This window comes from Trichoplusia ni, chromosome 8, assembly GCF_003590095.1.
Source record: "Trichoplusia ni isolate ovarian cell line Hi5 chromosome 8, tn1, whole genome shotgun sequence".
In the NCBI taxonomy this organism is placed as follows: domain Eukaryota; kingdom Metazoa; phylum Arthropoda; class Insecta; order Lepidoptera; family Noctuidae; genus Trichoplusia; species Trichoplusia ni.
In genome coordinates, this window is record NC_039485.1 from 15,143,011 (window position 1) to 15,287,189 (window position 144,179).

General features: G+C 36.8%; 5 protein-coding genes and 2 long non-coding RNA genes across 17 annotated transcripts; 3 read left to right on the top strand and 4 right to left on the bottom strand.

Annotated features, from left to right (window-relative positions):
- The first annotated feature begins 2,839 nt into the window (after positions 1-2,839).
- On the top strand, positions 2,840-66,889 carry LOC113496408 (major facilitator superfamily domain-containing protein 12-like). 6 transcript variants are annotated; one of them, XM_026875603.1, is made up of 11 exons: positions 2,840-3,561; positions 17,188-17,240; positions 59,638-59,804; positions 60,950-61,033; positions 61,554-61,776; positions 63,298-63,409; positions 64,586-64,809; positions 65,102-65,288; positions 65,417-65,528; positions 65,980-66,130; positions 66,585-66,889. In XM_026875603.1, the coding sequence occupies exons 2-11, from the start codon at positions 17,215-17,217 to the stop codon at positions 66,724-66,726; spliced, it is 1,428 nt and encodes a 475-aa protein (XP_026731404.1). In that variant the 5' UTR covers positions 2,840-3,561; positions 17,188-17,214; the 3' UTR covers positions 66,727-66,889. The 6 variants fall into 6 exon arrangements, with proteins under 6 accessions (XP_026731404.1, XP_026731407.1, XP_026731406.1 ...); XM_026875606.1 differs by lacking the exon at positions 2,840-3,561 and adding an exon at positions 15,083-15,247; XM_026875605.1 differs by lacking the exon at positions 2,840-3,561 and adding an exon at positions 16,702-16,780.
- On the bottom strand, positions 12,273-17,019 carry LOC113496411. 3 transcript variants are annotated; one of them, XR_003400813.1, is made up of 3 exons: positions 16,940-17,019; positions 12,928-13,193; positions 12,273-12,633 (listed from the first exon to the last, which is right to left on the bottom strand). It is a non-coding gene; the product is annotated as an uncharacterized LOC113496411 (long non-coding RNA). The 3 variants fall into 3 exon arrangements; XR_003400812.1 differs by lacking the exon at positions 16,940-17,019 and adding an exon at positions 16,504-16,591; XR_003400811.1 differs by lacking the exon at positions 16,940-17,019 and having other exon boundaries at positions 12,928-13,411.
- LOC113496412 lies at positions 61,703-65,973 on the bottom strand. Its single transcript, XR_003400814.1, has 3 exons — positions 65,878-65,973; positions 65,149-65,255; positions 61,703-61,785 (listed from the first exon to the last, which is right to left on the bottom strand). It is a non-coding gene; the product is annotated as an uncharacterized LOC113496412 (long non-coding RNA).
- Positions 66,890-66,968: 79 nt separating the features above from the next.
- On the bottom strand, positions 66,969-70,027 carry LOC113496407. Its single transcript, XM_026875600.1, has 2 exons — positions 68,999-70,027; positions 66,969-68,751 (listed from the first exon to the last, which is right to left on the bottom strand). Exon 2 carries the CDS (start codon positions 68,741-68,743, stop codon positions 66,974-66,976), a length of 1,770 nt encoding a protein of 589 aa, XP_026731401.1. The 5' UTR covers positions 68,744-68,751; positions 68,999-70,027; the 3' UTR covers positions 66,969-66,973.
- A 1,208-nt stretch (positions 70,028-71,235) lies between these two features.
- Positions 71,236-82,795, top strand: LOC113496403 (chromodomain-helicase-DNA-binding protein 1). 4 transcript variants are annotated; one of them, XM_026875592.1, is made up of 24 exons: positions 71,236-71,647; positions 72,545-72,633; positions 72,714-73,067; positions 73,143-73,319; positions 74,294-74,478; positions 74,636-74,965; positions 75,108-75,358; positions 75,993-76,106; positions 76,191-76,355; positions 76,438-76,718; positions 76,806-77,163; positions 77,242-77,616; positions 77,703-77,954; positions 78,231-78,398; positions 78,494-78,614; positions 78,955-79,130; positions 79,264-79,435; positions 79,518-79,680; positions 79,773-80,145; positions 80,229-80,444; positions 80,579-80,887; positions 80,997-81,214; positions 81,387-81,743; positions 81,835-82,795. In XM_026875592.1, exons 1-24 carry the CDS (start codon positions 71,639-71,641, stop codon positions 82,046-82,048), a joined length of 5,427 nt encoding a protein of 1,808 aa, XP_026731393.1. In that variant the 5' UTR covers positions 71,236-71,638; the 3' UTR covers positions 82,049-82,795. The 4 variants fall into 4 exon arrangements, with proteins under 4 accessions (XP_026731393.1, XP_026731396.1, XP_026731394.1 ...); XM_026875595.1 differs by having other exon boundaries at positions 81,456-81,743; XM_026875593.1 differs by having other exon boundaries at positions 74,297-74,478.
- Positions 82,796-84,242: 1,447 nt separating this feature from the next.
- LOC113496814 (agrin-like) lies at positions 84,243-95,142 on the top strand. The gene is made up of 17 exons (XM_026876166.1): positions 84,243-84,674; positions 84,851-84,998; positions 85,400-85,636; positions 85,946-86,161; positions 86,587-86,799; positions 87,146-87,358; positions 87,588-87,688; positions 87,788-87,902; positions 88,322-88,558; positions 89,067-89,229; positions 89,577-89,748; positions 90,192-90,333; positions 91,421-91,681; positions 91,771-91,917; positions 91,991-92,254; positions 92,582-93,149; positions 93,226-95,142. Exons 2-17 carry the CDS (start codon positions 84,926-84,928, stop codon positions 93,383-93,385), a joined length of 3,282 nt encoding a protein of 1,093 aa, XP_026731967.1. The 5' UTR covers positions 84,243-84,674; positions 84,851-84,925; the 3' UTR covers positions 93,386-95,142.
- Positions 95,143-134,218: 39,076 nt separating this feature from the next.
- LOC113496931 (4-coumarate--CoA ligase 1-like) lies at positions 134,219-138,730 on the bottom strand. The gene is made up of 10 exons (XM_026876330.1): positions 138,553-138,730; positions 138,264-138,471; positions 137,726-137,944; positions 137,338-137,443; positions 136,758-136,914; positions 136,541-136,686; positions 136,343-136,472; positions 136,041-136,262; positions 135,682-135,852; positions 134,219-134,427 (listed from the first exon to the last, which is right to left on the bottom strand). The coding sequence occupies exons 1-10, from the start codon at positions 138,673-138,675 to the stop codon at positions 134,302-134,304; spliced, it is 1,608 nt and encodes a 535-aa protein (XP_026732131.1). The 5' UTR covers positions 138,676-138,730; the 3' UTR covers positions 134,219-134,301.
- Between the last annotated feature and the right edge of the window lie 5,449 nt (positions 138,731-144,179).

Below are 144,179 nucleotides of genomic sequence, written 5' to 3' on the forward strand. Positions count from 1 at the left end.
TCAAAATAATGGCCACGAGAGATTAACTTTTTGCACACTCGTGGCCAACTGGCCGTTTGCAAATTAATGAGACAGTACTGTTAAAACATTGCTGTTGCGTGTCTCTTGTACTTTTTCAATGAGCTCTGTTGGGTTTCGCCAGGTCTCTGTGCCATTGTTAGCGAAAACAACTAGTAGTAATCAACGGTAAAAACACACAATCTCTTTGTTTATATTGCACGAACATTACTCCGACAGACATTGATGCATTACTTGTATAATTACGATATTGAATGCGGGGTGAATATCGTAGGTAAAGAATGGAGTGACAATTTGCTTGATAGCAAGCTCTCTCGTTTATCGTGAGAAAGTATATCTCTGAGTTTCGTTTCTTTGACAATAGCTGTCTTATACAGATCGTTTGTGAACTGATTATTCAAAGTGCTTTTTTATTCATGTCTTTACCAAAATGAATAAGTGATTTGATTTTTAGATTTAGAATAGATTGCATAGTTTAACTCTTTATTGATGTTCTAGAAAACAAGATATTAGAAAGTAGTAAAGACATCACATGAAAACAACTGAAAATACCGTGATTAGAATAATAGAGTTGTTTTGACAAAGTTTTTGAAATGTCAATACAAGTCTGCACCACATGTCAAAGTGAAGGAGGTCGTATGAATATTCATGTGACATTAAAAACGCGGGCAATGATTGACAGAGATACGTCATCGATGAATATGGTGCGTTACTACCAACAATACAACACCGTATACATCGGTATACTTCTCTGGGGATCTGACTCAAGGCTACACACGTGCGGAGCTTACGTATGTTTGATTTACCTACTAAAAACAAAACAAGTACCTAGTTATAATTGTTGACTATTCTGTTCCAATTAAAATCTCAAGAAAATGTTCTCATTACCGGGCAGTTAATTGAATTAGCCAGAACCCGGCGCGGGTACGTAAGACAAATTTAAAGTGTTTTATTAAAAGTTTCGCGCCTTGTCTATGACGTTACTGTAGATAACTTTGAGAACGTTTTTTTGTTGGAAAACTTTATTTAAACGTCAAGTTAGTGTCTAAGTCACGTCTCTTTATAGGAACTTAATAATTAATTCAATCTTTTCCCTTAAAAAGTGTCTATTAGAACACAAAAGGTTAACTTTCTACGCCAAAGTTACTGTTAGGTGTAATGGGAGAATATTGCATTCAACTGAGATAAGAATGTTGGTCTAGTGGTTAGAGACTGCTGAACCGGAGATCGTCAGTTTGATTCCCACCCGGGACAAATGGTATTTATGTGATGAGTTGTTGATCATTTGTTCTGTATGGGTGTCATTTTTCTATACCGTAGTTAGAAGTGAATAAGTATGTATGTTTATCAGTCTAGTAGTCCTAGTTCAAGCTTTGCTTCGTTTGAGACTAGATGGCATTGTGTAATAAATGTGGATTGTTATACTAATGTCAATTGAAGTCCGAGATGACAAGAAGTAATAAAGAAGTCATCGTGTAAAAAATGCCTCTATCTGTTAGGTTGAGGACAATTCGATGAACTGAAGTGTGACGTGAAAAACAGTTTAAGGTTCGTAAAAAAGTCGTACAACAGCAATGAATGGGCTACAGTTGCTATGAATAAAAAAAATAAGCAATGACAGCAGTAATATATGGTAGCATTTTATATCTAATGGCAAAAAATGACAACCTAATGCTAGCCTTAACAAAATTGCTCTGAAATTGTTTATTTTCATGCTTCAAATATTTATATTTGTAATTATTTACAGATTACACAGTTGCTGTTGAACTATGTTGAACTCTTCATTGAGTTCAGCTATTACCAGCCATTAGATACGATCTCCCACCTTTCACTTTTGCAAAGAAAAGTATAAAAAGATATTTCAAAATCAATTTAAACGACAAATCAAAATTATACCTAGTTCAATGAAACTAATTCAAGTGACAATAAAATAAAATACAAAAACGAGTTCAGAAAATCCATGACTGAACGAAATGAATTGAATGAGATGAATTGAATGAGTGGAAGTGATCGTTGTACGAACAATCAGTATAATTGTTCGTGTTGTCTTCGATTGGATGTCGGTCAAGTAAAGTCAGTTACATGACCCATTTATTGCAATTGCGACGAATTGATCTCCATCAGTTACAATAGGCACATGCCTATCGATTGCCAAATTGTCTTATACGCACGAAAATTTGGGGCTCAGTTTCACACTTCGCTGCACTGAAGTAAGTACGGCATTACTACGGCATACGGTTTACCTAAAACACTCCGTTTGAAAATATGGATGGGCCTATGTAAGCGAGAATGTAACAGTACCTAGTTAATTAACTCAAACAATCTAGTGGCCACAACGAACACTGGTTCTGTTGTTTTTAAGCAAGTCAAGGGGAAAATATTGAATGAAAACCGAGCTGGGATCCAATTGCGTTATTCGGCAAGTGACAGTTGTACGGCCTCCCAGAAACATTAGTAATGGCATTGAGTCTTGTTAAATTCAATGATTGTTGGCCTACTTGCGCTTCGGCGACTCCTCCTTGCCACCTGACAATACCTAATAATACCTACATTATAAACGCTATATATGTTTTTTGTATATTCGTAGGCTTCTTTAATGTGACTGTAAAACGCTCTATCAATTTTAAACGCTTAAATAATACGCTTATATAATGTATTGGAAGTATAAAATTCGTTTTACTTAATTCATTCAAAAACTTTTCAAAAACATTTTTATGCATTAATATTTATTCAATGCCTATCAAATTGGGCAAGTTGTGTAAGTCCTCTTTAAACAAAAGCAGAAAATTAAATATACCGTGAATAAAATTCGAATTTCGCTCGAAGAAACGATTTAAAAATTTGGCATTCATACTCAGTGTTGCCAAGTATAAGTGAATAAAATTATGCAGATATAAATAGATGTAACAATATAGTCGGCAGCGTGGTTGCCATACTAAAAGGTTACGGGCCAAGTTCAACAACTTTTATTATCTGAGTATTCAATAATAACAGCCTACGATTTCGATTAACACCCATTACAACTAGAATAAGTAACCTTGATATTGGTTCGTTCACACATTAAGACAATGGCTTTATTAAAGACTCAACAAACGAACAACTAAGAGCACACAAACAATTTTCTAAAGAATATTATACAGCAGCTTTATTCAATATTCCAGCGGAGTTCACGAATGAATATTTAATATTCAGCCTTTATAACTAACATTGAACATTAATTCCACCAAGTAGGCCAGATAAAATTAAATTTTGATCTCGACATTATCTTATTAATTATTATAATTGTCAAGACATTTGATGCTGATTGACTTTAGCAAAGGTTACTTTTACGAGGTATCCAGCCAATTAATTTTATTTGAATAGCTTTGTGTGCGTTTCGTTTTAATTGTTCAGTAGTGTAAACAGCTAGCAACACTTGCCTTAACATCAGTTTAGCGTAGTAAGTGTACTATGCAAATCGTGAAACACATCATTCATTTCGTCCGCCGGTAATCTAGGAGACCTTTAATAATTTACCCCGTCTTGACTCTGCTGCTTATACATGTGAGTATATAATCATATATGTGTGTTGTGCTGAGTGCAGTAAGTACAGTGAGTGCTGACGTCATCCACTTTCCCGCGGGGTCAGATGGCTGCGGGATAAGTGAGCGCGGTAAGTCGCAACTCGCGATGAACCCTGATGGTTACCACTGAGTTACGGTAACGACTGCGCGGCCCCGGTAACGTCTGCCCATCCAATGTTACCCCAACTTATCTGAGATACCAACCGTACATTTAGTTCTTAGATGAAGATTGCCGCGATATTAAACTTAAGAATTCAGTTGCTTTCAAAGGCAAAATATAAATTATTCATTGTGTTTCGGCTTTCGAAGCAGTGACAACATAATTTTCGGTTATTTTGGGATTGTTTTTTGGGTGATGTTTGAACGTCCAGCGCGGTTGTGGGTACGTGTTTTTATATTACGCTAATCTTTTTACCAGATTTGAAAACGTTCCAACAATTTGTTACGGGTAATTTATAGGTGCTACGACCCCGACATTGTGTTACAGAATACATACGGTTGGACCTTTTTATGTAATTTTTAATTAAAAAGGACAAGGATTGCGCTCTTTGATGTTAATATGAAATTCCGGAAAATAAATGCGTGCTTGCTTTTAATCATCAATTAACGAGAGCTTTTTCTTGATTTACTTATTCGTGTAATATCTCATTATTGTTAGTGTTTTAAGTGGCGCATATAATTAATGCTTTGTGTAAACAAAAGGTGAATAATTACAAGTCCTTTACAAACCTTTGCGCTATTATAATATTAAGTTAATTGGGCCTTACCTTCACGTTCAATGTTACCGCGGGTCTCGCTACGCTCACCGGAGTCGCCGCGGTGTTGCGGCACTCAGCCTTATTCCTACCACTGAATTATACTGACAGTCACCCACTTTCAATCACACGAACCGGTCCGAACAAAGAGTTCAGTTTCTTAATACATTCTGCTACAGCTAACAAAACACGTGGTTAATAGACATTGCATACTAGCAAAGCTTGAATAAATATGTTTAATCTGTATATAAAGTTTACAGTTGAATTCTAAATAAGTCAGGTGAGACAGTTTTTAGTTACCTGCGTAGTGATGCTTGAGTTGTAACAAGTTATGTCATGATGGCTATGTTATCTTGAGATGACGTTACACTGCTTATAAGTACACAACAACATATCAAATTCTTCACAACAGTATGGAAAATGTCAATGAAATCACGTCATAGAATAGAAACGTCACACGAAATGTAGCGTAGGCGTAGTACCAACAAGCGGCGCGGGCGCTTCGGCAACACTCGGCAAACTTCGGCTCCAAGTGTGCGTAAATAAGAAAACAAGGTCTTCTCTCTCGCTTATACTCAGGAGGACAGGGGAGACTTTAGATTAGATCACTGAACTAAAAAGAAACAGAAACTTTGTCGTTCGTCCGGTCGGCGTCGGCGTCCAGAACCGGTTCTGTGTTGTAGCGTTTTAATCCTTACAAATAAATCTCATGCATAGATAATCGTACAACACACGCGTATCCAGCTTTACGTAAGGGCCCGCAGTATTATTACGATGGAAGGAAACTGTTACTGAACGGAAATGGACACCAGTAACATAACCTAAGAGAATTTAACGCTCCGGACTTAATTAAACTGGGTAGAAACGTATACATTGATTTCCGCTCTACATCTTTATGATAATAATGAAATAAATCTTATATATGCAGAAGCAATATTATAATCATGAGTGTCATTTTCTCATATATTGTAGAGCAACAATTCTTCTTTAGAATATGAGAAACACACATGTTTATAATTGAGTACTGAAACCATTACAATTCTAACACCGGTACAACCCCGCATTGTCCGCTATAATGGTCAATTGAGGTTCTATACAAAATTTGGTATTCAGGTGATTCAAGTATTACTGATACAAGTGGAGACCGGAAAAAAAATACCTTGGAAAAAGGCCAGACATAAGATATAGACTAGATAATTGTATTTTAAAATAACGTATGTTTATAGCATACTTTACGAATTGAGGCACAATTGTGTGTTTTTAACATACAAACAAAAAAAGCAAGAGTTAGTTTCACCCATAAAATGTAAGAGCCTGTCAGAACCACAGAGCGTGGCTGTAAAATTAAAATTTGAATGTGCACGGGAGGCAGCGATACTCCGGTTCCAGTGACACAAGAGCCGTTAACGAGACCAGCGGCTGTTTGTTTTCCCACGGTTTAGTCTTCACAACTACCAAAACCATTGGCCATTCGAACAAACGAATTTTATAAAACTAGAAAGGCATAACGGCATTCTATGCCCATCGACCGCCTTGACCATGGAATTGATTAATTACAATACTTAATGAAAATTAGAAATTAATTTGCTAAAGTAATGGATTACAGCTTTCATTCAATTATAGATAGGTCTGACGTTGAATTTCTTTTATAATTAGATGATTTTTCCTTATTAGTTATTTGTACTTGTATGTGTATTCAATTAATATTGTGTATTAGTATCCTTACCTTAACAAAAGCTTCAGCAACTCACAATTCTATCGCAAGTAATATTAAAGTCCCGTTTCGAACTTCTTTGCGAATCCAGAAACTTGTTTTATAAGTTTGTATTCACTTTGTGTCTTTCATATCGAGTCAAATGTAAAATCGAACTCAATAGTTCTAAAGTAATCAAAAACCTGATTGTTGATCGAAATCAACACAGCTGTGAAGAACACTGAAGTTTCAAAAGTACCTACATATAACACACATAGAACGTAACAACGGTAACAAGTTAATTCACAAGAAAAACGATCGTTTATACGTATGAAAGTAAATAATTCTTGGAAACTTCGTCCTATGATCGAAGCTCATTCGACAAGCTGTATTTCTTGTAAGTGCTACAATTCGCTCAACATATGGTTAAGAAAGTCATTAACAATCCCCATACACTGTCACACACTGCGAACTAAACGATCGTCGGCAATATTCACGATCACGATGGGTTTCAGCTGAGCACGTGGCGTTCGTCGCGTTGGGCGGCTAGCGCGACACTGGGCGGTCGCCACGCACGCCCGCCCGCCCTTGCGAAAAGTTCACGGCAACAAAGTGACTTTCTTTTTGTTTAGTGACATTATTACATTTCACTCGTGTTGAATGTTTGTTCAATATATACAACCTTATTTCTAGTGGGACCTGAATACCCGTATGTAATTACTGCGTTATTTCGAGTGCTCGGAAATTAGATTATTACGAAATAGCCCAGTTTATTGAACTTGTCTAGGCTTATTATGTTATGGACAATAATAATAAATGTATGAAATATTATTTTACAATTCTATTCAAAATTTCGTATTTACTGATTTGGTACCTTACCGGTTTGATAAGTTAAAATAATAGTGATTTTAGCATAAATACATATTTGGCTTTGTTGAAGTGTATTCGGTCGGAATGGTTATAAAATAAATTTGCATACGTATAGGCTTCTATTTAATGTTAGTAATGTTTACTCTGTAGGTATTAAGAAATGATTTAACTCTTCGTATATTTACGCATAATAGAATTTTGTCGGTATGTATAAGGTATATTTACCGCGTCATACTATTTTTCTCAACGAAACTACAGACTTGAAGAAGTCACTCGCTACTAGTGTATTAAGAGAGCTAAATATCAAATCCAAGAATAGTAATATTTTTAATAACCAACTTAAATGAAAGGTACAGAGCGAAAATCGATAGAAAATTTTGACGGGATCAAATGTCAGCTATTTCAAGTTAAACGAAAAAGAACCAACAAAATCAGTCCCAATCGGAACCAGTCCGAAGTTTTGAGGTAACCAATAAAAAAAAGACTAATTGAGACCTTTCATTAAGACTAATTCACACATTAAACCTCCTTTCTGCAGTTGGTTGATGCAGCAGGAACAGTACAATAAGGTGAGAACGTATTAAATTTCGTGTAACTAAACTAGACATTAATAGCTTTGCTGGTAGAACTGGCCGAATAGATCTAGAAAGATATTCCCGGCATTTGGCGATCGACGACAGGCGCTCTAGGCAGGAATTCTGTTGTGCTTAACAAATGTTTGCTCCTACCGTTGTGGTATGTAGATCGTGCTGTTAAGAACTTAATCCAACGGGCACTACGTACGCTACGTACAGCAAGTACGTAAGTTGTAAGCTCCTTTGCACATAACACATCTATTAAAGGATTGCAGCTATAGCTCTTGGATTTAATCCAGACCTCCTTCTGTTTGTTCTAGGGTAAAAGTGTGAGGATTTTTATGTGATATCGTATGGGATTAAAGCAACATGTTTCTGTTGTAACGTTTATTCTGCTCTTAGCAAATTGTCTTACTTGCTATGCTGTGCGTTTATGTTGTGGAACACTGAACATTGCTTTTTGAGTAATTTTTGCCGTATTTTATAAAATAAAGTACATTGAAATGAAGCTTTGAAAATGCATGTCATTTAATATTTTTCTCATAAAATATAAACTAAGAATATGCACACATCACACACCAACACATCTGTTTGTACTATAGAGCAATATACCCAAAACCACCTAAAATTAGGTCCGACGAATGAAATCCATTTACTAATGTAATAAATAGCTACTATTTCAATAAAAAGCCACACAAATACAAGTTAAAATAAAGTAATATCCGAGGTTGACGCTCCGACACTGACGCTGACACGCACCACGTACACCCCACACACGCCTCACGTAACACTTTTCTATTTTCGTTTATTTGCACTTACAATTCTAGCTTTATATTTTATGAATTTATGTCCGAATACAACCCTTATAGATAAGTAGACGTAAAAAAAGATATGGCTACTGAACACGCAGATGGTTTTCGCAGAACAGGGTACAAGTAGACAACTATTTTTGATTTCACAATGCATAGCATTCGTTCTGGTTTTGACAATGTAGTGCTCTTTCTACCATTTTAAAATCGCCTGCAACGTGTCGTGTACGAAGCAACTTGTCCATATTTAATATAACGTTCCAAGTTTATATTTTAGTTTTAACACCATTGCGACTATTTGACTTGAATGTCTGATTAGTCCGTTGGCATACACTTTTTTCTTGTAAACAAAAATGAAGATAGCTGATTGACGTCACTCGTCACATGAGTATTCTTTTACCGACAAGTGACGCATTAGCTCCCACTTCCTCACTTTTCACCATCTTTAATGCGCTAATTATAATACTATAAACATGCGTTTCTGTTTTTTACTTAAAATTTATACCGGCCTGATGGTGTAATTACATTGTTTTAGCCAAGTACCGGATTGTCTGTAATTTCTTGAGTTCAGATGAAGGTGGAGAATTAAAGCAATCTCATGTTGTGCGATATCTAAGACATTTGATACGAGGAACAAGCGAGCACGTTCGGTCCCACGTATATCATGGTACAGATAACCCGCAAGTTGACATCTTTCTGATTTACAACGGTAAAGTCGCTTTTCTCAGACGTTAAAATAACGACTACTCAATGATACTGTCTTTTATAGTACGTTTTACGTATCTGAACCAAAGATCGCCTTCAAAAGAAGTTTTACGTGGGCCGGCTCGCTTCACATAAAGAAATATTGACGATTTCGTAATTGATAAACATGCTTTGCTATATTAAGCATCATATCTCGGAAAACATCTCTGGCTATTTGAAGCTGAGAAAAAATAAACGGTAAAGATGCTAGGTAGAGTAGCGAGACAGGAGTAACAAATAGCCTAAATAAAAATAAATTTTCTGTAGGGAATGCTTACCCATCATAGTTATATCAACCGATATTAAACCTCAAGTTTATTATAATAAAACGTTATCTGTTCCGTGAGATTCAACCTGGAGACAAACGGGAAGATAGCGGAGTCTCAGTGATAGGACTGCGTTTTTAATATGCACACTGAACTCAAATATTAAACAAACGTAATTGTAGTAAAACACGTTCATTAAATGTTTCTGACTGAGTTTCCTCAAATGAGTTGATATGTAACACACATCTCCTAGACTCTTATATATTTTTTAAATTTTCTTAAGCACAACATACAAAGTCATTAGCGATGTTACAGATATTATTTAAAAAGAAAAGACAACAACAAGTTCAAGTCTACCGTGTAACGATGGTTCTGTACGTTATTAAAACTACGCGGTTGACTCTGGGAACTTAATAAAAGTATTTCTGCTGAAAACAATTGTAAGTTTTTTCTTCTGTTGTAATACAATAACAATACAACAAACTAGTTTCTTGTCTTCTTTTTAATGAACGTTTCATTTCTTTTAACATCTGTATGTATAAAAAGAGCAACTATATGAGTGACTATTTGACGTAGGATTTTCCAAAAATTCAATTCTTGAAGTTATAAAATACCGTATAAAGGTCATGAAATATGTCGAAATCTTCCCATGGGGGACTAAAAACGAGGTCCAAAGTAAGTGAGAAAGTTTCCTGACTTTGAAAGTTATTTCAATAAAACGTTATATTTGGGTTATAAGTCATTATCATATCTTCATAACGGAACATAACCACGGAAACAAAGTCGCGGACAACAGCTACATGAAAAAAGATTTTTGACGTCTGTCTGTGCGTATCCTTAAATAGTAGTCGTAATTTCACACTGTGCGTTACACGCACGACGCTTTTCGTCGGCAAAAGCTCCCTTGATACCCTCGCGAACTCGTTCAATTAAGACGTAACAAATGATCTAGGAAACAAGTAGGCGCTGTTAAACGTTGCTATTACTATTGCTTTATAAATAGAACCTAAATTATTGTGTGAACCGCATACTAGTTCATTACGTCCTCATTCTGAAAACGGTTTAAGTTTCTATGCATTATACGAATGAAAAAGCGTCCGTATCGAATTGATAAGTCGTTACAGCATTCCTATCGTGACTATAATTTGTATGAGCCGTATCAGAAGCCGAAAAGAAATTACTCTATATAGACCATTAAAGTGGGCAGACACCCGCCACGACCGCCACACCGCGCCCAGCGTGTGTAATAAAACTATTGGGAATTTTAATAATAAAAGATTGGGTTACCTCCGAGCGGATGAGAAATACTTTCGACCAAGATTTCACTTCATATATTGTAACTGCCGCTACTATTTTAGTAGCATTAGTCATAAAAACGTGAGTGCAATAGAATTCTCATCTGTATTGTTCGTAAAAATAAGAAGAAAATTTTAATACATGTAATTTGTATCCTCCATTGCTTTATAATATTTGTACGGATACCAGATACCAGCCTTTAGATTTTATGCCAGCGTTTATAAAATGAGCTCCCGGCTGAGTGAGTATGAGCAATTAAGAGACGCTTATAGAAAGCAGGATGTGCGGTTGTTGTGTGCATACGCTCGGAATCTGCGAGATAAGTAATAAGAACCGGCAACAATCTACACAGAGATGGCACCGGATGCCAATGTGCCGGAGGGAAAAACTCATAATTGTTTCTGTGTATCGCTCGAGCCTCCGCCCGGCTTCGGCTTGCGCGCCCTCTATACGCCATTAGAGGAAATAGCATGCAGCGTACCTCCAAATAAAAACTCTTTGCTGTGGATGAATGACATCCTGATTGACGTATCAATTAAAATGACACAGCAAACGTGCCGGTATTATGTTACATGCCGGTTGTATTGGAAATAATACTGCTTTTTGTAGCTCTATAATAAGTGTTTATTTATAAACTCCTTTAAATTCGAACTCATTCGAGTTGTTTGGAGTTGTATTTCTATTTTTGTATAATAACTTTACACGGCTATAATTACGTAATACTTACTAATTAGATTTGTATCAGCCGTCCTTTACGGTGTGTATAGTTAATTATTCAGAATTTAACTCGAACCTAATTAATTACTTACCTAGTTTTAGTTCACGTAGGTACATAGAGAGGCTGTCTTCCTAACTTAATAAATAAGGGATACTCGAGCATAAAATTAATTACTTTGTGGATGAGATACACGTATTGAATTTTAACTAATTTAATTAATTAATATGAAAGATATCGGGTTACAATGGTTCTAAGGTAGCAGTGGCTCTCCGGATTAAATTATTCGAGTCACGTGAGGCCTCGGGGATCCGCACTCCGCCGCGCCTATCCTGCATCCTCTCCTGCCGTCAATACGCTCTCCCATATCTCTAATGAATGCCAAATCACTACATCTTGTTCAATAACCATTGTCTATTAGAAGACGCTTGTTATTCACGGGACGTTCTGCTAGACCTGTCCGACGATCGATATCTATTTTGGACGGCGGTGACAATTGAATGCCAGTTTTGCAACCACAAAGGGCAAAGGGGCATGCAAATTGTAGCTGCATTATCTGGCGTCGGATGTGGAACCAGGATTTACATAGGAATGGTGGCACCGTTAGCGGCAGTTAGGCGCTTCCGAGGTGGCGGCCGAGCGAGGCGAGCGAGCTGCGCGGGTCGCGCGCGTCGCACGGGCCGCGCGGACCGCACGCGTCGCGCCTGCCGCTCCCCCGACACACCGGGATGATTACAGGCGTAAATCTAGGACGTTCATTCATAACTCGAACGAAACGTTCCCGAAGTAAATCTGCATAAACGTTCCATTACCGTAGTGAAAATCTAATATTAAATAAGATCCAGTTTCTAAAGTTAAAGAAAATTACCGTTCTGCTTTCATTCCCACTGTTTACATAAGACATCCAGGAATAATAACTTGAAAACTCGGCGAGCAGTTAACACATCTAGGAAATAATTATTGCGAGAGAGGTTTATATGGCATTTATTAAGTAATGTGTAATAACTCTCAACTAATTTATTAGTCGTCAAGGAATTACTAATTCACTATCTGAATTTTAATGTTGATCATGATTGAATAGTTTATTAAGTTGCTTTTACATCTGTTAGCGGTAAAACTCAAAAGCTAATTAACGTTTAGCTAAAACATAATGTTTCATCATTTGAACCGTTCGTTAGCAATTAATTTGCCGGCGGCCGGTTAGTCTTGACAAGACGCGTGGGTTTCGTAACTCGTGACGCTACAGTGGCCTGCACCCGCGCCGATTTCTGCATTAACCTTGGACTGCAAACTGCGGCTGCCACAATTCGTACGCGATAAGATGCTGATCTAAAACATACATAAAGATTAATTTATAAGTAAATTGTTGTCTGACATAATTTTAATTGATCTGCTTTATTAATTTGTTACAATTATTAATTATTATTTTATCAGATAAATAGTTGTTGTTCACTGGTGGGGTATTAACCCATATTCATAAATATTTTTGTATCATTCCAAAAAGTTGCATTTTACCTTCCGGTTTTAATTATTTTTAAAAGAAGTTAGTGTACAAAGAAAAATTTTCCTAATAGTTATTTATAAATACTCATCATTCACACTAAAATAATCTGCGGTATGTACCTGGTTGTATTTGTTTTACTGATCAATCTTCAAACCTTCCCTGAATGAGAATCTTCATATAAGTATTTAATACCATCTCGTGTACGTCCAAAACTTAAAAATTAAATTATTTCTTTTCATCCCGAAAATGTCTCTATTCTCCCCGTTTTACCGTTACCGTCTTGGAAGTGGTTTCAGTAGTTTTCGCTAATCGCTCACCTCTTGAACCGCCAAAATTGGCTGACCCGTTCACTTATCTCACCAGATCGGTCCACAGCATTACTGCTCTGTTTATAAATGGACAATAAAATCTACAGTCACTATTGTGTACAACATTCATAATGACGCCAGATACCTAACTGATAACATTGACAAGAAAATAATTCGGCGCTCTATCATTATCGGGGAATTTTAGTTACTTCAAGGCAAATCTATTCTAGATAACAAACACTATTGGTTTTCATTTATCGTTAGTACAATATAGACAATTAAAAAATCTTTTGTATACCTACTTACGAGTGATCTTCGAATAAAAGATAACAAAAAAATGTACAGAAATAATACCAAAATATATATAATCAATCAATCAATTGGACCACAGCTGGATATAAACCTTCTTGTACCAAAACCCTATATAAGAACAGCTAAATAAAACACAATCTTATCTCCATTATAAGATAAACTATACCCACATAGACTATTGTCAAGTTTACGAGCATTTGTATATTTTGGTCTCGAAAAGGGCGTAACAATAGAAATACACTTTTGTACCATAATAAAAACCCACAACACGACACGTATTCATTGTCAATGTTAAAAGCAAATTAAGGCATAAAATGATCCCGAGAAACCGATTTCTTTATTCAAAGAGGTGCAAGCGAATGGCCAATGACAAAATGGTTACTTTCTGGTTGCCTCGAGACAGGAAATCATAGTTGACAGATAATAGTCGTCAGAGAAGTGGCTTTGTTTGTATATATAGTTAGAGCCTTAACAAAGACCAAAGTCCCTTGAGACAATGTTTTATTAATACCGTGTAAAAACCGGTCAAGTTCAAGTTGACTATGTAGGTTCCGTACGAATTGGCTAACATCAAATGTATGAGCGTACGGACCGTCACGTAACTCCCATTTTTATTTTGTTGTTATAGAGACAAATGAAATTCATAATTTGTGAAATTCTCATCGGTCTGACAATCATGGGTTATGACATACAACCTGGTGACATTTACCACTTGGATACGAAACCATAAAAATGATTTAAAATATTATTGCTTTTCTGGACCACGTCCAAAGTAATTTTCAGGCTTTCAGCAGTTCCTTGAAAGTAGAAAGTTAATTCTCTGTGTAACGAATGCTTAGCATAACTAAAAGATTCGTCTCTTCGAATAACATTTTTTTTTTCAAACAAATTGACTGAGTGTCTTATCAATCTTTACTAAAAATAACTTCTAACTAACTGAAAGTCTTTTGTTTATTTTATGGTGACGTAACGAAATCAGAACTTCTGGGTGGTTGACCTAAGGTTGTGGACTTGTGGTCGTTTTCCAAAATCAACACGCTATCGTGACGATAATTCACGCCAAAATTATTCGGTCGTCGACCGGCTCACGAGCCAGGCTATTGATTGTTACCTAGAACTTTACAGTTCCGAACATTGATAAAGATAGATACTTTATAGTCCACCACAGTTGACATTTTATTGAATGAAAAATACGATGTTGCAAAAGTAATAATGTAAGAAATTGATGAACTTAACGACTTTTAAGATAAATAAGTTTATTTAATATAACACAATTCACTATTAATCAAAACCCTGCAAATTTAATACATAAAAAAATAAATATAGATAAATAATGGGTATGAAAATCCTACTCCTACTAATGAAGGCGAAAGTTTGTATTTATGGATGTTTGTTCCTCTTCCACGCAAAAACTATTGATTGGATTTAGACTTAACTTGGTACACAGATAGTTTATAGCCAGGATTAAGACAGGATAGTTTTTGTCCCGATTTATTTTTTCGTGGGATTTTTAGTGGACGGGCCCGCGGGTAACAGCTAGTATTAAATATGCCATATCCAATATCAACGAAACAAAAGTAGAAAACAAAAAAACATGGCAAAAAAAGGTACGAGTATATTTTCAAAAAAAGTAATTTAAAATTCAGTGAATAATAAGTGAAATTTTATGCATGAAATTTATTATTTATTGTTATAATCGGTTTGAGTGTATCGGTCACGCAAGACGCGCGTCGCGGCGGATGGTCGCATCGTCGCCGTAGCTATGACCAAACCAGTGTTTGTTGTAAGAATCGATTGGCTCTGTGGTTTATAGATTCCGGTAGGTATTGTGACCAATTTCGCAGCCAGAAGCGGTTTCTATTAGTTTAGAGAGATCTGATACACGGTAAATGATTTAAGCCAGCGTTGTTTCGATTTTAGTTCTTTCATATGATCTAGTCTACGCGTCGTGTTATCGCTACACATTGGTTTTTAAATCGATACCACTTTAATATCCGGTCTAGAAACTAACACTTTAAAAAGTAATGAGAAATAAAATTACCGATCTTGTTATCAAAACTTCGAGTGCAAATTCAAAACAACTAAACGGATGCAGATTTAAATTAAATTTTGATAAACGTTCGCTGTTCACTCTCGAGTGGAAAATTTTCTAGCCCAGTTTTATAAAAGAAAACTCGGGTAAAGAAAACAATATCGTAGTCGATCGGCTGCGATTCCAAAATGAACAAGTGGAGAGGCGAAAAAACAAGCTTGTTATCTTCAATTAGTTTTCGAAGAGAACGATCGCAGCCGGAATCATAAAGAGGGAGAAATATAATATAATCGGGAGCGAACTGGCCCAAAACTTGGTTATAAAACACGCCTTGCGGTCCACTGGACGAGGATGGTGTACAAAGAGAAAAAAACTTGTGTAGGTTTAGGTTTCCTACCGGACTTGTGTGACCACCCCTCGTTACAGCTCCGTGGAGACAAGCCATAAGCAAGTGTAACAGGATACTGTGGCTACAGCATTACTGATACAAGAGCAAATTACAAGAGTAAAATGTTTTATTATTCTATTAATTTGCTTTGGACTACGATATAGTGTTTCGCTTCTACGAAGCCCTTATGTGTCTTTTTATTCAAACACATTTTAAAGAAATAAACAACAGAAATTGTTTCTGTAGTAATTTATTTGATTGACAATCTTTATTTTCGATTTAAATTGGTGTTGATCTAAGTTTTTAGCCAAAAATACACGCCAAGATTAATACAAATCAATGGAAAATAAACACCCAGCAGAATAGAGGACCATCCCTTTTTTTGAAGTCAATTAGTAATGGAAGTATGTAACTATATCTCAACAAATATTCATAATTTTCAATTCTATTATTACTTTTTCTTTTTAAAAACGAGTGGACCGGTGTTAATTCAAAAAAGTCTAAAAAAAACGAGAGTTATAACTCTGAAGCATACGTATTACGTACACCTGTCATGGCCACAGGGTTGATCCCCGCACGTCAGCCCTTTTTAAACAAAGGTCAGAATATAACGCAAACTACCTGAATATTTTATCGCGTCGGGAGTGGAACATACCTCAAATTATCAGCACAACGTGGTCCTGCATTTTAAAATAAACAAAATCACACAAAACGTAAAGATACTGAGGGAATATACCACTCGTATTATTAGATCTAAATTTCAGATAAGTTGTTTTATTATTTAGCTTGACTTGGTTCGCGTGACGACTTGCTTTACCGATCTCAGCTTAGGTTATTTATAGTCTCGTAAACATAATATTCAATTATTTGCAACTCTTTCGTTACTACTATGTTTGCCACAATCGTCACACTAGCGCTGATTAAAAGACGCGGTAAGTAACACAAAAATTCGAACAACTATTTCAAATGGCGAAAAATCGTAAAACAGGCATGTTATTTATCGTAACACGTAGATAAAAAGCGAAGAAATAGAGCTGTTTAAATAATAACAGTGTTAAACGGTCAACCGTGGTAAACCGTTATCCACATACGTTTTGTGAAAATAGCTAACAGCGTTACCGTTTGCCATTTGAAAAACAATAAAATAGCTGTGTTGGGATAGTCTGAGTCAGTGGCGCGACTTCCGTTCGTGTCGCCACGTTCTGGGAAACTGGCTTCACCAACAAACTCAACTGCAACTCATTTTTGTGATTCACTGTTCGTATGACTAATATTTAACTACTCACTAGTTTCATTCCAAATTCGAACGACGTTTTACAAACTTTTTTTTTCGTTTCAGACACAAAAATAACAACAGCCGAATAACATGCGTTTGTGGACCTTACTAAGATGGTGAGTGTATTGTATTCTATATTTGGATATAAAATCGTGCTATAAGTAAGAAATGGTATGGAAAGTAAAATCAACACGCACATATAATTACACTGATTGTTCGTCTGCTGAAGTGAAAGTGACGCTTAGTCACTTTGTAACGAAGTTAAATCAACATTTGAACGAGAACTCAAATTAGATTTGTAATAACAGAGTAGTTCCAGAATTAACCCGTCCTATTTATAGTAGTTTAAATAAATATTTAAGGCACATTTATTCCTTCGTCAATCATCTTCAATTATTACACTGATTGTGTACGTTTTTGAAACCACTGTTTTAACAAAACAAAAAGATACGGAAGCCGTTGTTTAATATAAACAGGCTGAATTGAAATATGACACTCGGTGTCGAAATAATTATTGCGGCGTATCCGGGAAATGGTAATTACACAATCGGAAGATACTTCGAGAATAAAGGTGTTTATACAGGATTGTCAAATTACCGCAATTTATAAGTTTGTTGTTGAAGCAGGATGGTGAATGGTGACAGAATGTTAATGATTGGAATGTATATTAATACAACAAGAAAGAGACGTCTTTTAAGACGAGTTTATTATGATTTTCTATTATCTGTAGTACCGTAACAAGCCACAACGCCTACACACTACACACGGGCGTCGCGTTGTCGTCGCCCGCGCTCTCGTCCGCTCCCACACACTGACTTTATTAACCCCTTACTTTCTTTTCTATCATATAATAGCAGGTATCAATTACAAATGGGCCGTATAAACACTTTATGACATATCTATAAACATAAGATATAATCCAGAACAAGTTATAACGACTTGACTCATAACTTGTTTCCAAGGCGTCTTTTGTAAAATTGCTCGTACAAAGAGAACGAGCAAAGTGTTGTTAAACAGTACTATAAAATATAGCAAGCATTAATCAACTTTAGGACAGTATTGAATAGATGGGTATAAAAATATTCATAGCGAGGTACGTGAGAATGAATTTATTTAACGGCGTGGCGGGCGGCGTTTCACATGCGGCGCGATTCATCGCCGCCGGTCAGTGCAGCGCGCCATCACTGTATAACTCATTTCGCCCATAGGGTCCATCAGACACGATCGATTTACATCGCAACGACACGTAAACGGGATAGCAACGACAAACACATCAAAAGTGAGTTTGCTGACATTGTTAGATCGACACATGCTGCACGAGGACAAATAGTATCCGACTCCAATTTACAGTAACATTTATCGGGAACGTATCTCGCAAAGTAACTTTTTGACAACTTTATTCGCTTGGAAACATGGAAACCAAGTCAACAACAAGTCTTTGTAAAACAAACAGTCGTAAAGCCTTGTTTCTGAACAAATTAGGTGGAAAGGAGTGTAATTGAGTCTGAATTAGAAGTTGGAAAAATATGATCAAGATATTTCTAGTCATAAGTTATTTAAAAGAGCATTCCCCGTTCGCGGTCACTTGCAATATAAATATGTCCCCTGGAAGGCTAAAAGTTAGTATCGCGGCCATTGTCGGTCTACTGGTCCCCAGTGCATTGTTAAAGCGACAATCAGATTAAACTTAACCTTTGCAGACCACTATTCCTGCCTGAGGCAGTGTCGTGACCATCGAGTTTAGAGTATTTTGCGTCCAAATTATTTGAATTGTTGACAATGAATATTTTACATAATAGTCGTAGCTACAGCTGGGTACGAACATAACTGTCTGGAAACTTTACTATAAATAATAAGTTGGGAATTCTGTACGGACTGGTGACGTAACGTAGAGTGAAATTGAAAACATGTCAACCCTCTTTTCGTTGGACTATGATTTCTTTGAAGCGAAAATACATGTAGTTAGTTATTTCGAACACATGATGGTATTAAATAAAATGTGGTATCAAAAGTAAGTTGTATTTAAATATATGTAGAACCGTAATTAGTAATATAATATTGCAACAGCAGTTAAAGCCACGCGTTATGAATCGATGCTATGTATCGGGTTCGGAACAACACGTGCATTCTGCCAGGTGCTTGTTCGGTTGTTTACAAAATTAAATTATAAAATAACTGTTGCAAGCATAAACAGGCTTGCAGGAGTCAATGATCTCTAATCAGTAAATAACCACTTTCGTTAATTCAAAACTCAAAAGACAGTTCAAAATTGTGTGAAAATTTGTTCTTTTGAAAACAAACACTGTCTTTATAGGGTTCTATACCAAAAGTGTGAAAACTGGACCCTTTTACTATGGGTCCGCTTTCAGGCATTCAGTTCGTTTGTGTATCGGTCCGTTCGTTATCAGGCTGTATCTTATGAACCGTGTTAACTTGATATTTGAATTTTTCACAGATGATATATTTCTGTTGCCGCTGTAAATACTCAACCTTCAGTGATGGTTGTAATAGTCATAAGTAAATTTGTTTTTCTTAAGCCTTTTTGCACGGAACCAAAAGTATCACTAGTACTGCCGTGGTATAACTAAATTTCCAAAACTATTCAAGATATTGAAAATTCGCAAACACAGATCGATAGATTTTTGTTTTCTCATTGATGTAGCATCAAAAGTTGAAAATTTACCAGATGGATAACGGCATTTTAGTTATACCACGGCAGAGTAGGTCTCTCACTTGGCAGATTTTCCTTTTTTCTGTTGCCAGAATAACCTTCAGAAGTTTATATAATTTCTCATAATGACACAGTAAATATATTACAAAATACACGCAACATTGCATATCCCCTAAAACCAAGGTTAAACATATTATTTAAATTGCTTGAGTGAATTATAACTACAAAGATATTCAGAGATAATTGGATGACCTACGTTGTAATCATCGACATGCATTCTAATCTTATTCAAACATGAACCTTGACCTTGAATTATTAAGGTACTTAATTATTTGAATATGATTCAGTGTCATTGTTATGTGCATTGTTTTTTTTTGTGTGATCCTGCTTGTTTTAGGAGTTAGGATAGAGGTACTTTGTCGGGCCTGTTGGTCTAGTCGTTAGTATTACCGTGGTATTGGTATTCAGGATACAGGTAACTTAACTAATTCTATCGTAAACTGTTAACTATACGCTCAGGTTGACTTGCACTAATAAACTAAAATTCAGACTTAAACTTATTTTACTTAACGACCGTGAGAACTATTGTTTTGTGACAAAACCAACGGACCCCGATACTAAACTTTGATTTAATTTCTTGGTACAAGTGCATAATTACAGATGTTATAGACACACATAACACTTAGGATTTCTAACACCTACGTTCTCATAACACATTGTCAAGTAATTAAAAATTTGAAGAACTGAGACTGAACATTTCCCAAGTGACATTGGAGTCAGATTTCGAACTAACTGTTTTCAGCTAATATCGCGTTTTTACTTTTAGTGGCTGGCCATCTGATATCTACAACTAATTTCCACTGAGTGATACAGTATTAAAGTATCTTACCATTTATTCCACGTAACCTAGTCTCAATCTAAGCAAAGCTTTTACTATGGGTACCTACTTGACATCTGATAAACATTATATTTCTAATTACATAAAACTTACATGAACATCACACTTGGACATAAGCATCTCACTAGCCATTTTGATGGGTGAATCGAACCTACGATTTTCGGTGTCGTAATCAGGGCTAGTAATGCTAGTTTCCACCAGACCAACAGGCCAGTTTTATTAGGTACTACAGTCACCACACAGTTGAGAAGTACATGAGTGAGTGAAGCCCAAACAGCCAATTTTTAAATACCATTATTGAGTGGGAGGCCCGACCTAATCTCTTATACTTGCGGTATCGTATTAGCAGTTTTCTTAGCAACTAGTCGACAAACAACACTTCTTCGTCTGTTACCAACAACAGCAGCACTTTACTCGTCTACACGTAATATTGTTCGCAAGACGAAAATTTACGTTTCAGTATTTACCTAACTATGTTTATTGCTTAGTTTGAATCGCTTGGCACAGCACTAGCAGATGTTTAAGAGCCCGTTTAAATTAGGCCACCTACAACATTCGCTCACCCAGAACACAAGTTGATTTGGCACCGACTCGCATGTGGAACACGTCTGCAAATACGAGTTATTGTTTTATATGTGCTCTTATATAATAATATTGTACATAAATCTTAACGTGATGAGTTATTTTTGAACGTATCTTTCGAAAGGTCTTGGTAAATTTTGTGGGTTTCGTAGTCAAAGATTAAAACGGAATCTACTCTATATCGGAGTAATAAATTTAAGAGATGATAATTTCTGTTGACTCTTTTAATCCAAAATACTAAAATAACGATCGTAATATTACAACAGTTGTTATGCTCATAAAAAGGTAACCAATTTCTTTTCAAATAGTTTTTTTTGTCCTTTTTGCTTGGACTACTTTACCTTTAGTCTCACGTGTCAGACTACCACTTGCCTGATTTTTATATTTTTTGAGTCTTCTACTAAGATGTGAACTAAAATTTAAACGGTATTAAAGCATAGATATAGAATACATTTCTTTTTTTTCTTAACAGTTATAAAGTAAGTATAACACCCGTCATGTTTTTGTAAATACAATATACACTGTAGTTACAAAAATGGTATATATATAGTCTATACTTTTACCGATCTCATAAACATATCAACATTTACAATGCAAACATCATGAGTAATGCAACCGCAAAATAAATATAAAAAACAATCCCCACCAATATTGACATGCTGTCTAAAATATCAAATTTGAAACAGAAACTCATAAATATTTGCAAAATCAAAGGCAGTAAATAAAATTCTCGTGGAAACAAACAACGCAGATGGGTTCGCATATATTTCAGTTTCAACTACACGACTGAAGCACTTTTTCGGTCTGACAGACTCGTTTTTCATATTATATTGTACTATCTTTATTCATACTTTGCATATCGTGTTCTCTGTGAGATAGTCTACATTTTTCAGTTTACACTAGAAGCTTGGCTGCTCTATTAATTTTCCACGCGATCAGTATTCAATGATTGGCGACTCGTACCTACCTACTATCTCATAAGTACAACTATTTCGGGTTCGTGAAAGAGACCACAAGTATTCTAGTGCGCCGTCTTACTCCCACTAACGCATCAGTCTTGCTTTAAGAGGTAGGCTCATACCCAGTACTGGCTTAAAGGTATTCTCAGAACTAGAAATAAGGAAGAAAAAATAAAGTTAATTAACATGGAAGTCCAGACACCGCGACTCCGACAAGTTTGTCTCTTGCATAATTAATACCCCATAGAACGATAGACTACCGAATGTCGTGACTATTATTATACGTACATGTTCAACATTCGGAGACTTGCAGAATTTCAATTAAGCTCCAATTGAAAGAGAAAACTTTACTTGAAAAATCGGTGAGGGTTCCATACAAATAGGATTAAGAAAAACAAATATAGCAAATACAGCAATTGCGTTGCTTAATATCGGCAATACAAATAACCAATCTTTCAAAATGTTAACAGTTTAGCAATCGAGCTTCATGAGACAACCTGGTGACAGATGGATAACCAGCGTATCCTTAGGAATAAGGTTCCGTTTTTTTCATTTGTTTACGAAAGGAAACAAACAATATGTACTAAAGCTATTTCTCCTTTCATCGCCTACTTATGGACAGACATAAGATTCCTCTGCGTCATTCATTTGACCAACATTTCACCAATTGTTCACGACATTGTCAGCCGTACTACCCACACAAAAAATACTATTTTGGTCATATAAAGGCCCTTAGATGATTATAATCAGGTATTCAAATTAAAAATCTTCTGTTTGGAATCAGAATGAAGTGCTTTGTACCCACGCGACACGCGTCTGCCCCTAAAATAAATTCTAGTCCAGATTTTACAAAACAAATACAATTGTTGTGCCTGTTATACAATTTCAGCAACAGCTCAAATGTGTCTGGAGGTCAAATCTGTGAGACAGTAATTTTAAGTTCACATTTTTTACTAGGTCAGATAAATGTAACTACATACGCTTTAAGTATGAGCATTTTAGCAATTTGAGCAAATCAACGTAACTAGGCCACATTATTGTACGTCGACCGCGAAGCGATGTGACGAGATAGAGCATATTTCATGGACCGTTAGCAAATTATTCCATCTGTGCCCATTACCTTAATGTATAATTTGTACACAGTACTAGTTAGACAAGAAGGTTTTATTAAATAAAGTGAGCTAGATGCAAAAACATTTTAAACATTGCATGTCTAACGTAGCTCCTCCTATTTCTCCTGAAACTGTTTGTAATTTGAAATGTTATATTCCTCTTACGTGGGTATAAAGTTCCGCTCCGACTAGCCATAAAGCCTCGTTGTATCTCTTATAATAATAAAAAGGTACATTAATAAGACTTTGAATACTTGACAACGCATTAACTATTTCGTAACCATCATAAAATCTTAGCCTTATCCGCTGTTCGTTACCAGTAAGACAGATGTATTCGTTTTTATTACCTTCAGAATTCTAATTATAAATTACTATAAAATTCGATATTTATTGATAACATGATTGGAATCGTTAATGTCTTTCTTAAGTTATATTCCCTCCAGTTTAACTGTTAATATGAAATTAATAGTCTGCATCTAAAACAGATCGAGATGTAGTCAACATCCGCTCATATATAGCACCTATTTAGAATAAATTGTTTTTATTGTTTCATAGTACCTACCAACCAGTGTACCAGCAAGGTATGGGCGCATCCTTTTGTTCAAAATGGCGTAGTACTATTAATGAGGTTGTGAGTATGTAGGTAACGTACATATAAATCCACGTATGTTGGTAGCATTGTGTACTAGGGGCACATAACTCTGCAAGACTTAACAATGAGCAGTTTTCCTCGTACAACACCTACTATAAATGCATGATGTACAACAAAACCATATCGAATTCATATGCAATTCGTTGAACACAGATTGTTAGTTATTTGAATATTAATTAATAGATGCGTATTTTATGGACAGGAGGCAGTACCTAATAGTGAAGTCAATGGGTCTTTGTTTTTGCTTGACTTTTTTGGAGTAGGAAGTGCGAATGTTAGGCCAAATTAAGGCTTCGCAATGAATGTAGGTTATCGAAGTTTATAAGGTTCGGTACCCAAAGGGTAAAAACGGTACCCAATAACGAATGCTCCACTGTCTATCCGTCAGAGTCCATCGGTCACCAAGCTGTATCTCATGGACTGTGATAAACAGAGACCTGCATGATAAAATTTTAACAAAATTCTTCTGTAGCCACAATAATAGTGAATACTGAGAACAGTTGGTACATTTTCTTTGGCAAGTGATTTTTCCTTAGCACTTTACCAGTTTTTGAAGAGAGAAGAACATAACACACGGTAGAGAGCAACATGTTATGTAAAATTAATCATTATGTAACCAATCGTCTTCCTGTTCCTTTAATCAATATACTAGAGCCGTGAACATACAAAACTAATCAGTTTGTTTCAAGTTATTATGTCATCTTCAATTCCTCTCTCTGGTGGATGCAAGTGAAATAACAAATATTTCGTGCCGATATTGTGCATTTAGGATAATTTGATATTTTTAAGCGCTTATTAATGTTACAATCGTAACAACCGTTGCTTAACCTATTTTGATATAGAAGCAACAGCTATGTAAAAATAACATAGCACAAGTAAAAATTTCAACTGTCTAGCTGTCATTATTCATGAGATATAGCTTGGAGACAGACGAACGGACAGATGACAGCGGTCAGCGGTGCCTTAATAACTGTTCCGTCTTTACTATACGCGTACGGCACCTCGACAACCAATCTAAAATTTAAAATATTGTTTAGTTGCAATAGATGGCCTGAAGGTACGATTATTGCAAAAAAACCAAAGTGATGTGACCGACTACAGACTGGTTATTAAAAACTCGTTTATGCTTAGTCATAAAAGTTAAGCACTTCTGTATTTTTATACAGATATAAGTACTTATTCAGAATATTTGGGCAAGCTGAAAAAACATAATTTACCCTAGACCCATAAAATAGGCCATAAAATAAGTTTTATTCATGAAGTTTATATTAGTGCGGAAAGTGCCTACTTATTCGAAACTAGATTATAACGTCCCATAGGAGCTTTTGGGGTCTCGTTTAACCGAATAGTATCCTTAATGTTCCTTCGTATCCTGTGACGTCACTATGTTGACTTAATAGAGGAAAACAGAGGGAAAGTCACATATTAAAACTCTTCTAAAGTACCATCATTAAGCCAACATTCGTTCGCTTCGAATTGGAGATGGATTCCTCAACCCACATAAGATTTATTTAAACATCTGACATTTGTCCATTGAGGAGCTCGTGGCTAAACTATAACTGCACACGTTGATCGATCCCATATATGTCAAAAAAAGTTGTGGGTCCCGGCTGTTATTAACACTTTTTGACACTTGTTACGTGAAATAAGAAGCTAGAGAGTCTGAAATCCAGTCTAAATAAGGGGTATCGTGGTAAATGCGTTGAGCAAGGCAGTTAGGCAGACGCTCCTTGTAAATCACTGGTACTTAGCTGCATCCAGGTAGTCTGGAAACCGATCCCAACATAGTATTGAAAAAGCTAGGCTAATTATCTCGTTTGTACATGTTGGAATTTCGATGAAATACGTCAGTCAGGATTATTCTATCGCTGAATGATGACAATTAAAATCCAGGAGACCGTACTGACCATAGAGGATTTACCGTGTTAAGTCGAGGTTTATTCGGACCTAATTATAATAAAACCAGCACAGGTCGCTCCAGACCGCGCAACTTTCAAGGCTAGTCATTCTCGTTGTAAACAAGGGAGACATTTAAAACAGCCTTCAATTACACTCAGCTTACTTCCTACATTACCGCGCATGCTATAAATGAACCTTTAACCACGTAACTCCTCTCTCCGCACCGCTAGCTTTAATTGGATATCGAAGTTTTGTTTTGACGCTGACTTCTCGTTAATGTTTAATTCATTTGACATCATTAACGTGATTAATGATCCAGACAACCTGCATCGGCGCGGGCGCTGCGAAACTAGAGAAAGTTTCAGGTCACAATAGGTGAAAGGTGATTGTTATTAATAGAATATGACACGCAAACCAATATTCATCTTATACTCAATCACCCGCTTCGATTGGTGAGCCCACGTTTAAATGGAATGAAGGTTAGGATAATGTCAAGTCATGTAATGTAACAACAAGCAGAAAGCACTACTGTATTATTAAAGCACTAATTCTTTTATTTATGAGCTTTGTTACTAAATAAATGTATTGCTTTCATGTCGGAATATTCTATTCATTTTTATAAAGAGGAATAAAACACGTCAAGCTAAGCCGCGCATAATGCGGGTAGCAGTTATAAGTAAGTTTGGCAAAAACCTCGGAGATGGCAAAAAGCTCGATGAGAAAGTGACATTTTCATCTCGACGAATAAGCGTTCTTGCCCCGTCCTGAACAAAAAATAGCGTATTCTCGCGCCTAAATGACGAGACAGAACCTCCAGTGTTCCGGTCGCCCGCAGCAATAGACGCACGAACATTTCCGCTGACGAGCCCTGTTCCAAGTAACGACTGTCAGCAGTACTGAAAGCATGTCGTAAACGTTACCAAAATTTTGCCGTAACTTTTTATATTCTTGAAAACGTTCACGAACTAGGGAATAATAGTAAAATGTTCGTATAATAATATTTGGTCATAGAAAAGAAGGGTTATAATTCAAATCGTCGCAATGTTTCCGTATTCATTCAGCGGATAATTTTAGTGAGCAGTAGGAGGCACCCATCCAGAGCGAGTAAACAAAGGGCAGCGCGGTCAAGTTTGGCGATTCCGAGGCAACTAGCCGCGTCTGCCATATCTCCGTGCCGGCCTGCACCGCCGCATTGCGACTCACCATTGTTACGCTCACCCAAACACCATTATGCAAAATAAATAGCTTTTAGCGTAAGTAATGACCGGGGTAATTATAATGTTACTATGGAAATTAATGTTTAAAGCCACTATCATCGTGTAGCGTTAACGATTTAACTTATGCTCCGACGAGGAGCGCTATTAAATTGTATCATCTGTTTCACAAAGTTATAGTGCATGCATCTCTTTAATCGCGAGTGGCGGATAAGAAATTCACAACGCGCGACATTGTCGACATTGCCAGGGGACACGCTCGCGAGGAAATGTGAAAAGTTACCAACTTAGCCGTTATCTGGAAACTATGCCTCACATCTGCCTTGACGGCGTGCCAAATGGAAAAAGTGGACTTTAATAACACCGACGTTCTAAATAAGTATGTAGCTCATACTTGTTGATAGTTGATTGATTACATGGTGATAAAGTGAATTGGTACTGTAATCAAGTGTAAGGAAGTTTGCTTTCAAGGTTCTGTAGGCCAGTCAATTATATAAACTTGTTTGATTAATTTGTGATTGCACAGTTGGTATTGAATATTTGTTTTATGCTTTTTGTTTTGTTTGTTAGTATAAGTAATTTGGGGCATTAAGAACGATGAAAGGAAACAATAAAAGTCAACGACGAGATTCGAAAGTTTATCTAAAGCTTAGCTGGGGATTTCTGAGATTTATTACGAAACTCTTATCTCTTCTCGTAAACACTTTACACCTCCAAAGTTTCGAGTGAGCAGATAACTTAATAGATTATTTTTTGAGCGCGACTTGAAGTGTGAAGTGGTACGTTTGTATTTTTTACCAGAGAACCGGTCTTACCGAGACTCGTAAACTTGTCGCACCCGGTTTGTGTGTGCACCTGATTTTGAACAGTAAGCCTATTCAATCTTTCTATCTTCTAATAACATTTACATGTGAATGTTTGTTTACACTTTTCTATCTGGCTTAAAAATAACTAGTCGTTAACAGTTAAAGTTGTTTATTTAAATCTTTGACCCTGAAAAACGCCACTGATAAAAACATACATAAATTCTGCCAGTATAATACTAAAACGCAAACACGTTTCTTGGTCATTATTTCTCAAGATCTCGAGGCACGATAAAATACTTTTAATAAATGAGTTTGCATACAATATACATATTATATCTGCACTCTCAAACCGGTATAATCAGTGTATGTTGACACCTGCGTGATTTTTATGAATACTAGTAATTCTAAAATAGGATAACTAAAACGGCTTAATTCAAAATCCAGTTTCACCTGTTTGTGTCCATATGTAAATTTTTGATATAGTGGAATTAGTTGCATTATCACAATTTATGGAAGTGTAAATCATATATTCGGTAGATGGGCATTTGTTCGTGTGCTATGTTTTTATTTTTATTTCTGTTAGTTCACGGTTCTTGGTAATAGGATGACGTAGAGGCTTGCCGGTCTGCTTTCGCTGCGTTTTAAGAGGCTTTACTTTGTTATTAGCTTAACAAATGTGTAAGCTTAAAGCTTGTGTCCGAAAAAGGAGGAAAAAGTGTTTCGGAGCTTAACGCTGTTGTCGGAGCGAACCTGGAAGTCTTATTAATATTGTTCTGAAAATATGTCGGTGTAGGCTGTTCCTGTTTACTCGTTTGTTAGTTATGGTTTTTCTAGAAGTTTAACGCTTGTTATCCTTAAAATAAACATTTTAATGAGGATCGTAGTAGTTTATCACAGAGCAATGCAGTTATCTACTGAAGTGCGATAAAATGTCTGTTTTAATTAGATAAAAAAATCCTTAATACTGCACAAAAGCTACAACTTTATGAAATTGTTTAATATGTTTATCATAAGCACATGCAAATACAAACTTACAACTAATCATTTATCAATGTTTTCACTCTCACACCGGTCACAATATCTAATTCAAACTCCTTACAAACACTAGGTTACCTACATCCCTAGATACTTATACACATGTTTATTAAAGAAGAAAGTTACTTAGTTCCCAAAAGTCTATGTGTGTGTAACGAACCGTACGAAGAAGGAACTGAAACTCGGGGCAACTTTAGCGTTAGAAGTAGGTTGCAATGACGCTGCTCTTTGCAGCCTCTAATATAAATTAATGATGACGTCATATAGTATAACAATAGGCCTGTCAATTTATACAGTGGAGCTTTCCCGTCATAATCTTGTGTGTACGACTTACTAGAATTGTGACTTTGAAAGACTTGAAGAAAAAAATAGTGTTGAGAATCTAAGGTTAGGTTATCTTGTATTTCAAATGGTTGTTTTATTTTTATGTTAATTTGATCTGTATTGCCGTTTTAAAGTACCTTATACGGAGCATTAATGTTCTAAAACTACATTGTACAAAAAAGACAAACATTTGCGATAAGCACAAATGTTGAGAAAGTCATCATTTACCACCGAGTGTTTTTGTGTTAAGGAACAAGAAAAATATTACGTGATTTTCTTTTTATCAAATCTAACTTTTTTACTACAAATCGTTTTTACTCCCTTTAAACCTTTACAACACATCAAGTATTTAGTTACTTGCCTATTCAACATCTGACTGATGCAATACTTCGTTACGTAACAAAAATAAACAAAAGCACTCTCATGGTGTCATGGCATTATAATTGTAAGAGGAGATTATGTAAGAATCACTTGTATCACACCTAACATATTTTTACCCGCCATTTAACGTCTATGCAATCTTTGAGAATAAAGGTAGCTATTAACTTACACGTAACACGGATATGAAGACCGTTCGTTCCAACTCGTAATATAATGTACCATGAATAGAACGAATATTATACAACAATAACAAGATAAATATTTATGTTCCGATTGTTAGTACATAATGTGTGGTCGTTAAATACTAAGTAACGTATTAATTGATACGTGATAACAATAAAACATTGCGATATAATAAATGAGAGTACGTATATGTAGGCCTTAGTATGAACTTACCAACCAGTACCTAATAAAAAGAAAAAAAAATCATGGCCGATAAAATATGCACTAGTAGTGTAGAAAAAAAAACCTCTTTTGAATTTAGAACTGAAAATAATCGATACTGAATCTGTTTTATAATTTTTGAATTTCGAACGAAATATGATCGATAGCTACAATGAACAACGTGTTTTAAAATCTTGTTACTCGTCAGTGCACGTTGACGTTTTAAAACTGTAATTACATGTCATGTCAGCATATCAGAATTCACTACGACTTATCGCTTTTAAATACGGGTACATTAAAAATAATCAACTCGCCACACATTAAGTAATACGAATGGAAGTGAAAGTCGAACCTGTCTAAGTCCAGCATAATTATATATACTTGAATACATTAAAATTTTGTTTTTATTTTCAAACGTACTTTTTATTTATTGTTAGTTTTAATGGTGTTTGTGCAACTGATCCGTTCAAATAGAATGATCGAGTGTAACCTGTGTAACAAATTGAATTGCTTTACATTTTCGATTTACGAACTTTTTGGTCGATAGACTCGAATGATTGTAGCACTGGCACGCTATAATTAAACATTGTATTATGAAAAAAAATCTATTCCAATTTGAAATTATGAGACTAGCAAGCAATTTTTATTGAAAGTGAAATGTATTTTACCTACAATTCTGATAAATCTAATACATTATTTGTTTGTTACTAAAATTTTTGAACAAATAATATTGTATAGAAATGAGGATGATGTTTAGACATCGATGGGCAAACAACCTGTCATTACTTGTATGATATTGCAATCTTTAAACCTATTACGTATTGCTACACGTTGCTATGAGCAGCTGAGCGTCTGAAATTATATTTATCTCAAACGCGCCGTCTCTATAAATTACTAAGTTAAATATTGCATACAGCTGATATTTTATCTGAAAACTACTTTGTAATCTATTGAGAAGTGATAGCAAAACCGCACATTTTCATAAACTTTGTCATTATTTTCTTAAAAAAAGAGTAAACACCTAAAATAATCTTGTTCTAACTCTCATAGGAAGCAATAAGTGTTTCTAAGTTCTCCTGCAATACATAGCATTCACCATACTCGTATAATGACACACATAATGTAAAGCCTATTCTAAGCAAATAAATTACTTACTAGCTTTTTGATATAACAGTCAGATGACTGACAAACTAACAAACAACTCAACCGGCAGCAACATTAAACATTAAGATAGGTCACAAAATCCAGTCTAGACCGTGTGTGCTGAAATGTGCCTGGAACAATTAAAACTAGATCCGTCACTAAATATATGAAACAGACTGAAACTTTTCGTGTCAACAGACATTTTGACAAGAATGATGTATGAAGAATAATGAAGACGAATGTTCTATTAAGATAAAATTGGATATCTATTTTTTCTTACCACATATTATTCGGTACACCTCTAGTAACTCTCGGTCCCTTTTGTATTGTTTATGGAGTTTGAAAGTCTACCGTTAGTTATTTTGAATTTATTAACTAGGTGGATAGCTCGTGGAAGCGTGACGGAGCAATACACGGTGTAGAGCGGCATCTCGTTCCAATAATTGCATCAGTTTTTCTTTAAGAAGTAGTTGTAGGCTCTCTGCACTTAAAGCATAAGAGCCTATTGCGTCATCAAAAACTAGGTAAAGACTTTCTGAGTTTCTTTTTTTTCATCAGTCGCCATTAATATTTATCACATGACTTTGCTCTACATTCTGACAGTTTTTAAAGTGTTGCGTCGTCATGTTAGTTAAGTGTATGGGGGAACGCCATTGTCTTTTTGCCTTTACGTAAACCCAGTATGAGCTATTTCATGATATAATACTCTAGATCCCACTAGAGGTCTATTTATTTTCTTTGATACAAAAATCTGGATCAAATTTGTATTGTTTACAACCAAGTTCAAAAACATCAAAAGAAAGTTAATAATTTAGTTCCGAAACTCCCACGACAGTTGAACTTTGACCTTTGGCCACAATTTCACTATCATTCATAACCATTAAGGCCAAAATTGGACTGTTTACACAAATTTGACCGTCAGCGTCGTGATACAACAGTTAACTGGATTTCCATAGTCGTGGGGGTCGATTATTGAGCAACGATCGACCGTCACGAGCCGCTAAGTTTCCACTTCGTACTAATTAGGTTTCAATTTGCTCAGACTAATAAAGCGCGCTGAGTTTGCCTTCCAGAGAGTAAGTTATCCCGTTAAAGTTGCCACTTAAATCGCTCTGAAAAAATTGAACGGCGCCGTTATAATGGCATTTCGCATGAATGTACACGTGTAGGTAAATAATGCTCTTGACTCGACCCTCAAGCGAAGTGATAATTCCACAATTCAAAATACTAATATGACTGGAGATGACAGGAAAAAGTCACGTGACTTATTAAAACGAAATGTCATTTTTATACATTCAAGCGTAATTTATTGAAGTTAACGTTAGTAGAAACCAGTCATTTATCTAGAGGGGCTTTTTACTTGATCGTAATGATCTATCTGCGTTTCATATTGCTAAATCACAACCTTTTAGTTTCTGTCATGCATATTCATGTTATTAATTTGATTTGAAGGTTAAAAGTGCAGATTTACTTAAACAAGTTATTCAATCAATTAATGAAAGAAGCTCTTATATATGTTGTTGAAATTAAAATTATTTGGTAACGTTATTCGGTAGCAACAAAAAATATTCTGAACCCAGTAGGACTTGATTGGATTACCTGCGTGCATGCATGCTACCGTTCTGGTATAATAAGGGTTGATTTTTTGTTTCTACGCATCCCTTTTTAAGCTTTAAACACCCTTCATTTTTTATCACCGTTAAGAAAGAGCATCATTGTATTTGACGTCATAGTCATAAAATGAATATAATTTCATATCTACCATACTATGCAATACTTAGAAAAGTAACTTGGAAAAGTTAATTTCTAGGGAAGTTTCCCTAATTGCGAGTAAAAGCATTACAATGCACAAACGTTAAAACTTCATATCAATAATCATTTCACATACACCCAAATTCTAGTTAAGTATGGTCATGGTTTCTATAGTTACTCCGTAACAAAGACTAATCTCAAATGTGATCAGCGCGTTATTGCAGGCAATCAAAATAAACCACCAGATATGTTAGCATGCAAAACAAATCCACAATTTCAGATCAAATATTTACAATACAGACTTACCTATAAATACAGAATGTCGCAACTAAACCGAGCTCTTAATTTCAAGAAATAATGGAAACCAGGAGAGCGCGCCACATAACCTATTTTCAAGAAATTCTCGGTCATAAATAGTCAATATAAAGTCCAGTGTCGACTGCAGACAGTCCCTATCAGCAAGTTCTGGTAATTCCGTGTCACCCTCACAGGCAGCCCATATGTTTCACCGACCAGCTTCGATGGTCTTTGAACTAACCTAACGCTTCGTAAATTCCGTAGTTTACGGTCCACGCGACCTTTTCGGTCAAGACGGAACGATATCATTTTAACTATCTCTACAGCTGTACTTAAAATTCTTCAGAAAGATTGCAAAATGGACGGGCGAGATAAAATCGCTTGACTTCTGACTATTTTTGGTCTAGTTATTACGAGTTGTGTTTTTGTTTGAATTGCACGCTAAACCGTAATTGCGATTAAGCAGTTTTTGTTTGCGATATACCATTTTGTAACTTGTCTCTTGGCTTCGAGTTTGGTTCATTTTAATAAAACAGATTTAGAATAATTTTAATATGAATTTATGTAGTTATTGATAGCTTTTTTAGCTATCGGAGAACCTGTGGTAGTCATTTATCATTATTAAGGATGAATTTTCATATAATATTATGGTCTTCAATACATTTCACACTTCTCACAACGATCGTCTTAATCTGAAATTGATATCAAAAATAAATCAATGTAAATATTAGCTTAGCTATAATTTGGGACAAACTACCCACGTAACCCCAAACCATAATAATATTACAGTTCATAACACTATTATTGTAAACATAATGGCAAATCCAGTAATGTATCGAACCGTCTTTATTTCGGCCCGGGGCAGTATTAGAGATTCAACTTTATGTGAGCGAAGTAAATAGAGTTATTTTTTGCTGTGCCACCCGCGGTCTCTCACTCCATCTGATTCGGCATTTATAGCTGGGATAGTGCGAAAAGAATCGTAAAATCCTCGATAAAAGCGGTTTTATCGCGTCCACACTTCAGCGATTGCTTCCTTTTTCGTTTTGTAATTCTGTCATGATTACCTAAAATCTATATCCCCGGAGGTAAAACGATTTTTACAAAAGGTTACGTACTCAAGTTTCAATAAGTTGAAAAATAATCTGAATCAAATACAATATTTTACAGCAATAAAACCCATTAAGGATAATTTATATCGCCCATTTTAGAAGATAATTCGCCCATGAACGCTCCCGAAGGCATCCCGAGTCACGACGCGATCTCGGCCGGCTCCAGGGAGAGCAGCTAACCTCGTTACTTACCGATACGACTTCGACTAGATTTTGCAAGCGCGCAATGGCTCTGTAATTCATTATCGGCGTTGCAACCGGCGCGCGTCGCTGCGGTGCGGCGGCGGTGCGGCGTGCGGCAGCGACGCGGCTGGCGGCGGCTGGCGGCGGCGACCCACGATCATTTGTGCGCGCTCGTGATTACGGCTTCGCTCAATGGGAACCGATTTCCTCTCATACACTCTCATTGAACGCCACTTTCTGAACGCATTATCAGGCTAAACTATCACGACTATAAAACAGGGCTTCCTTAGCAATTGCAATTGGATGTACAATTTACAACATCCGTGGCCTTTTACCGGTTAAGAAGGCGCAGGGGCCATCTCAACGGAAATTAATAACTGATGTTAAGTAAAGTTTACAGCTCGTTACCAGGTGATAGTGGCTCGGTAGGTAATTGTATGTTCCCAGGTATGTAAAGCTAATGACGAAGTGTAATAGGAATTCGTGTTTGTAGGCCTGTAATAGCTTGTAATCATGTTTATGGCACACTGAGGTTGTATCCCTTATTAAGACCACCTATAAAATTGTTTTAGCATTGTTTAAGCTTTAGACAGGAAAGCGCTTAAGTAAAGTTTCATGTTATGTAAAGCTTTAATTTAAGGTGAGCATCAACTCATTTTGACCGTACATTGTACGGTTTTACATTGGTATTGACTTCCAATGCACATTAATTTCTGTGTACATTTACGCTAACAGAGCGGATGTCAGGAGATGAAAAATGTAGTTGTTGGCGTGGGGCGGCGCGCGGCGTGTTGCGGCGCGGCGCGGGCGGCGCGCGGCGGCCCGTGTCAATGCGACTGATTGCGAGCTGCACCGCGGACAGAATCAACCCGCGCACACAATGCCTCATTTGCATACACACACCTCTATATACGTGAACAGCACAATTTGATCAATGATTAAGCTTAAGCTACTGACGCATCTTGGATAAGTCACTTCAAAGTCACGACTTATTTATTCTTGAACATCTGTGTTAAAGTCATCACATTACTTGCACTAACTCGCACGAATTTTTTTTTGCTTACAATTGGTTTTGAATCACCTAGCTAAAAGTTGCAGCTCTTTGTGACGATACCCCTATATTCATTGAAGCAAACACCCCCGTACTTAGCCCCTAACGTTGATTATGCACTCTACGCGTGTGTACTGTATAACACACGCGACTCTGTGTACTTACCTTAATATAATTATATCACAAGCAAATCTTTGCACGTGATATTCATATAGGATTATTTTCTAACATTAGGAGCTACGTGCCTTGTGCTAAATTACTCGGTTTAAAGCAACAAGTTCGAATGTATTTGTATTTCATAATGGCGTGATACGTTTGTTCGCTTGAAGGCTTGCATTATATGGAACATCGAATGGTACTTTAGCTTAGGACCGTTTAAAGCAAAGTACTGGTAAATGTTAAATAGAGCGGGAATGAAGGGAATTATTTGTAGTTGGGCGATTTCGATGAGGGTCGGTTCGTATTTGCTCGCGGCATCACGCGCTGGTAACCCGCGCCTGCCTTAACGCCGCTCTACGCTTTATAAGAACGATTTGCGTTTCAACCGACTGTTGACACGCAGGGCACTCATTTACACTTTAACATAAATGAGCTTTTAATTAGAAATCTTCAAATCAAATTATTCATTAAAGTCCTACATTTAGTTCAGTTGCCAATTGCTTTGTCAGACGGTATTTGTTCTTTCAATTTGGACAAAATAGATGGTTCCGATCTGAGTTGTGTTCGTGTAGCGATAAACTATTCGGGACAGAACTTTTAAGGGCTCAATTGTATTCTAATCACGTTCGGAACAACTACTGGACACTGTTTCGATAGCAGTGGCGTGTTGTTTTAGTAGCTTAATTAGTATCTTAAGCAATTACAGCGACTTCTATGTCAGGGGCCATTAGTGTTGAATATATTTACGTTCGATATTAACGCGAGTTCTATTTAGAAGGCTTGTTAAGTAATTTGTTAGCCATTTTATTATACTAACAATCGCTTAACTTTCTACTGCACTACGTTCCGAATTGATTGTTGCCTGCCGGTGGTCTGAGAAACATTATTTAAGCATATTATAAGATGAGATTGAGATCTAAGTTGTGGGTATAAAGTTGATGGTAATCTTAGGCCGACAGTAGCAGACGTCTAAACATAGGTTGTTGATGAAAGAAAGTGGTGAATTGTGGGAATTACGTCTGTTTTAAAGCCACACAGTGATTGTAAAAACAATAGGTTGTTGTCGACATAAAACACAGACGTTCTCATCAGTGAATTCAGATATTAAAGTTTTTATACAAATGTGTTTTACGTGTCTAAGTACTTTGAAACTCCCACGACGTTATACCGTGTCATGACAAACAAATCTTCTTAACTAATTTTAATAGTTACTAAGTCAAAGACTTTGTTTTAAAATGTTTGTTCCTGCGATTTTAAACCAATGAATGTATATTTAAAATAATGAAATAACTTTATCCGATACCGGTGTTCTTAGCAGAACAACCGGCTCTATAGATTATAGAGACAATTCGCCAAAAAAAAAAACAATTTCAATATCATGAACATTTATAAGCAGACGTTGGTTGTCAGCAGAAGAATCCAATTTTACTACTGTCGTACTTAACATTCCTTCTAAACACTTAGGTAGAAATACTCATAGGTAGATAATCTGATGGGCACAAACCAAGTGTCTGAATACCACTTACCATAATACACACAGATTGCGTATTACAAATTCTTGATTGCCCAGTAAAATAAATGTATTTAATGTCAAGTACTTAAGTAAATGATTCTTTTTTTGAATATGTAAAGTGAAGGGAAATGTCAGGTTTGCGACTTTACAAGTAATAAATTAAGAAGGCTTCAAGGTAAGTCACAGCAATCAATGCTCATTTACAACTCAATGAAGTATTTCTTCTCATAAACATTGTATGAAAATTTTCTGCAGCTTTTTATTGGTATTTTAATTTTTACACATCTTGTACTATTTAATTATTATGTTCTATTAGTCTATCATAGTGGCCTTCTGGTTTTATGGTTGGATTTGTATCCAAGAGGTGCAGGATCGATGCAGGCAAAGTATTTACCTATTTGACTTTTTAAAATTTAATTATTCTTAGATATTGAGAAATTGCGAAGGGAAACTTCGTAAGGAAAATTGGATTTCAAAATATTGGAATTTGAAATCGCCAACCCGCGATCATAGAAGGCTAATCAATGCTCAAAACTTCCCTATATGGGAGAAGGCTGATATTATTATATCTTATGATAACAATTTGTACTATAAAAGACAGTAAGTATTTATTCAAATAAAACAATTAAAATACAGAAAAGTTTATGAACATACAAACCACAGACGCTATAGTATTGAAAAATTGTTATGACCGTTGAATATCGAGGAAGTCATTATATCCGCTGGGTCAAAGTGTTAATTACACCTAAAACAAATTTACTTAATTGTTTTAATGTTTTTGTTTCGTAAACTGCTAAAACAATCTCTTTTATGAAGCGAAGAGTGATGTCACGTAACTGATTACTTTTTTGTTTTTCTATGTTTAGTTTATGCGTATTTATGTATGTCAAATTAATATTGATATGTGTACAATCAGAGGCAGAAGTGTAGTGCTACTATCTTTCAGTGACATACCTTTAGGAAAAGATGTTTGGTATGTTTTCACAAGGGTCAAAAATATTTTGATACCAAATAGCAAAAATCAACTCATTGAATTTGTTTCCAGTTAACAGGCCTATGCTCGTTACACGAATAATCGTAAAAATATTCCAAGGGAAATTTCGTAATAACAATAATTTCTCAAAACATCGTCTTTCATTTCACATTCGATACTTTTCAAACGCGTAAGAAATTTACGTTGATTTGAATTCACACGGAAAATTGGATTCTAAGGTTGTCATATATTTGTCAATATACATTTTATTTTATGACACCCAAGTTACGACAACACAGATTATTGTTAACGATAGGAATCAGTGTCGCCGACCTTTTGGGGTTCTCATAAAAGATCAGACACCATAACTCCATAATGACTTTTGTCACGGGTGCCTTCTACCTAAATTTGAGGTTATTTTAACAGCGCCGATCAATTTTGGGGCTGAGGTTATACTTTGTGATTTTTCCATCACCATTTCGTTTCGAAAAATAGATTGTTCGATCTATCATTGTAATTCTACGTCTTCGTCAATAGGCCAATCTGTATTAGAATTCAGAAGACAAACTCATTTCTTTTACATACCACCTCATTGGTAACAGTTCTAGGAAACGGAACCGATAGTAAATTATGAATCTTATTACATCGTCGTGAAGCAACTACTTCTGATTAGAACTGCCACTTTGATACATTTTCAATACTCATTACGTCTTTTATTCTGTTCGCCACATACCAAAGGCTTTTTGTGAACATAATTACATAGAGTATTATGAAATGGCGGCGTCTTATATCGGATCCTATCTTTATCGTCGGATCATTGTTATGCAAGAAGTCAACCGTAAACAAGTACTCACGAGGTTAAAATAAATTAACAATATAATACATAAATCAGTATAACTAATGATGAAACATGACACCATCTATCACATCTTAAGTATTCACTCTGACGTGAAGTAAATCGAAAACTACAAAGTAAATAAAGCCAATCCTCAATTCAATTTTACTTTTCTTGTGAAAAAACATATAAAACTTACCATAAAAATGCTGATAGGCTGCAATTCAATCCCTTTACTACAACAAAAAATTGAACACATAACAATATACAGACGCCAGGCGAATAACTGGCTTAACATGGCTCTTTAGATTTTATTTTTCCTCCTCTTATTGCCGAAATACAGCTCAACGCGATATTTCGATTTTATTTTCTCAGCAGAATAATATTTTTATGAGGCTGTCTTCAATATAGAGTTAAATCGAAGGCTGTAAAGAGAATAACAAAGTGCGTCGTTGGTGTCCTCCGTAGGCACGAAGACGGCACTTCCATCAACCTTAATGTCAGGTTATGCAAAACAACGGAAATGTCAGCTCGCAGACAGGCATCGATCACGTCCCGTGTCGATTGCTCGCACTTTTAAACTTGCGCAATTATTCAAAGCTCTTTTTAAATCACCAACATTACAAACTTTGTTACGGTTCAACCTTACTGCATTGTAGAAATCACTCGTAATAATTATGAATTTTCGTTACAAAATTATATACTAGAGCGCAGCAAAATTACGGTCTGCCTTAATAAAGGATAGTAAATTTGAAATAAGTGTCATTTACAGAAGTCGTAGTAACTGCACGCCATAACAGACTCGGTGCTTTCGTTTACTTGTTTAATTGACTATAAATAATAGCCTATATGTGGCTTAATGGCTACCTTCCAGATCTGCAATCATTACCTAAAATGGTGACCGTACTTTATCTAAACGCTCATCAGTGAACACGTTAGACCGTCCGGACTAGATTGTCTTTTGATCACATCTCTGACAGTGGTTACGAGAAGGTTTAATCTTGAAACTGTTCTAACTAGTTTTGCTTTGGCGCGAAGTAAATACCAATATATCTGCAATAAACAAAACAATACAGTTCATTGCCCTCTTTGTTCAACCTTTTGTTCACCTCAACTGTCCGATCGCTACGTAGCGAGGCTAACTAAGCCTAAACAAATGATGTTGACACCAACCTTGAACCCGACCCGATTGAAAACAGCATGTACGTACTCAAATAAAAACTAATGTGCAGAAAGCTCTAGCACTAAAACAAAATTAGTTTCAGCTTAGTGTTATTACAGTACGTAATGCGCTCATTTATGCGTACTGGTACACAGCACACTTGAGCAAATAACACCCTTTTTAAAGAGAAATTGGTCTCCGGAGACCTCTCATTCACTTCAAAGAGGTCATATTGTTCGAAGTCCGACAAAGGGACACGTGCGTTTATTTTATACTTAACGATTTAGTGTGATATCTAACAGCTACGGCTAGACGATTAACAAGCCTTACGAAATAACAAAAATCAATACAAGAATAGGAATTCAAAGTATAGTTTATATGTTGTGTGATAATCGTGGATGAACGGATTATAAATGTTTGCACACGATTTTGAATGGTAACTGTTAATTGTTACGTTACGCTGTTACATTGAATTGTTGACTGCATACCGCATTCTTACATGTCGATTGTCAAGTAACTTAAAAGACTTCAGAATCTAATTTTATAAACTAGTAGATATCTCTTTTTCATTGATATATAATAATAACAGCCATGTAATTAAAATATTATATTCCGTTCTCTTGAATGGAAAAACAACAACCAATCATCAGTAACTTTTATTTACTCAGCACGGAGCAAATAGCCGTCATGATAAAAATCTAAGAAATAATTAGTATATAATTTAACCAACGAATGAGTATTTTATATCAAAATATTAAATTTGACAGACACATTCCGCAAAATACTCAATCATGTTTATTTACAAGTAAGTGCTGAATAGTAATCGTTTCAATCTTTTTATTAGCCTACCTTCACTTCATGTCAATGCGAAAAATCCCTTTGCGCAATATTGAAATGAAATGTAGGTTATTTTTAGTGCTTCCCTTCTGTATGTTGCGATTTTCAAACACGGTCCCTATGAATAAGGCTACTTATCAAACTATTAATATTCTTTACTGTTTCGCGTTGTATTAAAGCAATAAAGAAAAAAATTACAAAATGAGAAACTTAGCTTTGTGTTTTGAACTAAGATACCACAAAAATTCAGCGTTGAAATAATTCGATCTTTATAATTATTAAATAATAAATTAATTAAGCTTATGGTCTTAACAATTAGGTCACAAAAGAAACGTCAATAGATGTTAACAAAGCTAAAGCCCTAATTAAAGCTCAATTAAAAGTTAAGAGGCTTAAAGTAAATAAGAAGCCTCTTTAAAAAAATGCAGACAGTCCACTTCGTAGAATGGAACTTTTTGAGTATAAACACAATATAATTTATGACAGTCACAAATTGTACCAGCTTTTTATTAGTTGCAGAATTTTCTAAATAGGGTATTTGACTTCTAATAATATACATCTGTTCAGTCCGTCAGAGAGAATCACAAAAGATATAAAATTATTTTTTCAGGTCATTAAAAAGTGAGGAAGATAAAGAGCACTTAAGTTTGGAAGTGGGAGCTAAAATATATATATAACTTGCTAGTAAAAAGAGTACTGGTAAGTGACGTCACACGAGATTTTAAATCACTGTATCCCCTTGTTACGAGATAAAATAAAATATACGTGTCCAATATTTTTTCTAAATCGGTCTGATAAACGAAGCAGTTTTTTTGTCCTATACCCTATTGGTTCAATACTTCAATACTTGATGAGATATCCTCTGCAATGTCGCAAACACTTAAAAATGTTCGTTTGATTATCGGAGGTAACACTTCGGTGTGATAGGAAGAAAGCGGGCTCCACATGGCAACCTAACAAAATTACACACGAAACTTGACACCTCTATTACGCTTTGGCACAATTACACAGTGGCCAACGATGAATACCAATTTCAAAAACTTTTTTTTTATTTTAGTGTAAAAGTTGCCATTGTTATCTTTGCACGAATTAATGTAGAGCAGTTTTTGCTTTTTGCAGTGCCTTAATTGGGAATAAAAATAACATTTACACTTCGGGTAAAATTTAACACATTGCAACCTCTAGTTTTATTCTAGTAGTTTTTATTATTTACTGTGCGGTCAATGACTTCTTCCAGTTGTGTGCTTAGGAACACAATACTAGGTCGACATACAGCAACCTACACAATGAATTTAATGAGATTTATGAATATATCATACTAAAAAACTGAATTTAAATAAAATAACGCCCGGCTTGAATCTTTTGCTACGGCACATCAGATGCTAATGACTTGAGTAATAGATACAAAACTTGTTTGGGGCTAAAACGCGCTCTACATAATAGCCAAATAAGCTTGTGTAATGAAGTAGATTAAACCCCCATAACCCCTTTGCTAAGTAGTTGCGGCCGTGTTCAGTACAAATTAGCAAATAATTTTGCTAATGAAAGTGCGATGGCCCCGCGCCGCCAATTTATTTGTACCTGCCTAATGTGACAACCTAATGTTTAAATGCTCTGGTTATGAGTCTAGTACAGTGATTCGGGCAATTGATCCTTTTTACGTGAACATGCACGCATATGGCGCAACTGTGACAATGTCCTCGGGCCATATGAATTATAAATGCTCGGCACGATATGTGTAAAAAAGCAACGACTTTCACCGACAATTTTATTAACAGGTGCGACGCTGGCTACTTGTTTAGACATGCGAGTAATGAAATAACATGTAGCAAAGTTATTGCAGAACAACTCATAATTTCGAAAGTGACACTATTAATGATTGATTACAACACTATTATATGTAATAAGTTGAAATTCCCTAGCTTTTACCAAAACAGAAGCATGCTACTTGGGTATACATATCATGAACAAACGAGATTCACATAATGTTACGGAATCCTATAAACAGTACGTAGAACCTTGTACCACTAAATAAGGGTGACAACAAATCCAGTATGTCGTAGTAAATTGACAGGTATGAGCGGTGGTAATCAGTGCGACGTCGCCTGCCTCCCGGCGTCCCTCGGCCGGACGCCGCCACGCCGACCGTCCATACTTCATTTACATAATGAGATTACAATTCATGACAGAGTGCAGTGCCTAATTGCACTAACTTTATATTCTACGTTTCCACCTAATAACTAATTTATTTGACAATGAATGCTACACCCAAAATATTACCACCGAATTACAGCTTAAACGAAATAAAACGTATTCATGACTTGTCATACTTTTCATAAATAATAGAAATATCTTCAGAGAAATATGGTAATCTTGCGATTGTAAGGACGAACTTTCGGAATGTTTTATACAGTTTATTATTATTGTACAATGTACATTTACATTATGTATTTATATTACCTTTGATATTATTCAGTTATTGTTTTTGGAATAGTTTCCCACGTCGTTACCGCCGATAGTAAAATAAATGTTCTATCAATATATCTAATCGCGGCAATAGCCGGCCGCGGCTGCAGGAGCGGTCTTTGGATCCAGTTTTTCTAGCACTCGGGAATGCAGTCCATTGCACCTGCCGTACAACTACTACCTTGAAAATAAATCGTAATTGATAGCTTACTAATCAAAACAGCGTAGCTTTATAGCCGCTGTGAATAATGTTACTGCTTTCTAATGCACGTTGATAAATATATGGCATGTTTGGAGTATCCATTGCCGTAGTGTAATCTATTTGGCCGTATTAATATTCAGTTAATTGAACATACATTACTTTAATTATAACTTATAAACTTTCGTCGTACTCCGCCTAAATTAATCATTAAATAACTAATAAGTGCTGTAATAAAATTCAAAGACGAAACAACGCTTAAAATTGTCAAAGTTGTTCTATACTTAGCTTAACTGCTTTTCAAGGAGAAAGTTAACGTTGTTATATTTCATTAATAAAGAGGCTAATAAATATGAGTACAACTACTGCAATAAAAATCTAGACAGACGTTTTATTGGCGGGCCTTGAACGAAACTAGTTGTAAATTGGTTAAACATTAGCGTCGCGTGCGACATCAATACTCCGTGAATATAACTGTTAGCGGACTCGTGGCGAGAACGCGCTGAGCAGTAAGTACCAGTAAACCTGAGCCACAGCGACGTGAACGCGCCCTGAATATTACTCGCGTGACACCAAATCACCTTATTCTGTCCAGAATATTTCCATACGACTCGCGTGATCCACACAATTTGTACACATCCCTATATCTTTTGTAGTTAATATATCTTTACTAAAAACTTCTTTGTTAGAACAAAATCTTCATTTGAAAAGTATCATGAAAGCCCCGTTCAAAGATGTAATCAAAAAGACTCGGTTTAATGCTCCTGTTTTTGAAGAGGACGCCAAGTGGAAGAGGGTAGATAAGGAAAACAGTCTATCAAAGAAATTAAAAGTACATTAGGTAGGTCTTCTATGAGGAAGAACCATGCCTCAGCTTATAAAGACATGTACTTACATAATGAAGACGAACAATGGCTTATCTGTGCGTTATAAAATATATTTTCTTTACAAAAATGTCCTCAATCTTTTTCAATGGGTAATCTCTCCGTACAATACCCTTAAACTGCCTTAAATGCAGCTGCAACATTAAAAAAGCGTCTGTAATTAATTGCAATGCAAATAAGGAATCAGACCAAATAAACGGCTTATTGTCTGAAGGATACTTACACAGCCTACGTAGGTCTGCTTCAAGACAATACTTAACCCACACTTAACTCCGGTGTTTCAAACAAACTAACATTCGCCAAACTTTACAATGGCAAAGGTAAACAGGATGCTCCATTGTTTTAACTTCGACCAATAAATGATTGTAATCTTTGCCGGCGGAGCGAGTTCTAAAGACGAACTTTTAATTAAAGCTGAAATTCCTAAGTTATCAAAGGTAAAAATTCACGGAAAAATATTTCACCCTGTACGGGAACGAAAATTAAAAAATCGTGTGATTTTTTGACGAGTGTTAATGTTTATGCTGTACAAAATGAAAATAAGACATGGCTTCGTTGAAACCGTGGCCACAGAATGTAAAATAGTCCGCGACGCTCATAAATATTACCCGAAATGTTGCATCAAATATTTCAATTTATATTTCAGTCTCACACTTCAACGGGGATAATGAAAAATCACTATTATATTTTCGATACTACCTATAACAGTCAAGATAAAGTGAAGCTCAGCCGGCGCTTTCCTCACCTAAAATAAAAAAGTTCACCTCTCACAGGCATGTTTAAGAATTCATGGTTTGTAAAATAAGTTCCACGAAAAACACGTCATTTCCTTAAAGGTTGCTGCACTTACGGACCTGGATTGATAAATTTGCCAATTTAACACAATGGAGGAGGTATTTACACTTTCCTCTTGTGAATCAGTGATTGCGTACAAATTTTATATATCCTGCTTGTGGTAAACGTAAGCTTGACACATTCTCAGACGCTACAAGACTTCCATTAGTGGGATAATAAAGGAGTATGCTAGTAGCGGTAGTGAAAGGATTTTAATAGAAGCCTCTAGTAAAAAGTAACAGCTAAATCTCTTTTTAAGTATGAGAACATTATTCTTGCGTGCTTATAGATTTGCTTCTTGTTTATTACAACGGAAGTAGAGTTTATACCATGAGATATTACTTACATAACTAATTACTTACAACCCAGTCGGCATCGGATGTAATTTGAAATAAATCAATACGTATAATCAAGAAGTAAGGAAGGATTACAGGACTTAATAAACTTGTAGGAAAGTCACGAATTTCTCTTAGTAATTCTGGTGTCAGGAACGCCGCGGTGCCGCTTCGCAAACACAGCCCAACCAAGTTTCCGGAGGCGTGACATTCATATTACAAAAGTTATAGCTCAATGAAATATGTGGCAAGTTAGTTTTTACCACTTCCAAATCCACGAAACCGTAGTAACTTAGAGCAAAAACTAACTCCAGTAAAATTAATTTGATGATATAACGCAGCGCTATTTCCGCGCTAAGTAATCCGTGCATCGTCAGTTTCTTAAACGTTCATTTTATAATTAAAGTTATCGTTTTAGAAACTACCGCATTCAAAGTGTGTGGTAGTAAACTGATACATTGTAATTTAGAGTGACCTTAAAATGAAATGTAAAACTGGATTCAAATCACATGGTGAGTAATTAAGCGTGTAAAGTTACGAGATATTCCGCGCCCCCATTCCGCTTAATTGCTTATAGTTATTATAATATGGATATCAGTGGTCGGTCATACGAAGTTTGTACGAAACCTTGTAAAAGTCAATAGACTATTTTACATAATTATTGAATTGCTTAGGTGTCGACAGCGTGTTTCTTGATGATAACAGATGGAAGTTCGTTAGTAAAAGCTACTTGCATATTTAATTTGAAGCTATAACCGTAATCTACTGAAGTTACGGTATACCATTTATTTAAATCAAATTAAACAAAGGTTCTTTTAATAAATATTAAGCCAAGATTTTTTTTTATTCAGGTATGAAGTTACCTTCATATTGATAAGACTCCAAGTTAGGCAGAGACCAATAAGTTATAACAATGTAATATTTAATTAAAACTCGACTACCCTTGTAAAGATTGGTACACTGATTATAGGCACCGATTCTGATCCGATTGAAGTTATTATTTTCTTGTTCGATGTGGGTCTCTTGACAAAACGAATAGATCCAGCATTATTTATTTGACCTTCTTCAGGAAAGTCAGTTCTGGCTTTCAGAACTTTTAAGAACACCCATACCCTGAAAAATAACTGCCAGTTAGGGCAGACGTATTAAATATACTGACAATTGGCAACAACGTTTGAAGTCTCCCAAAGTTCGCTATACATTGATTTTTGTTTGTTATCTTAGCTGCAAATAATCACTGTGCGTTCGTGACCTCACGCGAATTGGAACGGATAGTCGCGACTGCGTGACCCACATACGAACGAACGCCATTGTAGTCAAGCTACCTATCTTATTTTTGGACACCCGTATTAGTACGCAGATAACGGAACAGTACTTACCTTGTAAAGGCGTACAGACACCAACAGAAGGCAGTTATCACAGATACCTTAAAACCTCCATAGTAATGTTATCGCAGGTCTTTCTTCTCTTGGTAAGGTGACTTCTTGGTACGACCTGATGTTAGAGTTTTTGAATTGAATGCCTCTGGTGTGATTCTAAACACACCTTTGAGAATCTCCAGATGCTCCTCTTACGATGTTTTGACTTACAGTTAGTAGCGGGATAATTGCTTAGTAGTAGACATTGATGCGTGATTTTAACCGAGATTTGAACCTACGAACTTTTACTTGGCAGTCAAACGGTCATACGACGAGGCTATCACGGCGATCTCATTCATGAGGGTATGGAAGAAAGAGGCTTCTATACGCCGCATATAGCGCTATCACGCTTCCACAAACGTAATTAAATCTGTTAATTTAATAATTCTAGGTGTCGTTGAATTCGATTGTCTTTTGTTACTGACCGTACATTCAATACAAGTGCGAAGGCACAGTGACATTGAAGGAGACCTTTATTACAATGTAATACGGTTGATTTAAATACGTCTTTGTGTTCTTAAATCTTATTTTCACTACTAAGTAAGAATAAGGGATAACTGTTTAACTCAAAATATTTTAATACAATGTATCACATCCAAGTTCGATTTTATTTTTGGTCTTAAGTTAGTATTTGACAGGAACCTGTCAATTAGGATATGAGACACGATAGAAGAGGCATTAAATATACGCATATAAATACACAAATTCGCACACACAAACATACTAAAGCATTTTTAGTTCTAGTGTGAAAATAAAAATGCTATGTCAACTGAAGTCATTTGCTAAAAAATATGTCTCTTTTAATAGGAATAAATTAATAACTAATAATTTTTTCCCTAGGTTGAACAAAACTGGTTACTGAATGAATTCAGACAATTGATTCAGACAGATCAGAGATATAGACAGGTCAAGTCTAGCGCAGGCTTTGACTGCTTGACATAGACCACAAAATGTCTCTGGTATCATCAGATTGCGGTCATAGAGCACCTGTCAGAATCCCTTTGAGATTCGATGCTGGGAACGAAAATCTAGAGTACGGTGTAGGCCTGTGTCGAAGTTTGAGGCTTGCAAATAATAGCATGCCTTTAAACTTTACCGGTATAACTATATATGGGCTATAAAAAATAACAAAACCTGGACAGGCGAGTCGGATGCGCAATATTGAAAGAAAATTTTGGTAAATTTATACGTCAATGACTGTAGCAATAATTGGCTGAACTCAGCACAGGCAAACCGTCCAGTTTATATGATTCTTAAAATAAATACTTCATAAATAAATATATATAGTTATTTTTTGTTAAAGCGACAATAGAAATTGAACATCTATCAAAATTTTAACGGTCTAGCTATCACGGTTTATAAGATACAACTTAGTGACAGATAGCCTTACCTTAACAGCGTTTCGGTTTTACGTACGGAACCCAGAAAAGTTACATTGTTATTTATTTCTTTAAATTACGTTCTCAAAATTCGTGTTATTGTCGTCTTTATAAGCTGATTTAATTTGCATACAAAGTCAATAATAATAACAATACAAGGAGATATATTTTAATATTTCGATGTTTCCTCAATGTCAAACAAATAGTTCACATTTAGTTTCTAAAACAGCAATTCTTATGTTAATAATAGTGACAATGTATTAACATAATTATGGTTATAAATATAAGATAGCAATTATCATAAAGTTCTTGAGTATATTGGTCTTCTTAATGCGTGCCACGAACCTAGCTTTAAATAAGTCAAGTGGATATTAATCCGCGATTGTATTTTGATCAAGTGGTACATCTGTTCGTCTCCCGCACTTACGGAACATTGCTGTAGGCATCCTTAACGAGTTTATACTCCCATCGCCTGTAAACCGGGCCGAGCTTGTACTAAAAATAAACATAAAAATTGTTTTAATCCCGTGCCTATAGCGTTTTTGCAGGGAATCGAGCGGCAGTTGGCAATAGACGCGCTGACGGCATTACCTCCCTTGGATTATGACCTACATTTAATACTTTCGCATCTACTTTAACGATCATAATATTCTCGTGTTTTCATGCGTATAATATTTTCAAAACATGACGTTCACCCATCAAAGTTATGGGTACGTTTATGTAGTGCGCTGTCGGTGATCAAGCGTCGCGTCGGCTCGTATATATAATGTGTGCCTATCTAGAAACTAATTTGCCTGTAAATTGTTAGGGTGCGATGTTGTTTTAGCGAAGGGTGAGGCTAGAATCATTAGCTAAGATTACCTTAAAACGTTATACAGCCTAACAGTGAAGGGTGCCGAATAATCAAATTGTTATCACGGAGCCCCAAGTCGTGCGTTAGTCGTTTGTATTAATATCGCTTCATGTATGCCAAGACACGCTCCTCTGCGCAGCCAATATTTATGTCAGGTGTATAAATCTAATATGCTCCCTTTTTGGTGCACCTGCGGCCGTAATTTGAATAAAACTTAATTGAATCATCGGGAAAGATTTAAAAAGCCTTTTTTGCTGACGATTTCGCTCTTTTTGTGCTCTCTATACGCCTATTGCTATCTGATGCACAGTAAAATTGAGCTTTCTTCATCGCCGCTAAATTGTGTATCTTAAGAAAACATCACGTTTACTACGCTGTTTTATATTTAGTACGATTAATCTCCTTATTAATAAACCTTATTATCAGTTACTCGTTCAATTCCGCAGTGCGGGTTGCGCTTAAGCTCACAAATAATTAAATTTAAAACCATATTTAAGTATCGCGTAATTACAGGAAGCACGTGTTACTGGCCACTACTATTTTGACCTTCATGTTTGTAGTAGGTTGTGAATTCGATTAAAAAAGATGACGTCACAACGGAATATGGACGTGTATTCACAATACATGTTTGAAGCGTAGGTCGCGTTGAATTGTGCGCATATGCGGGGATTGTCGCGTGTGTCAAGTTCCCCTACAGACGTACCATAAATCGTATTAGGCTCTACACATAGCTTTAGTCAGCAGTTATGTGGCAACATTGGATTATCGACAGACGAATTTCATTCGTCATTTTTCTTCTGGTATAATCCATAGTTTGCGTACAGCCAGAAACGAAAAACGAAACCCTTAAACGTTGTATTTCCTAACTAGTCATGTAATTTGATTTGACTTAATTTATTGCGAACTGCACTAAATAATTCAAACAATAGGCCCAAATACATAATAATACCAAATGGTGTAATTTAACATGTCCTCCCACGTCAGTCTGTGCAGAAACTGACTTATCAGTTACGACACTGAATCACCGCCATTGTGATCAATTTCCCATTAGGAACAAAAACTGAGAATAGCCTGTAGGCGTGAAACGATGAAATAGATGACCTACAGATTGAAATCGGTCTGTAGTCTGACTATATACCTAGATCAAAAAAATCTCTCATAGTATTATTTTTATACGAGAAAAAAACTAGACGGGTGAAACCGCAGAGCTTCACTAGTTGGTTTATAAATGATAGATTGATACTCGGGAGTGCATTACCCCAATTTCGGCTCGAGTACGTACTAATCATAATTAGTTCTTCTAATTATAAATGCTTGAGCTTCACAGTACTGAACAGCGCGCACTAAAATAGTCACTGGCTGAATTAAGTATTCAAGGATCTTAATTAAAAATATAACCGAAACGAATAATTTAAAAAGAAATTCGATATCTATTCAATAAAAGTCTCTATCAGCATTCAAAATCCAATATCGTCCGAAGCTTTTCTAATACAAATTCATACAAAGTAAAATAAGTATGTACGGGAAACATTTTAAACAAAACACATTTACTTATAAATGGATACGTTTATAACTTTCGGCAGTTGAACAACAATCTTATTGGGCGCTCTTGGAGGCTTTCTTCGGAACCAGTTTAAACTTTGTCGGCAGCTCTCGCTTTGACCTTTTCTGAACGACAGCGTGTCACAGCCTTTTTAACAAGCACCAACTTGGCAACGCTGCTTGTATATCAACGCTGCTACGATTAACGTAATTAAGAATTCAACTATTAAGTTTAGAAATTAAGTCATTTTGAAAAAACCTTTTAGTAGTTCTCTCAAATTGGATAAATAAATAGTCCACATATGTACATAGCTTTAAGCCTATCCTGTAACACCTTCAACACATTGTGGAATGCAAATGAATAATAGATATGTATATGGATAAACAGATTCAGCGATTAATAGTACACACTCACTAGTAGATAAAATTTATCTAAGTACTATAGCAAAAGAATTTCTACAAAACGCTGCAAATAATGTCCATTGCAAACTATAATTTTACAAAGCTTTTATAATGCCGCTTTCTGATTACTGAAATGACTCCTGGCTGCATACGCGTGCTAGATTCTCCACCACGACAATTGAAGCAGACGTAATAAATCGTAATTGCTATTAGTGCCGCCATATCAATTAATGTTGGATTTAATTATCGCGGCTGCGGACCGGACTGTCTAGGCAGACTAGATGCCCATAAATCACGGGTGTAGTGCGGGGCGAGCGCATAGGACATGCGAATCATACGGTTGTGCAATCGATTGAGACCGATTGTGATCAGACCGTTTTTAATCTGGTTCGAGCTGAACAAAGGCTCGACTAACATGACTCAGCTCTTTGATTTTGATTTCAGAACACTTTTGTGTATGTAGGTTATGACTGACGAACGCTTTCTATGTTTTACTTTTCATATGTTACGATTTTGGAAGGCTTGGGAAAACGGCTATGTATTTGAGGAATCATTGTGATATATAGGAGAAATAATAGATGTTGCTGGTAGCTTAATTTCTTTTTATGTAGATGATGTCCTTACTTTTTCTAGTTTGAAAGGGTTATTTGGTCACTTTAAATTTGTAGTCAGCACCGCTTTGTCTCTCTTGTGTGCGGGATTTAATTTCATCGCAACACATAAATTTAACATTATTATTTTAAGGAATTTAATATTCATTACAATCGTTACACAATTCAGTGTTTTAAAACTTCAGGAACAGTTTTAACTGCTTTTCAGCAAATTTTAAAAGCAATAATTAAAGGCCTGATCATTTAAATTGCAAGTAAAATCATCCCGGTCATTAATGTCAACAATGCTTATTCTAGCTATATAGCACAAGTATCTAGTATATAGTGTATCGTGTATTAATATTTAGTTTTTCTGAATTTTAAAACCGTTTATACCTGGGAACTTTACCAAAATCTGATTTCTTTAATACAATTACTGGTAAAACTCGGTCACAGAATTTGTGACGATGATTATTTTACCATAATCCGTAATATATATAAACTTTATTTATAGGCGTGCGGTAAAAAATTAATTACGAGGTGAACGTGCTGAAAACTGCAAATAGGTTGAAATATATCACAAGCTATAGCGATGGAGGTAGCCCACAACATTTTAATTACATCAAATTAATTAATTTTATAGGTGATAAATATGTTGTACTTAATATTTAAAATTCATCAACATTTTGTAGTGAAATTCTGAATTCAATAACTCTACATTATAATAATTTGCTAGCTTACACGTGCCTACCGGGATTCGATTTTTGGATTAATATTTAGTCAATAACACTCAAAAATAATGTGGCTTCAATTTAATAATTTCAACGAAATAACTTTACTTGAGCTTACAACCCTACAATATCAAAAACTGACAAAATGTGTATGGATTTAACCTCTTTATAATATGTATTGCCATAGGCTAAAGCAAAATCGAATTATTGTCCTGGCTACCTGCGCGACAAAAGTGTCACACAAAAGTTGTGACAAGACGGAATTGTTAAGTTTTTGTGAAGACACAAAATTCCGAGAAATGTCACATCGTTTTATAATCCAGGATTTTATAATACAACAGACAAATGATCTTCTGATCATACTCACTTCCTATTTAACTTGGGATTTTGTGTAATTATTTGTTTATACTCCATTCTGAATTAATTTTCCTACAATGTAAGTTTCTGCGAGACAAATACTTTTTAATATTCAAAATCTTTCAAACAACTAGTGATCCAACCATATTTTTTATTCTCGCATACAATGTAAATCAAAAACCTCTTTTTGGATAACGACAGGTAACGGCGCAGTATTAATTTCATACATAGAGCGCCCTCTACCGGACACTCCGAACATTATTTAGTTTAGGCGTTCGTTCATTGTCGCTACGAGAACTCACTCGCTCACTTTGGTTTGAGTAATAAAATATAGATGGCATTGTGGCTTAATATTGCGCACGGTGCCTCTTTCTTGAAGAATCCTAAGTAATGCAAGACGAAGATATTATAAAGTATCCTATTTAGATGTTTTTATTATCAAGAGGGTATTTCAAAAGGAGCTTTCAGCTGAGTTTCTTTACTTCCTTACTGATTTTTATGAAAATTGTGATAAAGTTCTAATTTGTTATTTTAATTCGTAATTTATCAGATGCAAATCGAAAGTTTTGCTGATATAAAATTTATTTTTTGTGTTCAAATAGCTACACAAAGGGTGTATGCAATGCTTACTAAAGCACCGTGAGTTTTCCGTCCGCTCCGTTTGGCACCATGCTGTTTCTAATGAACCTTAATAGATATACTTACCGCTAAAACTTTCACTAATGATGTTTCTAGACAGAAAAATCTACCTACCATCAATGATTTTATGGTCAAAAGTGTGATGCGTGACTGCTATTTCTTAAAAATTTGTTTTTCTTTAGCCAATTTTTACAGAGCGATCACTTGACAGGCTTTTAGTCGTTTATTATGGAATTAAACCCTAAACACCAGATTCGATAATATTCAAATCAATGTGCAATCAAAAACACTTATTCAAAATCCTTACTCTTTTGACAGAAGCCTCTCTCGTCATATTTATGCATGCCAGATTATTTTGTGGTCTGAAATAATTACGTAGAAAGGTCTCGAGACAAACCAGTACATACCCACTATACCTTTAGTCAGTGACCCCGTTGTTCGCGCGACAAAACCACTGGTGGTTATTATGTGGTTAAATACACGGTACTCTGACTATGAGCTATATGGCTGACGAGTTCAGTATATTATCTGTATAATGTTATCTTTAGGATACCTCAGGTACTCAGTAAATTGGCCTGAGGTCAAATCGATGATCATGTGATTTGAATGTATGTGGACAAAAGAATTAGTAGGAAATCGGTAAGATTAAAATAGGGCATAGTTTAGGAAAAAGGTAAATAGTAGTGTTCATATAAATATTTAATGGGAATTTCAGAAAGTAGTTTTCATAATGGGTATAAGAGATTAAAGTGTTAATCATTCACGAACTTTCATTTCTGCTCTTGGAAAACTAATGCTGCGAGATCTAAATATATATAGAAAAAAAAAGCAATCAAAAGTGTAGAGTAAATATTTGAGCTTTAAGGATGGCTACATGCTGTCAGAAACCTTAACACGGGAGGCGGCTGTAGAATTTGACGATGACTAGAGCCATGGAAGAGGTAAAAAGGGCGGGCATAGGTGGTGTCTATGCGTTCTTCTTTTCACGTTCAAAATGCTTCTTGAATACTTGACTTTTAATTTAGATTTGATTTGTGTGACGTGTACCCGACTAGAACCCGAAACGATTATACGGTGTGTTTAAAGAAGTAGGTCACATAAAAAACTTCTTTTCTTTTTTTTCTAAGTTAGAAACGTGTTTCCCAAAAAGTTCTACTCATTTCATTATGATTGTGTATTCAAATTTTCCAAGGTCTTTAAATTGTACGTACCTACACTTATTATCACCTTCGTGTCACTTTTTGAAGATTTTTTATTAAGAGGCCCGAGTAGAAAAGCCTAAACATACAGGATGTTACCACATTGAATTGAATGAAAATTATTTTTACTATTTCTTCTGGAAGCGCTAATTCTTTAGCACACACATTTCTTAGACTAATTTAAATTGAATTGTTAGTAGTAATTAATTTTGAATTGACTTCAACCATTCAAAAGTCTAGATACAAATCTATCCTTACCAGTTACAACTTATTTTCTATAGCTGTTTAAATATTGTACATTTTCAAGAAAATTGGATGAGAAAAAGTTAGCTATGGGGCCGCAAAAAGCAATAAATTTCATGCTCTTTCGCATCGCACACCCTGTATATTATATTTTCTATTTTGAATAGATCACGCAATGCTAGCCTACCAATTAAACAATTGAGTTAACATTTTAGTGATTTATGTGATTTTAGTGATTATTTTATTTACAAATCTATTAGCTCTACAAAGATTTTCAATGACTTGTCCATTTTAAGAGTTCATGTGATAATTGTTGATTATATGACTTTTTATTAAGTATCCAAAATCAAATAGTGACATAACTTTTATTTACAAGTTGAATCGTTATTAAGCTGTGTATACAAAACTGCCTAGGAGGAATTATTAATAATGCGGACAAGAATGAATATGGAAACTAATAAATAATTAAAATAATATTCGAAATCAGTTTAACAGTTCCGGAGATCACAGCTTTCGACAAATTTGCAGAGTTTTTTCTCACAGATTTTATATTCATTTGCAAAACATAATACGTACACAAAAGAAAAACAAATTCAATCATTTTACGCACGTCGCGTCACGTCGCAAAACTCGCAAGGAATTGTAAAAGACAATAAATTCTATATGCATTGGAGGTAGCATCATTAAACTAATATTAAGGATCAATGCCCTTTTTACTGCAGATTATAATGTGTTTTGACCGACAACATGCAATACAAAACAAATAGTATAACCATTGACTGAAGAGGAAAAGGCGTAGGTCCGAGTACCGGATGGCACAAAAGCAAAATAAATAAATTAGGTATCAGTGGCTAAAACGGTAAAGGAAAACATCGTGAAGGAGACATCAAACATAAGAATTTTCTAACGGCGTATGATACGGCACGCCAGAGGTCCACAGGCGTTATAGAACGCTGAAGAAAATGAATAAAAACCAAGTGACTTTTAATCGCAAAGTCGCTCCATCTGTATACCGCCTTACACGCTTCTCCGTTCGTTCGTCATCACAACTATTTTTGACTACACGTGTTCTTAAACTACTGCGTTGATAATAAAACATGTGTACGATTACAACATTTAATTGTTGCATTTATTTACGAACTAGCTTTTCCTTCGGCTTCGCTTGCACGATGTCGCTCAACGCTACAAACGTAATATCCTTCTTCTACATTCGAATGAAAAGTCTCAATACCAAGATTGTCTGGCAATCCAAGATGTCAGCTGACTCTATATCGGTCAAGCCGTTTAAGCGTATAAATATAACAAACATACTCTCACTCATAAACGTTCGACGTTATAATGTTAATGTCATTCATATTTTTCTCTAAGGCATTGATATCAACACCAATATATAGATACATATTATGCAATTTAACTATTTATTAGGTAAGTAGGCACCATTTAATATTTTCATTAAAAGAAAATATTTGTTCTTGTTCAATAAAATGTAAACCATTTGTAATGACGTACAACTCTGCTTTGCACGCAAGTAACTCTACATTCAATACAAATTACGAAGAAAGCTAATATTTGCAACAATTTCCATTTAATTTTAAATCAATATTAAAACATTATATTATCATAATTACAATATTTCTGCTTTTCAGTGCTTAAAATGCTTGAAGTTGTTATTGTTGTTTGTGTCATTTATTTTCACTATTGAGTCAAAGGATCTGTTTACATAAAAACAGTCGGTAGTCACAGTTAGTGGTACTACTTCACAATGCAGAAGATGCGAGTAGTGAATATTTTCAAGCATTTAATACCACATAAGTACGTATGAAAGCTTTTTCTATTGGTTATCTTAACAAACCTGCCAAAAAATAATTTTCAATTTAAAGTTATTTAATTTTTATTTATTCTAATTCTATTGACTTGTTTATCCGCGAAAGCGTGAGAGATTGACACATTTATTCATTGTTTTCTAATATGTGTAAGCATGGATTTTAGAGTCCACACTCCAAAAGTCCTCGGTGTCTTGTCTTGATCTTCGCAATAACTCTACTAGAGTATTAATAGTTTTATTATCTTTAAACAAATTGATTTACGGCGTTTTTAAACCACCACATTCAAAAAACCATTTCGTTTTTAAAATTTTATTTGTGATTTTTTTGGTGAAAGTTGATTAGTTTCGACCATAAGAAGGCAGTATATAATGTGAAGGCACCCTCCAAATACACTCCACATAAAATGTAGTTTGATTGATAGTAATTATCGATTTAGCGGCATATTTCGGCTCTACTTTAGGGACATTAGGGTCAGCACTCTCTTAGGTAGTCAGGCATGAACCGCGGATGGAAAGGAAACCCAATACCTACGGAAGCCACTGCCATGTCAAATAACCTACACACACACATACATGTACCTACATGTATACCACCCACTCATAGGTACGTAATACCAATTTAACGTCTCACTCAACCCACTAACGTTCTGTCGGAAATCCAATTTTCCTTAAATATTGTATCCTTTTCTGAATGGTCTACTTGCTTGCCGATTTACTCTAAAGGAATTTTGAGACCAATTTGAGACCAAAAAGCTCGTTGCCAGGGATTTTTACGCTTACTTGTAGAGACTCATTAACAATTAAAGAACCTCTTTTTTAATTCGCTTACAAAAAGTACCTATTGAGTGTTCAGGAATATTATATACCAACTCCTTAATAAGTATACCAGTTATCAGTATTTAAGTCAGGTGCACATACGAGTATACCACGCATTTCGTAGACCTTTTTCTTTACATGTAAAGCATAGCCGATGTGTAACAGAACAAGTAAATATATACCTCAAGCTGGGAATACTCGTGGTACAAATATAACAATAGACACCTATTATAACATTAGATTGAAGACAACAACATACGTCACAGATTTTTTTTCAAACCTCGATTTATAATTGCAATTAACAGTCAATAATATTTGCTTTACGTATTTACTCATTTTCTTTCAATATCAAAATGAATGTTTAACGTATTAATCCATTTTATTAACTGGTTAACGTATGCAATATGCATGTGCAATGCAACAGACATACAATGGTCCACTTAGCAACAAGTTAGCTTACCTAATTAGTGGCCAATGATCGAACTGTCCACAGACGGTACACATTTGGTAAACCCTTGAGAATTGAACACTGGCTATGGAAGACTAGATGTGTACGCTACTATTCTTCGGCATAGGGGCTAATTTGATGTCACACAAGTAGCGTGCTCCATTCATATCACACGCGCTCGCTCCCGCGCACAATAACGAAACAAATACTTAACAATAAATATTATATTAATCATTAAAAGTGTTTGTTAGCACAGATGTGCAAGTATTATAAATTTTAAAAACATTGTGTGTATGGTGATTCACCGAGAGTGTTAAGCGAATGTTACAATTTATAGTCGTTAACTTTGATCGTCGCTTTCGCGAACTGCAGTGCTGTGTGTGTGTCTAATATATATAAAAAAAAATGAGTGTTAAATATGGAGCGACGGATGTGGATAGAAAAATAGAGGAGACTGACAAGGAAACGCCGACGGAAGTCGAAATTCACTTAAGGTAATTCAGCCGGTACCGAGCGTTTATCTAATCCAGTGCAAATTCACTTTACTGCAACTTATCCAATTAGTGACATGGGAAACGAGATTAAGGTAAATTGGGGAAATTGGACGCTCAATGTTCTTGAACAGATATCGCATCCTATTTTTGAATTACTAACCTCCTCTTAAGAATATCCTGCGAGTTCCCATTCATAACCAATTTGCCGGAACCCACTGACAGTTTATATCAATTCAGATCAACAATAGGATGGTATCATATTCGCTTAAGTGCAACGAGAGCATAAAAAGCTGGGACTTTTATCCCTGAGGTTAAGCGATATGATTTATACTATACCTTCAAATCAAAATCAGGATTACAGACGAATTACACATTCACACCAGACACAAAAAAAATCTGCCAAAACAAAATTAAAAGTTGTGAAAAGTTTCAGATTCTAATTTCAAAACAACAAACGCTAACAGCTAACATATCAATTTTATTCTTTTAAACTTCAAGTAGGTACTCAGTTCACATATATTAAGTAATTGTTTTTAAACCTGTTTTGCCATACTTGGCAAATTAAATAAAAATAAATTCATTTTTTAAAATATCATATAAACACACGTTTTATACGAGTACTTAGTGCTCATACCTAATTTAATTTGGCGGATAACAGAGCAATGTGTTCTTATATTTGCTACCGAACCAATACTTCTTTGTGCCTTGATGCAGGGTCATTGATTGTTACGATATAAACAAATGATAAACATACAATGCAAAACTCGGTTTTAAGTTTTGCATTAATAATTAATTATGGATGTAATATTACGTACGCATGGATGTTGATTCTTTTGGCTTTAAACTATAAACTTAGATCGATAACTTGAAGTCGATGCTTAGTGTTTATCCCATAATTTTCAAATTGCATCTTATTTGTTCTCAGCGGATCATACAAGAGAAAATGGTGGCGGGTCAGTCAGAACGTGCTCTACGGGCTAGGACATGTGTACAACGACCTTTGTGCGGCCATGTGGTTCTCCTACATGATGCTGTTCTTCCAAGCTGTGCTCAACATGAGAGCCGCAGTTGCCGGTGCTATGCTACTCCTAGGTACGTAAGTCACTCATATAATCCTGTCAAACAATATAAATTAGTCATACGAATGTTTTACTAAGGTATCGTATTACTATCTATAGAATAGCATAGAACCCCACTTAACAATATACTCTATTTGAGGGGTGACGAAATCACAACTATTCGGGCATACATGAAAGATCGTTGCGTGAGTAAAAACCGAATGTTTTATAAACACATTTATTCATGTTTATAACTAGAGAACTCCATTGGATTCACACACTAGCCAGTGTGAGAATTAGTAGACTTCGATCCACCTGAAGAATAAACATGTATGAATACATAATAACTGAATATGGTAGACATTTAAATGAGATAGGTTGTTTAAAAAGGAAAACATTTAAGCTTAGGTAGTGAAGTTATAATTTATTTGCGCTTTATAATGGACAAAGGTGTAAACAAAAAAATCTTGAGGACTCAGTCGATCAAAAGTTGAAGAGGATAATAGAAGGGCTGTTGCCAAATTCCGATTTACAAAACATGAACTTAGACTCGTCATAGGTGTTATTTTATGTTAACAGGAATATCGGCCACAAAGGCTTTTATTACGGCAATATTTACTACTTCGGCTTGTACCAGTCAAAACAAATACTATTGAATTCAGTATTAGTATTTTACCTTCACCGTAAACTATCGCACAGATTATTGTCTCATTATGTAATTGTGGCCAAATAATGTTCCACTATAGAACTTCAGTGTTTGCTGAAATAGATTTAAATTCATCCTATTGTTTTGGCTATTTTTTTACGGCATTGTAATGTAATAAAAACATTAATAATGGTAGAAAAATTGATGGTGAAATACTGAAAAGAGGGAGAGTTTCATTACAATGAAATAAAAATAAATCTCCGTAACAGCTCTACTAGAGATCTAAATATTATGAACTGGTAAGATTAACTAGTAAACGAACGATCTCATCTAATACCTCGCCGGAAAATATTAAGGGGTGGTGGCAAAAAGAAGTTTTGTGGAGGTAACAAAATCCTTTAGGTACTCTGTTATATATGAAAAATAAAAGAATGGCAGTTGCAGGTATCTTGGGACTTAGATGTAGCGTATTTTTGAAAAGATTAGATTTAAGTACTCGATAATATTGTACGGTCATATTGTTGCATTTCCAGGACAAGTAATTGATGCACTCGCCACTCCTGTTGTTGGCGTACTGGCGGATAGATACGGAAGCCTGAAAGGATGGCATTTGACTGGTATGTTCACAAAAAATCTGCTATATGTAATAAAAACCGTGAGAAATAAGCTTATTTAGGTATGGGTATGTAAAAATACCTATATCTTGAATATTATCCTCAAGTTAATAAAGATTATTTTAAGCATGCAATGTAATGAATGTTGCCTAATAATATTGTATGGAATTATGTCATTAATGCAAAAAAATTCAACGCATTTTATCTTTAATGCGAGTGCTTTGAACCATTTTTATAATAAATACACTGGTCGTTTGTTACGAAATATTTTAAATTTTTTCCAACACAACTACAATTAAGTAAGTCAATCAAGAGCTGTTTACAAGAACGAAGACGTAGCTAAGGCGCTACAAAATGTTACCCCTTTCCTGATGCACTCTTCCTTATTGCCAAATAGAATTTGGAGACGAATGGACGTTTCAAACGTTACGTAGGTACTCTTACCTACCTAAGTGGGATACCGAAGAAAGATTCTGTCTTAAGCTAGAAAACAATTGTTACAATATTTTACCCCTATTTTCAGGCTGCGCCCTAGTGACGTGTACATTTCCCCTCCTCTTCGTGAGGTGTTGGGGATGTTGGGTTACGGACAACCCTGACTACCTGCTGTGGTGGATGCCGGTGTACTATGGCGTGCTCATCGTGGTCTTTCAAATTGGATGGGCTGTTGTACAGATATCTCATCTCGCTATGATTCCCGCCATTTCCGATAACCTGCATGTTCGCGCTGATTTGACTTCGATCAGGTAATGTAACTGAAACAACCATCATTTTTGTTCATATTATGATGATAAAAATTCTTAATTTCAAGCATGTTTTAGCCAAAGGGTTTAACACGTATCCCTATTACTGAAGCACGGCTGTTTTGTATGTCTTGACTAGTTTTACAGGTTTGGCAAAAATAAATACGGGCAAATAAACAACCTTCTTTTGGAAACCTGTTTGACGAACAATTTCTTTTTTCACGTACCCTATTTTGGCCCACTCATTTCAAAACTTATGAAACAGAGCTTGTTAAAAAAAAGATGGAACGAGGATATTTTTATAATGCAATTTTGTTCAACTGGTTTATATCAAACAGATGAACTTAGTGGAGTATCATAATAAGTTTTGTGAGACGGATTCACACATTAATAACTTATTTAAAAATGGTTTTCTCACGCGTATTTATTGGGATAGGTCGACTAGAATCTGACCGAAACCCTATCGCCGCGTCAGCTTATGATTAAGGACTACGGTTGGGTTCAACACTAGCCGAAATATTCCGATTAGCGTGAGCAAACCGTTATTAAAATAAATAATTATACAACAATACTATTTAATTATTATCAACAAGGCCTAAATTCTATTCCACATAATATTGCACTAGTTTTTTTCGTCATCGTGTGTGTTTGTTTTACTAAAAACATTTATGCAAGAAGACCTTTAGAATACCCTATTGTATATTAGCCGCGACAAATCGACTTTAGAAGTTCAGTACAATATTGTGTTATCTATTCACTACGTGTAGTAAACGGATTAGTCTTTCATGTTTCAATACAGTTGGACATAAGTAGACGACAATGTTGCTTTATATTTGTTAGGGTTCGATCCCCGAGGGTAAAAAATAGAAGCATAGGTATACCTAATTAAGGCTACGCTGTCTGTCAAGCTGTCCTTCGATGACACCGTAGTAGCCAGATAGTTCAATATTTTAATGGTGTATTTCTGTTGCTGCTGTTACAACAATTTTCAAAAGTTGACGTTACATAGCTGGTTCCGTCCTGATAACTATTTTTTTAATTGTTCCTCCTTATTTGTACGGAGTCGAGCTTCATCGGTTTTTATTAACTGTTTATGACTTATAGCACCACCTACTTTCCTAGATATTCTATAATTTAAAATGCGTTCTTGTATAAAAAAGCTTTTTATGATCTTTACGGCTTTGTTACGGCTACGGCTCTCTCTCGTAGCCCAACACTTGACTTGCTTGATTTTAGATTCTCCCTTCTCCGAAGAGGCCAAAATACTACGTTAACCGTCATAGGTCCTGCAACACAAGGAATCCTAGTGTATAATAAATAATGTAAAATTTCAAGCAATAAACGATTTGTTGTTTTTTTTTTGTCTCTTAGCTTTAACTGGCTTTAAGTTTTAAGTAATTTTATTTTCTGTGTAATGTAGGTAACATTTTTGTTTAAGTTCTAAAATAAAAACCATCATAAAGTCTTGTTGTATCCAAATACAATAAATTCGTCAATAATGAGTATCGCTTTACGTTGTTACAGATATATGGCTTCAGTTACATCCAGTTTAGCCGTTTACCTCATAACCTGGGTCGTATTAAGAGCTAGTAACTACAGCACGTTTATTGGACCTGTGGATGACTACAAATTCCGAGTACGTATTTTTAAAACTAAATCGGCGATACTATGACGTACCTTGACAAGCAAATTGTGATAAAGGATAGTGCAACTTTATCTGCTAATTGCATGATGTCTGTAACCCCTGCGCCTCTTTAATGCGTTAATACGCACCTATTACATAAATTTTTAAAAGGACAGAAAATAAATAAGATTTTGGTCGTTGCGAAATCAGTATCAGCAACTGATAATCAGCATTGTTTTTAATATCAGCCCAGTATACAATCGACGCTGACTTTAAATGCTGACTCAATTACATAATGAAGATAATTACTTTGTAGCACTTTTCAATAAGATCCTTAGATTTATTTGAGGTATAAAATGTTCCTAAAATAGACGGCTTACTCTAAATGTTTTAGATACGTTTTTGTTTTAATGATTAAGTAGGAACTACCCCAAAATCTTGCAAGCGTATGCAAGCATATGCAATGCGTACGCATTCTACTGTAAATAATAAGAATTAGAATTGATATCTTCAAATGATGATTGAACCATACTTAGAAGTGCGCGTGATACTAATAACTAAGTAGCCTGCAGACGCTGATGATTCTCCCAGATTTACAGACAGTTTTTCTTGTAAATGCTTTCACCGTCGCCTCGATGTAATCTCGATAATCACATCACATGGTAACATGCAGCTCGAAGCCGATTACTTATTATAATTATAAGCGCAATGGTATTATTTATTTGTAATTCAGAAGTAAAACCACTTGAAGTCTTCAAAATAAATTTCATGTACCTTAAGTATCAAAGCAGTTTCATCAGAAATGTTCTGCAAGTCAGAGTCTGGTACAAAATCACTAAGTCTTCAAACCAGAAAACTACAAAAAATAGTGATACAACTGGCATTGCGGTGCTACTTGGGGAAGGTCATTTCCTGATTGCGATTTAGGGGAATACAGGCACCTAACAGTACTAGCAGTTGTGGAAACAAAACGCCGCTCTACGCCATGTACCTACTGAGATGTCTGTCATCTCCGTACCTTCGTATCACTAGACGGACGCTCTTCCATATTGTTGAAACTCAATATTTGTAATAACAGAACTTCTTACTCAAAAGTTCTGGGAGTCCCTTATCATTGTGAAAAATATGATAAGTTAAAACAATTAACCCACTTGTTAAATAAATTAAAAAATACATTTCTTTTTTCAGGATGTCTCACTGATAATATCCGGCATCGGAATCTTGTCTTTTGTGCTGTTCCAAATATTCTTTAGAATTAACTTCAAAACCAAAGAACCAAAAACAAATGGGCATGCCGTTAATAACGGGACTACACAAGTCGGTAATGAAGAAAATGGTTCAGCAGGAACAAATGCCAAGTCAAAAATTATGTATTTCCTGCGTATGCCGCTCCTGTATCAAACCAGTTTATTGTAAGTAGTGGTTTACCTAGTATGTAGACGTTTCACTCGGGACTGGTGAGGACTTGAACCACAAAAAAGAGAAATATATAAGAAGTAATGAACACAAAAAGGGCATAGGCCTGTTATTTAAGTCAAACCCTTATGCCGTCTATAAATTGGTCCTGAAGTTTAACTCAAGGAAAAACTAATCTGAGCGTCAGGCAGGAATACGTCCGACTTTTGTTTAAGACTAAACACTGGTATATAACTTCCAGTTGTCTAATCTTATTAGAAATAAAATGAAATTTATTTTATATTTCAGATACGTATTTTCACGTTTATACTGGGCTCTAAGCCTTGTGTACGTACCATTGTTTCTCGAAGAACGACTGTCATTCAACCCCAGTGCAGGATCCGAACTGGTTGCAAGTGTACCTTTAGTTCTCTATATATCATCATTCTTCTTCTCATTACTTCTAAAAAGCAAAATCAATAAATGCGGAAATCAGGTAAACAGTTTTGACTTGTTCATTTTTAATTAGTAAAACATACATATTTACCTATTACATAATTTTGATATCTAATCTTTGAGCAAAATGTTATCAATTATTTCATCAAATTTAATCTTTATTTACAGATAGCGTATCTTATAGGAAGCATACTAAGTTTAATCAGCTGTCTATGGATCGCTATATCCATACACCCACACGCCAGTATTATACAAATATATATGGTCGCCACATTAATTGGTAAGTACCACAAATACCTACTGATAGAATATAAATACTCACTACATTTATTAGCAAGTAATTTGTCAAGGGCTTTCAAACACTAACATTTTTGACTTGTGATAGCTCGAAATGGCAATGTAAGTATATGACACCATGTGTATAAAAAAAAATATGAAAATAGATACTTCAAGGTGAAAATACATTGACTAGACGGATAGCAAGGTGGTTGAGTTCACCTCGGCCACGCCAAGCCCGCTCTGTGCTACGTGTCGCGGGTTCGATCCCCGGAAGCTTAGAAAGATCATAGATCAGAAAGTTTGTAAAGCCCCCGTGACAGCCAGTTATAAATAAATTCGAAGTATCTTACCTAATTATCATCCTTATCGTCATCCCTTCATACCCCACAGCTAGGCGAAGCTTCCATTGGTTTTGTCATTGCAATCCAATTTCATATTATATATTTCCACAGGTGCCGGTAGTTCAATAACACTCGTGTCCAGTTTATGCGTAACCGCCGATTTGATAGGACCCCATTCACATCAAAGTGCTGCCATCTATTCCATTGTGACTTTTGCAGACAAACTCGTCACAGGCATTGCAGTTGTTGCTATTGAGAATTAGTAAGTATAAAAAGCTTTGTGATAAACGGATAACAGATTTCGATGAAGTTACTTTCTTTGATAACTAAATATTTCACGACGGTTCCAGCTATAATTTGAAGATCTATAAAACAGAGGGTTCTATTAATTTCCTTTATTTTTTATTCTTCAAAACTACTGAGTTCAGAATTGTATATTAACTTTAAGCTATTGATAATAATTTAATATTAACCGTACATGATTATGTACAGCCAGCAACAGAAGTACCAGTTCTATTCAGTGGCATATGGGTATACTAGATACTAGTAGGTGCGTTTTACTCTTTCCGTGCCAACCCGATATCGCTTGGTGATATTACCGAGTACAGTTGTTTAGAATCTGGCTGTGTTGACCGACTTCTGTTGCTAACCTTACACGTTCCTAGGCAAATCATTTCCCATGTTCACTATTGAAAAGGGATACGTATTTGTTACAGTAAATGTGAAGACGAAGCCGACTGTCCTCAATACTACAGGGGAGTACTCACTTACGCCTGCGGCAGTAGTGCGGTCCTCGGCATGGTATCACTTTCATTCGCAAAATTTTTACCCAAGCTTAAAACAGAAACATATTTATAATATACTTTTACATACATTTCTTTAACTTATTTCATACGCTTCATTACGTACATGTAAATATAAAACATTTGTTGATTAAATAAATACACTGTAATAGCAATATTTTAATTTAAGTTGACTTGTTATATGGCAGCATTCGAATACAAATGTGCATTTGGACATCTACTGATTTTCATTTTTAACGCCATTGATTTTTATTAAATATTGTATTTATACACAGGGTATTTTTAATAAACAAAAAAAATGTTTAAAGAGTTGGTTTTATTGGATTCAATTGAAATACTTCTATAAAAGGATGATAATTATATTTAAATACATTTGGGCTAGAAGTTTGGTTTACAACAACTTTAATACTATGATTATCATATTTTAATTTGGCTTTCTTGAATGATTTTAATAACCTCGTTAGAGCTGCCTCAGACAGGGGAGCTTCAACAAAAACACAATATAATTTTTTACATCTCTGTACTAATGCATCAGGATCGGGAATGTCACAATGTTCCCATTGTCTGTGATCAAGTACATGAATGTTTTCTAGAGTCCTACATAGGCTGAGGGATGAAAATAGTGTTTGAAAATCAATTCTCTTGTCTAATAAACGGATATTCTTGAGGGTTTTAGCCAAGCCAATTGAATTACAAATATTTTTGGAGCATGGAGATGTTAAAGGAGCTTCTATATTTAAGGTAATAAGCTTTTCACAAGTAAAGAACAATATTTTAAAGAAGTCATTAGTATAAGACACCTGACCAGTTAAACTTAAAAACGTTAACTTTCTTAAATAGACAGAATCATGACTTAGTGCGACTGATTTTGTGATATGTGTATTAAAAATGAAACTTAACTGAGCTTCTTCTACTGGTTCAAACAATTCATCATATTTTAATGTAAAAGCAGGCAGAGCAATTCGTCTCCTTTTAATTTGATGTGTATAAGCATAAGCAATTTCAGGTCTTACTAATTCATGAGGGTCTGCTGGCACTGTGTACACCCAGTCTTTATTTTTCAAAGAAGGCATTTCACGTTTAGGATTATAATATACAGGGAAGTACTGCTTCACATGTTTATACAATGCTTGAAAGAATGACTCATCAAAAGTTGTGGTTTTCTTATTCCATAACATTATAGCAACATTCCCTATAAGATTACGGCTGTAGTCATTAACACTCTCAACTTTCACACCAAAATTATCATCAAAAAAATCTTTGAATATAGGTGTAGCATACACTGCATATGCAGCTGGATTTATCATGTATATTACAAAGAACTCAAATTTGTCATACTCAACAACTGATAAAACAGGGAATCTGGTAATACATTCATATGTACTCGTAGATCTCCAATTGGCAATATATATAGTGAATCTATTTAACTCCGGTATGTCAAATATGTCCACAGGCGCTGCTCTGTGCTTAGGTTCAGCTATAACAGTGCAGACACCATCTAATTCGGAAACAACAAATTTTAATGTGTTTAATTTTGCTTTTTCTAATAAGTGGAGTACCAACTTTGAATATAACAAGTTACTAATGGATCCAACAAAATGCACATCTTCCATTTGTTTCAACACTGCTATACACTGCCTTACAACACTGTGGGGTATGGTGACTTGTCCAGGCTGGCCAAAAGCAAAATTTATATGAATATTCTTTATTGTGGGACATGCTTCATGAATTTCTATAAAATCCAATAAATGCAAATTTGTATATGTTATATCCAAGGTATTTAACTGTCTTAGCCTTCTTAATGCTGACAAAACTTTAGTCTTAAATAAGTCTGGTACCCCACACAGACTAAGATGAGCAACATTGCTTGATATATCCCTAAAAAACGGAGTCATCAACATGGTCACTGTGGCTGCTCCATTCTTGGACATATGGCACTTTTTAACAACACCATGCATACATACAACACTTTGTAGCCTCAAACAAGTGTCATACATATTTTTTACAGCCTGAAGATCTAGCTTCTTTACTATCATAATCAGGATTTCTTCTGGGAGATCTAGTAATTCCATCTCTGTAGCTGAAAAACAAGTTTTATTGTTAGATATTTGTTCTGTGACTACTGGGATCCTCCTCTTCATAAAAAGGTACATAGGTTTCATGAAAGAGATATAAATTACTAAAAGGGTATTGAAAAATCCTGGAAAAGGTTCCAAAACCGAGGACCTTGAGCTTATGATACTAGTTTGCCACTTTTTGTAAAAGCAGCCCATATGTATCTTTACTTATAATAAATATAGCAAATTAAGTTCTTATAAACATGTTACCTGGTGTAAATTTTCTTTATAGTTATTTTTTTTGTTTAAGCTTATTTTTACGAAAATATTTCAAGTAAATACATTTGATCCCGGTTTGATATTGATTCCAGTTAATCACTTTAGGTATTGAATCGATATTTTTCCACCTTTTAACAGTCCGATGGGTCTTTTTTTATCGATAATTACGGAAGTGATGCAAAGATGTACATAATCCAAATTTTTCTTCGCAATCAATATTATCAATAATCGGCACATCTGACTGACGTCAAATCAAATTGTCAAAGAAATGTCAAATTCAGTTGGTAAAGTTGTCTATGTGTGAGGAAAGAATAAACTGTAAAATGTCCGAAAATCCCACTCATGTGCTACGGTTTAAATAGCTAAGGACAGACGTTTATGAACTGTGATTCTTCAAATACGAGACTACCGCGAGTGAGACCTCATTGAAATATCGTTTCGTCAAAACATCATATTTTTCTGATTCTATTCGTTTAACAAAACTCATTCTTTTGAAATCTTGTCTATAACCTACGTGGCTACAGAGAGAATGTAGATAGGCTATTTCCCTGGTTGTCCATTCGTTGCCAATATCGGTCATATGTAGAGCATTGACAAGTCGAACTACTTGTCGAAATCAATCCTACAGAGGCTACCGACTTGCTGTTTTCGTTCGTTTCCTACTTTAAAAAAAAGGCATTCTGTTGTCCCACTAAAGTGTTACAGGCGAGACAGGAGGGGTCATCTCCGTTTATTTACAACTTTATGTGATGGAATCTTAAATCTAATTAATAAAACTGTCCGAGATCTCTACGTGCTCTTTTATGACTTATTTTATGAAAATTAGTAACTTTGAGGTTATTAGTTTCATTTAATTTAATTACTCAAGGTCATATCATATCAACCAGATAATAACATGATGTTCAAAATAAATATTTGTTGAGCCTTTAAGTATTTGCACCGACGACGATGATTGAAGTGAAAATATGGTCAGACTCATTTAAGATAAAATAATAAGTAGAAAAAATACAAAATATTTTCACCCATCAAAATGATGGCTTTGCCAATTTTTAAAGCGGCACCAGAAATATATTTCACGACGAATATCGCTCTTCAGTATCCGTCATGACTATGAATGAAGCAGTCGTGAGTCTTAAAATAAAAAAGTATGTACCTATACTACTAATCTAATTTTATTTATAATTTAAAAAATATAAGTTGTGTGCCTGATTTGCAAAAACAAATTTAACCACAAACATTTTCGATAAGTCTAGCGAGCATGTCAATCCAAGCATTTTACACACGGATGTGACGTTACTGACAATTGGTAGCATTGAGTCCGCACGACTAGTGATGTAAAGATTTTAATAGTAAGTATTAGTAGTATCACTATCAAGTACCTATTAAAAATTTTAACTTAATGAAATGAACGATTTAGTACTGGAGAGTAATTTCGTTTTTTTTGCAGTGATCTCTCCATATGTTTATTATATTGTTTTGGATTACTGACGTTCTGCTGACCGTCCATCACCAGGTTGTATTCCATAGCATTTAGCCTACTCGAGCAGGACTCTAAGAGTCACGAGTCGAATATGAACTTGACCGGTTTTATTACATCTGTTCCTTTGTCTGCTATCAAATCTTGCAAGTTCAATTCACCACATTTCCCAAGTTCCGAAAAAAACTACTCAATCACTTATTTTGGATCTTTTCTGCTGTACAAATTTATTTACGGTTATACTCAGAAATGGTTAACTTAGTTGCATCTTTAATAATCTTAATTAAGAACTCTCGCAACGCTTGAAAAACTGTGTAAAATACCACACCTTTATATTTGATACTATAGTTGTATTAAACTGAAGTAAAACTAAGATGTTTTTTTAATTAATCGGTAAATAGAACTATCATCCCTTATTTCAATGTTTCTTAATAGTTAAATATTTATTTCTTATTATTTTTTCAGTAACAAATGCAAACAACACAAATATTAAAGTATGTAACTTATTCTAAGCTGCCTTGATTTGCTATTTTAACAAATATTAAATCCTAACGAAGTAATTATACTAATATATCCACAACGGACTGTAGTTACGAATTAGATATTATTATCCATCGTATGAAAGGTAACTCATTTATTGATTTACATTTTTAAATAAAGATCTTTCACCCTGATATCATCAAGCCAGAAAGTATCCCATACTCAGTACGATGTTATAGACATCCCTATGGCAAATTTCGTCAGGCAGCTGGCAGATGGCAATATGGCTGTAGCTTTCGAGTTTCGCTGGCAGTGCGCGGTGCTCGCATCATTTTCAGTACAGAAGTAGTATTTCTGACGGCTCTAAAGTTTCGTTTTTAGTTTTTTTAGTGGTTGTTGTCTCTGTTTACCTTGATTTAACTAAAGTTTTGTGGCAAAATTACTGATATTTCATTTCCGTCGTCACCAGAATTTATTCGACGACAAAATGGCGTCGCTTGACAAGATTTTACTGCAAAATATTTTTTCGCATTTTATTCGCTTATCATAAAAATATGCAGTTAAATTTAATACCGTGTGTTTTCTTAACATTTTTCTCAATGAACTATCCAGTTTTTCTTCGTTTCGGTCTTTAATTATATAAGAAACCGTGTATTCCTTGAATTTACTACAAAATGCACTTGGTAAGTGATTTTAAAGCTATATTCTTCTTTGTTTTTGTGTATTTGTTTATTATATTTCTGTTAAAGGGTATAAAATATTAATGGAACCTTCTAGAAGTCTTGGGTGTGGCCCCGAAACAGAGTGAAATTTTAAGACGTAATTGTGAATTTAAGGGTTTTTGTGATTGTTTACAATACATTTTGCGGATTTTATGTATGAAAAGTTTGTTGTCCCACGATAGAAAGTGTTTGCAACGATTCTTTGTTACGTAATCTACCCATAGCAAGCATTAAAAATGATTTTCTAAAGGGACCCATTTTTGCAATTTAGCTTTGAAAATTGGTCTTACTAAGCACTACATACGAGGATACTAGCTTTTGAGGTTATGATATTCTATTACCATGAAATTCGAATTATTTCTAGTGGTAAATGTAGCCCAATTTCAATGCTAAATTTGTGTTCTTCATGATTTTTTCTATTTATGATATTTTCCAAAATTTTGATTGTTTTTGAGGTGAAGGAACTCTGTTTTGAGGTTATGTCTCTTATTTTATTGTTTTGTTGTTATTGGGGTACTCCTAAAGGAATCCAGACCACTCTGCTTGAGATTTATGGATGTTTTCCTCAGATCCATGTTGGTACTCCATAGGTTTTTTTTATTCCTGCGTACCACCATTCTATATGAACCAGTGATTAATGAGATATTTGTACACTATAACTGAATATATTAATTACCATATGACTTCTTTTTATAAGTTATGTTGGTTATTTAGTTATGAATAATTATTACTCATTAATTTAGTTATTTTTTCAAAGATTTTTTACTAAACCCTACTCTCATGCAACAGGTTCTTGGCTTCTGAACAAAATTGACTGCAATTATTTAAATGTGACATTAACTGTAACAATTGTTTCAGAAGGGATTCATGAATGAATCTGGAAGTGATTCTAATAGCGAGAAAGGTGAGAAGAGTGATTCCAGTGGTTCAGGCTCAGGCAGCGAAAGGTAAGTTTGCTTCAAAGGGAACTGATGCTTTTGTATTAGTAATAACTGTTCCTGTAATGAATAATAACTTATTTTAACAGTGAAAGCGGATCTAGTTCATCTGGTTCTGGATCTGAGAGGTCAGGATCTGACAAATCGGGGGACAGGTCACATCACAGTGATGATACCAAATCATCACCAAAGCACAGTAACGCGAACTCTTCCAAATCTGACCACCACACTGACAAAAATTCTTCAGATGAGGATTCTCCTTCTAAATCTAAATCACGCAATAATCATGCCAAATTGAAATCTGACCTATGGGAGGATAATCCAGACATATATGGAATCAGAAGATCAGCTAGATCTCGAAAAGAGCCAGATAGACTTAAATTAGCAGATAGTGATTCTAGTGAAAGAGGCAGGACTCACAGTAGAAAAAGTAGGAAAAGAAGGTAGTAAAACAAATTGCAAGTCAATACATATAACCTTAATTTAAATTTGGTGTTAATGTTGGTATGTTATTACAGTGATTCATGGAATTCAGACTCTTCAGATAGTGATAGTGACTTAAAAGGTTCACCACCTCCACCTTCAAAACGACCAGGCCAAAGAAGTGTACCTCTTCGAAAAAGAAAACCTACTCGTAGAAGATTTACTAGTGATGAGGATGAAAGTTCTGAAGGCAGTGATGATGACCACAAAAGGTAGTAGCCATGAAATACTTATAAATTTGTATTAATTAAAAATGTGTCAAACAAGCAAAATATACATTTAACCCCATTTGGGGAGTAAATAGTTGTCTAGTTCTACATCTCATTGAGAACAGAAACTGTACCAGAAGTGTTTAATCAGTAAGGCACAAAACATGAATTCTTTAAAATAAATATTTTTAGAATCCAAAATGAGAAAATTAATAAATATTTTTAAATGTTACTTTTGATTTGCATTTTAGATAAAATTGGCCCAATTTTGCATACACCATGGTAACCCTTTTGTTTAAAATAAAGATTACCACTATATTTAAAATTCAATTTAACTGTTTTGACCAGTTTATAATTTTACGAGTACTAATTAAGGCGCCGAATATTCATCTTTTAATTAAGTTAAACTTCATTTTTGACATGATTATCCTCTTTTTAAAGAGTATAACTAATTAAAGTAAGTAAGGTTAAACATATTATGGTCCTTCTTTTAAGTGGTGAATAAAGCACTTAAAATAAAAATAAAAATCTGTTTTTAATTCCTTTCACAACACAGGACAGGAACCTATCGTTTTTCGATAGGGTGAAATGGCAAAATAATAACTTGATATTTATTTTGTTCCTTTAAAAGTGTAGTGCCTACCCATTTTCTTAAATACAACCAATCGTAGTTTTTCAAAAAATTGTAAAACTTAATTTCTTTCTTAGTATCAGGCTTTCAGCTTCTTTGTTAATTGCATACTAAACTTGATGCACACAAATGTTACAGTTTGATTGGAAATTCATAATTGTTATTTCTTTCTATTCAATGTCGCTTTCAAAGAATCAAAATGGCTTCAATGTATTGATGACTACCGCGTGAACTTGACCGACATGCTTACGTGCGAATATGACGTCAGCGAACATTTTGTTTACCTGATATTACTACGTCGCTCGGCCGCTTCTCTTGCAATTTTTCAGCATTTTTGTTGTTGTAGCAGAACAGCAACACGACGTACGGGCGCAGCAGTTAGTTACAAAGAAGCAAGTGATGAACAAACTGACTCTTCCGATCTTTTGGAGGTGGAAGGTGTGGATGGTGAAGCTGAAGCAGAACCAGAACCTGAAGACCATAGTGAGACTATAGAAAGAATCTTAGGGCACAGGAGAGGGAAGAAAGGAGGTAAAATATATGTACATTTACCATCAATTCTTAATTTGTTTTTGTTTTCATAAATTGCAATACTTTTACACATGTTTTTTTGCTGTTCTATTTATTTTTGCATTTTGGTGCAAATACACTGTTAAATTTTAGCTAATATCTTCTTATCATTATGCAGTCACTGGAAATGTGACTACACTTTACTATATAGAGGAGCATGGAGATCCTAATGAAGGCTGTGATCCAGATGATATTGAAAACACTGAACCTCAATATTTGATCAAATGGAAAGGCTGGTCACATATTCACAATACTTGGGAGTCAGAAAGGACAATTAATGAACAAAAAGTTAAAGGTCTCAAAAAATTAGAAAATTATATAAAGAAAGAAGCTGATTTGTCATGGTGGAGACAACAGGCAGGTCCTGAGGATATAGATTACTATGAATGCCAAAATGAGTTGCAGCAGGAATTAGTCAAGACCTACAATAATGTAGAAAGGATCATAGGTAAGTTGTGTTACTTGAGTAATTAATTCATTAATGATCCAATTTCTTTCCACATCAGTTCAAATTGTTTTAAAAAAGATGAGAAATGCTAGTTTTTATTTGAAATATTTTATTCTTATCAGACTACTGTCTGTTTAATTAGCGGAACAAACACGTGAATTAGAGGGTGGTGGCACAGCTCATGAGTATTTCTGCAAGTGGGAATCTTTACCATATGCTGATGCTACTTGGGAAGATGCATTACTAATAGAAAAAAGATGGCCTGAAGAAGTGGAACAATTTAAATACAGAGAAGCTGCTAAAACGACACCCTCAAGACATTGTCCCGTCTTGCGAAGAAGACCTAAGTTTCACCATGTCAAGGAACAGCCAGATTACATGGGCAAAGATGCGGTATGTATGCAAATTGTCAAATAAATTGTGTTGTTTTGGTCATTTCTCTGTAATGCATCATAGACCAAAAAAGCAGTTTAATGTGTTTAGGGATTGTCTATGCTTGTGAATGTCTATTGTATGACTCATTTTATTCTGAGGGTATTTGTTTATTTTTATTATCGGCGTGTGAATAACACATAATGTTATACATAATGAAAATTTTAAATTTTGTGTGGAATTGACAAAATTTTTGGTGTTAAGATTATTCTTTATTATTACAACTCAAGGAAAACTAATGAGTGGATTTTAACGGTTTGTATTATCAATCTAGTTCTTGCCACAGCGCCATCTACCGCTGTATCGCTGAAGTAGGTCGCGTAGTTAGTGTAAGCGATTTTTGTTGGCGTTAGCCAGATGGCGTCACTAATGACTTGATGCGTAATCATAATGAAGGACATTGACTACTTTGTAGTATGATAACATTACTTATTGTGAATTATGCATCAACTTTATGAATATTTGACGAATATTTTAATAAATATTACCTATTTTTAAGAAAAAAAAAATAATAATTGCCTATCAGAGACTTTGTATTAGTTTAACTCTGCATTATGTCTGAAACATTAACGAACATTTAATTTTTTGTTTACAGAGTTACGTTTTAAGAGATTATCAAATGGATGGGTTGAATTGGTTAATACATTCCTGGTGTAAAGACAACTCTGTTATTCTTGCCGATGAAATGGGTTTAGGTAAAACTATACAGGTGTGTATATAATTGTTTTGTTTATGGAAATAATGGTTAGTTGATGTGTTGTTAACATGTGTTGATCTTATGCATTGTTTTCAGACAATTTGTTTCCTGTACTACCTCTTTCAATCTCAACAACTATATGGACCATTCCTATGTGTGGTGCCTTTAAGTACAATGACAGCATGGCAAAGGGAGTTTCAGCAGTGGGCACCTGATATTAATGTTGTTACTTATATTGGTGATCTCAGTAGTAGGGATATTGTAAGTTACATTCTGCTTACCCTTAAATTATCTTATCGTTTCATATATGTAAATCAATCTATAACTAATTTTCTTCTTTCAGATCAGACAGTTTGAATGGAGTTTTGCCAGTTCGAAAAGACTGAAGTTCAATGCCATTTTAACTACATATGAAATTTTACTCAAAGATAGACAATTCTTAAGGTCCTTTAGTTGGGCTTGCTTATTAGTTGATGAAGCGCACAGATTAAAAAATGATGATTCTTTGTTGTATAAAGCACTTAAAGAATTTGATACGAATCACAGATTATTAGTTACTGGTACTCCATTACAAAACTCACTCAAAGAATTATGGGCCTTATTACATTTTATTATGCCTTACAAGTAAGTGTTATCTATCATGTACATGAAACATAAAATGCTAAATTGTAGTTGTTTTACTAAAATATATTTTATCTATTCTTTTAACAGGTTTGAATCATGGGAGGAGTTTGAGAAAGACCACGAAGATGCTGCGACCAAGGGTTATGAAAAACTACATAAGCAATTAGAACCTTTTATATTAAGGAGGCAAAAGAAAGACGTAGAGAAATCATTGCCAGCTAAAGTAGAACAAATATTACGAGTAGAAATGACATCAATTCAAAAGCAATATTATAAGTGGATCTTAACTAAAAACTATAGTGCTTTACGAAAGGGTGTTAAAGGGTCTATAAATACGTTTATTAATATAGTTATTGAACTTAAGAAATGTTGCAATCACGCCTTATTGACTAAGCCTGAAGATTTTGAGTCCAGAGCGTCGTTAGCTACAACGGACGCTGTAGAGGTAAATTTTAAATAAATCGTGTTTCATTTTTCCCTCATGTTTATGATAAAATTTTATTTTATTTCTTTTGTTTTACAGAAACTGCTGAGGGGCTCTGGAAAATTACTCCTGTTAGATAAACTATTATGTAGGTTAAAAGAGACAGGTCATAGAGTGCTAATATTTTCTCAAATGGTCAGAATGTTAGACATTTTGGCAGAATATTTACAAAGGAGGCATTTTCCCTTTCAACGTCTTGATGGCAGTATAAAGGGTGAAATAAGAAAGCAAGCCTTAGATCACTTTAATGCAGAGGGATCTACCGATTTCTGTTTTCTACTATCCACCCGAGCTGGTGGTTTAGGTATAAACTTAGCTACTGCAGATACTGTGATTATATTTGACTCTGATTGGAACCCTCAAAACGATTTGCAAGCTCAAGCGCGAGCTCATCGTATCGGACAAAAGAACCAGGTATTATATTATTGAAATTTACAGAGCTGTAATCAAAATCCAAAAAAAAAAAAAAAACGTAATAACATCAATTGATAATTTTTCAGGTCAACATTTATAGATTAGTTACCGCTCGGTCAGTAGAAGAAGATATTGTTGAGAGAGCTAAAAGGAAAATGGTGCTTGATCATCTTGTTATCCAGCGTATGGACACCACTGGTAGAACTGTTCTTAATAAACGCGATGCTTCAGGGACAAGCGCCAATAACCCATTTAATAAGGAAGATTTAAATGCAATATTAAAATTTGGTGCTGAAGAATTGTTTAAGGATGATGATGAGAATGATGAGGACCCCGTCGTACGTATTCTTGTTTACTATAAATGTCATTTAGACTAAAAAAAATCATGCAGGGTGCAATAAATGCCCTGCTACGATTAATCAGTTTTGTGACGATATGTCAGTTTCAGTTTAGTTCATCAGTAATCAGTTTAGTGCGTGGCTCTTGCAAAGCATTACAACTCGCAGGATATTTCTTGCATCATCTAAATAAGCCATAAATCTATAAAATTCCATAAAAACAGTTTTTCTGGAATTGGCTTCACCAAATTTGACAAATTATTTGTACATTTCCAGTGTGATATTGATGAAATCCTGCAAAGAGCTGAAACTCGCGATGAAGTCCCCTCCATGGCGGGAGATGAACTTCTGTCAGCTTTCAAAGTTGCTAGCTTTGCCTTTGATGAAGACAAAGCAGTAATGGAGGTTAAAAAAGAGAATGCGGAAGAAGAAAGCAAAGATTGGGTAACATTTCATTGTTTTTATCATTTGAAATGAATTTATTTTATGTGGTGGTATAGCATCAATATATTAATGGTTTGTATTTGCCATGATTTTAGGATGACATTATACCTGACCATGTGAGGAAAACTATCGCTGAGCAGGAGAAAAACAAAGAAATGGAAGACTTATACTTGCCACCTAGGAGAAAGAATCTACAAGCTAATAATGCTGATGGTAGTGAGTACTGTTTATATCCTACCACATCGTATCATTAGGCTAAATATGATGGAATCATTTTAATCATTTTCTTCAAATTATTTTAGTTTCTCGTTACGTTACTTATATTGCAATGTGATTTTAACTATTTTAATCTAGCAAGTATGACAGTAAATAAATATCGTATGAAGTGTAATATTTATAAAGTATATAAAAAAAATCACACTTTCCAATCGAAATAAATATGGTTATTTCTTAATTTACAATTCTAATCAGATGTTTCAAATAAATTCGTAGACTTATAGGCTAGAACAGTTTTTAATGGTTGGTAGTTAAGCTGAATGTTGTATTTCCATAACAGCTGAAGGTCGTAAGCGTCGGGGTCGTGGGTCTGGCGAGGGCGGCGATGGCGCGGACTTGGACGGCGACGGCGAGAGCGACATCTCCGACGCGAGTGCGGACGACGACCGCCCGCGAAAGCGAGGCCGCCCGCCTGCCTCGCATAGGGAGAAAATCAAGGGATTCACTGATCAAGAGGTATACTTATTGAGTTATCAAGCAAATATTTTACCACCTAAATTTCTGGCAATATAATTATATCTGCCCTATGTAAATATCACACTTGTTTCAGAAATAAGTTCGTTATTTTATTTTCACTGTTTCATTCCAGATACGAAGGTTCGTAAAGAGCTTCAAGAAATTCTCAGCGCCCTTAAAACATCTAGATAGTATCGCCTGTGATGCAGAATTACAAGAAAAACCACTCGCAGATCTCAAAAAGTTAGGTGAAATTCTACAAGAGCGATGTAAAGCAGTGTTAAACGACACTTCAGAAGCACCAAGTATGTGATATATCCAAGTCATTCATATATTAGTTTGTATTTTTCTAGTATCTAGGTTTGTAATAAAGCGTTAAATTTACAGATGAACAGTTAGACGGTCGCAAAAACACTAGAAAAACTTTTAAACTTGGTGGAGTACCTGTAAATGCAAAAACGATGGCTGCATGTCAAGACGAATTAGCACCCCTCGATGACTTCCTGCCTGACACCAAAGAAGAAAGGTTAAAGTGGCAGCTGGACTTTAGGTATGTATATTAAATTTTATTCATTGAATTATATGTAACTTATTAAAAGTAATGTTATTAACAAGAAATCTATTGTAAAACTTTTCTTGCAGAACAAGACCAGCAAACTTCGATGTGGAGTGGGGTGTACCAGATGATTCCAAATTACTAGCAGGAATATATCAATATGGTATGGGTTCATGGGAGGCAATCAAAATGGATTCCTCTTTTGAAATTGGAGACAAAATTCTCACAAACGAAGATAAAAAACCTCAGGCGAAGCATTTGCAGTCTCGTGCCGAGTATTTGCTGAAATTAATAAAAAAATTACTTGATACAAAGAATGGCAAGCAAAAGCAGAGAAAACCTCGGACGAAACGGGGTAATAAGGAGCCTGTTACTAAGGACATAGTGGAAGATGACGCTAGTTCTGGTGACGAGAATAAAAAATCAAACAAGACTGGTAAAAATGATAAATCTGATAAGGTAGGTACTTTACACTCCAAGTAATTAGAAATGTCTATCTCGCCGATCATTTCGCTTGATTAATAAAATAAATATATTTTTAGAGTAAATCTAAACTAGAAGAGTTGTCTACACATGACGAGACCTCAAATGATAAGAAAGAAAAAGATAAAAAACGCGGGAAGAGGGACAGTAACAGAAAAAATGATAAATCCAAATCTCGAAATAAGAAGCCCGCCGGTCCTATGCATTTCACTGCCAACAATGAACCAAGGGCGTTAGAGGTTCTTGGTGATCTTGATCCATCAGTTTTTGAAGAGGTAACTAATATATATGCACCATAATATACTAGCTTGTTCATGTATCTGAGACATATTTTCGATATGTTTATTTTTTGCAGTGCAATAACAAGAAAAAAATATTGTTGTTATAATTGTTTACTTCTTAATTATAGTGCAAGGAGAAAATGAGGCCAGTCAAAAAAGCCTTACGAGCTCTTGATAATCCAGATCAGACACTCTCTGAAGCGGACCAAGTTGCTAGGACGCGGGCTTGTCTCACACAGATAGGCAACCAAATAGACATATGTGTAGATGCATACCCCGATCCTGAGAAGAAAGTTGAGTGGAGAAGTAATCTCTGGTATTTTGTTTCAAAGTTTACAAATTTTGACGCAAAACAGCTTTATAGGTTATATAAATATGGACTGAAGAAAACTGAATCATCTAGTAAAAGAGAAGGAAAACATAAAGAAAACGTTAAGGTTAGTATTTATAAAGCACCATGATTAAATAATGTTGAAATTACTTTTTATGGTAATTATGTAAATATAATATAAAATTAGTAAATTCAATATTTAAATTTTGTTGCAGTCTAACAATAAAAATAATCACAATAGCAATCATGTAAAGTCGTATAAGAAAGATGGTAAAGCAGACAATGCTAATGATAAGAAAGAAAAGAGACCTAAAACGGATCGAGACAAATTCGATAAAAACAATGACAAAATTCCACACACGTCTGGAATAAAGAGAAAGTTAGAAGAAGGAGAATGTGACCCAGACCCCAGTGAGAATAAGCGTCACGAAAGGTATCGTAATTATTTAATTTTGCTGTCTTGCTCACTAACAAGTCATGATAAACTCGTCACACATGTTCACCCGCTTCCTCATTATTAATATTCATAACATGTTATATTCGCATCAAATCGCTAACCTCTCCTGTGTCGCTCACCACCATTATTGCTTCTTCCATCCCTGCAGACATAAAAACAAACACAAGGATCGCAAGGATAGGGATAGGAGCCTGAAGCGGGACGATTTGATGTACAGAGAGCGGAGTCGGTCGGAGCGGGAGCGAGATCGGGACCGCGACCGGGAGCGGGACCGAGACCGGGAGCGGGATCGCGAGCGAGACCGCGACCGAGACCGCGAGCGCTCGCGGACGCGGCGCGACAGCGGCGGGCTCGGCGCCGCGCGCTCGCGCCCGCCCTACAGCATGCCGCACGCGCACGCCGACCACGCCGCGCCGCACGCGCACCCCGCCTGGACGCCGCCCTCCTACCCCGGCCCCAGGCAGTACCGCGCGGACCGCACGCCGCGCCCGCACGACAAGCGCAGGTAACGATCACTCGTCTTATTCATAATTATAATTAACATTTCTGCTGCTAATTATGCTGAATAACATTTTCATTTCATTTTTATCTTCCAGCAGGTACAGCGGCTTCAGTGGAAGCATGCAAGGCAACCCCTATGGTGGTTACTACGACAGTACGACCATGGCGGCCGGCATGGGCTTTCCGCCTGTGAGGCCTTACCCGGATGAGTGGCGAAGCTATACGCAGCCTGATTACGCATACGATGACCGGGACTATGAGCGCGAAGTGTACAGGAGAGATTACGATCGTCGCGCACCTCCCACCTAGTACCGTCATTCCGTCGCGCGTTGTAAATAACTTTGTATTTAATTTTGTAAATAGGTAGCCTGTAGTATCACCTCTTTCCGAGAACGCTGGTATAACCGTGAAAGTGTAAAGTTTAAGTGACAAAAGTGCTGTGGTTTTTATCTATGTGATAAGCGAAAGCGCATCGATTTGATATGAGACGTTATTAGTGACATTTTATAAGTAAGACTGTATAGTAAATTTATTTATTGCCGAATCTGTCGATTGTTTGTTAATGTACAGAATTTAGAAAAAACAACCATTAATTTTATATTGTTCCAATTTAGTGGCAGTCTTAATTAATTGTTTTTTTTAAATCTCTAATCCAATGTTTTATGTAATTGATGCCTCATGTCGTTATTTATGTATTTAACTTGACAGAAACAAGTGATATAAATAGGTCGTAGTCAATGTACAAAATTTAGCAATTGTTAGTAGGTTTGCATGTAATTATAAATCATGTGCAATTTCAATAAATTGTGTATAGCTTAGCAGAAGGGGCACATAACTTTGTCATTGCATTTTAGCAGTGGACAGGAAAGAGTTTTTATTTGTAAATTCATTTCTCATTTTGCGTGCATTTCCGAGTCCTGACATGGCTCGTACAATCCTATTTTTATACATTATGTAAATTCTTATTCTCTGTTACATGCAATTGTGAATGTAATATGGGGTGAAAATGTCTTAAATGGTATATACCATGATAATAAATAAACATATTAAAGTTGATTATCTTTTATTTCATTTCTTAATAACACTCGACACTAAGTTATATATATGAAAGATGGTTACTAAAGAAGAAACTAATTCATTTCTTCTTCATTTGTTGGCTTGCTGTTCAGCCGTTTGCTGGACTATTTCATTGCCATTATCTTCTTCTCAGTCGTTGCACTCTTGGTAGAGTGGTCGTGGTCGTCATTTCAGCTGTTAGTGGCTCGCCTAACTATACGCCGCCATTCCTGTCTGATGGCCGCCTTTCTGGTGCAGACGTGCAGGGAACTGTCCACAGCTGCTCTTATCTGGTCCGTCCACCTCATAGGCGATCTACCTCGTGCCAATATAACTGCACGCAAATCATTATGCCCAAAAATGATACTGTAACTTCCTTCTGTGAGTGAGTCGCGGGGCGCATTGTATAGTTTAACAAAATCGCGGATGTAAAGGGCAACTTATTGGATGAGAAGCCCAAATATGTAAGCGGCTTACTGCTCAATTCACTATCAAGTGGAATGGAATTAATTCAATTACTCGACTCGAAAGTTGTAACTGTCATGAGACATCGTGGCTTATTTAAAAAAAAAAAATCTTAGGTGATACATGTGACAAAAAGGTATCACAGTATAATATGTGCATTTCGACCCATTTTGATTTATTAGGAATGTGGACTCCACTGAAATGATTTCAAATAATTTTAGTCAAATTACATAGTGGTTTCTTAGGTCTACGCGAATGTTAGACATTGAAATGAAACTACTTTTACGGATTTTATCGCGGTTTAATTTTAGATTTTAGTTCCCGACGTTTCGAAACCTTCGCAGGTATCATGGTCACGGGCAGACTGAGATGGCATTCGTCTTGACAGAAGACGTTGCTCGTTCTACCTTCATATTTTAATTAATTAAATCACATTACATGTCAATAAAATGATACAGAAATGATGCCACATTGCCACACGTATAATACAATTAACTAACGATAGTTACGTACCGGCTGTGCTGCTGTGCGAGAAGGTGGTATACTTTGTGCCAGTATCCAACTAAATATTAGGACGTCAACTTAACCGAAGTTATAAATTACGAAGTCTGCATTTCCCACTGGGTTAAAAAATATATTTTTAAGTGTTAGACGGACTCGCGACATTGATTGGGTTCGTAGAAATAGGTTGAAGGAAAACATAATATCGGTTGAGCGACAAATGCATGTGAAGTTGGGAGTCCACAAATAAATTTTGTGACTGCACGGATAGCCGAGTGGTTGAGGTCGCCGCGCTAGCCTACTGTGCGTGACCTGTCGCGGGTTCGATTTCCGCGTAGGACAAGCGTTTGTGTGATCCATGAATGCTTGTTCTGAGTCTGGGTGTCATTGTGCATGTGAATTGTATGTTTGTGAAACTCCCCGCCACACAAGGTTCTGGCTATATATTATATTTATGACCATAAAAAAAACGTTGCTGAACGCCGATTTTACTCTATGATATTTTTTTATTCAGCTGAACCTGGCGACGGACAGGCAAACAGAACCAGAACTTTTATACAATATTGATTAATGACTTAGATGCTCAAATATTTACTCACTTTAACTTAGGCACTTAGATACTTAACTCTTTTAACAAGATCACATTATTGACTCTTGCCACGAATGACGTAGGTGCCATTAAATTAGTCTAACCCGCGGGCTGAAGCTACCCTACTCGCGTACTGCGCATGATCCAAGTTCATTCAGACAAGTGTTCAGTGGCCTCTCAGCTTCAGTAGCCCCCTGTCGATCGGGGAGAACGAATAAACGATGGCGCTTCGTGCGCTCAAATAAAACAACCTCTTTTTAATGTAATTTGTTGATATAAAACATAAATTTGAATCGTTTGTGAAAACAACTGAGTGTAAATTATGTAAGTCTTTAGTGACATAGTTCTGATATAATTAAGTTTGTGGCTGAATATTTTCTTAATTTAATTTATGTGTAAATAATAGCAAACTTACTGTTGTTATTGATCGAACGAAACAAAAAAATGCACTAGTGTTATTATCACAGTTGTTATCATAAAAAATACGTTTGATTTTGTAGTAAATTGTGGCACGCAAATGTATGACGTGTGATGGTGGAAGCAAGAAGTGGCAAGTGTGACGAGCGCGTTGAACAATGGTGAGCGCGCGGCTACAAGCGCTGTTGGTGCTGGTGGCGGCTGCTGACTGCTGTTACCTGTTCCCGAGTGGTATGCATCTTAAAACACACAGTACCTATTAGACCGAGAGCCACGTACTTTAACCTAACATGCAGTGATCTGTGGGTTATTATCGGACGGGATAAGCTCATGAATCAATATGAGCAATATCGAACTATTAAGATTCAACTTACTTGGTGCCCAGGTAGACGTAACTTACCCATTTTTAATACTGTACCAGGTGCTTACCAGTCCTACAAGCTACCCCGTTCCGAGCTTGGTCGGTGTAACATTAGCTACTTAAATTTTTTGGTCATCTGGGGGCCACCAAAACACCTTTTAGTATAAGATTACTGCAGTTACACGGTGTAGGGTGTCGCTCATTCATACCTGGAATAGTAGACGGTGGTAGCATTTGGTCAGATTAAATTATATTGTTTGATGTGTATTAGACGTCCCGGATCCGTGTCGCGGTGTGACGTGCGGGCCGGGCGCGTTGTGCCGGCCCACCCCCGATGGCCGAGCCTACAACTGCGAGTGCCCCACCTCGTGCCCCAGCTACGGCGACCACGAAGGCTCGCGGCCGCTCTGCGCAAGCGACGCTCGTGACTACCCCGGCGAGTGTGAAATGCGAAGAGCTGCTTGCGAATCTAACACAAATATAACCTTCAAGTATTACGGTAAATGTGGTAAGTATTTTTCGAATTCCTGACGTGATAGTCAGACAATATGCTCTCGTCCTAAAAATCAAAAGTTCTTCAATGAAAAAAGATTCCCGCACTTGAACTGTAATCCTCGTGTCGCGGGGGTTTCACAAACTTTCAAGTTATACGCACATACATCCAAACTCAAACAAGCATTTGTGGATCACACGAAAGCCTGTCTTACGAGGGGATCGAATCCGCAGCACGTACCTATCCTACAGTGTGTTCGCTCGGCTCTCTGTGCAATTAGTTCATTCTGTCTTGGGTTATATGAATAAGAATTTTTTTTTTCAGACCCGTGTTCTGGAGTGACCTGTCCTGATCCTGAGGTGTGTCAGCTGGACGATCGTCGCGCCCCTTCGTGTCGCTGCGCCGAGCCCTGCCCGCTAGAGTTCTCCCCAGTGTGTGCGTCAGACGGCAAGACTTATTCCAACGAGTGTCAAATGCATCGGGAGTCTTGTCGCGCTAGGAAACAGTTGAAGATTATATTTAAAGGACAGTGCAGTTCTGGTTAGTAACATGTATCATTTATATAAGTACTGTAGGTATGTTCAACTGGTTTTAATCATCTTGTTTTTTGGCTCTTGGTTTTATAAATTGGTTTTCATCCGATTTAGTTTCAAAGACAACCAGGTGACCCTTGAAAAATAATTGTGCTGTTTTTCTTCACTGCTTTAGCAAGTCATCTATGCTTAGTAATACACACATGAACTCAAAAAGGCATTGCTATTTGCCGGGATTTGAACTTAAAATTTATTTGGCTGTCCGACGGTCACACCTTTAGGATGGTTTGCCCAATTCATATAGTGTACACCGAACGAACCTAAGAATACTGATAATTCTAGGCATTGTAGTAGCGTAACGTTCTCGTGATACCCTTAAAAATTATATAACCTGACTCTTAGGTTAACAACTCTTAATATATTCTGTTCCAGGTGTAAATCCTTGTGCGGAGGTAGAGTGCCGGCATGGCGCGGAGTGCCGCGTAGAAGGCGGTGGTGCTGTATGCGCTTGTCCCCCACTCTGCGAGCCCGTGTTACGTCCTGTATGCGCTTCGGACTCACGCACGCACGACAGCGAGTGTGAACTGAGACGTGCAGCCTGTCTGCTCGGGAGGGAGCTTAGGGTCCTACACGCTGGTGCTTGTGGTAAGGATATATTTCACAAAGTAAAAGGTTTCAAAGTGATTTTTTTGGAGAATTAATTAATCATGATAAAGTTAAAGATATAATTAAATGGCATTGATCTAGTCCCTTGTCACTAGCAAAAAATGTTCAAAGCAGGTATTCTAAGGTGTGCACAGTGTAGTGATATTATGTAACTCCACGTGACGTCACCCGGCGGTAGGTTTAGTCAGTAAGGGTCTGACACTACCCGTCCTCCCCCCCGGGAGGGCGGGTGTCCATGAGGATTCCCCCGCCAAAAAAAAAAGGTATTCTAAGGTGTCTAAATAATTTACCTTACCTTCTACTAAATAATTTAATGTATCATCAGGATCGAACGGCGTGTGTGCTGACCGCGTGTGTCCGCACGGCGGGGAGTGCGTGGCCACGGGCGGGCGCGGCGTGTGTCGCTGTCCGCACTGCTCTAACGAGTTCGCCCCCGTCTGCGGCTCGGACGGTATCTCGTACGGCAACCGCTGTAAGCTGCAGCTAGAGGCTTGTCGCCATCGCCGCGACGTACAAGTATTGTACGACGGACCCTGCAGTAAGTAATAACGCAGTTGGAAACTGAGTGCGTTAAGTAACGAAAGTAGCAAAAGTCAAAACATCCACTTACCTACCTATTGTTTGATCATATTTTTTGAATTTGTTGGTTTAAGCTATTAAGGCCATAATCAGATCGTGAACTTAAGGGAGAAAATTTGCTGTTCAAAAATTAATTTGTTCTGATAAATAAAAACGTGTGATGTCATGAGATAATATTGTTTTGGCAGACGGGTGTGAGAACAAGAAGTGCGAATTCTACGCAGTTTGCGAGAGCGACGGTGTTTCTGAAGCTAGCTGTGTGTGTCCCAAGCACTGCGAGGAGGGAACTGTTAGTATACACATTAAGCTTCTAATATTACTCCAAGTTGCCACTTTATAAAGCTTGCGACATAACTATTGATTTGATTTGGTTTTAATAATTTCATAGGAGACGGAAGAAGTGTGTGGTACAGACAATAAGACGTACAGCAGTGTGTGTGCTCTGCGCGACACGGCGTGCAAGGAGAAGCGGCGACTGCATATCAAACACATGGGGTCCTGCGGTACATATGAACTGCCTCTATCTATATTTGTAGAAGATTGATTTGATCCATCAAATCTAGTGTCGCATACTTACCTAGTTATTTTCTAAAAGGAATTTGCCTTACCATAGGATCATTATTATACTTCACATTAAAATACTTTTCATTTAAAATAGGCTGTTGTTGATTTTCTCAATGAATAAATTCCTTTTTCATTTTCTTTATTCTTATCGTATTCATTTCGCTTTGAATGCACGAATGCATTGGCCTAACCGTTCAAAATCAATATCAGCTCAAACAGATGGGGCAAGAGCTTAATTTTTTAAACATAGCCACTTACTTTCTTGGGAAAAAATAAAAAAAAATCGATGGATAAAAGCAAAATTTCAAAAAGGATCAGCTACCAATATACAAATTTACAAGTACGGATGGTATTTCAGAATCGTGTTCGGAGGTGATATGCCCGGCGGGCAGCTGGTGCGCGCGGGGCACGTGCGGCTGCCAGGCGGCGTGCGCGGAGGCGGCGCGCGAGCCCGTCTGCGGGGACAACCGGCGCTCCTACCCGCACCACTGCGCGCTGCGCAGGGCCGCCTGCGAGGCCAGGGCCAGGGGCGAGCCGCCGCCCCGAGTCGCCTACTACGGAGAGTGCACTGATCAGGACGAGAATAATACTGCTGGTAAACTATATATCTTTTCCCGAGCCTATGATGTCCCGTTGCAATAATACTGCTGGTATACCATATACGTGTATGATCTTTTCTTCTATGTAATGCACCACAACAATTGGAGAAAAATTTTTCGTCACGCGACTTTCTCTGTCACTTTTTTTTTGTTCAGCCTACGTTGTTCCCACTGCTGGACAAATGCTCCTTAAAATCTTCAACCCTATAGGTCCATTTCTTCTTATGCCAGATTTAACTGCGTGTATCTAATTTGTACAATGTCACAACAGACTTTTATTCAGTGTAATACTTAATTAATATGGGTGGTAAACGCGAAAAAATCATAGCCTCCAATTATTTGAAAATACTCGACTAGCATTCCTGGATGAAGAGAAATGGAACGAGAATACCACAAATTGTTTTATTAATGGCTACCAAAAGACACATCGGACACAAAAACCAATGAATAGATTTGGGACAGGAGTCTTTCATTGAAAGACTATCGATTTATGGTATTAAGTAGATGGAAACAGATCAGCGAAGTTAACGGATCTCAGCAACGAGATCCGGAATGGCGACGAAAACGCGGAGAACTCGAGCGAGGCGGTGACGGGCACGGCCGTGTGCGCGCGCGTGCAGTGCGCTTACGAGGCTACCTGCGCTGTAGATTCTAATGGACAACCCAGGTATGTTGACATTTTACACAGTTTTAACTGCTAGATCTGTTACTGTTAAGAGCTATATTGTTAAATACTCGTAGCAGGCTCTTCCAAATTTTTCGCTCTGAAAAAATAATCTACACATATGTTTCATGGGAATTTAAAAAAAGTTAAAGAAAACATCACAGATAACTAATAAAATCAAAATAAGTACGGAAGTTTCGAACTCATATCATCATTGGTAAAAACTGAAAGTCATTCAACTTCATCACTAAATACCTACTTTGATATACTACTTCCTGTTACATTCGGGGGAAAAAAATCTGCAATTTCTCCTAATTTTACATTCAAAATTCTCAATTTAATTATTCTAGGTGTGCCTGCCTATTCGATTGCGCCGCAGCGGCAGCCGCAGCCACATCGTCGGCGCCGGTGTGTGCCTCCGACCTGCGACTCTATCCAACCCTGTGCCATATGAAGCTGGAAGCGTGCAGGAGACAAGAGGACTTGAGACTCAGGCCCCTAGCTTTATGTCGAGGGCTTGAGGTGAGTTTAAATAAAGTAGAAATTGAGCCACCAAAATTAGCATCTTCTTGAATCAGTAAATGTAGATTTAGAAGAAATGCCACTCTAAGCTCAATTGCTATTTTATGATTTCGAAAATTTAAAAGCTGGTAGAGGTTTGAATAAAAATAGACAAAACAATATTTATGATCAGGTAGAGCTAAACAATTTATTAATAAACTCGAGAAGAAGTCGGTTGCTTAAATCTATTATTGAATATATTTCAATTGTTTTCTGTAGTCGGTATTATGAATTCAGGTTTCAATAATCATGATTTAAATATTCCCGAATTAGGTTTCTTCTGTTTAGGGTTACTATGACATCTTGCTATCATCCAAAATCCTAACGGCTGTTAATACTCGAAAAATAGCTTAATTACTATAACTCTAAGGTTTAGAATTGATTAATCTGCTCTTCCTCAACAGTTCAGACCATGCGGTGAAGATGAGCCGCTCACAGACGCTGAAGGCCGGCCTATAGACTGCGGAGGAGGGCCTCATCGTAAGGACTGCCCTGCGGGGAGCTTCTGCCATCACACCGCTAAAGCCGCTCGATGCTGCAGAAAAGGTGACAAAGACTTACATGTATGTAGGGTATAGACTCACTTAATTCAACAGTCAGATCAAATATAATTCAGGATGTTACTTGATCAGCGCTTTTTATAAAATTCTGTAAGCTGTTGATTGTTAGGCAAAAAATGGTGGCCATGCACCATGCTTCCTATCGTCCAAAGACATGACACAGCGGATTGGACGTAAGGAAGCATCATATATGAGATCAGGTCGGACAGCAGAGCCCTTAAAATAGAGTCCCGCTTTTACACTTTAGTTACCAAAGATCCTTATTATATTTGTATGGAACTCTCAGTCCATAAATTATGGCTGAGGACACCTTCTGCCAAATTTTTAAAAGACAGTCTAAAAAATACTACATAAAGTTACTTTTGAACTTGAACGAAGTCGCTGGCATATCTAGTATAGACTATATACATAACAACAGCGCGTCAAAGTACAGCATGTATGTACTGTAAATACATGTATGTACATAGGTAAATCTGTACATGTACAGAGTAGGCGAATATGACAAGTCATAATTAAATCGGAGCCCGTTTGACGGGACCAGCGCTCAGCGAGAATTGAACACTACAATAGTACGCCAAGCAAATACAGACCCATGTTATGTAGTTGTTTGTATAATTTATTTAGAAAGTTGCATTGCTTAAGACAAATATGAGTTGTCTTAATATTTGTATGATCTATTTATAGTGCTCAGTGAAATGCATTACCAATAATGACAGTGCCTCATGTTTGGAGAGCATACATCTTATTATGCAGTTACGTGTAACTTGCCTTTGATATCTATGTAGGTATGTTGATATGACTGGTACTATGCACGCCAAGTCTCTTATTGATATTATTATTGTTTATTATTGTTAACAATAAATTTTATTTACCTTGAATTAATAAGATTAATTTTTAATCTCTGTTATATGTATTTTTAGAAAGAAAATATTAGCTAAGTAGTAATTTAATAGGCTATAATCATTGTGAAGTATTACTTAAGCAGTCAAAGCCTGCATTCACTGTAACTGCAAAGACCTGCGCAGAACTATTAAAATGATATCACGGAAATAACCTTAGACGTTTACCTATAGATAAAGCAGTGGTAGAGAAGAAAGGTTGCCAAGAATCGTGGCACGGTTGCTGCGCGGACGGCGTGACGGCGGCGCGTGGTCCGGGCGGCGCTGGCTGCCCCGCCGTGTGCGGCTGTCACCGGCTCGGCTCCGTCACGGAGCGCTGCGACGAGGCCGGACAGTGCGTCTGCCGGCCCGGCGTCGGCGGCCTCAAGTGCGACCGGTGCGAGCCAGGCTACTGGGGCCTGCCGCGCATCGGGACTGGACATACTGGCTGTATACGTAAGTGGAAATACACCTCTTAAATTTTATTTTGTCTCTCAGTTTCATAGTCATGAAACATAATAATTGGGGAAAATGCTATGTTGTAGCGTGTGGATGCTCAGCTTTCGGTTCAGTTCGGGAAGACTGTGAACAGATGACCGGCCGCTGTGTATGTAAGCCTGGCATACAAGGACAGAAATGCACGGTATGCTCCAACCATGAACACACACTGGGCCCCAACGGATGTTTCGACCGTAAGTATTAAGATGCCAAAAAATAATTTCAAATTAGTTCTTGCGGATGTCTAATTATAAGTATGATCTGCAGCGGAATCTACGCAACTGCCGGCGACCAACTGCGACCACATGACATGTTACTTCGGCGCGCACTGCGTGGTCCGTAGTGGGCTGGCGGCGTGCCAGTGCGGCGCTAGTGAGTGCCCGGCGGCGGACGGCCCGCCGGTCTGTGGCAGTGACGGCCGCACCTACCTGTCCTCCTGCCACCTGCGTACTCACGCCTGTCGCACGCAGGCCGACGTGGTCGCGCAGGCCTTTGGGCCCTGCAGCGAGGAAGCCCCGCACGTGCGCCGAGGTAGCCGCTCCAGTAGATCCAACCGCTCCTCTCTCACACGACAAAATAGCGACCTCCAAAAAAGCACCCCAGTGGAACCCGATAGAACATCGCTCAAAGACTTCGAATACATCAAGCACCAAAGCCCAAATGCACTGCAGTTCACAGACGCTTCTGTAGATACAAGTGACAGCGGCAAGCCCGACAGTCCGGAACCAGAACTAACATGTATTGACATTCTCCCACCGATTGGATATCGCTAGTTGTAAGCTAGTTATTTGTAGAGTTCATTTCGCTGTAGAATACGTCTTAAATTCAGATTTAAAACTCTTCAATTATTATTCGCAGAGAAAATCTACACTCATTCTAGTAGTGTGATAGAGAATAACTTTGAAGGTAATTGCGGTAAATCGAGTCCAAAAGAACAAAGTCAAACGTTAATAGAAGATTCTGAAGAAGAGTTCGACTTTAATGAAGTAGAGGATTATTCCATGTTTGAGGAGCATGTGGAAGAGGAAAAGAACGACATTTACGAACTGCCATTGTTTGATGGTCAGGCAAGGATGACAGCTCGCGCACTGTTCCCCGCCAAACGTTTCGATATTTGGGCAGAGGTGTCTACAGTTTGCAGGAAAGGAGCACTGCTCAGTGCTTCCGGGACGAGGGACCATATTTGGCTCGGATTTGTTGATGACAGGGCAGTATTACGTTGGGACGCCGGTAGCGGACCGTTCGAATTGCATACGGGAAAGGTTAAAACAGAAGGGAAATCTAAGATATCTGCGAGGAGGTATAAGAAAGATGCAGTTCTGAAGCTTGGGTCTTCGGTAGCGAGAGGTTCTTCACACGGGCGCATGACTTCGCTTGATGTCGATCCGTATATCTACATCGGGCATCCTCCGGACAACGTTACAAAGTTAGCGTCATTTCTTATGTTTTTGTTGTTGCCTCTCTCTTTTGTTTCAAGTGTTTCATATGATTTATTGGTTCAGGTTATCAGGTGCGACAGAGATACCTGGCTTCGTGGGTTGCGTTCACCGGTTGCGCGTCAGTGGCCGTGATTTAATTCCTCCTTCTCGAGGTTTGAATATCCAGTCATTCGGATTACAGTCCTGTACCCCTCATAATTTGGCCCGACTTGTATGCCCCTGATTTAGCCAAAAAAAATGCCGCTATGGATTCTTTAACAATATTTTAACTTTTTGTTACAAGTATTCTAGGAACTTCGTATTTACTAACCTACTTAAGTATTTCATAACAGTTAACAAGTTTAATAAATGTTGATATTTTACGTATATGTCTAAAGTAAGTAGATTATCCCTGTATTGTTAAAATGTTTACGTAACTCTAACTGTACTGAAACTCTTACTATGGCTATACCTTGCAATGTGATATTCGTGTAACTTGAATTTCTAAAACCTTCTGATAATGTAACATATTGTTATCTTTAACATATCTAACTCTATGCATTTTATAATAAATTATCTCCTTTTATAATACAGTTATTTGAAATTTTCGTGTCGTATTTATTCACCCTGCCTAGGAATAGTCCCACCTCCGTTTTATCACTAAATGACCCCTAGAAACTACGTGTGCAATTGAGTGCATGTATATTCAAAATCACTAATAAAAAAATACATTTTAGGTCTACAAGTATATTTGAAAACCGAAAAAAATTACCAGACAAATCTTAGGTACTGTAGATTTGTGTGGACCTACATATAGTTTTCATCCCAGACGGCCTAGACAAAACCAATAATGCTTACGCGAGCATTCATAACATTAAAAGCACAAGGCACTGCTATGTTTATAATATAAACGTAACCGGGAAGCACAATCACCAAAATCGTAGACGTATAAAAATAATTAATAAGCCAGTCAATATTACGTCAATTACGACGTAGGAACTATATTATTAAAGCCATAATAGCCGAGTCTCCCCCATTTCGTTGGCGGGCCATTATTTCCTTATCAGTGTTTCACCCCCACTTCCCTTTTATAATCCCTCCTTATCGTTGTCTACTTCATAAAAGCCGGCGTTTCAAAATTTAAAACCATTATTCTGTTGCAAGAACAAGTGGAAGTCGTAAAATATTTTATAAGCTTTTTCATGCGATGATAATAATATAGTTTTTAATGGTTGTTTGATTTTAATCGGTGTGTTGTTCATTTACGGCGTGTCCTGATGTTGATTTTGTTTATTTGTTCGCTTTATTAATAGCTTAGTCATCAAAGGATATAATACTTTCCTGGAAATAGGTTTAATTTGAGTATTGACATTATTACACGTTTATGTTCCGCGCTAGTTCGTTTCAATTACAACTTTTATTATTATTTAGACCGCTTGGTAATATTTGTCTAGGATCAAGCTTGTGTCACTGTCCCTAATAACTTAGTAACCTAATATTTTCGATGATAAGGCGTTTGATAGAAACATAAATAATAAAATTCAAAGGAAAAATATGAGTATAAAATCCTCCGTCAGTCATAACTATGACGTAAAATGTTTTAGTACTACTGCTACATCCCGGTCTCATTTACTGCGAGAGAAAGCCCGTACTCATTCTGATGAGTAATGTTGAGAAAAATACATTTTTAACTCGCAAGTGTTGTCTCCGAGTCATTAAGATTGAGGTGAACCATATGAGCACTCACTTAGGCGGGCGACATTAATTTCGTCATAACAGTCGTTTGCCCAACCGCCTGCGCCGCAGTAATATAGCTAAAAGCCTCTATTCATTATTTCTCGGTTCCCCTCCATCGCTTAAACGTTGTCGTATTGATGTGACTTTCTGCGCGGAATGGGATGATGGAAATTATGATGGCGTTTGAGCTTCAGATTTTGATATTATCTACCGTTAAGCCGCCGTAGTTACTAGTAAGAATGTAATCCGCTACGTAGGTATTCCTTTGGGAATATATTAATAAGATTTTCTTTTGTCATCGGCTTTCTGTATGTAATGCCTTGTATGTAGCTTATGAAGTTATGCCTTCAACTTCTTACACATATTTCTGACGGTTAATAGGCTAGAGGCAGAATATGTGTGTTGTTATAGCTGTCACACAAACTCATTGTAGGCAATTATTAAATTAGTTCCGGGGTTATTACAAGCTCTTATCGGGTCATAACATATGGGCTCTGTCTGTACATTGTTCCGGCTAAGTGCTTATGAAGTATTTGTTAAGAATGACAACAGAATGGATGCCTATTTAGTATCTACCGATGGTATAAAGAAAGGGTCCGGGGTCGAGGGTCGACCGGTTAAAACGGCGTAACAAAAGGGACTTTATAAGTGGTGTTAGTGAAACCTGGAGCTCTTTAGTGATTATATAGGCTTATCTGAGTCTACGCTTTATTATAACACAGACCCGCCAGATTCAGCAAACGGTATTTTTAATTTGATTACGTTTATTTTAATTCTTCGCCCGGTAATGGGAATCTAATTACTTGGGATCGTAAATGCAATTACATTTGCTGATTACGACTTTATATGGCTTTATGTGTGCTTTTAGAGTAATTATTTTCTGCAGATTTCCTCCATTTGATTACATGTGTTCAATGTAGGTGTTCCAATAAATAATTACTTTTTTCAGGTTGTATTTAAAATAATGAAAGCACTCAAAATATTCATAAAGGCCGCAGTTCATAAAAGGTATTCAAAATGCCTGTCTAGCTGGCGCTGGAGCTACATAATGCGTTGTTTATTACATAACGTTTTCATAGGAAGCACCTAGTACACGACATTGTTAGAATTTTCAAACAGGTTAATATCAAGAGCGGCTGAGGAATGTTTAATTACCGCTGTGACATCCTGCGAGCGAGGCGAGGAGACAGTTGGCGCTAGCATAGCTCGCCGCGTGCCTGTGTAGGCTTTTCAACGCATGTCTTATAATACAAGCACGGAACTACAAAGTAACCGAATACTTGTTTGCTAATATCACACGGCGTATTGTTTGATGTTTATGTCAACGACGTGCTCGGAATATATCGGTCGAAATTAACATTTTAGGCCTAAATATATTCATCTGAGTGTACTGATTTAAAAAGCAATAAAAATTCTAAATTCGTACAAAAGCAACAGGTTACGAAGTCGCGGGCAATTTTTCATAAGAGCGCAAAGCGAACGTTCTCATAGATTTCACTCTTGGCGAGGAATTAGCGCGAAAGCCACGACAATTATTTACGACGTTTCCAGTGCGGAATTACAGCCTGCCGCACCACCGCGCCACCGCGGCCTTTTATGTTTATTCACGGGTTATAATTCCCCGGCAGAGAGGATTATTTGAAAACGTAAACGTAGGTGCGCCCATATTTCACACCGCAGCCGCTGTCGGGTGGCAGTTGTGAAAGTAATCACTACAAACATGTCGAAAATTATCCCCTCTGTACGCTTAGATGGGAGAGGTTACGGCGCCCTCATTTGTAATGCACTGACGGAATGCATAATGGAATACGGATTTGTTTCAGGCCAGTCGGTAAGTTCGTTAACTGGCTGGCTTTCGAATGGGTATTGACTCTCCATGTAAAAGGGAACGGATCTTGTAATTGGAATGACATCATAAAGTCAACTTTATTATTGGTCATTAGAAGCCGATGTATACTGTGTTGTGTAATGCGTAAAGTACAAAGCAAATAGAAGGTATTCGTTGTAGTCGTAAATAAGCTTGGCACGGGCATGGGCTATCGGCAATAACAAACGGTGGACTACAGCCCATAACTACATTCCAAATGAGTATTTACAGGAAATGCAAATGATCAAGGTGTCAAATAGCGACCATTAAATTTGGATAACGCAGCTTACGTTTATATTCGCACGTAATCCGGCCGACGTGTAAAATACGGCGCGTCAGTAAATATTAAACTCGGCAATAATTTCGCTTGTGTCAGTGTCATAAATATTGTCCAGAGATTTTCATATTAATTGCAACTCCACTAGAGCACCTCTGGGCATGAATTTTAATTTTATAACCCTTGTTAACATCGACCTTTGTTAAATATCAACCTAATTTGTTGATAATATGCCGTTAAAATTTGCCCGTCACAGTAATATAAAATGTTTAATAGCTTAAGTACTTGATTTCATAGGTCTTCGTACCTTTAAATTACTTGCATTAATTGGAAACGTAGATATAGGTATATATAACGACTCCCACTTTAAGGGGGTCGCAAGCTCAGGACAAGGGTTCGTGGATTACAAAAATGTTTGTCCTACGCAGTGATCGAACCCGCAACACGTCACTCTTTGTGGGCTTTATATGGTTTAAATATTGTCAATCTATCGAATGCTTCTTTTATACCTTACTCACTGGTTATACTGCTAAATGCTGTATCCATAACATACAAGCCATAGCCCATTTTAAACGGATTAAACATTATCCCAAAGTAAAACTGGGTGTCAGAAATCTAATGACTTAACGACATTACTCTAAATTAAGCAACCTCTTAGTAAATACGTTGCCAGTAATTGTCTCTCACAAATTAAATTGCTACTAAGATTTGTTTCGCAATAAAAACGGCAAAGAGCGACCGGCTCTCGAGGGGCAAGAAAACAAATTGATTTTTGATGTCGCCGCCTCGTCCGTGATAATGATTTTCTGCGGTACGTTGCAAGCTGATTGACTGACAAAAACTTTATTTATCGATAAACTTTAATAACCGCCCAATGTAAAAGGATCTTTTACTGAACACTATTATCTGTGATTGATTGAATTAAGTTCATGTTAGCAGATAGTTTAATTATAAATTATTATTTCATCGCGCCTCCGCAATACGCACATTGCCTCCTGTATAATTATGAGTTCCAATTTAATGAGTACATTACATCATTGGCTGTGAACGCGCTGTGGGGTATTTTGTGTAATTTTGTGACTGTCATTGACTTTTCAAAGTGTTAACTCATATTTTATAACTTTAATTGTCGCAGCTGCAGATTCTATAGAACTGAAATATAAGAAAGGATTATAGAACTTCATATGTACCGAGATATACTTATTCTAAGTTATGTTATGGAAACAATATATTATGTTTAAAATACTTTATTTTTATAGAGACGTTTGGTTAACAAATGGACTTTCTATGCAGGCATGGATAGGAAAACATTAGTTCGTTTTCTGGGACGACAAATCAAGATAGTGTCGCGATAAACGTCCCATCCAATCACCTGGTGTCCTATTACCAGGTGCGTGGTGGTATTTACGCCGAACCAATCGGTATGTAAATATGTAGGGTAGGTGAACGTTCTGGAGTGAGTGGGCCGGGGCCCTGCGCGCGCACAGCCTCCGGCGCGCCCTGCGCTCGTGCGCACGTTTATAGCACCGCTTCTAACGTTGCAAATCCTACCGTGAATGCTAGCCTTATCTGATAAATGTGAATCGCACGTCGGGAAATTTACTGTTGACTTATCGGGGACGTTCATCCCGCCAATTGTTTATTTATCATCCGCGATGGCCCTTGGTTCGTTTATACTGTTGATGTTTGCTCTTAAGCTGGTCAACACGGACGTGCAGTTGACGCAGGATGAGCCGCGGCCGCACGCCCGTCAACGTCACGCGATCTCTGCGTGCAACACGAGTGTCACTTACAACAAAGTGTTGCTGAAACACGTCACGCTGCTGTCAAAGTACGTGTTTACGGGTAAAGTGTTCGGTGTGAAAACTGGGTTTAACGGAACGCGGATATACAAAGTGAACATACGTCGGGTATTGAAGGGTGATTTAAATGAGATAGGAGTGTTGGTGAAGTTCGGAACCGCAAAATCGCTCCGGTTCAGCGATGCCACTGTATTCGTGGAGAGTTCTAGTATAACTTGTGCACCTCTACGAGTGCGTACTTACGGTATATTTATTACTGAGAAGCGACGGAACGGAGGCTCATTGTTGCTGAGCTTAGTTATAGAACCTTTGGTGCTGACGTTAAGGAGCATACAAGTAATTGAGGCTGTTGTCAAAGGTAAGATATTTACATTAGTTATGTAAGGACGAATACAACGCTTGCTTTTAAGAGCCACAGTAATTTTAGTTTCCTGAAACAAATATTTTATGAAGCAATTGTATTATGAGTTCTCAAAAATGGTTGTATTACCATTTATACTCACATCTGAAGATTTATTAAGCCGGTTCTAATCCGAAACACACATATATTTCATCCAACTCATAACTTCGACTTTCTTACGTAAATCAGCATCCACTTCAGGCGGTTGTGGTTTTAATAGTAGTGTAAATAAACAAGTAGGCGGCAATTAGTCGCAGGGCGGGGCTAGTGTCAGCGCGGCCCGCGACGCGACCGGCAACTTATTGCTACCTGTTAACGTCCCTGCATTATAAACTCCTCGGGCAAGATTCTTACGATCGTCAAAGCGAGACGGCACAATACTTTCTGCATAGCGTTGTCCTGCTCCCACACCGACAAGACTTTTCCTTTCATATCTCACAGTGCAGACACTGGTCCAGTATCAAGACTCGGTCATCTATACCACCTGCAATTTTTAAGTCAATCAATCTAATTGCTGCATTTTCTCCGTTCTCCCCGTTATAAAATGAAAAGGCTATTCTAGGCCAAATTAATAATTTTGCCTTTTGCCAAAAGGTTTCATTTTTGTGGACCATCGGATAACACCAATTTTATGTTTAGCTGAATCCATTGTTTTGGAAATGACTTTGCGAAGTATATTTAAGTGTAGATAGATAATTTTGAAGGCTGTAAAAACAAGCTTTCCCCTAGAGAAAGGCAGATTGGCCACTGTCCGTGTATAGATTCTATTCATTTGATAGGTCTATTAATATTTTAATAATCCGACGTCTCATAGTTGATGTTTTAATGGTCTCGTCTTTTAGCGATAATATTCATTTAACTACATTGGTAGTACCTACAATATTAAAAGGGCCTGTCACACAAATCTTCATAGATATGTCTAAAATACTCCGTTTCCTCGATTTTAAAACGAAAACTGCAAGTTTACTTTGGAACCTGGTTTTGTTCTAATTTTGATTACGTTCGATTCCAGTTTCCTATAATTCTCGAATTAAGTCCTATTCAATTCAACTGAACGAACCAAAATCGAGGACTGAACTCGCGAATAAGACACTGCCCGAATAAGAGGTAGCAATTGCCGAGCACCAACTCGATCTCAATGTGATTGAAGCCCAACTCGATTCTATCGACAAAGTCTACTGCATCCATACGAATAAATCTCTATATAATTATAACTTCATATAATACCTTACAAATATTAATTGAATGTAAGTATACAGATTTCCGCCCACCTGAGGTCTGGCGTAGGCAGCTGCGATTGTGTATTGTGGTCATTAAAAGGTTAAAGATCTTACTGCCTAGATATATAAACGGCCAGGCAATTGCTTTAGAACAGTTGTGAATGACGCACCCTGCTTGAACTACGTCATTCCTAGTCAAGGATTGTGACAGTTTAAGGATATCTTAGCAAGAATGACGTCATGAATGGCGTTCCTTTTGATAACTCAACCTCTTCTGAGATATCATACCAGCAAAATCCATCACTTACTGGTACCAAAGAGTTTGAATTTGTATTGCATAAGCTCAATCATACGTAAGTCTATCTTGCATTCAGAGGGTTAAGACAATGTTAGATCACAATAAGTCATCGCGTTTATAAACTGTATATGTATGGAAATAAAATTTTGTTTCGACATATCGATCCTGTCATCATCATGCATTCTGCATTCGTGTTTTCTATTGACGATAACGATTGTAGAAATGTCTCTAGCTCGAGGGTCAGACTCTGTAAATGCAAAATAAAAGCTTTCATGTAAAAATAGAAACACCTGAAAAGACTCTAAAGTCAAAGGACTCATTACAGAACAGCAATCAAGCAGCGAACTTTACTTTCCTCAAAATATAACACATCACATCAAAATGTACGATGTTTAGCGAATTTAAACCTAAAGTCAATTTAGTTGAGGACGTAATATTGTTAACTTAAACTACACGAATATTAAATTTACTGGCTGCATGTCTCCACAGAGTTTATGTTTTGAAGTTTCGTTTACCTGCCTGCTGCACTACGAGATATTAAAATTATGAAAACCCCAACTCGACGAAACTTCTGTTAGCAAATAGATGAATTCGACTACCTTGTGCCGCTTGCGCAAACTTTGATACTGCGACACAAGTTACTCTGTATTTGCTTAGTTATTCGGATATTCATATTTCTTAAAGTGGTATTCAGGAAGTAAAGAGTATATCTGTTTTATGTTTCGTGGTTGGGTTCGATGTAATCAGGATGCAAGAGATTAAAAAAGTATTTTGGATACGCCTTATATGTACCTTATGTTTGTGTAATCGTACTTATATTATCAATCAAAAGTATGTGACTGTACGTTTGCTACTTGTTTACTCTCAAACGGTTAGACCTTTTTCGATGAAATTTGGTATGGAACTAGCTGACATCTTATACTAACACCTAGAGTACTTTAATCCAAATGCGTTAAAGGAGTAATGTGTTTGCAGCTATACGGACAGGCGGGCGAAGCCGCGAGCAACAGCTAGTGCTTTAATAAGTTAATCAGTAAAGTAAGGGTATCCGCTTTTATCCTTTCCGCGTCTAATAGTTTTCAGTATAACTTGATGACACCGCCGCCGTCGACACTTTTAACCAAATTTGCAGTATTCCAATCTAAGAATGGCAGAAATACATTACTGTTTTTTAAGTGGTTTCTCAAGTAAGACAATTTTATAGTTACTAGTTGTATAACGTATTTTTGATTAGAAAATTAAATGGCTACTTTAAAACTTTATGGCTGTAGAAGCTGCGAATAGAAATCGTCAGCTGTATGAAGATTTTAATGTCAACTATCTCAAGTAGGTAACTATTTAATAATTTACGTTCCACTAAAGTTGTCTTTAGTTCGTACAGTCAACAGCAAAAGCAGGTGATCAGAATAAGAAAATCATCACTTAAAAAACGATTCCCGCATTAAATTCACGTGTGCACGTGAATTTAATGCGGGAATAAATCTAGAATCAGAAGAAACATTCGTGGATCACATAAATGCTCGAATGTCGAATTCGCGACACGTCGCGCTGAGTAGGTTTGGCGTGTTGACCTAAACGACTAGGCTAAACGTCAGAACTTCTTTTTTCGATTGAATTGGGCTGGCTAATTCAGTTCACATTCTTTTTAATCACGTCGCCGCCACACAGTTTTGACGCGAACTTCTTTCATAAGCTTTGATTTTCTGTTGTGATAAACTACTTTTGCTTTTGCCTGTACTCGTCTTATAAAAGTACAGTCAAAAGCAAAAGTAGTTTATAAAGTGATGTTCAAACACAAAGACAACGTCTTATTTGCTGAGTTATGAAAGCGTGATACGTGGGGGTTTTATGTTCATTCCTGTAATATATTTTCACAGATCGCCTCCGTTATGGTTGTAATAAGAATGCATAAAGTCTGACTGGTGTTTTATGCCGACTCAAATGACTGTCTGATTGCATACTGCGAATCAGTACTGTGATCGAATAGCTTTTTCACATTCCACAACTTTCACGCCACGCCATCTAGTCTCAAACTGGGCAGAGCTTTTATTATGAGTACTGGATAATTGATAAACATACTTATATTTCTAAATTCTTACATATTATAGACAAATTAAACTCGAGCACAGAACAAATAATCGTGCTTATCACACAAACATTTGTCCTGAGAGGGAAGTAAATTTTGTAAAAACTAGTTTTTAAAGAACTGTTCGTCATCCGTGTGGTTTTATGGTGAGACATTAAAACATTTTTGACATGTCACGTTCATGTTCATAAATGGGTTATACAACATTAGTAAGTTAATACCAAGTAGGTAAATGGTTAGTTACAATAGTTATAAATCGCTATAGATGTAAATGGGTTACGCAGAAGAAGCCGTGGGGTTCGGCTAAGGGCTAGGCGCTAGGCTAGTTTAAAATGACGACAACTGCCTTCGACATTATTGCATACCTTTACTTGTAAAATATAAGTTACTGTTAAACTTATGATATTACTTATTATACAATGACCGTATACCCACGCCTGGCCCATACAAGTGGAAAATGGCAAAACTCTTAACGTTACCGAGAATCATCGCTGTAATAAACATATAGTAATTACAATTGATGGTTAATTAAAGCTAATTTCGACGTTAACTGTCCATAACTTTGTATGACGGAATTGCTCACTCAGTGGATGGGGTAAAGTTTAAATACCAACGCCTCCTCGTGTTCGAAAGGTTATAGGTAGGTAGGTAGGTAGGTAGGTAGGTAGGTACTGCAATCGGTCGTTTGTAATATATCTACTCCTACGACACTAACGACTTTCCAAGAACAGCTTATAATTACTTGCCCGTAGTCGAGCGTGTGTGAGCCAAATGATTAACGCTAACAATTTGTTCAAAAACAATATTAACTATGAAAGTAGGGCGTGCACTTTTTATTAGAGATATTGATTTTTAAGCAGCTCTTGTGACTCATAAACGTACGTCATGTTAGTTGATTGATGGTGTCATTCATTTTGCTGTTTTTTTAAAGGAGAGCTTTAAATATCAAACTTCAATAATAGAATTGACCGAATTAGGTATCTAGAAGCAGGTTTAACCTAAAGTCTTTTTAGAGTATCATTCCCAAAGACTAAAAACGAAACCCTTTTGCTGAGACCCCGTTGTCCTTACGTCCATTCGTCACCAGGTTGTACCTTATGTGCCAGCTAGACAGTTATATATTTTTTTTAATTTTAAGAATAATAAAGCGTTGCCATTTAGGACTATTGCAACATAAGGTCGTCAAACATTTTGATCAACTTAAAGCGATTCTCTTTGGTGACAATATAATTAATTAGGTATTAAAACAGGACCCTTATACTAAGTCACGTCTTTCTAAATTTATTCAGGACCACTAAGTGGTAATCAAAATATAAGTGACAAAGTAAAAGTTGAAAGCTTAATGTCTGAAGTTCGCAGGTCGTTAAACTTGATGATCGAGTTCGCCCCAACTCTGACCAACTTCAGATCCCAAAGGAAAACAACGGCAACTATAAACCGGGCAGCCGCATGCCACGAGTCCAGCGGCTACCATTAAATTGAAACACCTTAAGGCTGTATTAAATGAAATCGTCGGACTCTTGATACATAATTAACTCGTACTGGATATCATTAAAGGAGTCACGTGTTCGATTCGACGAATTTATCGGATATAAATCGGTCTTCCATAATTGTTTATGTGGGATTAATTGTTCCGCGTGGGTCGGTTTGCCGACGGCGGCGGGCGGTTCGCTTCTCGTATATCACTAACCCGACGCGCGATTCAATTAAACCGCTAACTGACAGGGGATGGTCAAATGCATAAAATTCATAAACCCTGCATGTTTCTTCTTTTACAAGCAATTTGCATGGCTGCCAGTCATCGTATTATCAGTTATATTTTACTGATTTCACTCACAATCAACGTGATTTGTTGGGTACTGACATTTTTGGAGTGTAAGCATCTCATTTGAAAGTTGAGTTATTAATCAACTGCAACGGCTTCGGCTGAATAATAAATTCCTTTTCTTTATAGCGGATTACTTAACAGTCCATCTTTAAAAGAGGAATAAAGGTCGTAATTTTCGTTTGGGCTTTAGAGTTAATCAGTATACCTGTCGAAAATTGAATTCGCGCAGGTGCAGAACATTTCGAAATAGGTATTCTATGCTGTAATATTTCTTCGAGACAATTCCGCGTCTGACATAACTTTAATGTTGTTATTTGAATGTTTTAAACATTGTATCTATTGAGACGTGGAGCTTTTAGCTCTATTATACAAATTGCAGTCGTAAGCGTGTTAAATTGGTAATCAGTACTGATTGACCTACAATTTTCCAGGCTATGGAATGTATAAGAGACAATTGCAATAGCTCACTTTATTGGTCGTAGTGAGCCCCAGAACGAATTTCTAAGAAGCTAGCAGACTTTATTATAAGTATTTTAATACTCAGTAAAATAAAATGAAACAAGAAAAAAGCTTTGTTCTTTCTTCTCATATCCAAGAATATAAAGTATCTCATATTCTTTAAAGTTAACGAAAAAGAACAATAAATTTCCCGTTGATTCAAAGTCTTAAACAGAACTGGACATATTTATTAATAAGAAAATTACAGAGACCCCAAGAATGAAGACAAATTTGACGAAATTCATCCATTTACAATCTCAGTTTAAATGCGTTTTAAAAGTGTTAAAACCGTTGTACTTTTATCATGTACAAAGAGTTTGGACGTTTCAGACAGTCTCAAACAGCAAGTGTTACCATAGCAACGGGAAAAATACCCCCGCGAAGTTTCAAGCATTGAGCGACAAGGCAGCGCGATTTAACCGCCTGTCGCACTTTGTATGTAAATCCGTCAGATTATACTCTAAGGCGATATAGTCGGCTGAGCGAGTGTAAATAAATCTACCTGGAGGCCTTCCACCACATCGGCTAAGACTACTGTAGAAGCTAGACTTGTGGAAGAGAGAGAGCGCACTACAAGGCAAGTAAAGCTGTTACTCTTCTACAACTGCATCGGTAATACGTTTGCTGCTTTTGTGTGTGTGTGACGTCACTGGTTATGCGCGGCAAAGTCGCCACCCTGAAACCAGTGTTACCTGCGCAGCGACTATTCCTTATTTAAAATTCCTCTTCGAACAAAGTGTATAATGTTTTGGTTTTCACTCTCAAGGGTAAAGTTTTGCCGAGGTTTTCTCTGCTCCAGTTGTTTTGGAGATAAGAAATGTTGACTGTTGCAGTTGTAAAAAAAATAATTCTGATTAGTTGAATAAAACCTTTATGTTTGTATGAACTTTTTGCATTTATATTTTACCGATATTTGTTTAAACAGGTACGCAGTAAGTACGTTTGACAATAACTTGCAGGCCTTATCCTTATTTTTATAAAATGATATTCTTCATAAAATTCAGTTTCTTGTGGTTTGAGATAAAAAAAATACAACTGTCAAGATAAATGATCAAGGTCCTTAGGTGAAGAAATTTATTTGGTGCTCAAAATACATAAATCGCTATACAAATAGAGAGATAAAAACCAGGCTAAACTCTTTAAACTTAACGTTTATAGTTTTTGAACGTGCGAAAATAGCATTACGTACGGCTCCAACGCGCGCCCCTACACAAGCAATCTAAAAATAAATAGCAAAAACTAACATCGTTCGAAATTTTCACAAAATTATGACTTAATATGTGTTTCAATTAAGTGTCGAAGCACGATACTGCGATAGCAAGTTAGCCAGTAACGTTAACGTCTCATCCGGGCGCGGGCGTTAGGGGGACCTGTTAAATCTGGCGCAGATAATAAAGTGGACCGTATTTACGACAAGCTCGTAGCCAAGTTATAGGTCGATTCGATTAGTCCGATACAGAGTTTACTGAACGTGTTTACGGCAGCTGAGCAACTTGTGTATTTAGCTGCCACACGTTCAAACATACTATTTATTTGGTACCTTCTGTTATATTTTTATTTAGATAGGTTATGATTTAATTTTGTTTTTTTGCTTACGTGTTTTGTTTACATTTTCGTGATCGTGCTGCCAGTCGTCACCTTAAGAGCCAAATTGATTTACATTGTAAAACGCTTCACCAATTTGTTAAGCATTGAAAATTGGTTTATATGTATGCTAATATGCTTTATAGTTTTAGCACGTTATACATACCTGATGTATCACGGAGTTACATGATTACTTAAGTCCTTAGTCTAACGATGCGTGCATGTGTACGATCTTTTATGAGTGTGTAGGCGGTAGTTGCTTGGAGGCTACGTCCATGTGATATCGAAGGCGTTAGGTCCTATAAGATGAGCCTTAAAATACAAATGTTAAAAATAAAAGTATCTGTATCATTTGGTTCACTCATTTATTGCTAACATCTTCGAAAATTGGTCTTTGGATGTTTACCGTGTAATTCACTGATTCTCGGTAGTCCTTCGACTGACCTTTGCAAACAGCATAAGTAGGGTTTGGTTATTCGCAATTAATACGTTGTCTTGGTACAGCATTGTTGTTGGCATTGTCCTAAAACAACATTTTGAATATTTGGTCTGTGCAGGGAGCTGTGATATCACGTCTCTCGCCTACTGCCTTATTATGCAAACTGTACGACATTTGCGGTGTTGAGTCGCGGAGAAAATGTACCTTTACTGACTGTAAAAAAGACTATTCCAATAAGTGTTCGTACTTACAGACCACCCGCATTGTTTGTCATATTTATCTTGTACCCTCTTCTTTATATTGGATGTGAGTCGAAGCTTTTCTGTTTACACGGCTTATTCCGCTCTATCATTACTTATTTAGAAGAGATTTGTTTTGTTAACATTTGTTATTTCAATTTATAGTGTAAATTATGTTATGGCAAATAGTTCTGTTGTTGTTGTACGTGTTGAACATTTGCGCTACTTACGACTTGAGAGTAAATTTCTATACTTATTGTGACTGCCATGTATGACAAAATTGTGTCTCCTACGCTGCCTATAAATGTCAGATTATATTGCCGCAAAATCTCCAAATACATTTCCATATTAAAGACAAACTCGCAATTTCGAAACTTGGTTTTAAAGTTATTGATACTGAAAACTAGCTGTGTCACTGTTTACGAATTTGACGGTTTACTTGTAGGCGTTTTCGAAACTATCCAACTACTATAAGACTCAATAGAAAACGTAATAATCCTTATCGCGGCGACAATGTCCCGTCGACCTTCGATCTAATTACTAACTACAGTAACTACCCTACTAAAGCCAATAAAAAGTATTATTAGAGTAGTGTAAGCGAGAAGCCACTTTACGCCGCGTAGCACGCTTCCACAAAAACAAGAATATCATTTTAAGGCTTTCCACGAATACCATTTTCTTCACAATTGTGTCCGTGTGCAAACAAATTAATTTAACAAAAGTTTTAAAAAAATTCGTCTGCTAATGCATGTGTTATGATTGTTTAGGCTCCTGTTTATTTTCCTGTCCGAATCTCGTGTATAAATACAACCCGTTGTTCCTGTAGTTCGTTTACAATGCTCAGTGGAATTGTCTCCAGTAAACATTGCTCGCTGTTACTAAATGTTAACCGGTACGGATTTGTTAACTTGTTTCATGAGTTTTCCCTTTATTTATTGTATGATGCAAAATATGTATGAGAGCGGTTTTGTACTTATGTAGATACGAAAGTTTTAGCGTTACACGGTAGCGGGAAAAACGGGTCCTTATATTGGGCTAGGGGTGTGTTGTATGTCGGTCATCCACTAGGCCATATCTCATGTACTTTTACAGCTAGAGAAGAGTTGGATTTTTTCACAGATCATGTATCTCGATTGTCGTTATTATAACAACAAATAATGAACCTAGGATGGAACAATTTATTTTACAAATTTGCTAATTTATTTACACTTTTATACATTACATTAATGTACAATGGCGGACTTAATGCCTGAGGCATTCTCTACCAGTCAACCATAGGGTGATGCAGAGACATCAAGAGGTAGGTGTGCCTATAAATAGAAGTCGTAATATATGTATCCAAATTAAACATACATAGTGTGCAATATGTAGACTTACTTATTTACATACTAAGGAAATCTTCTCCATAAAAATGACATATTGGAAAAGCACAACTAGAAACATACTAACGTCCTAGAAGAGCCTGAAAAATGCCTACCCGAGATTAAAACTTTTTATTTTGATTTGATTTAGAACGTCAGGTGTGAGTTATACTCAACATCAATAATGCGTTCGGCATGTAGCCGAACCTGAAACGAGGCAAGAGTTCATTAGTTTCTTAATTTAATAAGTTAGTTTCGAAGCAGGCGTCGGCTTCGTGCACGCATAAATTGAAATCAGCAACTGTTATGGCTTTCATTAAAACCTTTTATGATACGGTAGCAGTTCTCATTTCGCCTGCTCCATGCGCGCATGTTAAATTATTATAATTTTAATGATACCTACGTACGTATATGCAAAGTATGTAGGTTCAGTAAGCACTTTCAGTTGAATGAAATTTTATTTTATCATTTTATAGTAACGCGGGAATAATCGCATCCAACTCTTTATTAAGTTGAATAATGCATATTGCAGCTTCATTTTATATTATTAATAACGAGGGTGGTGTATTCAATTTTTCGTTTAAAAGGTAAAGGTAATTTGGTTACCACACCGTTATGGATTCAATTAAGAAATATTATTTCAAAATTATTTTACACTGCTGTATATTGAGTGAAAAATATCCAAACTTTCTTTAGTGGTCATATTTCAATCGGTATTTCAAAGGGGCAAAGCAAACGCATGGGTTCAGATGACTTAATACTAAATAATAAGAGCTTAAATTATCTTAAACGGCACAATTAAGATTACATCGTCGAAAGTGGTCGTAATGTCATTGCCGGCAGCCCATTTACAAGACAGGGGCAAGTAACCAGCTAGTATCAGTTTTATTGGCTTTATTTATATCAACATGTGTGCTCTGCGGCTAATAACGAGTCTTATTCGAAAGGATGAATCACGACGCCGGGTACTGAACGAAAGGTATGCGATCGAGTAATTTAAGTAACGTAAGCCCGAATATTTATAACTCAATATCTTAATACTTTTTTCTGGTTGTTAGGAATTTTTATATGCATTTTAACATCTTAACATAATTATTTGTAGAAACACTTAAAGTTGAAGTCTTTTTAAATTTTCTTTAAAAAAAGTTGATTACGCAAAATTAGGCTAATGAAATCTTCATAAATTCTTGCTCTTTTTAAATGACTCCCGCATTAAGAATTTTAATCCTTGTGTCGTAGAGAGTTCCACAAATATTCAATTCACATGTGTAAAGACACCAGACTTAAGACAAGCATTCGTGGCTTACAAAAAATGTTTGTCCTATGCGGGACACACCGCACTATTATAAACATCAATATTATAAACATTAACATTTATTTCCTGATATAATTCTATCTATTTCCTACATAAACAAATCCTTACATCTAATGTAACTCGATTTCCCGATGTTTACTAACTTCGTCCTCAGGGTTGTGGTAAGCGTGCGTGACGCATTTATTATTTAGAATATCCACCTATTTACTTATTGTCCAGCTAACGAGAACTTCGCGTGTTGGACGATGGATGCTCTATATCTACATCTACATCTACAATCCGTCTCATCTTGTCTTAAGGGAATGTAGAACGGGTGTTGTGTTGATATTCTTACTACGACTGTTTTGTTGTAAAACCTCTTTGGATGTCTAATGGCTAGTCTTATTACTTAAAGTAAGGTAGTAAGTAGGCTTGCAGAATACTATTCGGTTAGTCAAGTGATATTTTGACAATATTAAGGATCAATTAAGAATGATGAAATGTTTGAAAGTTACATATTTGAAACGAAAAAAATAAATATTGTTCAATTACATTTGAGATATGGCTCGTGGCTAAGCTATAACCGCATAAGTGAAACGATCACAGGTTAAGCTATGCTTGACGCGGTTGGTCCGTAGATGGGTGACCATCTTTGTCATAACGAGTTCCTCCGTGTTTCGGAAGGCACGTTAAATTGTGGTTCCCGGCTGTTATTCTTACATCTTTGACAGTCGTCACAGGTAGTCAGAAGCTTGAAAGTCTGACAACCAGTCTAACCAAGGGGTATCGTGTTGCCCAGGTGACTGGGTTGAGGAGGTCAGATAGGCAGTCGCTCCTTGTAAAACACTGGTACTTAGCTGAAACCGGTTAGACTGGTAGCCGACCCCAACATAGTTGGGAAAAGGCTAGGCCAATGATATGCTAGCGTGTAGATATGTAACTCGGCTACAAGGGCTGATAGTTTGAAGTATAAATATTTTTCGTTCAATTAAATAAGACTAAAATAAATTCTACAGGGCGTCTTAAAGCACTTTGTTCAGACAGCTCTCAAATACTAATGGTTTTCTATTATAAAACAGATTTCTGATTATTTTTGATTGATACACAAACAGCTTTGTTTTAATGGACACCGTTGTCCTTTTGTATTTTTATAAACAATGTAAATGTGTTGAGTTCGAATTGGCCATTACCTACTGCTTTACCTTCCCCTTTAATTAATAAATATTAGACACATTATAGGCACATTTTGTTCCATGACCGTCTGCTAGTTTTATGAATTTTATAAACCGTTACTATTACCGTTTTTATTGATCCGTAGTATCTAGGAATAGACTTTCGCTTGACATCACTTATCTGTAAATTGTACACAGAAGTGACGTCACATATAAGTTTTCGTAATGAGCCTCCTCTCCTAAACTTTAAATCATTTCTTTGTCATTTATATTGCTCAGATAAATGCAAAAATGCGTTTGAAAGATATTTTGATCACCTATTTAATGGACTAAAAAGATTTTTCATCATCATCCCTATTTTCACAATGTAGATTGCATTTGCTTCTGACTAACTGAATCGTACAATAGACGAATGAAAAGTTTCCATTTTAGATTTTTATTTGTCTATCGAACAAGGCAGTACAAACTTTAGGTGTACAGTTAGAAACATACTCGTATATCATCAGTTTTTAAGTGAACGAATCGAATGCATCCATTTGACCAAAGAGTTATCAATCAGTTGCAACGTACTGCGTTTTTTTCGAAATTTTTCATTATACTTCCCCGTTCGTTTGTATTTCTTCTTTGTTTTGAAGTTGAACCGATGCCGATGGGCCGTAAGCACGATATGCTGGCTGTTTCATGGCTGGCCTATTGTTATTGCATATTGCAAAACTAAAGTTCTTGACCGCAACTATCTGTTCGTGTGATGTATGGTATCTTGTCCTATATTTTTTGTAGTATTTTTGTGGGTTCGGGTTGATATTGACAAAAATATTACATTTTAATTTGTTGACAAAATATGTCATGTATGGAAATTAAAATTTTACAGTGTACTTATTAATCTTATTTCGATTAATGTAATTAGATTGTTTGAACGGTAGTAGTAGCTAATACTTTTAGTCGTTTTTATACTATTCGTTATAAATATTATTTAAATATAACTAAAACTTAGATACTTTCTTTAAAAGTAAACAATATACGCTCATTTATTTCAAGGGAACTGGGATAGGCTCCAGCCATGATGGTGTTAAATGCTTGTTCAAAAGCAATATTTTACTGGGCTCACTAGTGTCCTAAAGGATTATTGCAAATATCTCGCTACGAGCCTCGTTTTGTTTGCCTCTGATTAAAAATGTTTTTTACGCGTTTCCGAACGCTTTTTTGTTTCGGTGTTGTTGGTGTTTATTAAACTGTGCGATGGAATCGTGGTAATCTGCAGTTTTGACGCTGTTATGATTGATTAGATAACATGGATTTGATTGTTTTAATACTAAATGCCAGGTCAGATAAAAATTCAAACCTTTTATTTAACTATAAAAATATTTATTAGTGAAAATTGCTTGCATATTTGATCGTTTCGTGTTAAATTAATAACAAGATTGCACGTTACTCTCATTAGAATGTATTGTTAATTGTGACAAGTTTTAGGTGACAACTAATTTGAAACGCATATAAAATGAAATATACAATACGCAAAACTCAAATTACTCTACTAACTATTTTTAGCCTACTACCAAGTACACCTACAGAATGGGCTCTTCCATCTAAGACTTCAAAATTAGATCCAATTTTCTTTTAAGGACCGCAATATAAACCAGCCGATAGCACTGAAGTAGTCATAATGAAGTCCGTTTGATTCCAATTTATTATAACTTTTATGTCTCACAATCTAATTCGTATCGGATTAAGTCGCACAATACTGCTTAATTGTAGGTACGAGTATTACGTAAAAGGAACGAAGAATACGGCTCGGGGTTATTGTTGAATTTCACTTTTATGGGACTGGCAAACGAGCGTCTATTGTGCGAGAGATATCGATTTAACACTGCAATATTTTATACGAAAACAGTGAAAGGCGATTGCGATATTCACTCCATATATCTCGTGTTTTTTGTCACTTTAACCTACATCTTTATGACCCACGAAGTTATTTAAATTATAGATAGTTTAATCTCAGTTGGATCGTTATACGTTTAAGCTCTGTGACTACAGCTTAATATCCTCGTGAAACTTGCATAAGCAACTTGTCGGGTATCTCGTCCCGCACAACAATTGGGTCTAGAGTTAGACACGCCACCATCGCCGGCGCTGTGCTTGTTAATCTGTAGCGACATAAATCCGCTTCGCCCAATCTAGGCCACCTACTTACTTTGAATAAATTCTGGTAACGATCCCATTGACATTGTCGGCACGGCAGCCGATGTTGTCGCGTCTGGAACATGCAAATGAAGACTTGACGCCGACACCGGGATGTTTATGAGCAGCAGTGGGGAGCGAGGCCCAGATGTTAACACTAGTGTCGTGTTATCGCCCTCGCCACCGTCTTAAACACGTTTTACGTAACGCCGAGCACTCGATAGCTATCTACATAAATTTGCGGTTATTTGTAGTCTCATAACGGTGTAATTTGCGGGAACAACGTCCCAAGTGCTTCCATTCGCTTGATGTTGTATTCCGGCAATATAATCAAGGGTTTAACCGAGGTGAACGCCGCTGATGCCGCCGTCTATAAAACGATTTTTGATAAGTGTAGCGGCGTTAATAAGATTCTTTTCTTGGAATATAAATTGGTCGATGATCGACAAAGTAGCGTTCCATGATCTACATTTTGTTGCAAACCAGTTTGTGGCACTTTACTCAATCATCGTACCTAATTGACATGTGGGCGCTAAAGTCATTGTGTTGCTCGAGATAGTTTCTACTTTACGAGATGAAATCGCTAGGCGAGATAATGCCGTTATCGTAGGATTACTTGCGTAGTACATAATTATAGTTGAGCGGGTGGCAACCATTTGCCTTTGTCTAAAGTGTAATTAAACCGAGCGGAGCGTAATGCCCACGCGCACCATTAGCTCGGCAGATTCCCTGCACCCCGTGCCGGGTCCCCCTTTTTCCCCTCCATCCATTTCGCCGTGAAATAAGTGACAGCGGCGAGCAATTTATCTCATTGATCCCTTTGCATACGTCTCAGTCAATGCGCGCGCCGGCGACGCCAGCGGCAGGGCCCGCCTCGAATGGATTTACGGGATTTCATACCAACAGAATAAGGGGGATGTGGGACCGTTTATGCTGAATTACTTATACATTTTTGTAGTACTATCTGATCTCCCTTTTTAAGTGGAATTTATTTAAGAATGGAGATATTGTCCCATATTAAATCGATAGCTTTTGTAAGACACTTTCACTTTGAAAAGTTTATGAGGTTTAACTGGTGTTTTGTAACGAAAAAGCTTTGATTAGGAATCATTCGTTCTTAATTCAAATATTAAAACCACAACTCTAGAAAGGCTGGAAAAGGCGATCTTCATATGTCATGGGCCGGTTATTAATTAATGTAGACTTGAAGCAAAGTACAAATTTTATTGATGACACGATAGCAGTTTCCTATAATTTAATAGATAAGAGCTAAATCAATCATTATAACACGAAGTGCTTACTTTCTCCCGCGTCAACAGTTTTACAAAGCGATTGATTTTATCGTTCACTCCGGCCAAGTAATGGGGGCTTAATGAATTTGTTCGCTTACATTGATGTAATGTGCCGTAAAGTAAATAAGTTCGCATGTGCCTCGGTTGTTTTACTTGGACGCTATTAAAACACCGAGAGTCCAGCGTCCAATGTCGCGTACAGACTACACTAAGTCAAGGTAATGAATAGTGTTGTAAAACAGCTTTCGATTGCCGTTTTTCTTTTTAGAACTCTCATTCTTTTAAGTTTGAAAAAACATTAAACCAAATAAAGAGGTGTAATTAGCATGTTTAATGACGGTAGTAAAGTTTTATTATGAGTTAATAATCATGTCAGAAGGCGAGACTTTGTTACACATGTAACACGAACATTGCCATTAAACGTCATTGCAACATTTAATTTATGCATTTTTGACGACGTTTTTATGCATTTGTGATAACTTTAATCCAGCCTCTTAATTAGATACTTTATGACCGATATTTGCTTCGCTTCTCGATATTGGTGCAGAACGAGTTTTCATTGCAGAAATGGATTGCTGAATAAAAAGTCCTCTTTGGTATGAATGGTATGATTAAAACTCCCAGATGATACCTGCCTCTCTTAGCAAGTGTCAAACTTCATCATCGTTAACGCCAATAGAGAATGGCGAAATTAATGAATGATATGAATGTATGGAAATGATATTTAGTTTTGAGAAATTAAGACTTTTAACTTTTATCTCTCATTAAATACATATTATTGTCTATCAATCTATCAATCTATCAATGCTAACAAAAGTCGAAGTAACAGCAAGAAGGTCACTCCATAAAAATGTTAAGGACTCGAGATTTACAAGTAACTTGCCGATATGACAAAAACAGACAATAACTAATGAAGTTACGAATAAAAAAAACCACTGAAATGAGTCGGTGCCTAATTTATTTGCAGTTAGCAAGACGGTCGCCATGGATCATTAAAAAATGCAGCTCAGTCCGACTTTAATTAACATAATTGAAAAATTAAACCACAAAGTATTCAAGCAAAAAAATGTTTAATAATTTTCACGGAACAACAATAAAATTAACGATGCAATTGAAACAACGAGAGGCTCAACTGACAAGCTTTTAGGATTGTACGGTTAGTAACGACATTGAGGGCTTCGCACAAATGGTGTCAGTACTATTTACATTCTGTGCAAAACAGCTAAAGAAATTTGGATAAAATATTTAAGTCAAATTTATGACCGTACCAATCATTACTAACCTAACTTTTAATTTGTAATATTTACAGCGGCAACTCAATACATTTTTAAAAACTTCAACTGTCTAACTATCACGGATCATGAGACAAACGGACGGCCGTTTGTCTGCTTGAGCCGTTGACACATAGCGGAGTCTTAGTATTAGGGTGCACCCTAGAGTTTCACCATTGAAATACCGAAGGAAATGTCAGTCTACAGAACATTGTTGTAAGACGTTTAGTCGAGTTTTGTATGGCACTAAGAAAAACTGCGAATGACAATCGATTGTGGTTAAGAATCTTTTAAAATCAAAGCATTCACGGCCTTTCATTGCTGGCTGTACATAAAGAATAAATTTAAACCAGATTGAAGTCTAAACGCTGAACCCACGTAAGCCTGGATAGCGGTATGAAGAAAAAATATGGCTTCTAAAGCTCTCCGTTGTAAATTTGTTGCTGGTATCAACAGTTCTCTTACAGAGATATCAGAGGGTCTACAACACCCATTAAAGTTATACCATTGTAGTTGTGGGAGAGTGACAGCGCTATACACCGTGTAGAACGTCATCTCTTTCCCACTTTAAGAGGTGGTGCTAGCGTCTCAGCTTTATCATAGGTAACGTTGAGCTTTGTTGGTGATTTATACTATCGAGTTTCTTGATCGCTTTGTCGACTTAATGTTACTTACGACTAACGGCCGCTTTCTATATTCGATCTCAATCCCTAATTTACGGATCGAGATTGACATTTGAATCCATTTTCAACTTTTAGTGTTTCTATAACCGATCCATGGATCGTTTTCTCGATCTTTTTCTTCAATCTATCTTTGGGAGGGCGGATCGAGATTTTAGATTGGTATTTATATGAAAGTGACAGTTATGCGTTTTCTATAACCGATCTCTGGTTTTGACAAATCGATTTTCGACGTTTTTGATCTATAATCGCGATCCCCAAATTTTTACGGATTGTACTGAGAAATCTGTGAAAATGGAAATATTTTCAAGTGATAGTGATAGCGATCTTGAAGTATTAGCTCAGCTATCGGACTGGGATAGTAGTGACAGCGAAGACGAACAAAATCTGTCCTCAAAATTTGTAATTGTGATTGTGATGTATCGAGTGGCTGTTTTTTTTTCTGTACTTTACTTGTAAACGGGGGTCAAGGATTTAAGCTGAAGACCAGCGCTCAGTAATTCTTTTGGATTGCTAAGCATAAGCTGACGCTTAAACTTTTTTTCTTTCGGTTTTATAGTTTTTGTGTACTAAGTACACTTTTACCAATATCTGTAATACTGGAATCAATAGATAACGATTATAATATTCTCGTTTTGATTTATTTATTTAAAACCATGAAGTATCATTACAGGGTTTACCCTAATGCGACAACTTAGAACTTAAACTAAACAAAAATTGCAACACATTACATTATTAAAAACACATAAACACGTCAGTCTGATTTTGAAGAAGTTGGTGGTGTGGAGAGCTCTTTTAAGAGGTGTTTTGGCGAGCAAATTTGTTCTCGCTGTAGGTGCGGGCTTCGCCGCTGCCACACGAAGCGGTCCGGTACACACGCTCAAGCGCTGCAATACTTCCGGGTGATTCTCCACTCCACGAAGCACCTTCACCAAGAAGACGACCAGTGCAAACTCCCGTCTCATATACAGTTGATCATTGCCAACCATGCTCAGAACAAACAGAGTGGGATCCATGAGTAGGTAGAACGGATACACCCCATACAGTTTCTTGTACAGATGGCGCGTGAACTTATTCTGAACGCGTTCGAATATTGCCGCTGTATTCTATTCTATAACTGAGACAACGGAAAAACAAACAACAAATAAACTTGCGATTTTAAAATATATTATGTTAATGTCAAACTGACTGACAACTTTTGGATTGACTGACGTTCCGTTGCTGGTCAATAAACGTTTATTGTCGTTTATGCTTTTTCTAATCTTGAGGTAGAATTATAGAATTTTACCGCTACGACTTCCCAATCATTTATTTTTGTATTTTGTGCACTTTCTAGTGATTATACATTAAATAGATAAGCTTTAAGAAAAAAGTCACCATTTTACTCATTAATAATCGCTGAAGTACTTTTTCTGCACATGCGTAAAACAAAACGTTTAGCAGGGCGATCTATCCGTTTTTTTTCGATGGATTTCGAGACGAGATCGATTAATGAAATGCAGATTCAAGCTCAATCGAGGGATTGAGTAAAATCTGGATTGATCGGAATCTTAGATTCCGGATCGAATATAGAAAGCGGCCGTAAAACATACAAATTGAACGAATGTTAAATGTAGTTGTCTGTCTTGTGTTCAGATAATTTGTACCGCTGTTAGTTAATTTGAACAATTAAGTTACACGAACAAGATGTTTATTTATGCGTCTATCGCGTACGTTTGACTTGTGTTAGTACATTTGTGTAAGAAATAAGTTGTTTATCTTTGTGTGTTTGTAATGAAGTTCTGTAGAACCGTGGCTATGTTTTAAATACCACTTTTCGGCTTGGGAATTTGGTTGAAGTACTGAGTAGTTGCTAGATCGTAGTTTAACTTGTTTTATGACATATTTTTTGTCAGAAAGTAATTTAAGTCTTGCTTATATCGAGAAAATAATCATTAAAACAGAATAAACATCATAATAGCCCATTACGTCTCATCTCTAATGATGTCAAGTAATCTCTTCACATATTAGCTTTTAACGTATTTCATACCTGTCTAAATATAGACAGGTTATTAATTGAAATCATGGCATCGGATACATCAATTACTGTACAAGGAATAGCGATGTCAATTCAATTAGCTGTGATTCGATTAAGATGCAATTGTTATGCAAATATGTGTACGGATACTTCATTGTCTATTTGTTTGTTGAGTGGGTCCCAGTTGGATGCTAATTAATGGAATCTATATTCGGCCGGGACGAATGCCTGCAGTCTTGCTTGACTCACAATGGGATTGATCGAGGCTTCTGCCCGCCCAAGGGTCTATTATTTCTCCCATTGCCTCCCTGTAGCGCCTTTGATTTCCATGCATTCTCACTGAAATATAGTTACAGGGATTTTTCCGCATGGTTACGCATTTGCACGAATATTGTTGTCGTATATTGTTTTGCTGTTTTAGTCAAATATGATGTCTGTTCCAGTGTTAGTTCAGTCATTAGGTAGTCGGATTTTTTTTTAATCTTGGCATCCCCTTTTTTGTCATGTGTGTCGAATATATCTAATAATCACTGTATTTCGAATAATGTACCACATAAGAATATGTTGTACCTTTGATAATAGTTTGTGATATCAAAAAGCTAAATGAAGAATTCTTATGTGTAAGTTTCTTCAACTCTGAAAACGTATTTTTTAAATTAACAGACTTGATAATACTTGTGCCTATGCTCGCAACGTTAGAAAGTTGTAAATATAAAGATGGATGATAACATTACTCCGAATGTTCACAACTCATGACAAGTATAATACATCAGAAAAGATACCCATACATCGCGGGACGATACTGGCCTAGTATAAACAGCAACAGATTTATGATAACTCCAAATCATTTCCATGTATATTCAAATGACGCAGTAGACGCCAACCCTAGTTTTGGGGCACTTTCCATCCATTACCGCCCACATTAGGCGGGTAGTCAATATCTCAGTTTCTCAGTGCGGTATGCAATATCGTAGTAGGTGCCGTCCGTCGGGGATCGCTCGCATATCTGCCATCGAAGCCTCTCCGTGTAGGCATGCTCAGCTCTTGTTCGAACGCTGTTGTCTATAAATCCATGTTCGTAAATACCTCACGGCGGGGATTTGAGGTTCGGCTAAGAACTTTGTTATTGAAGCTGCACATATAAGGCGATTGAAATATTTTGATGGATATTTTTTAAAAATTTTACTTTGGTTCCTTACATTGATTCGTTTGAGTCGAATTTGTTGCTAAGTAACTACATCTTATGTTTGGCCATTTCGGGAATCAAATCTGTAACAAGCAGCGCAACGGTTCAGGTACGAAGTAAACTGGTACAATAAACAAAACAAAATATACCATATTCCACTTTTGAATTGTTTGTAAAAACATCCGCCATTATAATTCCATTTTGTTAACATATTAACATTCTTTTCATTCCTGGAGTATTCGTTTCAGCCAGTGTAGCGAGTAGGCAAGACCGTTATAGCGAAATTAAATTCATTTATGAGTGCCAGTAAGCCGTATACAGAAACCTCAAAAGCCGTATTACGATGTCACATACGTTTTATACATACGTACGAGACAGGATTACTGTAATTGCATTCGATGCGGTTATCATCATGCGATGCTACGCTTTGATTTTATTAATTTAATTAAAATATATTTTTAATTTGATTATTACGATTCCGTTGTATTGAAAATGGCGTGCCATAATTGGTGTCGCGATTTTAATGAATACGAAATTAATTTCAGTATGATATTTTAAATGATCTTCTTTAATAGTGTATGGTTATAATTTTAAGTAGGTATATTAATTGACATGAAATGCATTAATTAGCATGAAGCGATGTTCAGCGTATTTTATTATTACGTAATGTGATGCTGGTTGAGTATGATTTACATTTGACTCTTTTTACGAGAGCGCCATAAAAAGCATAAAAGTAACGTCTTACTTTTGTTCGGCAAATCTTACAACACAATGGTTCAATAGACACGTTACAACCACAAATCATTCTTAATAAAAACATAAACACATCATTCCGGTTGCCCAAAAGAAGGTTCGGTTTTCGTAACCTTAACAGTTACGGGCGAGCCGATGAATAAGAGTGGTCGAAATTATGGTATTGTATTTCTTCGGAACGGGTCGGTAATAGGCATAAATATTGATATCAGGAATCTATTGGTGGCGGGCACATTGTCTGAACACCTGCCGGTCGCGTATCGCCGTAGTGAGCAATACCCGCGGGCAACCCCGCATAAATATCCATGATGTTTCAATTTATATTCATGATATTAGTAAGTCAGACGGAATGTACGTCACATTTGATTCCCTTTGTTGGTAAAGTAAATATGGATCTATGAAAGTATTCGTGCACCTTTGTCGCATGGACTTGCATGATCTACGGGTACGGGTAAAAAAGTTATTCATAAACATGAAAGTGAATGACATCTTCTTTCGGTTTCGCGTTAGGGTTTATTTTACCCTTTTGATTTTAATAGGTTTTAAGTTTTTTTTGTTTTCATTGTGTATTATTCAAACATCCGTAAGGTGTTATTCAAAATGAGGTTTAGTGTTAATATTCTCTTTTTTGTACTCTTCTGCCTAAAAAATCTACTGAGATTGGCTACTACCTAACATTTTCTACATTAACTGATCGACCGATCGACCGTTTATTAGAAAAATAAACATGTTCAAGAGCAAAATGTACTTTTATAGTAATTTGTTAAACCATAGCGCGATCGATGGCATTGACGTCGAATTAGATCGCGCTATGGTTTCGTTACATGAGTTGACATATGTATTTTGAAGCATTTTCATTATATGACTCTCTCGCAGACCAAACAGTGTTGTTTTAATTTATCAGTGCAGTTCTTCAGCTCGGTGCTTAACAAAACAAAAGTGATACGGAATGGCAAATAAATAATTTTGTGTGCAGTAAAACTTTGCTAAAAAACTGATATTTCAATTTATTTCATTTTCATAGATCAAATCCTACACCTAGCAGACACGAAGCCGCTATCACATTTCTGATCAATGTCAAAGAGCCAGTATCCCTTTAGTAAAACAATGTCAGACAGATATGACTAGAGGGCTTCCTATTGTGTTCGAAACTCCAATACTGGTATCAAAAGTTAATTAAAACCAACTACAGCTGAAGCAGAGCAGCGTCGTGTGAAACTAAATGTTATTAGTAAGTTCTAAACATTTCTAATGCCTCGGGAACAGCGCTGCCGTCATGTTGAGCATGAATTACTACCGTTATCGAGAGCGAACCATTCGCCGGTGACTCCGAAGCTTATCTTAATATTACGACCCCGGAGGATAACGTAACACCATTCTTAAAGTCAACATTTTGTAATAACATTTATTATAATATACCGTTGTATGTGCCGTAAATAACTCAGAGTAATGATTGGAATAAATATTTAGACGGTAGCGCTGTGTGATATCCGGTGAAGAAGCCCGAAGGTGTCGCCTTAGATTTACAGATAGCTTGGGTTTACTATTGCTTGAAGCAAAACTTGTAGTTATAGAAGACAGACGGCTCTACGCCATGTAGTACACTCTCCCTCAACCACAACGACAATAGAAAGAAAAAAATTAATGTAACACACAGACATTCACAATATAGTGATACGTAAAACAGGAACTGTGGGACAAAGATCAGACTTTGTTAGCCATAGACCGGGATAAATGGTGGGAGGGAGGGGGCAGGGAGGCTAAATAATTAAATGAGGAAAACACATTAAGATTTATACCATATTGGTAATAACAACAAATACCTGCATAATCAATAAAACAATAATTGCTAAAACCGTAAAACTTATAACCCAACTAAAATAATATTTTGATTACCTACAAACACTATCGGATGCTATCAAACATTGATGACGTTTATCGCATTTGTAACAGTACAGCGATGCCAAATGGTCTAAATGTAAGGTCATACATAATCTGCTGGGCTATCGGCGCGGTGTATCGACGCGTCATTATTCCTTTATTCGTTCTGATATACTGATGTTTTATGCAATTTTTGTTCCCAATCCGACATCAATATTTTAAGCCCGTCCAGTTCATGCATATTACGAACTGCGCACTAGATTATTGTGAGAATAAAAATCATTTTTATTGTGAAAATATTGTAATCTAGGTCTTTTTTTGTAGTTTGAAAATTGATACCTACCGGAACGAGCAATTCGATGCGTTGTTGGGCAAGAACTAGATATAAAAACCTTCAGATTTATGACTTCTATTTTTAAATTGGATTAGAATAGAGTTCTTTATTATACAGAATGTGATCGCAGCGTTTAGTAAGTAATTTCCGTGATAAAGGAGAGCCGCGTCACATAAATATAACATTTTAGATTGCATAATTTTGGTTTCCATATGTGTGAAAAAACATTTTCTCAATAATTATGTGACGTGCATCAAATATTGGTTATAAACTGTCCGATTTATGAACTTTCGTAGACAGTCGCCTACGAGAATCGTAGCCGCTATCATTGTCAAATTATTTAATGTTTATGTAGCGACTTCTATGTATCAGAATAATCAAATAATACAATTTCATGTGAACCTAGTGGAGTTGCGTCTGTTATGAAGGTTGGAATTGGAATCAGATAAAATATACATATCGCAGGGTAGTGGTATCTCCCGGAAGCGGGCGTGGTGGGCAGATAAATTGAATCATTGATGGGATGTCCTCGTCCGAACCGGAACTTCTGCCGGCACCCGTCAATGTAAGTTCCGCCCGTGGTTAAGTTTCAGATTGACGCGCCCAATTTAGTCTAAATTTGTAACTAATCCATCGTCCCCTGATCAGTTGACGTTAATTACATTCCGAACAGGATCAACTCGGAGCCTGTTTAACGAGACGACGAGTTGACATCGCGGTTATGTTTTATAATTACTTTGAACAGTTCATTAAAAATGTATAATCGCAGACTTGTTATACATTTTTAGTCTCAGATAAAGACGCTGAAGTTATCAGCTTTTTTCGCTTCGTTAAGTTTTAAGCTTGAAACAAACTTGCGCATCTCTAGAACTCTATAATTAAATTAATATTTGTTGAAAGTTATCTTGATTATATTTGCCAGGTATAGATAGCAGAAAATAATACCGTAGATAAATGGTAAGTGATTCCCATTGTATCAACCTCGACCTCGACTTCAAAAATTGGGTTCTTCCTCTTATCTTCTTCATTCAGGGAACAGTAAAGTAGGAATATAATACCTTTGTACATTTCTGGCCAATCGACAACATGTGTGTTTAGCACATTAGACACCGCAACTGCTGTTATTAAATTCCGGGTCGTCATCAAGCAATATGAACTGCTCTCAGGGCCTAGTGAGGCGGAACCAGAGTGTTTAGTAGGTAATAAACCGAACATCGAGGGTTCCCTACAAAAAGGGGAGTCTATCTGGTAGTTCAGAGGAGTAGGTACATTTGGTTCGCATCGCCGCACTCGCTCAAACGAACACGGGGGAGGCCTTAGAACCCAACACCTTTGTGCTCTCAGGAAGTTCTGGTCTGTTGAACCGTGATTCGTAAAAGACTAATGATATCCCATTTAAAGGTGTTTTTATTCTTTTTGAATTAAGGTGATGTCATTGGAGCTTTAAAAGACTGTCATTTGGTCCATACTTTAACTTGAAATCATTTGGAAGAATAGATTAAGGAATATGGTTACATTGGATTATTAGATTAACACATTGTTCGTTTGGCGTTGATGTTTTGAAGTCTATAGCATATAATACATTCATAATCACACATTTAGCATCACTCAAATGATGTAATAAAAAGATACTGCTGCAATTTTTAGGCTTAGTTGACTTTACGTTCAGTATAGTCGTCATGACTGAATCTTCAAGTACCTTTTATGCATATGGCAAGCCATTATACATCGTAAATTCAACAGGCATGGCTGCCACACCAAAATGACTTTTCGGCGTTTATTTTAGGCGAGAACATTGGCTTTGATAGTCGTGACCCTAATTACAGCTCTACCACATTTACATGCACAAATGTGCGTTAGGCGCCTCTTGTTGAGCGGGCGAGCTTACATTATGACGACTGCGGAAAATACTAGTCATTGTCAAGAGCTCTATCTTACGTTTGCACAAACAGGGTCATTACCAACGTACTGTGACAGATTCAACACAACATTATTAAAACAAACAAGAAAATTGTGTTCAAAATGATAATGTAAATTGCCGTCTTATCGCTGAACTTTTGGCACCTCATATAGGATTTAAATATGTAAATGGGTTATGCCACCGTGTATATTGTTTCTTATCCTGCAAAGTGTAAATTGGTCTCATTCTTGTTTCTTTAGTTATGACAACGATCTGCATAACTTAACGCCGTTGAATCAACGATTGTAACTCAAACTAAGTTGCTTTATAAAAGATCCCACACAAATTTCATTTAATTAAATATTGGCAATTTATGCCGCTTTATGAAACCTGCTGGGAAGTTATTAAATCTTAAAGCTTTTGTAGACCTCCCACCTTTATTTACGTTAAGTATCTCCTAATATTGATGACGTCACTTTACGATAATACCCGGTGTAAATTTATATAAAGTGAGTTTTCAACTCCGGTTTAATGTTGTCTACTTCATAAAGAATATTTTTAACGAGAAAGTAATCCTAATAAGCTCTGTGCTGGCATCGATTTGCATTTTAATTTTATGCCTACATCTAACTCGCCAACGTTTAATCAAAATGTTATTCTATCGCTCGTAGTTAGAAGGGATAGAGTCGAATGCTTTTTTGTTAGATACTTACGGCATTTTTCTTGGTTTTGTCTGTATATTAATTGAGTTAGTCAGCCGTAATAGGGGTGTATCGGTGTTTACTAACCGGGGCGGGCTTAATGAGCGGCTTGTTGCAGTTTGACAGAGTGATTTAATATCGCGGCGTGATCGTTTCAGTAAATCGGGATTAGTTGGGGGTGAGTCCGATGCGTGAATTATTGCGGGAATATGCCGCGTTGCCGGTACCGAAATTATATTCTGCGTCAATATCATGTGTGTACAATCAGCTATGTCCGTGGCTTTGTCGGTATGCTTCCAACTTGCTATTTTAGACTTTACGCCTGAATAATAAAATCCATTTCAGTATATTGAGTTCTAGCAAATTATACAACGGTTGTGGCTGACGTGTACTATATTTATCGGTGTTCATGAAGTTTCCCAATTGTATTCTGACAGAAAGAAAATCTAATTTCAAAATTGATAGCTCTCAAATTTTGGAAAGGAATTATCAATATAAGACCGCAATATATAAAGTTATTTGTTTCTCCTTCGATATAGCATCAGGATTTTGAGCCAAATTTCATAAAGGATTACTAAAATCAAACATCGAAATTAAAGGTTTGCGATTAATAATATTAAATGAAACGTAACAACAATCTGTTTGTAATTGACCGTTCATAGTAAATTTATCTTTAAGAAATACGAAAATGAAATGCAGAATACCCACACAGACAAACGGTAAGTGGTTCACGAGCACATCAATTACATGTGTAGTAGTGTACAGGAGGTAGGTCGGCGGGACAAAAGCATGCCAACAGCCCGAGCGCACTCCTCGGGCAGTTATTAACACAAACAAACCTCCATGTGTGGGAAGATGTGCATTGTGCATACTTTTTATTCTTTCGACAACGGCCTCGGTTTATTATTATTGCATTACCATACCATTTTTGTTCTTTAACTCGTTTAATCATCTCGTATTTAGACGTCAATGGTGTGCTAATAGAACAAGAATGTAAGTATATTATGATGATGAAAAATAATTAAATATATAAAATATGACTATAAATTATCGGTTGTCGTTCTGTACAGCGTTCCGCCATTAGTGTTGTAGTTTGTTGCGGAGTAGATAACATTCCCGTTTTGCTCAGTTACTGTATCAACGTAGGTATACTGCAATTACACCTCAAAGATTTGTTAGCATCGGCTACAGGTGTGGTGTAAATTATAAACTGTATGGATCTTTAACAGATACCGAGATATCTTTGTGTTGATCAAAATCGTTTATTGCAATCCATTAGGTATGTACTTACATGTATGTATATACAGGTGGTAAAAATAAAATAAAAGTGAGAAACAATTACTAGTTTTTAGTGCTAATAAAGAGAAAAACGACAAACGTCTTGAATTAACAGAATGATGATGTGCTTTTAGGTTAGATTACCCCATCGACACTAAAGCTACTAATTGCTATTAAAAAAATCATTGAAAATGTTTTTAAAATTTTCTACCAACGCGAAGTACTTTCCTCCTACCTTTCGAATAGCAAACTTTTAATACATTTAGTGATTCCTCCTCAATATTAAATGTAATAATTAATCCAGCGCAGCGCTTACACCTTGCACGGCGGCGTACCGAGAGGTGTTCGCGGCGCCACATCCCGTTCGCCCACGCGCTCACGCATCGCGATCGCAGGCTTTCACAACTACGCTAGCGTACCACGGACCACGGACTCCGGACTCAAGCCGGTCCGAGTTATGCACAACACTATCTAACTCTACCAGATGGATTTATTTCCCTTCGACTGCCTTCCAGAGCATGCTCGTAATGTGGTATGTCGAAAATGCTGTTGCGAGTCGCCGTTTATACTATCGCCACGATTTGTAAGCTTTGTTGCAGATTCTAGGGTACGAACAGAAATGTATTTTATGTTGCACCTAGTATTCAATAAATAGTAAAAGTCGAGTAGATTTACAAAAATCTTGTAAGTTTATGCTAATAAAGTAAAGAAATAAAATGTAATTAAGTGTTTTAATACTCAATTAAAAGCTAATTAAGTGGTAACGATTATAGTGTGTACTGGCTTCCTTAATTTGGTGGCGGGAGGCTGCGTGTGACAGGCTTCAGTCAGCGCCGGCGAGCAGCGCGCGCGCACGCGTTCCTCGCACGTACCGCTTTGACAGCGCTCTCTGGTTGTTTACCAACAACCCGATCGAAAGCCCGTGAGCGACTCCCGCCAAAACTCTCATGCCTATGTTCCGAATAAATGATAACTAACTTTAATAAACACATTGGTTTTAAGGACTTTTTGCTCAAGAATTTTAATATTCAATATTGACTTTCTGTTAGTGAGATGTCAACGCCTCGACCCTTTAATAAGCCGGTCGCCGGCAATGTTTTCGCTTCTGTGACATAAATAAGGTGCATAATGTGACAGATACATTTGTAGCGACTGCTTTTAAGAGTGTTACCGACGATTTGCGACATGAAGGCTTCCATGGTTATTGTCTACGTTATTGCGATGGCGATCGTCGTCGGTGGCGAGATCAGGATCCGCGGCAGAGTAAGAAAGAGATTCACATCGCACCGGCGACACCGGGCCGTCCTGCCCCCGTGCAACTTCAATGAGACGATTATCAATGATGAGTGGTCCTTGATGGAGGCGATAGGGAAATCCAAGTACATTTTTACCGGCAAAGTTTTAAATGTTAAAAAGTTTCGGTCTGAAGATGAGACTACGAAGAAGAAATCTAATTTGTACACAGTGTATCTTCGGAGGTTGTTGAAGGGGAATATAAGTGAGTTACGGATGTTTGTGAAGTTAGAAGGGTCGGAGGAAACTTTGAGTGGGTCTACTTTGATGGTGGAGAGACCGCGTGCGCGGGAGTCGTGTGCGCCGTCGCCGCGGCCTCGCCTCTCCGCGATCTTCCTTAGCGACGGCACCTACGCTGACATGGGCCGAGGACCGACGCCCAGGCTTCGGATCCTGACCGATCCTGTCCCGCTTACTCTGTACCATTTGGATAGAGTAAATGCTGCTGTTAAAGGTACAGTCAATTTCCTCATTCTAATCGTCCATATTGATGACAAGCGTGTCTTCTTCTTATACCATTTTATGAAAATATACGTATCTACTACCTACCTACATGTCATTTTACCAAGGATAACCTATTAAGCTCTCCTTTAGTACCCAGTCCTTTTACAGTACAAACCCACATATAGTTACATAAACACAATAAATAAAAGCGAAGTAATGCAATGCAATCGGTTTAACATCATAGAAATTACAATAACGTGTGGGTGTTGCATCCATAACGTACGGAGCATCGTGAAGGTATTAAAAGTCGATTCTGATCGACATCTTGACAACTGTTCGTTAACTTAATGGAGTGAATGCGATCGGAACGTTTGCTGCGGCCGCCCGCTTAACATAAACATAGGTTTATACCGACTGCGATCAATCAATGTATACCGCAGCTGATTATTGTCTATATTAATGTTTTTTAATTAAAATAACATAGCCAATAGTAAAATATCTCAAGTCGAAGTAACAGGTAACATAAAATTCATTTGTTTCTCCGTTCTTAACTAAAGCAGTTTCATTTGTTAATCTGCAATATTACTTAGCGCTCATGAAACGCTGCAAATTCCTCATTTATTTGTAAGTCCAATATCTTTAATTCCTTTTATAAAAGAGGGTTGCCCAGTAAGAAAGAATGTAAATAATATTACGCTAAGATGCTCTTTAATTGAATTCGCAGTGGGTCACGAATAGACTTTATTCCGAGTCAAATACTCTGTAATAAATTTTATTGCGAAAGCCATTTTAACCTAAAAATTCCAAGAAGATCCAATTTAAGCCTCGCATAATCCGGCGATGAGATGAATATCGCAGCATTTCATCCTAGGAGTCCAGGCGGGGCGCACGTTCCTTCTCGGAATGTGGAATCGCAGGCCTATCGCGGCCATATCTAGGAGCCGCTGACACGTGACTCTCTGTTTTGTTATGTATCACTTCAGCGTCGCCTTAGTTAGTGGCTACGACGTCGCCTGCGACCGCAAGATACCTATCAGATCACAGGCCGCACGATCCGTGAGAATCCTTACAGATAAACTAGGAGACCCACAGATGAATGTGATTTTATCTGCTTCATTACACAATTAAGGGCCCATGCTAAAGTGAGTCGCGTGAGGCTAACATAAACATTGACAATGAAGATTTTTAAGATGGCTTTAGTCTGATGCAATGTATTAAGGAATGCCATCGCATCGATACGTCGATACTTCACAAGGCGGTTTCATATCTAAAACTATCATCGCAGGAGGCGTTATGGACTACAGAGAAAGTAATGGCAGAGTGTATTCGTCACGATAGCAACGTACCACACACGACGAGTACATCTGATAGTATACAGCGGACACATAATGACTATAAAATTAAAATACCTTACGCGTGTAATAGGGTAAGAATATTCAATTATCATCTTGTTATAAACATGGCTACTTACTTAAGGATCGATTAGGAATGAGATATTGATTTGACGCGCCGTCAATTGTGTTAAACGAAATAAAGTGCAACTGATTCGAATTCCAAGCGAGGTTGAATGCGTGCGTGTGTCTGCAGCAGAACTTCGAATATAATGGTAATTCCAAACATTGAAAAGAGATGATGACGTGATTTGTGGGGAAGTTATCGGCTTAAGTGTTTTTGAGTATAGCTATAAAATAAACACGTAAACAGGCTAGCCTGTGAAAAATGTTACAAAATATAAAGTGCGACGTTGAAGATTCGTCAAGAAAGCGAGCGAGCCGACTCGCCCGCCCACGCTTGTACCACTTTCCAAATTCCTCGTGTAAGCGCTTGCAATCATCTATGTACGTGCGACGACGGCTAACAACATTTTTTAAATCTCGTTTACACAAATTTATGCTACTACATACAAGTTTACCGACTATGGATATAAAAGTGTAGCATTTTGCTGAAATAAGATTAATAGCATAATTTTGGTCCTCTCTGTTAGAAGGCACATCACCATTAGGTTTCTTATGATCTAATTTAGCAGTTTTCTTGGATACGATATGATACATTCAGATTAGTAAGTAATAATACAAATACCTGAATGTAAAATAAAATTGTTTTTATTTAAAATGTTTTAATTTTACATATATTTTTTTCGCTGTTCAAACTACTTGCTTTGAATCAAATACCAAAATCCGAAACTGAGATTAGTGGGTACAATAACAAAGCTGTTTATTCTGTTTAATGTATAATTAAATTACTGGAGAGCAAAGAACTTTTACTGACAGGGTTTTATAAAAGCAAAAACTTTTCTCAAAATGATTAAACTATAAACTCCAGTAAAAGCGGTTCTTAAATATTCTAGTATTTTAAATAACTACTAATTACTAGCGAGGTAAACCGCTGCTGAAGTTGTTTTAAATAAATTTACACTGAATTATATAGCAAGTCTGGTATAACGGGCTGCCGTGCTTTAGAAATATCGTTATGATCTGACGTCATTGCCTTGAATTGACCACATTTTTATATCTACGTAAGTGTCTAAAGATTTATTTTTAAGCAATTGTTCGTGCATAGCATATAGACATTCATCTTGTATTTTTTGCATTTTTAGATCAAATAATATTACAGTTTTCTAATTACAAATTCGAATGAAATAACAACAAAAGTATTTTATTCCCAATAGCATGTCGAGGCGCATTTGTTGGTAAAAATTTTAGTATGCAGTATGAAACACAGGGAAAGTTTCTCTGCTAGTTCACCCCCGAATTTGTACATGAATATTCAGAGGCGCAGTCGGGCGCCACTGCGGCGTTCGGCAATAACTGTTAACTTGTGCCACGTATTGCTTTATCCTATCTGTTATCTGGAACCACGAGCTCTCTATCGCTGACGTCCATATCAAACGAATATTCAAATTCTTTTGGTGTCAGATAGCTGAAATAACAGTTACCGCCAGTAAAAGGGAAAGCTCTTCACTGACACAGCTCTACCACGGGAATACGGACAAGCTCACTTTCAATATTTAAAGCAAAGATGCCAATTAGCATGAGGTGTACTAATTACCTAGTCGAGTCATAGTTTAACGTAACGTAAGCCCGTGTTTGTTTACGTTGATGAAGGTTGTATCGAATTGCGAGGTCTCCCAGTCAACGCGCGAGGCTGCGCTAGCGCACGCGTCTCGGTGGCGCCACAGCGACAGATTGCGCAACTTTGTGTACGCCGTGAGTTTACGATCAAATCAAAAGTTTCTACGTATTAACCCACTGAAATGGCTCCGATATACGTATGACATTGAAACAAACACGGCTATAACCACAAAAATGAAGCTAAGATTTTTAGTGTTATTGCTTTATTGCTTCACGATCACTCATGCCTATGCCCGTATAAGGGGTGAAGTGTGGAAACGGGATACGGTGTACCGCAAGAAAGACATAAACGGCTCCAAATGTGTTTTAAATGAGACGATAACTAATGACTACGAGATTCTGTCGTCAGCTGTGTCTGAATCTAAATACATTTTCACAGCCAGGGTCCTGAGCGTGAAGAAGATAAAGCGCGGCACGAAGCCCACCGCCAAAGTATTTATGTCTTACAAGCTGTATATACGGTTAGTTATAAAGGGAAACGTCGACGATTTAAGGAGTCACGTCGTTTCAGGAGACGAGCGCACTTTGAACGGGGCGATAGTGTTTGTCGACTGGCTTCGGACGAACAAGTGTGCTTACAGACTCTATAGACATTCGTCAGGGATATTTTTGAGTGACGGGTTTTACGAAGAGTCAAGCAACGGGAACAAGCCGCGTCTGCGACTGTTGAACGAGCCTCTCCCTCTGTCACTTTATGATTTGGATAGAGTGAATGCCGCTTTGAAAGGTAAATGTTTACTGTCTTGAGGTGTCGGCATTTGTGACGACTACGTATGCACACAACTTATAAACTTACGTGCTTTATTGTTCTCCGGTGTGTACTCACTACTCAAACTTAATTTTTATTATCCATTGGTATTTATACATGACTTTTATATTAGCTTTCATATTATGTTTGTACTGCAGATATCTATTTGAAATGCCATTCAAAATATTGTTCTTTTAATCCTCCAAAATTAAACGGCTGGTCAGGAGTTATTTATATAAAAAACTGGCAAAAGCTTTTACATTTATGCATATCATCCCGAAACTGTCTCGCTCATGATTAACGCTGACGGTAGATAGCAAAAATAAAATGGTGGTATTTAACAAACAAGAGGGAACAAAAGCCTGACGGATACTTTTGAACACGTTTGACAGCTCGCAGTTTTATCGAAGTATAACAATGTTGATACAAAATTATATTGACGTGCGCGTGCATAAAGTTCTGAGGTTCTGCTTAAAATGTGATGTTCTCTTGTTTCTGTTTCTTACATATTAAATTGACGAATACTATCTTCCTATGAGTTTAAGTACGTTCAAAATACGTAAAGGTATTTAGTACATAATGCGTTGAAACGAGCGCTCCTCAGATGACGTCATAGTATAATTTATATGAATGTGTGCCTCTATATGAACGTTTATGGAGCGGTATCCAATTATCTGTGTTCGCTTAGCAAAATAATTGATTTAAAACGCTGACGTACGATGTATAATGCACGTCGTAAAATAATAAAAGATGACTGTATAGGAAAATCTTATCGAGTTTTCTTTTTATTGCGTTAATATTGTATCTTTAACCTATTTTTTTGTTATCATAACTATTCATAATTAACGTATATTTCATGTCGATGTTAATAACATTAACTTAAGTCTACAACTTACAGTTTTGTAAAATTAACCTTTGTAATTCCTAAGAGCTTATTTGGGACTAACTTTTACATGCGGTTTCTCACCTGTTAAGATCATTTCCTATCGTGTTTTGGGGCGTATGCTACGAAAATGATTTGGATATTAAGTACCTAATATAAAATTAGCTCAATCGGAAAAATACCGAAGATAGACAACATTTTCAATGTTAGTATCCGGTGGAGCGATTTTTGATTTAAAATTCAAAATCTACAGCATTTCACATCGAAACACTTTTTTTTATTATTTTACATGAAATTATATGAAGTACAGTTTCAATTTACAAATTAACTTGAACGACTCACTGGCATAAAATCACAAGTTCCACTCGCGCTGCGTGTAGACAAAACTAAAAAAATAAATAGGCCATTTGCAGAGTCATTACGGTTTCACACGCCGGCGTGGGCGGAGGTCGCAACGCACCATGCAATTTACTCCCCCGAGTACGAAATAATGTCTTATGCTGAATTAGGTACTATTGTACGGTTCACAATTCCACATGTTTAATAAGGACAGGTATGCGAATATCAATCTTATGTCTTTGTAATAAAGACGTGTGAAGTGGACCCTGCCTACGACTGTTGCAATGCAATCGTGCGTAGTACATATATTACTACCTACATAAAAAGGTTTGCATTTACTCAATAGATATTTTAGATTTAATGTTTTTGTTTTAGTATCGATAGTTGCAAAAGTAGCATTAAATACTTAAGGCTTTGGACACTTTTTGATAATTACAATTATTAAAATCGAATCATTCAATTTCTCCCTAATTTGCATGTGTAGTTGAATTTGACTTCTAAAACTAATATAAGGAAGTCATACAATTATTTTCAGGTCTATTTTTTAGAGAAATTTAATGACAGATGATTTTAACGCATGAATTTTACAAAAATAATATTACAATACAACTTAGTAAAATAGAAAATAATAGAATAATATAGAATTAATATAATGTATAATACCATACCAAAACAAAATTATTTATTAGCCTACAATTATAAGTGTCGCAGTAACTCGTTTGACGAAAACTAAAATACTGTAAATGACTCTACAATTTACTCTTTGGTTTCTTGAGGTAATCTCGTAATATTCTCCTTAATATTTTACCACTGGGAGTCTTTGGGATCTCTTCTATAAAATGTACGCCGCCACGTAGTTGTTTCCAAGATGACACCTGAAGTACAAATATTATTTGAAAATTGTGTTTCTCACCGAATTGTGATGTCATTTTTAGGCAAAGGAATCACAAAGAAAGTTGATTTGTAGAATCTTAGGCGTGTTTTGATTTGGTCTTCGTACCATCTAATTAATGTCACGTTTAATTCAAATCTAAATACTCTTACTTGAAACTATAAATTTTTTAGTTTTGCCGAAAACTTCTAATACTGGTATCAGTTTAGATAGAGGTCATAATAACGTTATATTAAAATAAATATCAAAATCTAAACTAAAAGTATAATTTAGCGACAAACGAAAAGCTCCCTTACAATGTCAAAACTTACATAATTTGTGACATTTTGACGCTGAGTGAGTGACTTTATTCGTGACGGTAAGAAATGGCCACAATGTGACAGAAAATTTTCTTTATTAATGCTGTTGTAATACTTATTAGCTCAGAAATTTCTTTTTACTATCACTTCTGCTTGTGAAGATGTGTCGAACATAACTAACACATGTACAAATTTAGTTAGTTTATTAATACACAAAATTGATCCTGGGATTTTAAAACTTATTTAAGTGAGATTACAAAATGCCCTTAAAATTGGTGATACAATTTTTGTTAAGTCATTAATTGATCGATGGTGACATTCATGTTATGACGTTAATTTAAAAATTATGTTCTTGCAATAACCGAGTTCATTGTTCATCTCTACTTACATTTAAATGTCCCACTGCTGGGCACAAGGCTCATCTAATATAAGGATGATTTGGGGTTTTTTTGGCGATATTTTCCTTCACCATTTATGGCATAGACTGTTCAAATATATTACCCATTTTGCGAAGATTTTAAATTAAAAGGTAGAAAACACAGTTAAAAATTTAAGATTAGGTTATTTTCTGATTAGCCATTATCACAGATTACGTAAAGCTTGTTTATAGTGCGACCGATTTAGATACGTGTGGTCGTTTTAGATAAAAAATAAATAAATAGGAAAGTATCAAGTCATCATCGATACGTATTATCAAGACATTATCTCATACGTAACATTGATATGTTGATCATATAAACATAGCAATTGAATTTATATGGCTATAAGATTATTGAATTGTTTTACACCCTAGGTAAGGTTTTAAAGAATGAAAAACGATTGTCAATTGTCATTCCAAGCTGGGTGTAATTATGACGCCAGATTTTTCGGTCCTGGATCACCTCACATCCCGTTTTGATATATCTATTTAAAACAATCTTAATTATTATTTAACTAACCTTGTCAGCAACAAAGTCAACCAGTTCCTTTTCGCTAACATTGGAGCCTGGTTTCTTCACTACGAAGGCTGTCGGAAGTTCCCCAACTAGAGCATCGGGCTTGCCAACAACTCCCGCATCCTTTACTTGAGGATGTCGGAGTAAAATTGCTTCTAACTCTGATGGAGCTACCTGAGAACCAACAAGAAAACATTTATAATATAAAGAAATATTTCGTATACAGCGGACCTGACATAACCTCTTTAAGTATTATAATTACGGGGGTACAAGAGAGACCGCGATTATTTGTGTAGAGCGCCGTCTTGCTTCTAAAAAGGTAGAATTAGGTCGTCAGATCATGTTATATGATTATTTCTTACCTGTCCAGCCTTGTATTTGATCAGCTCCTTAATCCTATCTACAAAAAAGAAATATCCATCTTCATCATAATAACAGATATCTCCAGTCTTGAAAAACCCTTCTTCGTCTTGTTCATCTGCTAGATTTTTCCCTATGTATCCGGCGAATAATGCTGGACCTTTAATTCGAACTTCACCTTCTTGATTTGGTCCTAAAGTCTTTCCAGTTTCGACGTCTGCTATCTATAAGACATTACAAAGATTAAATCATCTTGGTTTCTGTCATAAGATATTGGAATGGTGGTACGAAGGGGGTGATTTACCTTAACGATATTGCCAAGCACAACTTTTCCCACACTTCCTTGTCTAAACGATGTATCTGTTTCTTCAGTCAAAGCTCCCGTAGACTCTGTCATACCGTATCCTTGGAATACGTTTCGTAAACCGGAGAACCTGTTAAAATCCTTAAATTAGTACATACTTTGTTTCAAGATGTAACGACATTTGAAATTTCTCCATACCTTTTCTTTATTTCATCGATTACTACTGAGTCCAAAGGAGCGCCTCCACTGTAAATGTATTCGACGGAACTGACATCGTAATTCTTTAAGACCGTTGATTTGGTTAACATGACTACTAGTGGTGGCACAACCATTAACACCCCTACCTATAAAGTAAAAATTGTTAAGTAAAGGGATTATTTCAGTCAATAATACATAAATATATTTGTAAACTTACCTTGTTTCTTTGGATGCATGATAAATATTCATCTTCTTTAAATTTTGACAGATACACTACTTTCCTGTTATGGACTATTTCATCCATTGTACAAATGATGCCAACTGTGTTAGACCAAGGTGCTATCGTCAGAGTAGTTAAGTCTTTAGCTATGAAACTGAAATAATTCAATGTTTAAACGAATAATTTTGTCTATATTATAGATAGGACGAAAAAAGTAAAATTTTCCTCTAGGCTAAAATCGAATCAACAGGCTTACTCTAAACTGGTTTGGTCCTGACTTTGATATTTTTTCGAACTCGTTGTACCTACTTGAAAATATATTCTTATGTTCCCGAACAAAACCGAATTAAGACCAACATCCAGAGACGATCAAATACGTCATCAGAATTTCCAAAAACTTACTAGTCATTTTGTATTTTCATTGATGAAGCTTAGAATTGACTCTTTCCACTACACGATCTGATATTCGTCAAATAAATAGATTATCAAAATAAGGCCAACACAACATCGGTTGATAATTTAATTATAGGATACCTACGTCGAATTCAAAGCATGAAGTTTATGGAATTAAGTTTACCTGGGTTGGTTGACAGACGTAATTAAATTCAGGTGTGTTAACTTTGCTCCTTTGGGCAGTCCCGTTGTTCCGGAAGAGTAAAGTATTAAGGCGGTTCGCATTAACCCTAAAACATTAGCGAGAGATATATTATTCAAGATAGAAGAAAGAAGTAAATATAAGACTGACAGCCAGAAAATGCAATGTGAGGTTTCTTGAACGGCTAGTATGTCCATCGGAAAACAAATGACCAAACGGGTTGACGTCATAAAGCATGTCGGTAAACTGTTCTTTTCGAAATTGGCTCGATCGTTAAGAAAAGAGATTAAAATAAAATGAGGTACAACAGTAGAACAGTGAGATTTCACTTATTGTAAAGAATAGATAACTGAGCGAAAAAAAATATTACCATTAATATCAGTCTCTGGTCTAAACTCATGGATGTTAAAATGAGTTTTAACGAGGTCATTGAACTTCAGTAACTTAGGATCATTGACAGTATTCCCAAATATGAAATATTTATCCACTATATTTGTAGTAGTCATAGTATCATAATAGGTCTTATAAGTCTCGGGCGAAAGAAATACATATTTAGGTTTTGAAATACCCATTGTGTGCAACAATTCATCTGAAAACAAAATGTACTATTAGAGGCATTGAATTTACCTTGAAGGAGGAATAACACTGTCTAGAAGGCAACTCAAAATTATATGAAAATATCAAACAATACCGAAGAATAGGCTAAAGAAAAATAAATCGGTTAGCTGACAAATATACGACCGTAGCTACATTTGCTTAGCCAGAAAGACAGACAGCGGTCACTCAGTCATAGAGTGTCGTTTTCACTGCTTGGCTACGGAACCCTAAACATGTTCTAAAACTATCTATTTCTGCCAAAATGCATCGTCAAACACAGCAAAAATCTTAGCAAACGTGATTGAACTTACTTTTCCCATAGGCGGCGTTAAGAAAGGTAACCGAAGCGCCACTACACCATCCCGCGATTGCAGTAATTAAGAATTCCGTTCTGTTCTCGCTGCACACGGCGACCACTTCATCACGTTTCACACCTAAGCGTATTAGCGAAGCAGCCGTGTTCACAACCAGCTGAGCCAACTCACCAAACGTAGTTTGTTCGTCTGTCAATCCATTAACCTTCAACAAACAAACATTACGAATTGTCATCACATCATTATTTACACTAAATTTAATTAGACCACTTGTAATCTGTCTTACCAAGGCCACTTTATCTTTGGTTCTCAACATAGCATCTAAGGCCAGCAATCCAAAATTCATGTGGGATGGAATCCAAAAATTCTGATCACCGAAAATTATCCCACGATTTTTATTGGAATCCATTTTGGTTGTGAAGTGTTACCGATATGACTGACGTATACGCACTGATCTTGGCTGTATCGTACTATTTTGTGTGTTATGAATTTAGTCAAGAAACCTTGACTGATAAAGCATATGATTGCAAGCGATATTTCATATCTGTTGATACCCTTGTGGCACCCACTAGAAATATTGTTTTGGTTATAGAAAAGGGCTATCAATTTGTAGTTAATTTAATAAATCTTTTCATAAATAAGAATAAAAATCTACATTTCTCATAAAAAAGCCTAAAAACACAAATAACGCAAACAACGATAAGACTCTTATCGCACCAAACCTAAACAAAATTAAACTTTATCTATTACTTAATAGACCCTTACGTAATTGAAACTGGCAACATTTTGTTCCAGTACTTGTGTACCTAGTCTGTTAGCTCACAGGTCACACTAATTGAATACAGGTAAGCTTGTCTAAGATTAGCTGGTTAGAATGATCTCTAATCTAAGTAAACCGAGTGGGAGTGAATATTGATTGGAATTGGTTTGATCTAGTTATGTAATATTCAAGGAGATAATTGTTTAAATATTTGCTGCCGTGTTTTTTAATTTATTTATGTGATTTTTTCATTGTTATTGGATCTTTTTCTTGTTCTATTTTTGATTTCAGTGTTGCCAAAACTTACAACATTGAGATTACCTAGTATTAAAGGTGCGCATTGATCTTCAGTTTTAAATGAAAATAATCGAATTTCTTTGAAAGCTTTGCTTCATACGCCTGTGATGGTAGCTTAGGGTTAATGTTTAGCGTTTTTAATGAGTTTTTACATTTAGATTCTTGTATGTTCTCGGCGCCAACGGACATCGCGCGGTCAGTGTGTTTATAGTTAGCTCATTTTAGTTAATTTTTCGTGTCATTTTAGTTTCTTCCAATACCAATTCGTATAGTATTGTTTACCTGTTCATTTCTTTTTATCTTCGTAGCTCACTCTATTATATATTTTTATCGTCTTGTACTCAATATACCTTTGGGTAATTTATAATGCTCTTGAAGCTGTTATGACGTTTTTGTAAATCCAACTTATCAGTAAACGTTTTATAAAAGTCATTCCATACCGAAAGTACAGTAAGGAACGAAAGTTAATACGCTAAATAACTATTCAAATAATTGATAATGTTATAACAAAAACATCATTTTATTTTTTTCTTATTCACAATTATTGACTTATCACAAAGTATTGTATTCTTAATTAAATTTTAGGTAGTATGGTTTTATGAAATATCATTCAATATGAGCAGTATGACATGTTGTAAAAAAGTATTTTGAGTTATAAGTTATCAGCAAATATTATTCAGTTTATCAGCTTTCGTTGGTGACTGTACTGCGAAAATAGCTTCAGTAAAACGTCGGTTTATGATAAAAGATAATTTTGATATGCCCCTGATTGCTTGGTGCTTGGTGATGGGCTCCTTTTTCCGCACGTAGGCTCTAAGTCGGCCCTTTGTGCGTCAGGTGTCTTTGGGAGGCTGTCAGTCCAGCCATCCCAACTCCCTCCAGAAGCGCAGAAGTCTCCTGGGACGTTCGCAGGCTTCTGTGACGGAGCTCGGTGAACCGAGGATCCCTGCCCGGCATTCCGCGACCCCCGTGCACTCCAGGAGCACGTGTGCCGCTGATTCTTCATGTTGAAGACAGCCTCTACATAGTGGACTATCTGTAACATTGATGGTGAAAAGGTGTTTATTGAGTGGAATGTGCCCGGTCAGCGAGCCCACCACTATTCGTAAGTCGACCCGCTTTAGCCCAATCAGGCTGCGAGACAGTTTCGGTGAACGGATAGGGACCGCCTCCCTTGACTGTCTGCAGCCGTTAACTGTAGCCCAGCGATCGTTGTGATTGTTAGTAGTCTGTCGCCTTAGCCATAACCTGCACTGGCCAAAGGGCACAGGCAGGTATGGCCGGGGGCCAAGGATCCGCGTGTCCGATCCCCTCCTTGCCAGCTGATCAGCAGCGTCGTTTCCTAGGGATCCGCTGTGGCCTTTTATCCATTGCAGGGTCACCATGTTGCTTGCAGCAATGCGCTCAAGTGCTTGGTGACACTCTTGTATCAGCGACGATGTGATGATGTAGTTGTCCAGTGCCTTCAGAACCGCCATGCTATCGGAGAGAATCCTGATGGCTTGGTCCTGGATCCCTCTTCTTTCTATAGCTCTGGCCGCCTGGGTGATGGCTACACACTCGCACTGGAAGATCGAGTTATCTGCACCCAGTGGTATTGATATGTTGATGTTCAAGTCCATTGAGAATACTCCTGCGCCCGTGCTTGAGTCCGTCTTTGAGCCATCTGTGTAGACGCGTACCTCGTGTATTCCCGAGGAATCTTGTTTGTTTTCTGTAGTTTGTATCGTGTATGCTTTGTTGAAGACATACATCCTAGGTATTCGGTCACATGGTGCATTCAGCATTGGTATGGACTCAAGGCTTTTGTGCCATATGTCACCATGACCTCTAGATTGTGCGCGCCACAGTCCCGAGTGTTGTAGTCTTGTAGCAGCCACCGCTGCCTCTTGTTGTATGAAGAGATCCAGCGGTGGCAGTCCAAGCAGCACTTCCAGAGCCGCTGTTGGTGTTGTTCTCATGCATCCTGTGACAGCACAGCATGCTAGCCTTTGGAAGCTTTGTAGTTTATCCATGGCGGTGGTTAGTTTGGTCCTGGGCCACCATACTACCGCTCCATATGTGATGATTGGCCTTATTACGGCTGTGTACAACCACAGGGTAATCTTGGGTGAAAGGCCCCATCTTTTCCCCATTAGTCTTTTACATTGCCAAAAGGTGATGCAGGCTTTGTTGAGTTTTTGTTCTACATGTTTATTCCATAGCAGTTTGTTATCCAGGGTCACTCCCAGATATTTGACGTCACTGGTCAAACAGAGTTCGGTGTTGAATAGTTTTGGTAGTTTTAGGCTTGGCAGTTTGCGTTTGTTGGTGAATAGTATGAGTTCCGTCTTCGTTGGATTTACGGAAAGCTCGTGGTCTATGCACCATTTTTCGACTGTCCTTAGAGCAGAGCTCATGAGATTGCACAAAGTACTCTCACATGGTCCGCTGATTAGGACGGTGATGTCGTCCGCGTAGCCCACCGTGAAATGGCGTTGTGCGTTGAGTCTTGTGATGAGCTCGTCGACCACCAGGTTCCACAGAAGCGGCGAAAGGACTCCACCTTGAGGACAGCCTCTCGCCACCATGGCCCTGGTTGTGTCATTTACGGTGAGTTGTATGGCCCTGTTCCTGAGCATGTCATCTATCCATCCGGCTACCGTTGGATCAACGCCATGTCGTACTAGAGCCTTTGCAATGCTAGTAAAGTTGGTTTTGTCAAAGGCTCCCTCAATGTCTATGAAGACTCCCAGGGTCGACTGCTTTGCCGATAAGTCTCTTTCGATCGTGCTGACCACACTGTGTAGTGCCGATTCTGTTGATTTGCCCGCGCTGTAGGCGTGCTGGTTTGGGTGAAGCGGATGTTGTAGTAGCGCGTTTGACCTAATGTCCCTGTCGCAGAGCCTTTCCATCGTCTTCAGAAGGAAGGATGTCAGGCTGATAGGTCTGTAGGACTTTGGTTGTGTGTAGTCACTCTTGCCGGGTTTCGGTATGAATACTACTTTCACTTCTCTCCACTTTTGCGGGGTGTACCGGAAGGCCAGACAGGCTCTGTAGATACCTACCAGATGCTTTATCAGCCCCTCGGCGCTCCATTTCAGCAGACCCGGGAATATTCCATCTAGGCCCGCTGTTTTAAAGGGGAGGAAGGTGTTTATGGCCCATCTGACTTTGTCCTCGTCGACAATTCTTCGGGCGGTGCTCCAGTCCGACGCCTGCGGCACGTGTATCTCCGTTCCCAGCCATCCTTTCTCCGTGGTAATCCTACAGCCCGGGAAGTGGGTTTGGAGTAGAAGTTCGCATGTTTCATCGTCGGTTCTGGTGTATTCACCGTCAGGTTTTTTAAGGGATCCTATATTGCGCTCAGGTTCGCATGATAGGATCTTTTTTACCTTGACTGCTTGGTTGTTGCTTGAAATATCTTCGCAGAAACGTCTCCAGGCTTCCGTCTTCCTGAGTCGGATACGCTTCTTTAGACGTCGCTGGGCTTCCTTATAGAGCTCCCAGTCTTCTTGGTATTTGGTGTTCATTGCTCTGTTGAACAGTTGTCTTGTCCTGTGGCGGAGTTTGTCTAGCTCAGGTCCCCACCATTGGTTCGCACCCCTCGGTTTGACCTGGGGTAGTGTTGAAGGACAGGCTTTCTCAAAGCAGTCATTCAAGAGATGCGTTACTTGTTCCACATGCTTCTCGATGTCTGCCGTGGTGCTGTGGTGGATTTCGGCGTCTGCCTCCCTCAGACCTTCCGCGGTTAAGCTTCTGAACTTGTTGCGGTCTATCTTCCGGGGGTTTCGTCTCGGTGTTGCAGGAGCGATGGCCATTTTTAGTTGGTACCGAATCCACCTGTGGTCCGAACAGGTTAGCTCGTCAGACACATGCCAGTTTGAAACGTGCTGAGATATCCGTTCGGTGGCTAGGGTGATGTCGATTATTGTTTGCGCTCTTGAGGTTACAAAGGTCTTCTTTGAGCCCCTGTTGAGGATATTAAGGTTAGTGGAAAAAAGGTAATTCATGAGTTCCTCACCTCTCGCGTTGGACTTATCCATGCCCCAAATGACGTGGTGCGCGTTGCAGTCCGCTGAGATGATGAGTTCCAGACCTTCTTCTTCGCACCGGGTGATTAGTGCGACCAGCGAAGCCGTCGGTGTGACCTCGTCGCCCGGCAGGTAGGCAGATGCTATTACGACACTCGATAGGCTATTGGATGGGTCTACCAGGAGCCTCACAGCCGTGAGATCCCTGGAACAGAACTCAGTCATGATTATTGCATTGTAATGTTTTGGTATTAGTAGGCAAGTACGTGGGTTACTTACGGTGCTGTTGACAATCAGTTTGTGTCCTGCGTTGGTGAGACCACAAATCCTGCCCTTCCTAATCCACGGCTCTTGGATTAGGGCTATGGTCTCCGTAGAGTCCTCCAGCTGCCTGCACAACATGGCCGATGCAGTCCGGCTGTGCTGGAGGTTGGCCTGAATGGCTTTAATGGGGTTTGGTCGGGGAGCTGTCGGGTCCATCACTACCCAGCAGCATCTCCTCCCTCGCCTCGTTCTCGACGCGCCTCCACCAGTCGACAGCCTCCGGGGTAGATTCCCGGGGCCGGGCCGGCGTGTCTGCAGACATCTCCTGGTCCATGGATGGACCCGGGTGTCGCAGGACGCTGGTAACCGCCTCCACTGGAGCCTCTGTTGCCTCGCCAGGGGCGAGGTTAAGAGGCTCGTCGCTCGGTGCGTTGGTGATGGGCGCCTTTTCCCTCTTGCTGTCGTCCTCTTCCCTTTCGTCTACGAATTTAACGTAGACCGACCCCAGCTTATAACGCAAGCGCCGTTCCTTTTGCTTCAGGACTTCGGCCTCCTGCATGGGTATCCCCAGCAGTAGCC

Coding starts and splice junctions, on each gene's coding strand:
- LOC113496814 (XM_026876166.1), top strand. CDS start 84,926: ATGGTGAGCGCGCGGCTACAAGCGCTGTTGGTGCTGGTGGCGGCTGCT. Junction 85,637..85,945: donor CAAGTATTACGGTAAATGTG/GTAAGTATTTTT, acceptor TTTTTTTTTCAG/ACCCGTGTTCTGGAGTGACC. Junction 87,689..87,787: donor AGCACTGCGAGGAGGGAACT/GTTAGTATACAC, acceptor ATAATTTCATAG/GAGACGGAAGAAGTGTGTGG.
- LOC113496403 (XM_026875592.1), top strand. Junction 73,320..74,293: donor AGTGATGATGACCACAAAAG/GTAGTAGCCATG, acceptor TTGTTGTTGTAG/CAGAACAGCAACACGACGTA. Junction 74,479..74,635: donor CAGGAGAGGGAAGAAAGGAG/GTAAAATATATG, acceptor ATCATTATGCAG/TCACTGGAAATGTGACTACA.
- LOC113496407 (XM_026875600.1), bottom strand. CDS start 68,743: ATGGAATTACTAGATCTCCCAGAAGAAATCCTGATTATGATAGTAAAG.
- LOC113496931 (XM_026876330.1), bottom strand. CDS start 138,675: ATGGATTCCAATAAAAATCGTGGGATAATTTTCGGTGATCAGAATTTT. Junction 138,472..138,552: donor CCAAAGATAAAGTGGCCTTG/GTAAGACAGATT, acceptor TGTTTGTTGAAG/GTTAATGGATTGACAGACGA. Junction 137,444..137,725: donor ACCAGAGACTGATATTAATG/GTAATATTTTTT, acceptor CTAATGTTTTAG/GGTTAATGCGAACCGCCTTA.
- LOC113496408 (XM_026875601.1), top strand. CDS start 58,624: ATGAGTGTTAAATATGGAGCGACGGATGTGGATAGAAAAATAGAGGAG. Junction 63,410..64,585: donor TGGATGACTACAAATTCCGA/GTACGTATTTTT, acceptor TTCTTTTTTCAG/GATGTCTCACTGATAATATC. Junction 65,289..65,416: donor TCAATAAATGCGGAAATCAG/GTAAACAGTTTT, acceptor CTTTATTTACAG/ATAGCGTATCTTATAGGAAG.